Source organism: Poecilia mexicana, unplaced genomic scaffold, assembly GCF_051168715.1.
Source record: "Poecilia mexicana isolate PSO_F unplaced genomic scaffold, ASM5116871v1 scaffold_3, whole genome shotgun sequence".
NCBI lineage: Eukaryota > Metazoa > Chordata > Actinopteri > Cyprinodontiformes > Poeciliidae > Poecilia > Poecilia mexicana.
In genome coordinates, this window is record NW_028263372.1 from 25463857 (window position 1) to 25602937 (window position 139081).

General features: G+C 38.6%; 14 protein-coding genes and 4 non-coding genes across 20 annotated transcripts; 5 read left to right on the forward strand and 13 right to left on the reverse strand.

Annotated features, from left to right (window-relative positions):
* The first annotated feature begins 11835 nt into the window (after nt 1-11835).
* Nucleotides 11836-14026, forward strand: LOC106926730 (snake venom serine protease KN13-like). Its single transcript, XM_088004661.1, has 6 exons — nt 11836-12368; nt 12599-12785; nt 12868-13053; nt 13327-13388; nt 13490-13617; nt 13705-14026. The coding sequence occupies exons 1-6, from the start codon at nt 12329-12331 to the stop codon at nt 13846-13848; spliced, it is 747 nt and encodes a 248-aa protein (XP_087860787.1). The 5' UTR covers nt 11836-12328; the 3' UTR covers nt 13849-14026.
* Nucleotides 14027-32295: 18269 nt separating this feature from the next.
* LOC106913435 (trypsin II-P29-like) lies at nt 32296-34002 on the forward strand. The gene is made up of 6 exons (XM_088004629.1): nt 32296-32335; nt 32555-32747; nt 32820-33005; nt 33321-33382; nt 33482-33603; nt 33694-34002. The coding sequence occupies exons 1-6, from the start codon at nt 32296-32298 to the stop codon at nt 33838-33840; spliced, it is 750 nt and encodes a 249-aa protein (XP_087860755.1). The 3' UTR covers nt 33841-34002.
* Nucleotides 34003-36651: 2649 nt separating this feature from the next.
* On the reverse strand, nt 36652-42667 carry LOC148160240 (kallikrein 1-related peptidase b27-like). Its single transcript, XM_088004630.1, has 7 exons — nt 42497-42667; nt 42089-42275; nt 41839-42006; nt 41457-41518; nt 41228-41355; nt 41055-41130; nt 36652-36668 (listed from the first exon to the last, which is right to left on the reverse strand). Exons 1-7 carry the CDS (start codon nt 42534-42536, stop codon nt 36652-36654), a joined length of 678 nt encoding a protein of 225 aa, XP_087860756.1. The 5' UTR covers nt 42537-42667.
* Nucleotides 42668-47848: 5181 nt separating this feature from the next.
* LOC148160241 (phospholipase A2 inhibitor gamma subunit B-like) lies at nt 47849-50008 on the forward strand. Its single transcript, XM_088004631.1, has 4 exons — nt 47849-47894; nt 48115-48234; nt 48316-48459; nt 49587-50008. The coding sequence occupies exons 1-4, from the start codon at nt 47849-47851 to the stop codon at nt 50006-50008; spliced, it is 732 nt and encodes a 243-aa protein (XP_087860757.1).
* A 3309-nt stretch (nt 50009-53317) lies between these two features.
* Nucleotides 53318-54961, reverse strand: LOC106905726 (anionic trypsin-2-like). 2 transcript variants are annotated; one of them, XM_088004663.1, is made up of 6 exons: nt 54867-54961; nt 54468-54654; nt 54200-54382; nt 53825-53886; nt 53598-53725; nt 53318-53504 (listed from the first exon to the last, which is right to left on the reverse strand). In XM_088004663.1, the coding sequence occupies exons 1-6, from the start codon at nt 54904-54906 to the stop codon at nt 53355-53357; spliced, it is 750 nt and encodes a 249-aa protein (XP_087860789.1). In that variant the 5' UTR covers nt 54907-54961; the 3' UTR covers nt 53318-53354. The 2 variants fall into 2 exon arrangements, with proteins under 2 accessions (XP_087860789.1, XP_087860788.1); XM_088004662.1 differs by having other exon boundaries at nt 54200-54385.
* A 6560-nt stretch (nt 54962-61521) lies between these two features.
* Nucleotides 61522-63276, reverse strand: LOC106905725 (serine protease 1-like). Its single transcript, XM_088004632.1, has 6 exons — nt 63237-63276; nt 62823-63015; nt 62556-62741; nt 62197-62258; nt 61975-62099; nt 61522-61881 (listed from the first exon to the last, which is right to left on the reverse strand). Exons 1-6 carry the CDS (start codon nt 63274-63276, stop codon nt 61732-61734), a joined length of 756 nt encoding a protein of 251 aa, XP_087860758.1. The 3' UTR covers nt 61522-61731.
* Nucleotides 63277-67871: 4595 nt separating this feature from the next.
* On the forward strand, nt 67872-69515 carry LOC148160242 (phospholipase A2 inhibitor and Ly6/PLAUR domain-containing protein-like). The gene is made up of 5 exons (XM_088004363.1): nt 67872-68019; nt 68310-68423; nt 68504-68656; nt 68901-69005; nt 69109-69515. The coding sequence occupies exons 1-5, from the start codon at nt 67974-67976 to the stop codon at nt 69333-69335; spliced, it is 645 nt and encodes a 214-aa protein (XP_087860489.1). The 5' UTR covers nt 67872-67973; the 3' UTR covers nt 69336-69515.
* Nucleotides 69516-73188: 3673 nt separating this feature from the next.
* On the forward strand, nt 73189-76296 carry LOC106905728 (phospholipase A2 inhibitor gamma subunit B-like). The gene is made up of 5 exons (XM_014970707.2): nt 73189-73306; nt 73701-73817; nt 73898-74053; nt 75677-75784; nt 75882-76296. Exons 1-5 carry the CDS (start codon nt 73261-73263, stop codon nt 76082-76084), a joined length of 630 nt encoding a protein of 209 aa, XP_014826193.2. The 5' UTR covers nt 73189-73260; the 3' UTR covers nt 76085-76296.
* A 567-nt stretch (nt 76297-76863) lies between these two features.
* On the reverse strand, nt 76864-76982 carry LOC106905731 (5S ribosomal RNA). The gene has a single exon (XR_001415186.2). It is a non-coding gene; the product is annotated as a 5S ribosomal RNA (ribosomal RNA).
* Nucleotides 76983-77410: 428 nt separating this feature from the next.
* Nucleotides 77411-77529, reverse strand: LOC148160243 (5S ribosomal RNA). The gene has a single exon (XR_015762604.1). It is a non-coding gene; the product is annotated as a 5S ribosomal RNA (ribosomal RNA).
* A 424-nt stretch (nt 77530-77953) lies between these two features.
* LOC148160244 (5S ribosomal RNA) lies at nt 77954-78072 on the reverse strand. Its single transcript, XR_015762614.1, has one exon. It is a non-coding gene; the product is annotated as a 5S ribosomal RNA (ribosomal RNA).
* Nucleotides 78073-78445: 373 nt separating this feature from the next.
* Nucleotides 78446-78564, reverse strand: LOC148160245 (5S ribosomal RNA). Its single transcript, XR_015762615.1, has one exon. It is a non-coding gene; the product is annotated as a 5S ribosomal RNA (ribosomal RNA).
* A 3874-nt stretch (nt 78565-82438) lies between these two features.
* Nucleotides 82439-84175, reverse strand: LOC106913573 (kallikrein-14-like). Of its 2 annotated transcripts, none has more exons than XM_088004665.1 (6): nt 84139-84175; nt 83731-83917; nt 83472-83648; nt 83094-83155; nt 82875-82999; nt 82439-82789 (listed from the first exon to the last, which is right to left on the reverse strand). In XM_088004665.1, exons 1-6 carry the CDS (start codon nt 84173-84175, stop codon nt 82640-82642), a joined length of 738 nt encoding a protein of 245 aa, XP_087860791.1. In that variant the 3' UTR covers nt 82439-82639. The 2 variants fall into 2 exon arrangements, with proteins under 2 accessions (XP_087860791.1, XP_087860790.1); XM_088004664.1 differs by having other exon boundaries at nt 83731-83922; nt 84096-84175.
* A 3568-nt stretch (nt 84176-87743) lies between these two features.
* Nucleotides 87744-89301, reverse strand: LOC148160246 (trypsin-1-like). Its single transcript, XM_088004633.1, has 6 exons — nt 89259-89301; nt 88854-89046; nt 88592-88771; nt 88217-88278; nt 88000-88124; nt 87744-87911 (listed from the first exon to the last, which is right to left on the reverse strand). Exons 1-6 carry the CDS (start codon nt 89299-89301, stop codon nt 87744-87746), a joined length of 771 nt encoding a protein of 256 aa, XP_087860759.1.
* A 5432-nt stretch (nt 89302-94733) lies between these two features.
* LOC148160247 (kallikrein-13-like) lies at nt 94734-96051 on the reverse strand. Its single transcript, XM_088004666.1, has 5 exons — nt 96015-96051; nt 95598-95784; nt 95330-95515; nt 94977-95038; nt 94734-94884 (listed from the first exon to the last, which is right to left on the reverse strand). The coding sequence occupies exons 1-5, from the start codon at nt 96049-96051 to the stop codon at nt 94739-94741; spliced, it is 618 nt and encodes a 205-aa protein (XP_087860792.1). The 3' UTR covers nt 94734-94738.
* Nucleotides 96052-99489: 3438 nt separating this feature from the next.
* Nucleotides 99490-101061, reverse strand: LOC148160248 (kallikrein-13-like). Its single transcript, XM_088004634.1, has 6 exons — nt 101022-101061; nt 100605-100791; nt 100343-100522; nt 99968-100029; nt 99751-99875; nt 99490-99657 (listed from the first exon to the last, which is right to left on the reverse strand). Exons 1-6 carry the CDS (start codon nt 101059-101061, stop codon nt 99490-99492), a joined length of 762 nt encoding a protein of 253 aa, XP_087860760.1.
* A 21481-nt stretch (nt 101062-122542) lies between these two features.
* On the reverse strand, nt 122543-124334 carry LOC106913584 (snake venom serine protease serpentokallikrein-1-like). The gene is made up of 6 exons (XM_088004667.1): nt 124230-124334; nt 123816-124008; nt 123548-123733; nt 123171-123232; nt 122945-123069; nt 122543-122855 (listed from the first exon to the last, which is right to left on the reverse strand). The coding sequence occupies exons 1-6, from the start codon at nt 124267-124269 to the stop codon at nt 122706-122708; spliced, it is 756 nt and encodes a 251-aa protein (XP_087860793.1). The 5' UTR covers nt 124270-124334; the 3' UTR covers nt 122543-122705.
* A 5244-nt stretch (nt 124335-129578) lies between these two features.
* LOC148160249 (kallikrein 1-related peptidase b21-like) lies at nt 129579-133236 on the reverse strand. Its single transcript, XM_088004635.1, has 7 exons — nt 133200-133236; nt 132783-132978; nt 132518-132700; nt 132143-132204; nt 131926-132050; nt 131731-131832; nt 129579-129656 (listed from the first exon to the last, which is right to left on the reverse strand). The coding sequence occupies exons 1-7, from the start codon at nt 133234-133236 to the stop codon at nt 129579-129581; spliced, it is 783 nt and encodes a 260-aa protein (XP_087860761.1).
* Between the last annotated feature and the right edge of the window lie 5845 nt (nt 133237-139081).

Sequence of the window (139081 nt, forward strand, 5' to 3'; positions counted from 1 at the left end):
TGTCTTGGGGAGCTCTACAAGTGTACCAAATTTCAAGTCTCTACTATAAAGTAAGTGAATAGGAAAGGGTCTTTCGAAAGTTGCTAGGTGGCGCCCTTGAGCCGTTTCTTGTGCGATTTTTGCAGGTACCTTAAAATACGTAAATTTTACACGGGCTCTATGCCCCCGCCAAGTTTGGTGAGTTTTTGAATATGATAAAGCCCCCAAAAAGCCAATTCATTTGGCTGAAGAACTATAATAATAAGAAACAGTAAGGTTTCAATAGGCTCTCGCAGCGCTTAGCTGCTCGGGCCTAATTAAAGCTCCGCGGAGCCTCAAGCGGCCCTCGCAGCCAAGCGCCGCTCAAGCCTATAGCCACCGCGGATGTTCCAGCACCGCCTCCCCTCAGCCACCGCCTCCCCTCAGCACCACCTCCCCCCAGCCACTGCCTCCCCTCAGCACCATGTCACCCCAGCCACCGCCTACCCCCAGCCACCGCCTTGCTCTCACGGAGCTGCCAAACCCGCCCTGAAGATAGTCACCCTTTCATGTTCGACATTGCTCCCAGTCAATGCACAAAAATCTGGTGTAGATCAGCTGATATCGCAAGGAGACACAGGTGTTTGATTAACCTGGGTGCGCAGTAGAGTCAAATTGCAATTAAACTCTATTGGGCTCCTTAGAGGTTCACAAGTGTCACTCATAAAAAGTCTGGAGCAAATGGGATGATGCGTTTGTCAATAAGAGACGATCGTATGCATATGGCGAGGGACAGCCATTTTTGCCACACCCACAAGGGTCAGATGCCATTGACAGAGTTCATCTTCATGGCATTTTATGTCAGTCTGCACAGGATGAAACCCATATGACTTAGAGAGTAAAAGTCAGACATACAGTAGAAAAAACAGGTGACTTCCTGTCGGAAGTGGGCGGGGCTAAGGTGATGTCATCAATCGACCACCTAACTGTGATGAGGACTGGTCTATAATGAGACATAGAAAGTCTGATGAAGCTCTGACCTGGCATTTGGAAGTTATTTCACATTCATGTTTCATGCTGTATAGTCAAAGTTTGGGACTTAGCCACGCCCCCACGGGTCAGTCGAGTTCATCATGGGAGAGTTCATCATCATATCATGTCATGTCAGCCTACACCGGATGAAACCCATATGACTTAGAGAGTAAAAGTAAGACATACAATAGAAAAAACAGGTGACTTCCTGTCGGAAGTGGGCGGGGTTAAGGTGATGTCATCAACTGACCATCTCAATGTGATGAGGGGTGGTCTGTAGTCAGATATAATAAGTCTGATGCAGCTGTGACCTTCTATGTGGAAGTTATTGCATCTTGATGTTTCATGGCGAATAGTCAAAGTTTGGGACTTAGCCACGCCCACATGCTTTGACATAGAAAAATTCCTACGATAACTTTTCATCTTTAATGTCTCAAGTCTCTGCTGACTGAGTTTGAAGTCTCTATCTCAAAAGCTGCAGGAGGAGATAGATCAGATGCGATGTCTATGAAAAAGAGGAAATGGCTGATTTTGATCCAAAATGGCCGACTTCCTGTTGGGTTTGCACCATGGCTCCAAGAGACTTTTTTGTAGGTCCTGACATGATACACATGTGTACCAAGTTTCATAATTCTAGGTTAAAGCATGGCTTGGGGCTGATCATTTAAAAATTTCTAGGGGGCGCTGTAGAGAAATTAGGCCACGCCCATCAACGACTGTTATGGATTCCTGTTCGGGGATGGATAAGGATGCATCCTAGTGAGTTTGGTGCAGCTGGGCTGAACGATGTGGAATCTAGAGCCAAACGTATGGCGGCGGCGTTACCTCTGCTTCGCCGCGGTCCCACGGCCACGCCCTCTACAGAAGACTCTTGGCGCTTTAAAGCAAGTGACACTAACATGTTATCTGTCATCCAACACAGAATCATGTTGATTAGGTGCAGTGAGCCAGAAAGGCAGCTTTCCATGGAAAAAAAAGCACTTCCTGTTCTGAGGGGGCGGGGCTTAGATGACGTCAGACTATGACAACATAGGATCGTAGGGGACCCTACCAGGATCACTCATGTCAAGTTTGGTGCAGCTGGCCTCAAAATTGTGGAATCCACAGCCAAACGTAAGGACACGGCGTTTAGGGTCACTTCGCCACGCCGCCACGCCCACCTGCTGGATTCAAATGAGCTTGGCTTGGAATCCTCAACACACCAACATGTTTTCTGTCTGTGGACACAGTTTCACCTCGATTAGGTCAAAGGGGTCAGATAGCGACCGTTCAGCGTAAAAAATGACACTTCCTGTTCTCAGGGGGCGTGGCCTAAGTGACGTCATCATTTGACCGTTGGGTATTGTAGAGCATCCCATGATGATCAATCACTGAAAGTTTGGTGCTTCTATGAGTTTTTTTCAAAGAGTTATAACAGTTTGATGTTTCATGGCGAATCGGTGACCTTTGACCCCCGGAAAGACCCCTTCAGCAAGCCCGAAAACGCAAACCTACGATAACTTTGGATCGGCCATGCCTTATGAACGATCTGACCGAGTTTGAAGCCGATCGATCGAAATCCCTAGGACAAGTTCGATCAAATGCGAACCCTGCAAACGCCCAAAATCGGGTCAAAATCGGAACTTTAATCCAAAATGGCCGACAATCTGTGATACTTGCACTATGACATTAATTGTAAATTCTGAGTGTTTTGGGGAGCTGTACAAGTGTACCAAGTTTCAAGTCTCTACGATAAAGTAAGTGAATAGGAAAGGGTCCTTTGAAAGTTGCTAGGTGGCGCCCTTGAGCCGTTTCTTGTGCGATTTTTCTGGGGACCTTAAAATACGTAAATTTTACACGGGCTCTATGCCCCCGCCAAGTTTGGTGAGTTTTTGAATATGAGAAAGCCCCCAAAAAGCCAATTCTTTTGGCACAATAAAAATAATTAAAGCTCCGCGGAGCCTCAAGCGGCCCTCGCAGCCAAGCGCCGCTCAAGCCTATAGCCACCGCGTATGTTCCAGCACCGCCTCCCCCCAGCCACCGCCGACGCTCGCGCGCCGTCCTCCACGCGATCCGCTTTGATGTCTTCGGCAGCGTTCCCTGGCGATCCACCCAAAATCTGGAGCAGATTGGGCCATGTGGCAAGGAGATACAGCTGTTTGATTAACCTAGGGGGCGCAGTGGAGTGAAAGTGCAATTAAACTCTATTGGGCTCCTTAGAGGTTCACAAGTGTCACTCATAAAAAGTCTGGTGCAAATTGGATGATGCGTTTGTGAATAAGAGACGATCGTATGCATATGGCGAGGGACAGCCATTTTTGCCACACCCACAAGGGTCAGATGCCATTGACAGAGTTCATCATCATCTCATTTTATGTCAGTCTGCACAGGGTTGGTATCCATGACACACCAACATGTTTTAGAGTGTAAATGTAAGACATACAGTAGAAAAAACAGGTGACTTCCTGTCGGAAGTGGGCGGGGCTAAGGTGATGTCATCAATCGACCACCTAACTGTGATGAGGTCTGGTCTATAATGAGACATAGAAAGTCTGATGCAGCTGTGACCTGGCATTTGGAAGTTATTTCACATTCATGTTTCATGGTGAATAGTCAAAGTTTGGGACTTAGCCACGCTTAGTCCCAAACTTAGCAGTAGGCATTTACAGAGTTCATCATCATCTCATTTTATGTCAGCCTGCACAGGGTTTGTATCCATGACACACCAACATGACTTAGAGTCTAAAAGTAAGACATACAGTAGAAAAAACAGGTGACTTCCTGTCGGAAGTGGGCGGGGCTAAGGTGACGTCATCAATCGACCACCTAACTGTGATGATTGCTGATCTATAATGAGACACAGAAAGTCTGATGCAGCTGTGACCTGGCATTTGGAAGTTATTTCACATTCATGTTTCATGCTGTATAGTCAAAGTTTGGGACTTAGCCACGCCCCCACGGGTCAGTCGAGTTCATCATGGGAGAGTTCATCATCATATCATGTCATGTCAGCCTACACCGGATGAAACCCATATGACTTAGAGAGTAAAAGTAAGACATACAATAGAAAAAACAGGTGACTTCCTGTCGGAAGTGGGCGGGGTTAAGGTGATGTCATCAACTGACCATCTCAATGTGATGAGGGGTGGTCTGTAGTCAGATATAGGAAGTCTGATGCAGCTGTGACCTTCTATGTGGAAGTTATTGCATCTTGATGTTTCATGGCGAATAGTCAAAGTTTGGGACTTAGCCACGCCCACATGCTTTGACATAGAAAAATTCCTACGATAACTTTTCATCTTTAATGTCTCAAGTCTCTGCTGACTGAGTTTGAAGTCTCTATCTCAAAAGCTGCAGGAGGAGATAGATCAGATGCGATGTCTATGAAAAAGAGGAAATGGCTGATTTTGATCCAAAATGGCCGACTTCCTGTTGGGTTTGCACCATGGCTCCAAGAGACTTTTTTGTAGGTCCTGACATGATACACATGTGTACCAAGTTTCATAATTGTAGGTTAAAGCATGGCTTGGGGCTGATCATTTAAAAATTTCTAGGGGGCGCTGTAGAGAAATTAGGCCACGCCCATCAACGACTGTTATGGATTCCTGTTCGGGGATGGATAAGGATGCATCCTAGTGAGTTTGGTGCAGCTGGGCTGAACGATGTGGAATCTAGAGCCAAACGTATGGCGGCGGCGTTACCTCTGCTTCGCCGCGGTCCCACGGCCACGCCCTCTACAGAAGACTCTTGGCGCTTTAAAGCAAGTGAGACTAACATGTTATCTGTCATCCAACACAGAATCATGTTGATTAGGTGCAGTGAGCCAGAAAGGCAGCTTTCCATGGAAAAAAAAGCACTTCCTGTTCTGAGGGGGCGGGGCTTAGATGACGTCAGACTATGACAACATAGGATCGTAGGGGACCCTACCAGGATCACTCATGTCAAGTTTGGTGCAGCTGGCCTCAAAATTGTGGAATCCACAGCCAAACGTAAGGACACGGCGTTTAGGGTCACTTCGCCACGCCGCCACGCCCACCTGCTGGATTCAAATGAGCTTGGCTTGGAATCCTCAACACACCAACATGTTTTCTGTCTGTGGACACAGTTTCACCTCGATTAGGTCAAAGGGGTCAGATAGCGACCGTTCAGCGTAAAAAATGACACTTCCTGTTCTCAGGGGGCGTGGCCTAAGTGACGTCATCATTTGACCGTTCGGTATTGTAGAGCATCCCATGATGATCAATCACTGAAAGTTTGGTGCTTCTATGAGTTTTTTTCAAAGAGTTATAACAGTTTGATGTTTCATGGCGAATCGGTGACCTTTGACCCCCGGAAAGACCCCTTCAGCAAGCCCGAAAACGCAAACCTACGATAACTTTGGATCGGCCATGCCTTATGAACGATCTGACCGAGTTTGAAGCCGATCGATCGAAATCCCTAGGACAAGTTCGATCAAATGCGAACCCTGTAAACGGCCAAAATCGGGTCAAAATCGGAACTTCAATCCAAAATGGCCGACAATCTGTGATACTTGCACTATGACATTAATTGTAAATTCTGAGTGTCTTGGGGAGCTCTACAAGTGTACCAAGTTTCAAGTCTCTACGATAAAGTAAGTGAATAGGAAAGGGTCTTTTGAAAGTTGCTAGGTGGCGCCCTTGAGCCGTTTCTTGTGCGATTTTTCTGGGGACCTTAAAATACGTAAATTTTACACGGGCTCTATGCCCCCGCCAAGTTTGGTGAGTTTTTGAATATGATAAAGCCCCCAAAAAGCCAATTCTTTTGGCACAAGAACTATAATAATAAACAGCACAGTTTCAATAGGCTCTCGCAGCGCTTAGCTGCTCGGGCCTAATAAAACAGTACAGTTTCAATAGGCTCTCGCAGCGCTTAGCTGCTCGGGCCTAATAAGAAACAGCAAGGTTTCAATAGGCTCTCGCAGCGCTTAGCTGCTCGGGCCTAATTAAAGCTCCGCGGAGCCTCAAGCGGCCCTCGCAGCCAAGCGCCGCTCGAGCCTATAGCCACCGCGGATGTTCCAGCACCGCCTCCCGCCAGCCACCGCTGACGCTCGCGCGCCGTGCTCCGGGCGATCCGCTTTGATGCCTTCGGTAGAGCTCCCTGGCGATGCACCCAAAATCTGGAGCAGATTGGGCCATGTAGAGAGGAGATACAGCTGTTTTATTAACCTATGGGGCGTGGTGGAGTCAAATTGCAATAAATCTCTATTGGGCTCCTTAGAGGTTCACAAGTGTCACTCATAAAAAGTCTGGATTTAAATCGGATGATGCGTATGTGAATAAGAGACGATCGTATGCATATGGCGAGGGACAGCCATTTTTGCCACACCCACACGGGTCAGTAGAGTTCATCATGACAGGTCATCATCATTTCATTTCATGTCAGCCTGCACAGGATGAAACCCATAAGAATTAGAGAGTAAAAGTAAGACATACAATTGAAGAAAGAGGTTACTTCCTGTCGGAAGTGGGCGGGGCTAGGGTGATGTCATCAATCGACCACCTAACTATGATGAAGGCTGGTCTATAATGAGACATAGAAAGTCTGATGCAGCTGTGACCTGGCATTTGGAAGTTATTTCACATTCATGTTTCATGCTGTATAGTCAAAGTTTGGGACTTAGCCACGCCCCCACGGGTCAGTCGAGTTCATCATGGGAGAGTTCATCATCATATCATGTCATGTCAGCCTACACCGGATGAAACCCATATGACTTAGAGAGTAAAAGTAAGACATACAATAGAAAAAACAGGTGACTTCCTGTCGGAAGTGGGCGGGGTTAAGGTGATGTCATCAACTGACCATCTCAATGTGATGAGGGGTGGTCTGTAGTCAGATATAGGAAGTCTGATGCAGCTGTGACCTTCTATGTGGAAGTTATTGCATCTTGATGTTTCATGGCGAATAGTCAAAGTTTGGGACTTAGCCACGCCCACATGCTTTGACATAGAAAAATTCCTACGATAACTTTTCATCTTTAATGTCTCAAGTCTCTGCTGACTGAGTTTGAAGTCTCTATCTCAAAAGCTGCAGGAGGAGATAGATCAGATGCGATGTCTATGAAAAAGAGGAAATGGCGGATTTTGATCCAAAATGGCCGACTTCCTGTTGGGTTTGCACCATGGCTCCAAGAGACTTTTTTGTAGGTCCTGACATGATACACATGTGTACCAAGTTTCATAATTCTAGGTTAAAGCATGGCTTGGGGCTGATCATTTAAAAATTTCTAGGGGGCGCTGTAGAGAAATTAGGCCACGCCCATCAACGACTGTTATGGATTCCTGTTCGGGGATGGATAAGGATGCATCCTAGTGAGTTTGGTGCAGCTGGGCTGAACGATGTGGAATCTAGAGCCAAACGTATGGCGGCGGCGTTACCTCTGCTTCGCCGCGGTCCCACGGCCACGCCCTCTACAGAAGACTCTTGGCGCTTTAAAGCAAGTGACACTAACATGTTATCTGTCATCCAACACAGAATCATGTTGATTAGGTGCAGTGAGCCAGAAAGGCAGCTTTCCATGGAAAAAAAAGCACTTCCTGTTCTGAGGGGGCGGGGCTTAGATGACGTCAGACTATGACAACATAGGATCGTAGGGGACCCTACCAGGATCACTCATGTCAAGTTTGGTGCAGCTGGCCTCAAAATTGTGGAATCCACAGCCAAACGTAAGGACACGGCGTTTAGGGTCACTTCGCCACGCCGCCACGCCCACCTGCTGGATTCAAATGAGCTTGGCTTGGAATCCTCAACACACCAACATGTTTTCTGTCTGTGGACACAGTTTCACCTCGATTAGGTCAAAGGGGTCAGATAGCGACCGTTCAGCGTAAAAAATGACACTTCCTGTTCTCAGGGGGCGTGGCCTAAGTGACGTCATCATTTGACCGTTGGGTATTGTAGAGCATCCCATGATGATCAATCACTGAAAGTTTGGTGCTTCTATGAGTTTTTTTCAAAGAGTTATAACAGTTTGATGTTTCATGGCGAATCGGTGACCTTTGACCCCCGGAAAGACCCCTTCAGCAAGCCCGAAAACGCAAACCTACGATAACTTTGGATCGGCCATGCCTTATGAACGATCTGACCGAGTTTGAAGCCGATCGATCGAAATCCCTAGGACAAGTTCGATCAAATGCGAACCCTGTAAACGGCCAAAATCGGGTCAAAATCGGAACTTCAATCCAAAATGGCCGACAATCTGTGATACTTGCACTATGACATTAATTGTAAATTCAGAGCGTCTTGGGGAGCTCTACAAGTGTACCAAGTTTCAAGTCTCTACGATAAAGTAAGTGAATAGGAAAGGGTCTTTTGAAAGTTGCTAGGTGGCGCCCTTGAGCCGTTTCTTGTGCGATTTTTCTGGGGACCTTAAAATACGTAAATTTTACACGGGCTCTATGCCCCCGCCAAGTTTGGTGAGTTTTTGAATATGATAAAGCCCCCAAAAAGCCAATTCTTTTGGCACAAGAACTATAATAATAAACAGCACAGTTTCAATAGGCTCTCGCAGCGCTTAGCTGCTCGGGCCTAATAAAACAGTACAGTTTCAATAGGCTCTCGCAGCGCTTAGCTGCTCGGGCCTAATAAGAAACAGCAAGGTTTCAATAGGCTCTCGCAGCGCTTAGCTGCTCGGGCCTAATTAAAGCTCCGCGGAGCCTCAAGCGGCCCTCGCAGCCAAGCGCCGCTCGAGCCTATAGCCACCGCGGATGTTCCAGCACCGCCTCCCGCCAGCCACCGCTGACGCTCGCGCGCCGTGCTCCGGGCGATCCGCTTTGATGCCTTCGGTAGAGCTCCCTGGCGATGCACCCAAAATCTGGAGCAGATTGGGCCATGTAGAGAGGAGATACAGCTGTTTTATTAACCTATGGGGCGTGGTGGAGTCAAATTGCAATAAATCTCTATTGGGCTCCTTAGAGGTTCACAAGTGTCACTCATAAAAAGTCTGGATTTAAATCGGATGATGCGTATGTGAATAAGAGACGATCGTATGCATATGGCGAGGGACAGCCATTTTTGCCACACCCACACGGGTCAGTAGAGTTCATCATGACAGGTCATCATCATTTCATTTCATGTCAGCCTGCACAGGATGAAACCCATAAGAATTAGAGAGTAAAAGTAAGACATACAATTGAAGAAAGAGGTTACTTCCTGTCGGAAGTGGGCGGGGCTAGGGTGATGTCATCAATCGACCACCTAACTATGATGAAGGCTGGTCTATAATGAGACATAGAAAGTCTGATGCAGCTGTGACCTGGCATTTGGAAGTTATTTCACATTCATGTTTCATGCTGTATAGTCAAAGTTTGGGACTTAGCCACGCCCCCACGGGTCAGTCGAGTTCATCATGGGAGAGTTCATCATCATATCATGTCATGTCAGCCTACACCGGATGAAACCCATATGACTTAGAGAGTAAAAGTAAGACATACAATAGAAAAAACAGGTGACTTCCTGTCGGAAGTGGGCGGGGTTAAGGTGATGTCATCAACTGACCATCTCAATGTGATGAGGGGTGGTCTGTAGTCAGATATAGGAAGTCTGATGCAGCTGTGACCTTCTATGTGGAAGTTATTGCATCTTGATGTTTCATGGCGAATAGTCAAAGTTTGGGACTTAGCCACGCCCACATGCTTTGACATAGAAAAATTCCTACGATAACTTTTCATCTTTAATGTCTCAAGTCTCTGCTGACTGAGTTTGAAGTCTCTATCTCAAAAGCTGCAGGAGGAGATAGATCAGATGCGATGTCTATGAAAAAGAGGAAATGGCGGATTTTGATCCAAAATGGCCGACTTCCTGTTGGGTTTGCACCATGGCTCCAAGAGACTTTTTTGTAGGTCCTGACATGATACACATGTGTACCAAGTTTCATAATTCTAGGTTAAAGCATGGCTTGGGGCTGATCATTTAAAAATTTCTAGGGGGCGCTGTAGAGAAATTAGGCCACGCCCATCAACGACTGTTATGGATTCCTGTTCGGGGATGGATAAGGATGCATCCTAGTGAGTTTGGTGCAGCTGGGCTGAACGATGTGGAATCTAGAGCCAAACGTATGGCGGCGGCGTTACCTCTGCTTCGCCGCGGTCCCACGGCCACGCCCTCTACAGAAGACTCTTGGCGCTTTAAAGCAAGTGACACTAACATGTTATCTGTCATCCAACACAGAATCATGTTGATTAGGTGCAGTGAGCCAGAAAGGCAGCTTTCCATGGAAAAAAAAGCACTTCCTGTTCTGAGGGGGCGGGGCTTAGATGACGTCAGACTATGACAACATAGGATCGTAGGGGACCCTACCAGGATCACTCATGTCAAGTTTGGTGCAGCTGGCCTCAAAATTGTGGAATCCACAGCCAAACGTAAGGACACGGCGTTTAGGGTCACTTCGCCACGCCGCCACGCCCACCTGCTGGATTCAAATGAGCTTGGCTTGGAATCCTCAACACACCAACATGTTTTCTGTCTGTGGACACAGTTTCACCTCGATTAGGTCAAAGGGGTCAGATAGCGACCGTTCAGCGTAAAAAATGACACTTCCTGTTCTCAGGGGGCGTGGCCTAAGTGACGTCATCATTTGACCGTTGGGTATTGTAGAGCATCCCATGATGATCAATCACTGAAAGTTTGGTGCTTCTATGAGTTTTTTTCAAAGAGTTATAACAGTTTGATGTTTCATGGCGAATCGGTGACCTTTGACCCCCGGAAAGACCCCTTCAGCAAGCCCGAAAACGCAAACCTACGATAACTTTGGATCGGCCATGCCTTATGAACGATCTGACCGAGTTTGAAGCCGATCGATCGAAATCCCTAGGACAAGTTCGATCAAATGCGAACCCTGTAAACGGCCAAAATCGGGTCAAAATCGGAACTTCAATCCAAAATGGCCGACAATCTGTGATACTTGCACTATGACATTAATTGTAAATTCAGAGCGTCTTGGGGAGCTCTACAAGTGTACCAAGTTTCAAGTCTCTACGATAAAGTAAGTGAATAGGAAAGGGTCTTTTGAAAGTTGCTAGGTGGCGCCCTTGAGCCGTTTCTTGTGCGATTTTTCTGGGGACCTTAAAATACGTAAATTTTACACGGACTCTATGCCCCCGCCAAGTTTGGTGAGTTTTTGAATATGAGAAAGCCCCCAAAAAGCCAATTCTTTTGGCACAAGAACTATAATAATAAACAGCACAGTTTCAATAGGCTCTCGCAGCGCTTAGCTGCTCGGGCCTAATAATAATAATAAGAAACAGTACAGTTTCAATAGGCTCTCGCAGCGCTTAGCTGCTCGGGCCTAATAATTGTTTGTTTGTGTCTAGGTTTTTGTTGTGATCTGTGTTTTTCTGTGTAGTTATTTTGAGATTTTCTGTGGTAGGTCCTGTTTCCCTGTGAGTCTCTGTCCTGTCCTCCATGTTGATTGATTCCAGCTGTGTCTAGTTTACTGATTACCCACCCCTGTGTATTTAAGTCCAACTGTTGTCTTTGTCTCTTGTTGGATTCTCGTTGGATCCTGTGTCGTTTGTCTAAGTCTTCTTACCAGCCTGTGTCAGTTAGCCATTCAGTAGAACTGTGAAGTCCTGAGTTGGTTGAACTATAAAGAGTCGTCATAGTAGAACTGTTCAGTCCTATGTCGGCGTCAGCTCTCTAAGGAGTCGTTTCCTGTTCAGTTGCTACCAGGGTTAGCCTATCTCCGCTCACCGTGCTGCTGTTCTGCTTACTGGACTGTCGAGCTGTACATTTATCATTAGATCATCATTTTCATTACAACCTGAGTTTTACCTGCGTTCTTTCCTCATCACCTCAACCCCACCTCATGACAGTTTTGAGTAATAATTGATCATTTATTTGTGAGAAATAAAAAGAACATAACTGGACAAATATTGATTGAAATGATTATTATTGGAGTTAATAATCAGATAAAATGTTTTTGAAGATTTTTTTTTGTTTCTGGCACTATTTCATGATTAAACACTTGAGGGTCAAATTGACCCAGGATCATTATTGTCTTACCTGAGAAACGAACATAACAGGAGGGTTAAGTTATTATAAGGGGGAATGTTTAGTTATTAGTGACATAATCTGTCAATGGAAGAAGAATTTTTTCCAAGTTCCTTTAGAAAAATGAGATGTTAAAGTTCCTCTGTGTGCAGATGACAGTGCAGATCAGTGTCTGTCCTGTGATTGGACAGATTGGTGTCTGTCCTGTGATTGGACAGATCGGTGTCAGTCCTGTGATTGGACAGATTGGTGTCTGTCCTGTGATTGGTGGCTTTCTTTCCAGCAGGAAGTTGTGAACAGAGTTTAAAAGCTGCTGCAGGACTGCAGACATTCACACGAAGCTGGATCAGCAATGGCTCTGCTGAAGGTTCTGCTGCTGCTGCTGGGGCTGGGTGAGTTGGAAACACTGGGGACACTGGAGACACTGGAGACACGTCCACTGGTTCCTGGGAGGCTGCTGCTCTCTGTGACTCTCAAACTTCCCTCTGATTCTGTTTCAGACTGAAACTTCTTTGCATATAAACTGTGATGCTTTTCAATCTTTAACTGTTTATCCTCTTTCTGTTCCTGCAGCCATGTTTGCACCTGATTTCTGAGTAAAGTCCTCCTTTCTCTTCTTCAGGTGTTTCAGTGAACTCAGGTGTTTCTCGGCAGAAGAGAATCATTGGAGGTCGAAACTGTCATGACACAGAGCGTCTTTATCATGTTCGACTGGAGAGCACCAATGTTACTCATAGGATGCGCTGTGGAGGATCTCTGATCCACCCTGAGTGGATCCTGACTGCAACTCACTGCTGGCAGCCTGGATGGTAGGAAAGAGACATGAAGACAGTTTTATCTACGGATTATCAGGTTTTCTGTCTGTTCATTATAATTTAACCTTTTCTTCAGGACTATTGAGGCAGTGTTAAAAGTTCATCCACGGACTGCTGTGCAGCAAAGACCAGCAATCCGACTACCTCCTGAGACTTATAGGCTCTTTGGCAAGCTGCATGACATCATGATGCTGAAGCTTGAGACACCAGTAACAGATGTTCCAGTTGCTCCGCTACCAGACTGCAACAATCGTCTTAAAGTGTAAGTCTTTCTCTGATTATAACATGACTTCAGGTTTTCTGTCTCCACTCCTCCAGTCCTGCTGCCTCTGCTTCAGCACACCTGAGTTTAGCTCAGGTGTGTTGGACCAGAGACACATGTAAAGGACGCAGAACACCGTCACTGAGGACTGGAGGTGGACACTCCTGTGTCAGTGGATGAAGTCCTTCATGGATTCATTTTCTGTTCTTTCATTGTTCTTAATTAATTTTCTACATTGTTATATTTTTACATTTTATTCTTATTGTGTTTTAGAGGCGATGTTGTTCAGCTGGCAGGAGAGGGAAGAACAACAACCGGCCCCAATAATATGCGACGTGAGAGAAATATTGACGCTATGAGAATAAAATCTTTGTTTCTGTCTCTACAGAGAAGGTCAAGTGAAGAACATGTTTATGATTCTCATGTTTCTCTACAGTGCCCCTCACTGATGCTATTCCATCCCAACTTCAGTGTGTCAACATGAAAGTTAATCAGGTTTTGGACGTCATGAAGTACCGTGGGCATTTATTTTCTGCTCAAGCACCAAACAAAGATATATGCTTAGTAAATTTGTTTCTTCAATTTCTCTCCACTGTCATTACTTTCCTGTTTTACAACATGCATATATTGATATACATTTTTTTTTTACAGGGTGACGATGGTGGAGCAGCGATGCACAACGGCATGATATATGGAGTGATTGTTATTGGTGGAGAACCTGTATGTATGAAGGACCCAGTTACAATCATGGATGTGTGTGAATACCAGGGGTGGATAAAACATAGACTATCATGAAATAAAATTCTCATCAAATTTCCTCTCGCATATAATTGTATCTTCATCAGTTTGATCCACATGTTTGTAGAATTAGAATAAATTGTGTTTTCTTTCTCACCTGATCTTCACCTCCCTAATGGAGTTTTCTCTTCACCTCAGAAATGAAAAATAAATTAATAAATGCATGAAAAAGGAACATTTCCTGGCTGATTGTCTTTACATTCGTGGTTCAGTTTTTTCAGTTGATATTTTCCCTGAACTGACTCTAAAAACATGTGTTACGGCCCCTGGCCTCTTGAGGCTGTGCAGGATCCCTTTTGTTATGCAGGTTCAGCTGTGAGGGCACATCTCCCTGATTGGCTGCAGGAAAAGCAGCTACACCATTGGACCAGCAGAGGATTGTCAAGCCAATCAGATGTTGATGAGGCCTACCTGCACCCTATAAAATGCTCCTGATCCTCCAGTGAGGCAGCTATTTTGAAGAGGTTTTGTGAAGCTGCCTCCTCTTGTTTGGTAGCTGCAACTGCTTTAGGCAGGTTTTAAGCTAGTTTGGTCTTTGCTTGTTCCTGCTTGTCCAGTTCAGCAATTTTGACTTTGCTCTAGTTAACTACAAGTTAGAAGCCCATGTTTGGGAGGCTTGGTGCTCCCCTTAGCATTCCCTTTGTGTGTTCCCCGTTTTCCCCTTTTGGTTTATTTTGAGTTTACTTTGAAATGACTTGTTTGGACATTTTGAAACTTTTAATTTGCACCTAACATTCTTGAGTTTGTTAATCCCTTTTGTTTTGCATTAATTGGGTTAAATTGTACTGTTTTGTGAAACTTTCTTTTGTAATAAATCATTTTTACTTTACACTTTGGCTCTGGACACATTTTATGTTACCGCCCCTGGACCCTTAACAACATGACATGAGTTTTAAATCACATGAAGAGGAACACCAGAAGTAATTTATTAAGTTTGTGTCTTTATTTCAACCTGTAGAGACACACACAGAGAGAAGCAGCAGTTAGACAATTTTATTGGACTGAGAATTTGGTGCTTGGACACCGGCGGAAGACGTGCGTGCTGAGAATCGCAGCGAGCTTGAATGATTGGCTCGACCGAAGCTCAGGTAGGTCTTCCCCCGGGCCCAGTCACTGGTGGTGGAGCGGAGCTTGGAGAGAGGAGGTTTGAGGGGACCTGGAGGCGTCTGGGAGGCTGGTGGTGGAAACGGGGGGGAGGTGGGTTGAAGCACAACTGAAGCGGGTGGATCTGTGGTTGCTTTGCTTTTTGAAGGAGCTCTTGCCAGGTGATTGGATCGAGGTAGAGAAGTGGTGCGTCCTGGTTGGCTGGGGTGAAGGTGTGGTGCTGGAAGAGTCTTACAGGTTGAATTTTTGCCTAGGGCTTCATTTTACATAAGAAATGAACATGCAGCATCTAAACTCTGCAGCTCTGGAGTTACTATTCCTGATTTAGTTCTAGAGAACTTTAAACTGCAACACGACCAAAGAGCTGTGCACAAAAATAATGAAACAGAAGTCACATAAAGCAACTATTAGCAGATAATAAAATCCTAATAACTTAAAAATAATAGAAAATACATCACATTTTAATAAAGATACAAAGAAATAAAAAGTAAAACATCCTTCCATCCATTTTCTTCCTCTTATCTGGGGTCGGGTCGCGGGGGCAGCAGCTTAGGGACGGAGGTAAAACTAATTGGCTCCTAGAAGACGATGGAGACGTCTAATTGGCTGCTTCCTGGAGGTGACGGATATATAAAGCAGTAGAAGCGGACTTCCTGTTTTCCATCCTCTGCTCATCTCACTGTTTGTTCACATCTTGTCAAAGTTCTGGGGTTGTAGGAGTGAGCTGCCGTTTATGTTTTCTAAGTTTTCTCCTGTTTTTTTCTTAGTTAGAGAGGTAAGTTTTTGTCATTTGATTTATTTACTTTCGATTAGGTAAGTTTCGGTTAATATTCAGACAGTTCCCTTTTGTTTGTTGTTTTCGGCATAGCTGACTCTGAAGCCATATGTTCCACTTGTAACATCTTCATCAAAAATACACCTTTTTAAAAAATAAATAATATTATAAACTGTTCAACTTTGTGTGTGTCGGTTGTTGAGACCTGAAGAGGATGGATCCTTCATGTGGCGATCTGGCCACCCCTAGACGGGCTGTAACAAGGTTTACATAAAGCTATGAAAGAGAATTATCTTAAACATTAACATCAAAATCCCCTGCAAAATAAAGGAGGAAGTACAAAAATATTTATTTTCTTTCACTGTTGAAATTAAAATATAAATTACGTGTTTGTTATGTTAAACTTCTCAGAAATTATAATTTGGTTTTCAAAAGTTTAAACATGACAGAAGTTCTGTGTAAATTTTATAGTAACATCTGGAAAAAGTAAAAAGATGTTAGTACTGCTAAAATATGTCATTAAATACAATGTATGTACTGATAATGTATGTGTCAGTACATACATTATGTACTGATAATGTATCAGTACATAATATATGTACTGATACATTATCAGTGAAAAATGTATCAGTACATTTTTCACTGATATTACATCAAATTAAGCAGAAAACAAGGTTTGCATCATCAAATATGATAACATTATTCAACAATCATCTAAATAATAGTATTATTTAACAATTTGAATGTATTTCAATATTTTATTATATTACTTTTTTTTTCTAGAGTAGTGATTGTCATTCATTTTACTGTTCTTATTCAACAGACATTAACTGAAAGCTTCAAATTTATAATTGTACCAGAAAACATATTAATCTTGCATAAAGATGATCCAGCTCTGGATTATTTGGTAAAGTTATTTTGTAAATTAAACTGAGATTATCTTGTTTCTAAATAAATAAAACGGCTGTTTGTTATAATCAGTAATAATATCCACTGTCATATAGCTAGAAAATAAATGTCTGTTGTCTGATCATATTGTAACTCCTGTATTTATTTCTGGTTATTAGCAAGCATAAATGTTTAACTAGTTATCAAGATCTGTCATTGTTTTGCATTTATTTGTAATTTCTTTGGAAAACGTTTGGGTGTCTTATCAGTTTCTCTCGGTATTCCCTGATGTTCCCTGATGTTATTGTCGTTGCATTTTGAATTTTCATCTTGATATTCACTGACATGAAGAGCTGTTTTAGAGGAACCATTCATTCTGAATTAGTTCTGAATCACTTTTGCAGGTTTGCTAGATTTCTGGTTAGTAGCAATTGTTTTAAGAAATGCTCCATTTGTTGTGTAATCGTGAACAAAGAACTAAGAACTCAGTGGAACTGGAAAACCAAAAATCCCCAAAGTCTGAAGAACTTCTTCACATTAAGTTGCAGATTATTGGCATTTAAAGACTGAAAAAATCGGCTGACAACACATTCTTTGGTCAAAATTAGATGCAAATTTAGATCTAAATAACAGAAAAGATGGGAAACTTGGTTTTACAAAAAAAATTGATAATGAATGTGTGTGTGTTGGGCACAGCTTTTTGTCTGTGTCAGGAAGCGGTTCATGTGAAGATAAAATGAGAAGAAACCAGCAGCTTCTTGGTTGATTGAAAATGTCAAATGTAAATCTGCCAGGAGCTACAATCATTTTGGCCTTAAGGGTTTGTCGTGAAAATTATATAAAAAAAAAAACATTCATCAGAGAGCACATCTATTGCTTTTTTTGTCAAATAAATGGTCTGTGTTGCTGTCAGTTTGTCGTTAACCAAGGGCAGCCAGATTAATTCATTTTTCCAAAATATTATATTTAGCAAAATATTATTTTTGAGGGGCACAAGCAGGCCTCCTGACACACGATTAAAAAACTAATTAAAAAATAATAGTTAAAAAAAAAAAAAAAGCAAAAAGGGCACTAGGGGCGTCAAAGATAAAAAGGCCAGGGACTCAAGCCCCCTCCGCCTCCTCTCTGCTCATGCCTGTGTTATTTAATTGGGGTTATAATGATGACGGTGGCAGGAGTTCACCCCACAGTCTGTGGGTTGTTGGGGATTGAACCAACAACCCACTACCCCCGGTGCTTCACCACGTGCTTTAATCCTTCGCCCAAGACAGGGGGAATAAACACTCTTACATTTTCATATTTTTCAACTCACCACGACTCAGAGGTATGAATACACTTATTCATACCTCTGATCTGGTACATTTTGCTTCACTGTCAAAGAGTAGTAACGAGGCCCGACCGTAGTTTCTGAGATCAGAGATCGGATGTGTCCAGGGTAATTCTGCAGTAGTGATTTGTCCAGATTGTTCTTTTTTATCAGTGGTTTGATAACTGCTGTTTTCAAAGCCTGGGGGAAAACACCTGAAGAGAGTGATGAGTTACTCTTTGGATCAGATCATTAACAACGACAGGCAGGACTTTCTTAAAGAAATGTGTGGGTAGGACATCCAGACAGCAGGAACTGGAGCTTAATTGACTTATAATTTCTTCTAGGGTTTTATAATGAAGTAGTTGAAATTGGGTCATTTTATCTGTATTTGTTTTGCTTGGGCACAGCATGGTACTGGCTTACGCCATTTCCGTTCTGCCCTACGGCAGAGTTGTCTTGCAGACTGAACTGTTTGTGCATTTCTCCATGGAGATTTCTTCCTACCAGACACAACCTTCACTTTAATGGGGGCAATGTAATCAATGATATCTGAAAGTTTCCACTGAAAATCATCTACCAACTTATCTACGTCATTAAGGACGAGGAAGAAGAGTAGATTTGATTAAATGTTTCTGCTGTGTTTTCTGTGAAAGTATGTTTTGTGATAGTGGCTGTTTGTCCAAGTGGGTTAAGGGATAAAGAACATTCAAAGATAACAGCAAAGTTATCCGACAGGGCGACATCAGTTACAGAGACATTGGAAATATTCACACCCTTACTGATAACCAGGTCCAGTGTGTGTCCATGAGTGTGTGTTGCTTGTTTGACATGTTGTGTTAAACCAAAACTCTCTAATATATTAAACAGCTTTTTTGCCCCTCGGTCTTGGGGGTTGTCAACATGAATGTTGAAATCACCGACAATTATTAAACAATCATAATCAATGCATATGAGAGATAGAAGTTCATTCAAGTCCGTAAAGAAACCTTCCACATATGTTGGAGTTTTGTATAAAATTAGTGTCAAAGTTCGTTTGTGGCCTTTTACCTCAATTCCAAGATACTCAAAGGACGTGAAATTACCCAAAGAGATTTTACTACAGTTCATGGTATTCTTGAATATCGAAGAAAAATGAAAGAAAACTTGATGAAAACATTTTTTACAAATTGTAACTTTCCTTATATTCAAATGCTTACATGTAGTTGGTCAGTATGTCACATAACTGTTTCTTACTTGGGTCAAACGTTTTGGGTTTCCTTCCATAAACTTCAGTTTGATTGACTGACACACTTCCCTTTTTGAGAAAAAATATACAGAGGCAGGCACATTTTCCCGTGTTGTTTTACTACCTCTATGTGTCATTAACAGGTTAAGTTCTACTGTTAGCTGGTTCTGCTCTGCATCCCCAGAACCAGAACCAAACAAGGAGAAGCAGCTTTCAGCTTCTCTGCACCACAAATTTGGAACAAACTTCCAGAAAACTGTAAAACAGTTGAAACACTGAGTGCCTTCAAATCTCTACTACAAACCCATCAGAGTTGGATTTGAAACGTAATCAATTGTTAATTTATTGATGGCATTTGACTTTATGTTGTTTTGATTGTTGATTCTATGTTACATGACTTTGTGTAAAGCACTTTGAAATGCCTTGCTGCAAATCAAATAAAATCTGATTTGATTTACCATGGGATAAATGCATAACATATCCCCTATATTGTTTCTTGAGAGACAGATCATATTTGCTTTATCTCTAAATAAACTGGACTGGTTCCAAACCATTAGCAGTATTAATAGTTTAATCTTTTGTGACAAACTCCACAAACGTGCCGAGCCCTTTGAATTCAAACATGTTCAGCCTGTAGCTGTGTACGTGTGCGCAGATAAAACAGAGAAAAGACAAAGAGTCCTTTTGTCCATAACAGAATGTTCCTTTTGAATTGTAACATTACAAGATTCATAGTTTCTTTTACGAAGGACATTTTAGTTACATCAATCGTTTTGTTTTTCACAATGTGGCATCAGGGCTTTTTTTCTATTATTGTATTGATGTTTGTCCTTAACTTGAACTTTGTTAGCACATTAGCTCCACTTTACACCAAACTAACTTTTTCCACATAAATTTGAGTTTTGCATAAAGTTAGTGTCAAAGTTCGTTTGTGGCCTTTTACCTCAATTCCAAGATACTCAAAAGACATAAAATTACTCAGAGATTTTACTACAGTTTATGGTATTCTTGAATATTGAAGTCATGCCTTCTCCTTTTTTATGTTTTCTATGCTCACATAAAAAATTGTAAGTAGGAGGCGTTGATTCAATTTGTATGAATGGTTCATTATTGTCATTCAGCCATGTTTCTGTCAGAAACATAACATTGATATTATGCTCAGTGATGAAATCATTAATTAATAGAGCTTTAGCACAGAGAGATCTGGGATTTAAAAGAGCCAGTTTAAGAAACTTTTAACATAAAATTTAACATAAATGGCCACAACAATACTGTAGCATTACTTTGAACCACAGCACAATGCCAAACATGTCACAATTAAATAAATCAAGGTCAAAGACCATCAGCAACACTAACACTATTTAAATACAGATTTAGTGAAGTCTGTCATAGGGAGATTAATTGGCTGAGTTTAAAATCAACCACTGACTATTGGTTATTATTTGCTTTCATGTATTTGTGAACAAACCCAGCTCAAACACAAAGATGACACCATATTGTAGCCATGGTAACACGACAATCTGCATTTTACAAAGTAAACTTTATAATTAAATCATAAATGTACTTTTCTTTTTCTGTTTTTCTTTGCCGATTGCAAAATAAAAGTTAATATCTCTGTCATTCTCAATGAGTGAATGTCACTGCCACAGGCATCTCTTCTCCCTGGTTTCCTCTTGGTCTCTTCATGTCTCTGGTTTGGGTTTATTTTTACTCCTTGGACTTTGTTTTTGTTTTTTTGTAAATTTGATTTGTTTGTTTTTGTTTCTAATCACATTGATTACGATGTGAACTGTTTTGTATTTGATATTTTTTCCTTTTCTTTGACGTGTGAATTTTATTTTTTATTTCTCAGTTCCTGGTGACTCAGAGCCATCTGCACCTTCCCAGCCTGGATTGAGTAAATCGGTTGGCCTCGGTTCTGCTACAACTGGCAGTCAACACTGGCCCTCACCCGGGGCCAGACGACTATAGTTTTGCTGTAAACAACCTCCCTCATCTGCGAAGAGAAAAGTCCTGAGCCAAACGATGCGGCTGTTAATGTCAATTAAATATTTGTAAGTGAGGCCAACACAGACTGCATGGTTTTGTTCACTTCCACTGCTGCAGCAGCTTAAACCACAGACAGATCATGGTTAAAAAACAATGCACAAAATCCATGTTATTGTTACATGCACCAGGACTGGTGTCAGTGTTACAGATGCTGATTTTCCTGTTAACAGGATAGAACAAGTAGGAGTGATGAGGCAGAACTAAATCTGAGCTTCACAAATCCTCCTGGAATCTCTTCTGATTTATTACACATTTCCACCATATCTGATCTTTCTTCAAAATAATCATTGTGTCCATGTTATTTTCTTTGTCAATCTGGACCAGTGTCATAAAGTGCGGTTAGTGGTGAGGTTGAACGCAGGCTGAACTCAGGTTGTAGTGAAATGATGGATTTAATGCTGACAATAATGCACAAAGACAGTCCAGGACAGGCAGCACGGGAGAGAACTAAAGCACACGGCTAGTACCGGTAGCACTGTCGCGATGACTGACACGGAGTACCACTGGAAAACTCGACAGAAACCGACGCACGTAAGTCAACATTAGACAAGGACCCGACAAGAGACAAAGACAACAGGTGGGTTTAAATACACAGGGAGGGTAATCAGGTAAGTAGACACATCTGGGGAGCAATCAACAGGGAAGACAGACTCACAGGGGAAAACTAAAACACAGAAAAACCTCAAAAATAACCACACAGAAAACACAGATCATAACAACCAGTGTTTATCAACCCTGGTCCTCACCGCCTCTCTGCATGTTTTAGGGGGCGTTTACACGATAACGATTTCGGGGGAAAACGGAAGAGTTTTGTTGCGTTTGTAGTGTGCATTTACAGGAAACCACGGAATGTTTTCTCTGACAACGGGACAGATTGAAAACGTGTTCCAGAGTGTGATGTTTCTGAAATGTACCGTTTTCCGTTGTCGTGTAAACGGAGAAAACGGATCTGTTCTTCAGTATGACGCAAAACATAGCTGCTTCCTACAATCCACAGAAGAAGAAGAAACTACTACTACTACTCGGAAAAACAGGTTACGACTTGTTAACAACGGATTAAACAGTTTCAACTGCTGAAAAAGGTGACAGAGGACACGGATATGGGAAGTGCGGGAGCTCCTATTTTATCAAATTGATATAGGAATAACAGACTGTTGGCCATTCCAAGGTAAAAACAATAAACAGCTTCCAGTCCGGGGCTAGCTACGGACACCGTGAAAGCTCAAACAACGTGATTCAGCAAAGTTGTCCCACTTTTTCCAACTGCATGCGCCCTAATCAGACGCACACAGTGCGTGTTTTCTCCCAATCTGGGAGAACGGTACCTGATAGGGAAACACGAATCCACATGCCTTCAAGTAAAACTTTTTCTTTTAAACACATGCGCACTTGTAACCCAGGTTAAAATAGCCTCTTCATAAAAATAATAGTAAATTAGATAGATAGGAAATAAATAAATAGGAAAATAAATAGGGAATTAATCGATCTTAAAATTGTTATTCTCTTATTCTGAAGGGTCGCATTTATGTGTAACCCACGTGACTAGCTTCAGCCAATCGGGTTACTACGTTCTCTGACGTGAGAGAAAGCAAGCAGAGAGCAGAGAGCGTAAAGCAAGCAGAGAGCGCAGAAGCAAACGGGATTGTGCTGAAAAGAAAAGACAGATAAGAGAAATTGAGCACTCGTAGCTGATTTGCTGTTTAAGACGAGTTTGTGTTTTTATTTCTTGAGAAGGAGCTTTTCGCATATTTTTTCTCTCACCCTGACTGCGTTCGGGATCATTTTTTGTGTTGTGGAACTGGACTTGGTGAGTTGAAAGTGTATTTTGTTTCTTTTTTAAGACAATGTATTTGTTAAACATTTATTTAATTTAAATGGAAAGCTGAAGCGGAGGCTGATCAGCGGAGGCGTTGGCTGTTGCTCTTGGTGCTAACAGCAAGTCAACTGAAAGTCAACAGGAGTAACAGCTGATCCGCTGAAGCTAACAGCTGCTCTTGTCAACAGAAATTCAACTGCTTATCAGCAGAGGAGCTAACTGTTGCTAACTGTCGCTCTTTGTTGGCAACAGGCTTTTTTTTTTTTTTTGTTGTTGTTTTGTTTTGTTTTCGTTCGGCTGGGATTTGGACTAAGGAGTCTCGGATCATCGCCGAATTGGATCTTCCTAAAGAGTCTCTGATCATCACTGAGTTGGATCTTCCTAAAGAATCACGGATCATCACTGAATTGGATCTTTCTAAGGAGAACGAGATGGCGAGCCAACCCCGGAGCTTAATGACCATCAAGTAGGAGCTACGCCTTCTGCTGGACATTGCCAACCTCGCGACTTGGTATGACCTGCCTATGTTGTCGTGCGTATTAGCAGTGGGTCACTGAAACAGAATTAACTGTTGGATCATCGGAAGAAACAAGACATCAATCTGAAGCACAGTTTGATCTGTCCTTTCTGAATTGTTCTGCTGTGTTGTTGTCTTGTAGGCAAACATATAGCTCATGGCTGGGAAAGGCTGGCAACGTGGAGGTTTCCATGCCCATGCTGCTAGAGGGTCTCCTGCAGGAGGCTCTAGGCGTGGGGGGCATCGTCCCGGGGCAGAGCCCGACGGCGCAGGACCAGGTCACCGACAGCGGTAACGGGAGCAGGCGGATGAACAACCTCCGGAGGACAGCAGGAGAGGTGAAGGACCGGAACACCATAGGCATAATAGTAGGCGAGAAGGTCAAGAACAGGATCGCGAGCGCAGTGAATCACGTGGAGGGACCGAAGACGGAGATGGAGGTGAAGAGGAAGGCGAAGGAGTCCGCTGATGAGAGGGAGCCAGGAGAAGACTACACCGAAGCGGAATCCGAAGATAATTATGTGTTGAGACGCAGATGGGGACCGGCCGACAACCCCGAGATCTTCGCTGCACTAGTACAAGGGGGAGGGGTGTTGGCCTGTATGTTCCCGAATCTGAATGTAGCACCTTTCACGGCCGAGGTTATGGACGGACAGGGGTTCACCATCGAGCACCTTGCAGCTATAGGCGTCCTGTGTGCCCTCCGCGCAGATAGAGACCAGCCGGCTCTTGTCCGACAACAGATTATCGCTGAAGCCATCGCACCCAACCTCCCAGTCCGGCAGTTTCTACCTCAAGACGAGGCCCGAGCAGAGTTGGAGCGGGTTCTGCAGGACACCGTCCGTCTAAGAGATGCGGGATGGTTTTCAGACGGGGTCGCCCGGTTATCTGAGACCGATCTTGCCGGCGTCTACAATAAGACTACAGGAGCCTGGGCAGACAATGCTACACTCAGTGCTAAGCTTGGCCTCATCTATCGCCTCATTTCTCACCCTGAGTGCCGAGAGCGACAACGGTGTTTGTATGGCATCTTTATCCTACTGATAGCGTTCGCCACACGGGGGAATCTAAGCAACCGGAAGGCGGATCGCATTATGGGGGAGCTCAGGCAGCTGATGCCGACCGTAGTGCAAATGTTCCAGCACACGGATGTGGCGTTGACATATCAGAATTTCGGTCACCTGATCCATGAAAATAACGCTCATTTGATAATGGCGAGATGGCTCAGGGAGGTTCCTCAGGCTGCGATCCGCCTCCTACTGGCGCAGGCCGCCGGGTCTGGCATAACAGCTCTGGACCTGGTAGCGCGTGCAATCCATCTTCACCCCAAATTTGGATGGGTCATTGTCCGACGACTATATCCGGATCAATGGCAAAATGTAATGCTGGCATTCCAAGAAGTAGATGGTCGCATCTATTATGGCTTCAGGAATGACTTAGGTGCTGTCAAAGCCCCACGGTTCCGGGCCATAACCTGGATAGCGCACAAACTCTTAACCAAGTTGGGTGATCACGAATTGTCCGGATATCGAGGGATCACGCCTGATAAACGTCGAGAGGGGGTGATTGATAAGCTAATAGAGTCATACTTGGCGGCTATGGATGACGACACACATATTCAAGGCGGCGAAACTGAGGAGGAGCAGGAGGCGTTTGTAGAGTGTCAGGCAACAGTAGCGAACCACCCAAGCATTGCCATAGAAGTAGCCTCCCTAGAAGGGCACCAAGGACCCCGAGTTCCTCGTTATGCTCAGTAGTGGTGGAGAGGGAGTCAGCCATGAGCATATGGTTGTACAAATATGAAGGTGCTTCGCCTGTACATAATGTTCAGAGATTATTCTATGTTAGACTTGACTGTGACTGCGTCTTTAGTACTATGGAACTACACACTTACCCCTGTCCACCAGTCCAGTTACCGCACAACCCGCTCCCGCAGCCAGAGCCATGGGACCAGAGCTGATGTTCAACTTTAAAGCGGAATGTGTATACCTTATTGTTTAAAAAAAAAAAAAAAAAAAAAAAAAAAAAAAAAAAAGCCTGTTGCCAACAAAGAGCGACAGTTAGCAACAGTTAGCTCCTCTGCTGATAAGCAGTTGAATTTCTGTTGACAAGAGCAGCTGTTAGCTTCAGCGGATCAGCTGTTACTCCTGTTGACTTTCAGTTGACTTGCTGTTAGCACCAAGAGCAACAGCCAACGCCTCCGCTGATCAGCCTTCGCTTCAGCTTTCCATTTAAATTAAATAAATGTTTAACAAATACATTGTCTTAAAAAAGAAACAAAAGAAACAAAATACACTTTCAACTCACCAAGTCCAGTTCCACAACACAAAAAATGATCCCGAACGCAGTCAGGGTGAGAGAAAAAATATGCGAAAAGCTCCTTCTCCAGAAATAAAAAGAACAAACTCGTCTTAAACAGCAAATCAGCTACGAGTGGTCCATTTCTCTTATCCGTCTTTTCTTTTCAGCACAATCCCGTTTGCTTCTGCGCTCTCTGCTTGCTTTCTCTCATGTCAGAGAACGTAGTAACCCGATTGGCTGAAGCTAGTCACGTGGGTTACACATAAATGCGACCCTTCAGAATAAGAGAATAACAATTTTAAGATCGATTAATTCCCTATTTATTTTCCTATTTATTTATTTCCTATCTATCTAATTTACTATTATTTTTATGAAGAGGCTATTTTAACCTGGGTTACACCCTCAGTTTCAAAGAACCTAGCACCAACTAGGCGCAGCGAGAGCATTACACGTTTTCGATGTGTACCGTTACTGTGTAAACACAGATCGTAATTAGAACGTTTTCGTGTAAACATCCAACAAAAACGGAACAAAACGATAACGTTTTGTTAGATCGTTATCGTGTAAACGCCCCCTTAGATGTCCTTCTATTCCAGAACAGCTGATTCAAATGATTGCATGACCATCAAGTATTGCAGAGGCCTGTTAATCACCCTTCCTGAGAAAAAATATACCTACACAAATTGGCATATTTTCCCGTCTTGTTTTGCTATTTGTATGTGTCGTTAGCAGGTGAAGTTATATTGTTGGCTTTACCATGGGATAAATGCAAAACATATCCCCTAAATAGATTTTTGCAGAGGCAGATCATATTTTCTTTACTCCTAAATGAATTGCACTGGTTCTAAACCAGTATGAGTATTAATAGTTTAATTCTTTTGTGACAACCAAACATATTCAGCCAGCAGTTGTGTGAATGTGAGCAGATAAAACAGAGAAAAGACAAAGTGTCCTTTTGTCCATAGCAGAGTGTTCCTATTAACTTCTTATAACATTTCTTGTCTATAAAAAATCACAAGATTCATAGTTTCTTTTATGAAGGACATTTTAGTTACATTAGTCCGTTTGTTTTACACAATGTGTCATCATGGCTTTTTTCTATTTTTGTATTCATGTTTGTCCTAAAGTTAATCTTTATTAGCACATTAGCTCCACTTTATTCCAAACTAAGTTTTAGCCACATAAAATGGATGTTTTTTTTATTAGCAGATGAATATATAATCACGTCTCTAATTAGTCAAATCTCAGACTGTTACTCGCCGGTTCGTCTTGTTACTCCAGGCCACTGCTCCTCTTCCCTTCTCCCTGGTTTCCTCTTGGTCTCTTCATGTCTCTGGTTTGAGTTTATTTTTGTTCCTTGGACTTTGTTTTCTTGTTTTGTAAGTTTTATTTTTAATTAAATCTACAACAGAACTTTTACGTCTCCTGCTGCATTTGGGTCCACACTTCAACCGCACACATCATGACAGATGGTGGAAATGCATTGGACTTTAAAGCCACTCTGTCCATCATGGTCAGTTTGGAATGAATATATGTAATGTAAACATTTAAATATAAATAAAGTCCAACTTTGTTAGAAAATAAAATGACAACAATGGACTTTTTCTCTTAAATCTTCAAGTTAAGGTCTAAAATATAAAAATGTTTTTATAGTAAAAATATTTTCTGTAAATGGTTCATATTGTATCTATAGTCAGAGTAATGTCAGTAAATACCTGTCAAAATATTGCCACTGATGCATGACGTCCACTCTAGTGGACAGGTGATGATTTGTAATTTCTCCAAATACAAAGTTATTTGGAAACTACATCAGTAGTTTTAGTCTTTACTTCATGTCATAATATATTTTTACCTGCAAGACTTTCTACAGCAGAAGGAGGGACTGGGTATTCCTGAGTGGGTCGGCATGCTTTTCTTGAACTTTCAGTGGATGGCCAGTACTTGGCAGTGTATTTTATACTGCATCAGTATCCACTTTAGTGGTTTGTGTGCATTCCCAAAATAAATAACATCTTGTGGGACTTCCAGATCCAGACAGACAAAATGGTAATTGTTCCATTCGTTGCAGTGCAAAAACGGCTTAACTGAAGAACTGTATGGAGAACCATCAATGGAAAATGAGGTGGAAAATGGAGGGGATAGTTCCAAATCTGGCATGCACCACCACCGGACATTGTGGTGGATGTAGCAATACCAAGTGACTGCAAGATCAGGAAAAAGGAGCACGAGAAACTGGAGAAATACCAGGGCCTCAGAGAGGAACTGGAAGGTGAAGACCACAGTGGTGCCTGTGGTCATCGGGGCCCTCAGGGCAGTCACCCCCCATTATGAGCAGTGGCTAAAACAGATACAAGGAACAATTCTGTACTTATTGGGAGAAAAATATTAATCGAGTTGTTAACAGGATCGGTGATGGGCCTATCTACCGTGTACAACCAGAAACTGGGAACAAAACATTTCGTGTTTTGCATCGGAATCTACTGCTACATGTTAATGAATTGCCCTTTGAACAAGATAAACAAATTAAATCCTCAAACAAAACACGAAAAAAAGAATGAATACCAGAATCATGACAATCTGACAGTTGAGTAGAAATATGAAAATTCTGAAGGAGAACAACTATGTCCTCAGAACTATTCCTGTTCATGAAAGGAGTAAAGCAATCCTTCATGTTTCTGAGCAAATGTCCACAGTAATCTCAGCAGTAGCTTCAGAGTGCAGGACATTTAAAGCAGGATGCTGAAATCCAACAGTGGTCCCAGAACCACTGTGTTGGTGGTACCTAAAGTGGCACCACTGAAGCCGTTTTCGCACTGCAAGGAACAGAGCAGAAGGGAACGGCACGCTTCGGTCTGGTTTCACCCATACTGCAGCCCTGTTGTGTTTACATATAACTGAGGGCAGCATCGAAGCTGTACCTGACGTCATTATTTTTTTAAACTAAACGACGGTTTTGATGCAGCGGCCGAAGCCTTTTCCTCAGAGATGCGGCGGAAAACTTTCTCTTTCCTCGTTGACCGATCTAGTTCGTTCTGTACTCGTTTATCAGGGAGTGAGCAGAGGAAAAAATTACCTCATCATGGGACCAGGTAACAGCAGAATATTGAGGGGAATTCATTGCAAATTAAAAATATTAATAATAAAAATATTAAAAAGAGCACTCTTTACAAAATACAGTAAGAGCAGTTTAGTGAGAGCCAGCTAGACCCGATCAACGGCTGACTGCAAAACCACCAACGGCTGACGCTAAACCAATCAGCTGCTGATTCTAAGCAGCCCCGCTTGGCCGGCCCAATTGGAACCACAGCTGTTGTGATTCCAAGGAGCTGGGTAGAACCGGGTCAAGAGTTCTAATGCAAACACGGTCGGCCCTACTTTGAACCCGTTCCGTGCCATTCCATTCCTTGCAGTGTGAAAACGGCTTAACTGAAGAACTGTATGAAGAACCATCAATGGAGAATGAGGTGGAAAATGGAGGTGATAGTTCCGAACCTGGCATGCAGACACCAGAGGAAGAAGTGCTGCCAGTAAGCAGGTCAGCCAGAGCTGTAAAACCTACAGAGGTCTTCACATATGACCGCTTGGGTCAACCATCCCATCACCCATTGCAACCTGGAGTAAATCTAATGATTGCATGAATTCCTTGCCCCATACCGTCTTACCCTGCTACATCTGAATGTGTGCCAATATGGATATTTTAGGGCAATGACACTTTGACAAATGATAGACATTTCAAGCGACTGACATGACTTTTTATATTTGTAGCGGCCTCTCGGACTGAACAGCCAGACGCTGGGAGTTTCAAACGGGTGCAATTTAATCTCAACCTTTCTTTCCATTGACACCGTGAAAACTCATTCTGCTTTCCGAGGGTGCCATTTTAAAGATTTTCCCCGGGTTTCTTTATAATCTAAAGTTGTCTCATCTCGCAGGGTGTTGCTAAGTAACCACAGAACAAACAAAGAGGAAATCTACTGTTCTTTAAAATAAAAGCCTAAATTAAAGCCACTGTTGGACCAATGAAAAATGAGAATTTTCCAATTTAGCAGTTATTCACAAGTTATATTTGTGATTTCTACTCTGGATGTCTCGAGGCATCTTTTAAAACAGGGGAGAGTGTAGTTGTGGGTTGAGCAACAGTAAATATTAAAAAAATGAATATATCCTTATTTTTGAATCAGAATTGGTCTTGTTTTTTGTCTTTGTGACCAATAAAGCCCCACCTTTCGTTCTTGGTACAACTCAAAAACCCAACCCTAACCCCAACCCTAAACAGTCAAATTTAAAGTATTTTATTACAAAGGGTCACTTTTAGTAGTGACACAATAAAACAGTCCTTTTCTTCTTAACAAAATCCAAAGTTCAGTAATTGTCCTTAAAGGAAGTCTCCAGTTGGGCTCTACTCATCACGCTGCTCCAGGTGATGGCAATCTGTCTATAAGATGCTCACTTTTCGATCCTTAGCTGACTCTGCGACACTCCAGCACTGTTCCGCTCTTCGGCGTCCCACGCCCCTTTTCAGACTGACCTCATAGGCTCGGGCAGGTTCCCTTCTGCCGCGATCCTCTGCACTGAGCCATCGGCCCATCTCTCGGCACTTCGCGCCTGGCGTGCGGATTCCATCCGCCCCTCGCTTGGCGGCGCATCCGTCTCTGGCAATCACAGGATCATTCTTCGCCCTTCTCCTTCCATCCAGGTTCCTTTTATTCTGGCTTCAATCAGCCTCTGCTGACACCTGAACTCACTGATTACGGAACGCAATCCGTGCGCTCTGCCTCCTTATACGACCGCCTTCAGCCCAGCCCAGCGTGTTTGGGTTGCTAAAGGGGAAAACAAAAACAATTCAAACATGCAAATCACAAAAAAGAATTAAAAAGAAAACAATCATACTTTACCCTGTGCAACATCTTGGTTATTTCTTCTTCTTTTTTATGTATATAGACGTGCTTGTTGTTGTCAGTGGGTCTAACAGGAAGAACGTGTTTCCTGGCTCTGGGCATCCGCATTCTCTGTGATCAACTTGCTTCCTTTGTGATCCACAGGTAAGATAGACGGAAACTTTTAATAGCCCATTTAAAATGTTCTGTAAATATATAACGATTAGTTAACATATTGTATTTCGTAGTGTAGTATTTTTTTCATAAAAGTGCTTGATCTCCTTTGTAACTGCTGTAATGGTTATAACTGACACACATTAGTGATTAAGAAAACTGTTGTAACTGACACAAACGTTGGTGGAATGTTTTGTTCAGTTTGGTTATGTAAATTTAGGATTAGATTTTCTTCCATTTTTTGCTAGGGATAGGGTTAGAGTGCACTTTGTTTTATTTTATTTCTTTGTGGAAACTCTGGATGTTGATTGGATTTAAATTATATTATATAATAATATATAATTGTATTTTATTTAGGATCAGTGCCTCCAAATCCGAGGCCATGGTCTTGAGCCGGAAAAGGGTAGAGTGCCTTCTCCGAGATAGGGTGAGAAGCTCGGTTATCCGGGAGGGACTCAGAGTAGAGCCAGTTGAGGTGGCTCGGGCATCTGGTAAGGATGCCTCCTGGACGCCTCCCTGGTGAGGTGTTCCAGGCACGTCCCACCGGGAGGAGGCCCCGAGGAAGACCCAGGACACGCTGGAGGGACTATGGCTCTCGGCTGGCCTGGGAACCCCTTGGGGTACCCCCGGAGGAGCTGGAAGAAGTGGCTGGGGAGAGGGAAGTCTGGGCCTCCCTTCTGAAGCTGCTCCTCCCGTGACCCTACCCCGGATAAAGCGGAAGAAAATGGATGGATGGATAGATATTTAGTTATTTGTTTGTTTTTCTTTAATTGAAAATGTGCAGCTCAGAATAAACGAGCGCTTGCCAGAGTAACATTGTTTCAGCTCACTTCCTCTGTGATCCACAGATCTTGGTTGCACAGGATTCATCTGCCTGTGCACCACTTGATACTGGCCAAGATTCCCCTAGGCCTGGTGCCGGTAACAAATACAATCAAGTTTTCCCTTGAGCAAAGCTCACTGCAAGGTGTGCACAACAAAAACAGAAAAATTACAAATTGTTTTTAGTCTGTTTTCTAGCGCAAATCTCTCAGTTCACCTCAGATAAGGTCAAATTAATTTACAAGTAAATTTGCAGTAAAATATATAAGCTGCTTGTTTTGAGTCAATTCCTTATTATTGATGAAAAAGTTAATGTTTCATTTGCTGATTATTTAAATTATAAAAGGGGAAAATATTTGGTTATTCAAATAAAATGTCAATGGAACAAGAACTTTTCAAGTTTCTTTACAACGATGAGATGTTAAAGTTCCTCTGTATGCAGATGACAGCGCAGATTGGTGTCGTCCTGTGATTGGACAGATCAGTGTCTGTCTTGTGATTGGTGACTTCCTGTCCAGCAGGAAGTTGTGAACAGAGTTTAAAAGCTGCTGCAGGACTGCAGACATTCACAGGAAGCTGGACCAGCAATGGCTCTGCTGAAGGTTCTGCTGCTGCTGCTGGGGCTGGGTGAGTCGGAGACACTGGGGACACTGGAGACACGTCCACTGGTTCCAGGGAGGCTGCTGCTCTCTGTGACTTAAACTTCCCTCTGATTCTGTTTCAGACTGAAACTTCTTTGCATATAAACTGTGATGCTTTTCAATCTTTAACTGTTTATCCTCTTTCTGTTCCTGCAGCCATGTTTGCACCTGATTTCTGAGTAAAGTCCTCCTTTTTCTTCTTCAGGTGTTTCAGTGAACTCAGGTGTTTCTCGGCAGAAGAGAATCGTTGGAGGTCGAAACTGTGATGACACAGAGCGTGTTCATCATGTTCGGCTGGAGAGCAGCAAGGGTGATGTAAAAATCCACTGTGGAGGAACTCTGATCCACCCTCAGTGGATCCTGACTGCAGCTCACTGTTGGAAGTCGGAGCCAGGATGGTAGGAAACAGACTTGAAGACAGTTTTATCTGCAGATAAAAACTGTACATTATAATCTAACCTTTTCTACAGGGTTATCAAAGCAACGTTAAAAGTTCATCCACGGACTGCTGGGCAGCAGCAACAACTAATCCAACAAACTCCTGTGATTTATAAGAGCTCTAGACAGTTCCATGACATCATGTTGCTGAAGCTTGAGACACCAGTAACAGATGTCCGACCTGCTCGGCTTCCAGACTGCAACAATCGTCTTAAAGAGTAAGTCTTTCTCTGATCAAAATCTTGACTTCAGGTTTTCTGTCTCCACTCCTCCAGTCCTGCTGCCTCTGCTTCAGCACACCTGAGTCAGGTAATCAGGGCACCTGCAGAACCAGAACCCATTTAGGTCAGGTGTGTTGGACCAGAGACACATGTAAAGGATGCAGGACACCGTCACTGAGGACTGGAGGTGGACACTCCTGTGTCAGTGGATGAAGTCCTTCATGGATTCATTTTATGTTCTTTCATTGTTCTTCATAACAATTAATTTTCTACATTGTTATATTTTTACATTTTATTCCTATTATGTTTTAGAGGCGATACTGTTAAGCTGGCAGGAGAGGGAGCAACGACAACTGGCTACAAAAATCAGCTACGTGAGAGAAATATTGAAGTTATGAAAATAAAATCTTTGTCTGTCTCTAAAGAGAAGGTTGAGTGAAGAACATGTTTATGATTCTCATGTTTCTCTACAGTGAGAAATGCTTCTATTCCATCACATCTTCAGTGTCTCAGAATGAAAGTTATTCTTTCCTACTTTACCGGGTTATATGGGATTGTATTCTCTGCTGAAGCCCCTACCAAGTTTATTTCCTATGTAAGTTTGTTTCATTACCTCTCCACAGCGATTTGAAGACTTTTCTGTTTTACAACATAAACAAATGTATTGATATGAATTTTTCTACAGCGTGACGTTGGTGGGGCAGCGATGCACAACGGCATGATTTATGGAGTGATCACTGGTGGTGCACCACGCTATCCAAAGACTGGACCAGTGCCAATCATGGATGTGTGTAACTACCTGGGGTGGATAAAACAAACTATTATGAAATAAAATTATCAAATTTCCTCTATCATGTAATTTTATAATTGTATCTTCATCAGTTTGATCCACGTTTGTAGAATTAGAATGAATTGACCTGATCTTCACCTCCCTAATGGAGTTTTCTCTTCACCTCAGAATGAAAAATAAATCAATAAATGCATGAAAAAGAAACATTTCATGGTTCAGTTTCTTCAATTGATATTTTCCCTGAACTGAGTCTAAAAACATGAGTTTTAAATAAGAGGAGCAACAGAAGTAATTCAGTTTATTGTTTTTGTTTTTATTTTACATCAGAAATGAACATGAGCATCTAAACTTTGCAGCTCTAGAGTTTCTATTCCTGATTTAGTTCTAGAGAACTTTAAATTGCAACACAACCAGAGCTGTGCACCAAAATAATGAAATAGAAGTCACATAATTCAGCAATTAACAAGTAAAATCCTAATGTAAAAATAATAGAAAACCATCACATTTTTAATGATTTAAAGAAAACAAAGTTAAAAACATTTTAAAAGTTGAAATCTGGAAAAAAATAAGTTAAGAAAATGTTTAAAAACAGGTTAAACTAATTATTGGTAGCTTCAAGTTGCCACAAACATGTCAGGAGTGGTGTGGTTGAGGTGGTGAGGAGATGACGCAATGAATTCATCATTAAATAATGAATTTAATGATGAAGCTCAACAGTCCAAAACAGGCTGCACGGCGGAGAAGTTAGCAGAGAGCTAAAGACCGGTAGCAACCGACACGAAGACTGAAACATTAGCTAAGCTAACCAGGACTTAACAGTACGACTGGAGAGCTAGGAGCTAAGCTAACCAGGACTTAACAGTACGACTGGAGAGCTAGGAGCTAAGCTAACCAGGACTTAACAGTACGACTGGAGAGCTAGGAGCTAAGCTAACCAGGACTTAACAGTACGACTGGAGAGCTAGGAGCTAAGCTAACCAGGACTAAACAGTACGACTGGAGAGCTAGGAGCTAAGCTAACCAGGACTTAACAGTACGACTGGAGCGCTAGGACGAACAGGCGTAAGACAAACTAAACAGCGTTAGACAAGGACCCGACGAGGAACACAGACACAGGTGGGACTAATTACACACAGAGGTAATCAAGGGAACGAGACACACCTGGGAGACAATCAACGGGGAAGACGCAGAGAGAGACTCACAGGGAACAGGACCACACAGAAAAAACTCAAAATAAACACACTGAAACACTCTTTTGTATTTGAAGTGTCATTGTTAATTTATAATTTTTCATTTCAACACTTTTTATAGGGTTACATAAAGTTATAAAAGAATTACAAAAACATTAATATAAAAATTGCTTGCAAAATAAAGGATGAAGTACAAAAATATTTATTTTCTTTAACTGTTGAAATTAAAATCTAAATTACATGTTTATCATGTAAAACTTCTCTGAAATATAATTTGGCTTTCAAAAGGTTAAACATGACAGACGTTCTCTGTAAATTTTATAGTAACATCTGGAAAAAGTAAAAAGATGTTGGTACTGCTAAAATATGTCATTAAATACTTTGTTAATTTTTTCACTGATAATATTACATCAAATTAAACAGAAAAGAAGGTTTGCATCATCAAATATGGTAGCATTATTCAACAATCATCATCTAAATAATAGTATTTAACAATTTGAACTTAATTCTGTGCAACCAGGAATATTTTATTCAGCTGTTATTAAATGATACATTGTTTTTCTAGATTAGTGATTTTACATTTCATTTAATTCTTCATACTTAACAGACATTAACTGAAAGTTTCAAACTTATAATTGTACCAAAAAAATATGAATATTGGATGAACATGAGACATCTCATGCAGCTCTGGATTATTTGGTGATTAAAGTTAATTTGTAAATCAAACTGTGAGAATACTTTTTTTCTGAATAAATCAAATGGCTGTTTGTTATAATCCGCAATAATATCCACTGTCACATAACTAGAAAATAAATGTATTTTGTCTGATCAGATTGTAACTCTTGTGTTTATTTCTAATTATTAGTGAAGAAAATAATGGATTTCCAGTAAAATATTAAACATATTTTTTTTTGTTTTAAAAGCTGTTAAACTCATCATTAAAGACAACAAAACTAAAATGTCCATCACAGAGTTCATGTAGAAAACAATAATATCTGCATGGATATGTTGGATTTATTCTGGTAAATTCTAGCAGTTTTGAACACATTTTCTAATGATAACTTAAACTTTAGAAACATTAAATGGACAAATACTCAAACCTTTTCGGTCTTTGGAGAAGATCAGAGGAAGCTAAACGTTTAGCTTTGCGCTAAATAATTACCTAGCAAGATAAATATTATTTGCTAGTTTAAGAGAGTAAAAATCATCAAGTTCTGACTCGTTGTATTTTCTTATCCTCCAGGATTTAATGACGCAATGCGTGGAAATACAAGCCATACAGAGTTAACAATCAGAGCTCCACGCCATGCATTTTCAGGGTTTATTCCAACATTCAAAAGTATAAAATCACATCAACAACACAGACACTTCATACACATGAAGACAGACCTTAATTTACCTGAGACTAATAGGATAAGGAAAAAAAAAACAAGGCAAAGACGTCTTTGGAGAGTTGCAAAAGCAAATCTGATATGTTCTTCTGGGGCCCTTACTGTTATACAAAAGGGTGTTTCCTTTGTTTTAATTTATGCAATTATGCAATTAAGGTGTGTTCTTAATTCTTAATTGCAATTAAGAAGGTAATTTGAAATGGATAGATCCAGTTTCAAATTACTCAGTTTGGGCAATTTTATTACCTTCTGAGACCTCTTTAATTTCAGGGCTACAGCACTTCTCTATCTAGACAAGGGAGAGCAAAGGTCATTTAGAGCAAGCTCTTCTCATGCCAGTTTGAAATGTGATGTCCCTCCTAATTCCTGGTTGGAACAAAGCCTCTAGTCTTTTACCAGAGTTCAACCAATAGCAAACCTGTCTTAAACCTATTTTATTTCCCTGTTGTGTAATTCCTAATACAGATCAGTGCAGTAATTTTAAATTGACATGAAGCCTGGTACGCAAAGTGGTTCAGAACTTCTGCATCCTCTTGGACTCCATGTAGTTGTTACTGTAAAGCTACAAATTAAGACTACTTCAAATGATGTTAATTTTAACTAACTGGTATTCTACTGACTAAATTGCAATTATTGTCAGTTTTGTGTTGTTAGTTTTGTTCTTAAGTTTTAGTGTTTTCTCTGAGGAAGATCTCCTGGCTCCCTGCTCATTTGAGACACGACCTTTGTGCAAGAGTTAATTTATAACAGACATTCTTTTCTGCAGGGCTAACTTAAAGCCCTCTAAGATTTTATCCAAAGGACTCTAGCTTAATCCACTATTTTCACATGTCGTAAGATTTAACTGTATTAAACACTAAGAATATTTACTTTCCTCAACACTAGCTGAATATTTAGTTTTGAGCTAAATAATTAGTAAACGTAATATTTAGTGTAGTTGCTAACTATATATTTTAATGGCAAGCATAAATGTTCAACACGGATCCGCCTCAAGGACTCCGCTTCCTCCGCCAGCGTCGGCTGCCCGACCCGCTTCCTGGTTCTTCGCCCACCCTGGTTGGGTAGTTTTTTGTATGGACTAAGTTTTGTTTTCTGGACTCTCGCCCCCTTAATAAATTAAGTTGGATAAACTGAATTTAATTTCTAGCCATCAATTGAAGCAAGTCAAATAAGTTAGTTCAACAATTTTTTTCTTCTCTTCACTGTAACTGAATTCTACTTTTAACCCATTTATGAAATGGGTCAAAAAGTTTGTCAGCACTGTAAATTCTAATTGTTCAAAGCAGTGAAAAGCAATTTAAACAAAACAAATTAATTACCAGGTTCTGTGTAGTTAATTCGGGCATTGCAGATGTCTCCTCGCAGCAGCTGCTCTTTTCTACCACTCTGTAAGCTCCATAGTGGACTGCAGGGCCTGCCCAAGCCTCCTTTTGTTGTCCTCCATTTCTGCTAATAATGTGGATTATTGTAATCAACAGTCGGATGACTAGATCATTCACAATTATTCCAATAAACTTATCACATCTCTCTCAGTGTTGTTTACATTATATCCTATATGCATGTGTAATATAGGATTCATTTATAGGGCGCCGATTTCCTTAATTTTGGGGAATTGGTGATCTGCCAATACTTACATGTGAAGCCAATCTTATCCTGTGATCTCATCTACCTCAACAAAGGTTATAAAAATCAGCCTCTGTCCTCTTCTGCTCTGTAGTGAGAGGTTTGACAGTCTGCATGTTTTAACAGAAGTTTCACAAACCTTAGAACAGTGATTCCCAAAGATTTTCTGGCCCCCACCACCCCATGGATTACAATAACCCAAGGGCGTAGGTTCGGTCTAAGTTTTGGTGGGGACCTTGACACCCCCCCCCCCCCCCCCCGCAGCACAGTGAAATGCCCAAGAGCACCGAACATTTTTGAGAAGGGGGGGGAAACCACATTGGCTTAATAACCCCCTCCCCCCAACCATAACCATATCATACATCTTGTGTATACAACCAGATACAGTCATCAGCAGATCAGTTCAAGAACACTTTACTTTTTCCTTTACAAAATTCAGCAAACGTTACAAGTAAGATCAAAAGAAATATCCTCTGGATACAGCAAACACAATTGCAGATAAGAAGAAATCAATAATAAAAGAAAAAAGAAAAAATATTACATAATTAACAGACCTATTCTACCTCACATTCAGTGCTGACCTTACTAAACACCGGACTTTACAACAAATGCGTTGCGTGATAGATATCTAACTTATGGGTCCACTCACTGTACTTACAGCCGACGTAGCGAAATAACTTCTAATGTCTGTCCTTTTCTTTTTTGGTGGCGACATGGTCTCGAGACTCAGAAGGAGACGCGTGTGCCCAGCTAGCCGCCGCCTTTTGCAGCTAATCAAAGAACGTCCGACGATTCAACTGACTCCCCCTCCCCCCACGCCCCCGACAGCACCGTTCCGACACGGTCTCGGAGGCTCATAATAAATGTCAAACTAAGAAGCTTCCGTTCCGCGCACCGCCTGTTGCTGCTAATCAAAGATCGTAGATCCACGTTCTTTGAGCCAATATGGCAAAAATTGGTCGGGACTTTTTCATATCCCGTGAATATTGGTCGGGACATGTCCCTACCGTCCCTACCCAAACCTACGCCCATGCAATAACCTCCACACCCCCCATAAAAGAAAAAAGAATCAACTGGGCAACACATCGTTCAACCAGACATAAACCTATATTTGTTATCAAACTCCACTGAAGTTTATTTCACTCTTCAGGTTGCAACAAAACACACTACAAACCATCTTTACAGCGAAACACTTTTGTGTAACAATTTTTTTTCCATTCATCCAAACCGCTTCCCGCTTCGTCTTGCTGAAAACCACGTGACTGATAACAACGATGCCTAGCATTGCATGGGTCACGTGATTCCTTCATTTTGCGTGTCGGTTTTCAAAATAAAAGCCTGATGATCTGTGCCGCTTCATGGGTTGTATTTGATCGCGCATATTTGTCTTCAGCTGTAGCCGAAATAAAAGGAACCTTAACAAACATGTGTGTTAATAATTTTGATTATGTCACTCATCAAAATGTAATGTTTGTTACTGGTTTTCTCAATTGTTGATTGATATATTTTATGGCTTTATATTTGTGTTTTTATTATATAAAGCACTTTGAAACTCCATTGTTGCTGAAATGTGCTACACAAATAAACGTGATTGAAATGGAGCCAGCTAGAGGAAAAAAAATCTGACATCTGGGAATACTTTGAGATGATGCTCACAAGATTCTTAAATAAAAATAATCAACCCTATTCACCTCCAAAATTCTCACCTTTTTGAAATTTCCACTATTTCTTTATACTGCAGAGAAATATCAGTCTTGCACAGCAGAAACAGACTTAAAGCTGTTGGAAGAGTAAAATTCTGGTCTGATGAGTAAAAATATAAAGGATCAGAGAGCCAATAGAAATCCAATGAAAAGAGACTTTTTGAAGAATTTTAGTTTTTCAGGAGGCAAATCAAAACTCAAAGAATACTGTCTGCCCCAGCAAGCACTGCACTCCGAATACACTGAAACAAATGTCTATTGTCAAATCAGTCGATGAGAAAAGAAAACAGCCACTAACAGTCAACATGAATTGGCAAATCGTTTTAATAACCATAAAGACTAATTGACTAGCAGTACATCTTTTTACTTTTTCCAGATGTTACTTCAAAATTTACTTAAACTTTTGAAAACCAAATTGTAGTTTCTGAGAAGTTTTACATAATAAACATGTAATTTAGATTTTAATTTCAACAGTGAAAGAAAATATTTTTGCACTTCCTCCTTTATTTTGCAAGCAATTTTTATGTTAATATTTTATCATAATTCTTTTTATGGCTTTATGTAAGCCTATAAAAAGAGTTAAAATTAAAATTAACACGTAACTGCAATAGAGAAAAAGTTCCATCATTTTTTGTTATATTTGTGTCAACTAGAAGATACCATTAATTAGTTTTATCTGTTTATAAATAATTTCTTAAAACTTCTTTCATTCCATATTTTGACTTTTAAATTGTTTTTAATTGTTGAAATTTGTTTATCTTTATTAAAAATGTGATGTTTTATATTTAAGTTATTAGGATTTTATTATCTGTTAATTTTTGCATTATGTGACTTCTGTTTCATTATTTTTGTGCACAGCTCTTTGATCGTGTTGCAGTTTAAAGTTCTCTAGAACTAAATCAGGAATAGAAACTCCAGAGCTGCAGAGTTTAGATGCTGCATGTTCAAAAATAAAGAAAAAAACTGATAAAATAAATTACTTCTGGTGTTCCTCTTCATGTGATTTAAAACTCATGTTTTTAGACTCATTTCAGGGAAAATATCAACTAAAAAAACTGAACCATGAATGTAAAGACAATAAGCCAGGAAATGTTTCTTTTCATGCATTTATTGATTTATTTTTCATTTCTCAGGTGAAGAGAAAACTCCATTAGGGAGGTGAAGATCAGGTGAGAAAAAAACAAAACAATTTATTTATTCTAATTCTACAAACATGTGGATCAAACTGATGAAGATACAATTATAAAATTATATGTGAGAGGAAATTTGATGAGAATTTTATTTAATAACAGTTTCTTTTATCCACCCCAGGGAATCACACACATCCTTGATTACAACTGGACTCTGACATGTGTAGTGTGGTTCACTAAAAAATGCCACTCCATAAATCATGCCATTGTGCATCGCTGCTCCACCAACGTCGGCCTGTAGAAAAATTTTATCAATATATTTATTCATGTTGTAAAACAGAAAAGACTTCTAATCGCTGTAGAGAGATATTGAAGAAACTCAAGTACTGTACCTTGCACATATCCTTGTTTGTTGTTTCAGCATCATATATATGCCCATATGTCGGATGGTTATAGGGAACCTGAACAACTTTCATGTTGACACACTGAAGTTGGGATGGAATAACATCAGTGAGGGGCACTGTAGAGAAACATGAGAATCATAAACATGTTCTTCACTTGACCTTTTCTGTAGAGACAGAAACAAAGATTTTATTAACATAACTTCAATATTTCTCTCACATAGCTTATTATTGGGCCTGGGTGTTGTTCCTCCCTCTCCTGCCAGTTTAACAGTATCGCCTCTAAAACACAATAGGAATAAAATGTAAAAATACAAGATAACAAAGAAGAAAATGTATTGTTATGAAGAGCAATGAAAGAACAGAAAATGAATCCATGAAGGATTTCATCCACTGACACAGGAGTGTCCACCTCCAGTCCTCAGTGACGGTGTCCTGCATCCTTTACATGTGTCTCTGGTCCAACACACCTGAGCTAAACAGGTTCTGGTTCTGCTGGTGGCCTGATTACCTGACTCAGGTGTGCTGAAGCAGAGGCAGCAGGACTGGAGGAGTGGAGACAGAAAACCTCAAGTCATGTTTTTGATTAGAGAAATACTTACCTTCCAAGTTCACGCCTGCAGTTTGGTAGCTGAGCAGGTCGGACATCTGTTACTGGTGTCTGAAGCTTCAGCAAAATGAGGCCATTCTTCCTTTGAGTAGCATATTGGATTACCTGAATCTGCTGCCCAGCAGTCTGTGGATGAACTTTTAACACTGCTAAGTTAGACCTGCAGAAAAGATTCGATTATAATGAACACAAAGAAAACCTGATCATCTGCAGATAAAAAAGTTTTCATGTATCTTTCCTACCATCCTGGCTTCCAGCAGTGAGCTGCAGTCAGGATCCACTCAGGGTGGATCAGAGATCCTCCACAGCGGATCCTTTTATCACCCTTGCTGCTCTCCAGTCGAACATGATGAAGACGCTCCCCGTCATCACAGTTTAGACTTCCAATGATTCTCTTCTGCAGAGAAACACCTGAGTTCACTGAAACACCTGAAGAAGAAAAAGGAGGACTTTACTCAGAAATCAGGTGCAAACATGGCTGCAGGAACAGAAAGAGGATAAACAGTTAAAGATTAAAAAGCATCACAGTTTATATGCAAACAAGTTTCAGTCTGAAACAGAATCAGAGGGAAGTTTGAGAGTCACAGAGAGCAGCAGCCTCCCTGGAACCAGTGGACGTGTCTCCAGTGTCCCCAGTGTTTCCGACTCACCCAGCCCCAGCAGCAGCAGCAGAACCTTCAGCAGAGCCATTGCTGGTCCAGCTTCCTGTGAATGTCTGCAGTCCTGCAGCAGCTTTTAAACTCTGTTCACAACTTCCTGCTGGAAAGAGAACCACCAATCACAGGACAGACACCGATCTGTCCAATCACAGGACAGACACCGATCTGTCCAATCACAGGACAGACACCGATCTGTCCAATCACAGGACAGACACCGATCTGTCCAATCACAGGACAGACACCGATCTGTCCAACCACAGGACAGACACCGATCTGTCCAATCACAGGATAGACACTGATCTGTGCTGTCATCTGCATACAGAGGAACTTTAACATTTCATCATTCTAAAGAAACTTGAAAAAATTTATTGTTTCATTGACAGATTATTTCACTATTAACAAAACATTTTCCCCTCTTATAACTTAAAAAATCAACCAATGAAACAAGAACTTTTTCATCAATATTAAGGAACTGACTCAAAACAAGCAGCTCCTATATTTTGCTGCAAAATTACATTTAAATTAGTTTTGCTTTATCTCAAGTGAACAGAGATTTGCACTATAAAATAGACAAAAGATAATTGGTAAATTTTCTGATTTTGTAGTGCACAAGCTTGCAGTTAGTTTTGCTCAATGGAAAACTTGATTTCAAACTTGATAAAATAAAACTGATTTTCTGAAGAAGGAGTGACTCATCATTGTTTCCAGGTTGATGATGATGATTATTATTATTAATATTTTTTAAGAAAAAACTGTTTGGTTTCTAATCTACAAAAATTCACATTGCTCCCGAAAGTTAAATCATTTTGTTTATTATCGAGCTGTGAAAATTACACTCTGTCTAAAAGGAAAATGGTTTGTTTCTTTTATTTTGAAAAAGAACAATGTTACAGTAGTGGGTGTTGAAGAGCATTTGCATTTGTTGTAAATGTAAAATTACAACAAAAATTAAAACTCACAGAAATTCACCCAATTAAATGAAAAATATTCTGATTTTTAAAACACATTTAAAAGAAAAGAATGGTAAAATTTTAACGTGTGATTCTTTTTATTAAAGACACAGACCTCTTTCATCTCCCATGACTATTTTCTTTTACAGTTTTTCTTGAGTGATTTGATACATTTATGAACACAAGAGGCTGAACAGCAGCAATTAGGGTCAAAGTGACACATTTTGTTAGCAAAATGCTCAAATCATGCTACATTTAAAATATTGGTAACACTTTATTTGAAGGGGTGTGCATAAGACTGACATGACATTGTCATAAACATAACATCTGTCATGAACATAAAGAAGTCTTTATGAATGTTTATGACAGTTGTCATGAAAACAATGTTTTCATCTTTACTTTTCATCTATTTATTAATGTCACATACTGTTTTTATTTCTTCTTTAAGCACCTTGAAATTCCTTGCTGCTGGAATGTGCTATACAAATAAAATTTGATTGTTGATTCCTCCTAAAATATCTGGAAAAAAAAATTAAACTGCATGAAAAGTTTGAAATAAAAAAAAGATTTGAAGCAAAAAAAAATTGAAACAAAAAGAAGGTCAAAACTACTTTTCAGATTAAAGACTTTTTCAGTTTCAGATTATTCTTTATTTTTCAGATTCAAACTTTTGGCCCCATTTTATTTGAAACCGATGCGATCCACCAACAAGGTTACAGGTTAACATACTTATTAGTATCACATTCTGATTATTATTATTATTGTGAATGTCTTTTCTGAAAACCTACTGTATTAAAATTGACACTGTAACATATTTTGTTTTAAGGAGGGGTTTATTCGTATCTTCTATAGTAGAATAAATATTATCCTTTTTAAAATCATATTTTATCTTGGTAGTCTTTAATGTTAATACTGTAAAGTGTTTTAAGTGGTTGTCAATAATTTCCCAATTTTTTACAAGACTGAATTAATCTCCATAGGAAGATGATTACATTACAATAATTACAATAATATTAACCGCAATCAAAAACTTGCCTTCCGGTAGAAACAGCACTCCAAGCAACAAAGCGAAGAGGAACATTTTGCTGGTGAATTATAAGTGACTTATAATTGTCTCCGTTGAAAAAATAGATTGAAAGTTGTTCTGTTTTTACCAGGGATGGGCTTTACTCTCAGCTTTACACCTCCTCTAACCAAGCCGATTCTAACGTTTGTTTGTTTTCTCTCTCTCTGATGGTTGCGCTGCACACGCGTTGCCATATTAACTGACAACACCCTTAAGTGATAATTCAAAATGCGCAAAGAGCAGAAGATTAAGTCCGTTACATGAGTATTTTGTTTTTAGGCCTGATGTGTATTTTGTCAACTTGGAGGCACATCCCTTAGGCATCACATTTTTTCCTTCCACATTCACTGATGAGATGAAAATAAACTTACCATGTGGGTAGCATGTTTGGATCTGGTCTTAACATTCTTCTGAGGATAAATATGAAGCACACAAAACCATATTGTGCTCTTGTTGCTGTGTGACGCAGTGGCTTTCATTTCCTTCACAGTTAAGAGTTTTCATGCAGTTTTCTCCCTCACACGTGAAACTCTTTTTTCCATTTGGAGTGAACTTGTACTCAAAGATACAAAGATAGTTATTCCATTGAAAAGAAATGTAAAATTATAGCATTTTTTTTGTTCAAAGCTTTTATTTTTTGTCAACATGTTTCACCTAAAATATCTGGAAAAATGTTGAAACTGAATAAAAAAAAAATCTGAAATAAAAAAATCTTTGAAACTAAAAAAGTATTGAAACAAAAAGAGAAATTCAGAACTACTCTGATTGAAGTTCAGATTCAAACTTTTGCCCTGTTTTGGGTTGCGATGTAGATAAAAGGGATCTGGAATCATGACAGTTCTCCAGGACAGGAATGTCAATCATGCTGCTTAAATCTGAAAAAAACATTTGAAGCCTGAAAAAAAATCTAAAAAAATAAAATAAATCCAAAAAGTAATTTTGAACATTTTTTCCTAATCTTTTTTTCAGTTTCAAACTTTTTTTATGGCCCCAATTTAGCTCCATAGAATCACAAAACTATCTGTCGTCTACCTTTTAGGCCACTTCTACATTGGTCGCTTAAAATGCTCTACAGACCCGTTGCCATTACAACTGACAACAACAACGCCACTGCAAGTGTTTCAGGATTCAAAAAACATTTCTCAATCCTGGTCCACAAGTTATACTGACTGCCTGCACGATTTAGGCACATATGATTTCAGTTGATCGCTGATTAAGGCCGTTGCTGAATTGCAATCATCTGAAAAGGTCGCGTTGAAGCAGGGAAACATCTAAAACGTGCAGGTTAGTGTGCCTTGAGGACCAGGGTTGGGAAACATTGGTTTGCAATTGTTAAGGAAGAGATATCTAAAATAGTTAACATTGGAAAAAGTTTGGCTCTCTCTTCCTCTTGGATGCCAGGTCCTCTCGGCGAGCCACGTGTAGCCACAAGGAAAACAACAATGCGTGTTGACGTCACAGAATTACAGAGTTTAATCCAATAAGAAACAACGTATGAATTAACAACACAACTACAGAACAACAGAGACATACATTCATTACCTGAGACAAAAAAGATAAGAAAAAGAAAAGGCAAAGACGCGTCTTTGGAGAGAGCTGGTGCAAAAAGGCAAAAAGCGGCAGCTATTTGAATTATTACTCCTGGGCACGAACTTTTATAACGTAGGCGTGTTTTTCCTCTTTAATATATTCAAACAAGGCGTACCTCTGCTTGACCAACTGGAAGCTATCTTGGACACCCAGGAAAACTTAGAACTCCCACTAATTTACGGCAAAGATCAAAGGTCATTTGCTCTTTTAACAAAAAGAGCGGAGAGCTTGTCCTGGCCTCCTACGGTTCTAAGGCCATCTGGGCAAAGAAAAACATAAGAAAAGTATTTCACAGATAGCTGTGAAATCTGAAGTCTCCTGCTATCTCTCCCTAAATAGATTCCCAGGAACAAACTTAAATTCAGTAATTTGGTTCAGGGAAAGGTTATCTTGACAAACCCAGTTTTGCTCTTCTGCACTCAGCACCCCAAAAGATTGAGTCCTGCCTTAAACCAAAAGTAATACATAAAATCAACAGAACAAAATGAAGTACAATTCCTTTTTCTAACCTATGAAACATAATATTCAATCCTAAGTATACAAGTTAACACAATCATTTTCCAAAACCCCATTTATCATAAATCCTGAGCAATTTTCTAATACTAAACAAAACATTTTCATTCAAACAATTTCCATTTGATTCCGATATTGTCACAGATAAAATTTTCAAATACATTCATCATTTACTAGATTAGTAATTTTAAAATTAGATAATAGAATTTTCATTAAAAATATGCTATTAGTAACTAAGAAAAATGTCTTAGAAATTAAATGTTAGTGGTTTTAACATTCTATGTTGTATTCAGTTTTACACCGTCCCAGATGTTAGTTCTGGAAGACTTTTGATCTTCCGTGAACCGAGCAAACTTCTCTCTCCCAGGCTCAAGTGATACAGCCCTCCTGGAGATGCTAATTTTATGGCCTCCTGTCCTCTCTGATAACACAACAGGAGACTCAGTGAGAGTTCCCTTTTGATCTGTATTTTCCTTCTTGTACTTTGAATACTTACCCATCAATAGTTTAGTTTTAAATCCTTAACACAAACCTGTTCAAAATTAAGAAATTTGTTCAAAATGGCAATGCTCAATATACCTTTTACACATGCCGTAAGATTAACTGTATTAAACACTAAAAACAATCATTTTTTTCTCAACACAGTTCACACTGGAGATCGCATTAAAGTCGCATACATGTTGGATAAGAGTGAACGACCACGTCAAAACAAAAAGAAAAAAAGGGAGGACAAGTAGGCTATGCTTACTTTACTTTGACAACCCTAGCATGATGTGATGTGGAATTCATTGTGTTTCGGTTCAATTAAAAAATAAAAAAGGCGACCTAAAGACACAATTCTGACAGATCATCATTAGAGCAGGTGTTTAAATTATCTAATTAACCACCGCTGTTAGATTAGCTAATAGCAGCGTAGCTAATCTACCAGCTGTCTTTTAATAATCACAAAATACACGTCAAGCCTAAAAACAGAATTCTGTAAAGGACTTAATGTTCTGCTCTTTGTAATATTTGCGCATTTTGAATTGTCGCGAAAGGGTGTTGTCAGTTTCTATGGCAACGCGTGTGCAGCGCAACCGTCAGAAAACAAACAAACGTTAGAATCGGCTTGGTTAGAGGAGGCGTAAAGCTGAGAGTAAAGCCCATCCCTGGTAAAAACAGAACAACTTTCAATCTATTTTTTCAACGGAGACAATTCTAAGTCACTTATAATTCACCAGCAAAATGTTCCTCTTCGCTTTGGTGCTTGGAGTGCTGTTTCTACCGGAAGGCAAGTTTTTGATTGCGGTTAATATTATTGTAACGTTAAATTTAGTGTGATTTCATTAAACTTAATTTTTCTTTCATTAAAAAACTACATTAATAATCTAATTTTTTTTCCCGCACTGATTGTGCTGATGTGACTCCGCCATTTTTTGTTGTCTTAAGAATAGGATTTTGTTATTTCATTTTCATACTTTAAAAGTGCATTCTCTCTTTGTTTTAATTAGTTGACAACCTGCAATGTTATGAATGTTTGGCGAAGCCCAATAAAAATTGCAACGAGAGTAAAGCTTACTGCCACTCATATGACACTCATTGTGTATCATCAACACAAGTCGAAATTAAAGGTACGTCTTCGTCTGGTTTCCTGTAATTGCTTATGAGTTTGGCACTGCCTCACTTTAAAATTTGTTTTATTTGACTGTTAGATGGCAGAGTCTTTTCTGTTTGGAACGTCAAACACTGCATGAAGGCTCCATGGTGTGTTGAAACCTCCATCCACTACGGAAATTACAGAGAAGTGAGAAATGCCACTTGCTGCAAAGAAGACCTATGCAACACTCGAATACCTGGTAATTAATTCCCTTATTATATTTGTCAATACTTTGCACAACTTGAATTTACAGTACTCACAAACTTTTTGCTTCTTAAAATGTAGAACATTTAAAATGTAGAACATTTTAAGCCATCCTCTGAACGATCGCTGGCAATGTTCACCAAACATTGAAATTAAACGCCATTAAACCCTCAGCGAACATTTGCAGTGTATATATATATATATATATATATATATATATATATATACACAAAATAGGTCTGTGGAAATGCTAATATGGCGACAATTTTCATTGGAATTCAAGGTTTTCTTGTTAAACAATCGTCTTTCTATGGAGATTAATTCAGTCTTGCAAAAAATTGGGAAATTGATGACAACCACTTAAAACACTTTGTAAAGAATTTATTGATTTTACAGTATTAACATTAAAGAATACCAAGACAAAATTTGATTTTTAAAAAGGATATTTATTCTACTATAGAAGACACGAATAAACCCCTCCTTAAAACAAAATATGTTACAGTATCAATTTTAATACAGTAGGTTTTCAGAAAAGACATTCACAATAATAATAATAATCAGAATGTGATACCAATAAATATGGAAACCTGTAAACTATTAAACAAGGTGGATCGCATCGGTTTCAAATGAAATACAGAAGCGTTGTTTCTGTTATAGGACAGCAGAAAACCGAACAGTGGCCTCACTCTTCAGACTATATATAGTCTTTTAGATCTAAATAAAAGTACTTCTTCTCACCTCTCGGACATATAACCATAATTTGAATGTAGAGGGCAGATTTGGCCTGTGGTCTGGCCGGTCGTGGTCAGGCCACCATGACAACCACGTGTCATGATGAGCTATCAGTCATGATTCCACATCCCATCCTAAAACGGGGCCAAAAGTTTGAATCTGAAAAATAAAGAATAATCTGAAACTGAAAAAGTCTTTAATCTGAAAAGTAGCTTTGACCTTTTTTTTGTTTCAATTTTTTTGCTTCAAATCTTTTTTTTATTTCAAACTTTTCATGCAGTTTCAATTCTTTTTTCCCCCAGATATTTTAGGAGAAATAAATTATTGACAAAAACAAAAATATATAATTCTGCATTGATTTTCAATAGAATAACCATCTCTGCCTCTTAGATTACATGTCCGGTGCAAATGGAAAGAAGTGTTACACGTGTGAGGGAGAAAACTGCAGGAAAACTCTTAACTGTGAAGGGGATGAAGACTTCTGTTTCACATATTCAGGTAAGAGCCCAATAGTGTTGCATGCTTCATATTTATCCTCAGAAGACCAGATCCAAACCTGCTACTCATATGGTGACTTTATCTTCATTTTCTCAATGAATGTAGGAAGAGATAATATGACGATGGGATGTATCTCCAAGCAGATGTGCCCAGGCCCCCCACATTCACAGGGGGATCCAACCTACGAAAAAATGATGAAGTGCTGCCAGGGCGACTACTGCAACAGCGTCAGTAGAGTCAGTCCCGCCCTGCTCCTTTTGATGCCGCTGTTGTTTTCTAACTTATTGCTGGCAAGTTTAAATTTTTATCCATAATTCATTTAATAAATCAGCTTTTTCTTTGAGCTGACTTCCTATGAATTTTGGAAGTTTAGATGTAGCAAAATGTCATAACAACATCCCCAACATTTCCTTGTTGTTGCATGCTAAACAAAAATCTTCCTGAATAAACACGCAAGATGAGAAATTCTGTGTCCAGTACCTTGCTTATTCTCAGTATTTATTTTTTGAAACAACAAAATTAGCAAAAAATGTATCTTGTGAAAATTTAACATTGAATCAAAATGTGCCAGGTATAAATGCAGAGCTTTGAAGTAAAAAAAAAAGTATTACTGTACTTAATTATACTTTTCAGGTATCTGTACTGAAATAAATAAAATTAAAAAGGACGTTTTGAAGGTGTTACAAACCTAGTTGACCCCCTACTGCACTCTTTTTTGCTTCTCAAGACTAAAAACCTTTGTTTGGAATATTCTGTGAAATAAGAACAAATACTAAATATGTTGTCCATTACTTTAATGCACAAAATGTACTGTTTTTGTTAAAAATAAAGTCAAGCCAAGTACATTTAAATGTAACAAATCTGTTTTACCTGTTTCATGAGTCAATTGATGAACTTTGAAACATTTTCAGAAACCATCTTTTCAATTTAAATGATTTTTTTAAGAAACAGTTTTTTATGTTATGTGATGAAACTGTTCTTTGTTCATAACAGTGGTAACATTATATCCAAACACTATAAGAAAAAAGAAATTGTTAAACACTTCTGAGATCAAGAGAGTATTGTTTTAGTCTTTAATTGTAAGTTAATTTAATGTTTATTTTGTAATAATTAAGGCTGATTTATGCAGGATTTTCCTTTTTCCTTCTTCCTTGTTTACAGTGTGACTTAATGATGAAATGTGTTAAACTGGTACTTATTTCACCTGTAGGTTGTGTTTTCTGGCTAAAAACTTTCACCTGTTGTTTCTCGTCACTGGTAAGAACTTCGTATATGCGTCACATGTAGATGAAGTAAAGATGGACACAATGAGATTCTGATTATGATGGACTGATTTGCTATGGAACCAAGACAAAATGACCTAAATATAGATTGAATTAAACAGAGGATTCATATTTATGAAACCTTTTATTTGTTCAACCACACTTAAATAACATTCAACCTGTAGAGACTCACACAGAGAGAGAAGCAGCAGTTAGATGAATTTATTGGACCGAGAATTTGGCGCTCGGACACCGGCGGAAGACGTGCGTGCTGAGAATCGCAGCGAGCTTGAATGATCGGCTCGACCGAAGCTCAGGTAGGTCTTCCCCCGGGCCCAGTACGATGAAGCCCCGCTTTGAGGCTTGTGTTGGTTTGCTGAAAACCACGTGACTGGCAACAAACGATGCCTCGCATCACCTGGGTTGTGACTGCTTCATTTTGCATGTCGGTTTTCAAAATGAAAACGAGATGAGCCGTGCTGCATCATGGGTTGTTGTAGGTCAGCATCAGAGGAGAATATTTGTCTTAAACAATATCTGAAATAAAAGGAACGCTGACCAACATATTTAATGTTTATTACTAATGGCACTCATCAAAATGTAATGTTTGTTACTGGTTTTCTGAATTGTCATTTATGATTTTATGATGTAAATCTCTTTGAACTGCATTGTTCCTGAAATGTGCTACATAATTAAACTTTATTGTCTGAAATGGCAAGACGAAAATCTCTGACATATCAGAATACTTTGAGCTGATCAGTGACAATAAAATTCTTCCTAAATAAAATATAATTTACCCCTCCGCCTCCCAATTTCTCACCTTCTGGAAATTTCCACTATTTGTAGTCTGATCAGCAAAGATATATCAGTCTTGCACAGCAGAAACAGATTTAATGCAGTTGAAAGACTAAAATTCAATATGTAGCTAAATATAAGGGATCAGAGCCAATTAGAAATCCAAGAAAAAGCGAACGCCCCAACAGGCACTGCACTCCCAAGATAATAAAACATCAAATGTTTTTACTGTCAAATCCGTCTATGACACAAAAGAAAACCCAACAAAACCACGGACTTTCAACATATACCAGAATTAGATTGGCTACAAATCATTTTAATAATTAAAACATATGACAATTAAATATGGTTTCATTGATTCTCCTGTTACTGAACATGAGTTTGATTAAAACTTTGCGACAATATTTAGTAGTTGTTGGAAGTATCCAACTGAGTGACAAGGCTGTTACAGTTTCACCAGAAGATGTCACTAGTGAGCAATGAATGAAGCATTGAGTAATGAACCTTTTTGCAAAGCAGCTTCATGGATCTTCATTTGCCCATCACTACTATCTGCAGCAGCATCTCCTACCTAGGCTGGTGAGTAGCAGCCATGTAAGCAACATGGCTGGCTGACGTACAGCTGGTCATGTGACCCTAAAACCATGCGATAATTGACAGTGCTTGGTTTATTTTTGTGTTAAAGAAATTAAGGAAAAGAGGATTTTATTTTAAAATAAATCTTTAAATAAAAGTGAATCTAACAAAAACGGAAACAATTATGCTGGTTAAAGTTCTAAAGAACTAAATCAGGAATAGTAACTCCAGAGCTGTAAAGTTTAGATGCTTCATGTTCATTTCTGATGTAAAATAAAGACGAAATGACAGGTATTTTTCTCGAACCTTCATTAAAGAACCACAGACAACGTATATGAATTTTATGGCCAAGCATTTGCAAAAGGAAAAGACTTGCAAACTGCTCCTCCGAGTCGTTCACAGAGCGTTCTGCCCTCTCTCTGCTAGAGCAGGCCTTTTTTTTGGGAGAAAACAAAAGTCAGAAAAGATAAACAATAAAACAGATGGCAAGCTCTATCTAATACACAGGTCACCAAGCTCTTTCCCTTGAGTGGAATCTGGAGGGAACAATCAGTTTTCAGATTCTACACAGCAATCAAAAAAGTTTTAGCACAGTACGTCATTACCGATTAACAGACTAAATGTTTATTGATTAGCATTAGACTGAATATGAATAAAACACAAAAAATCTCTAACACAAAACTGAATAAATAAATTACTTCTGGTGTTTCTCTTCATGTGATTTAAAACTCATGTTTTTAGACTCATTTCAGGGAAAATATCAACTGAAGAAACTGAACCATGAATGTAATGACAATCAGCCAGGAAATGTTTCTTTTCATGCATTTATTGATTTATTTTTCATTTCTCAGGTGAAGAGAAAACTCCATTAGGGAGGTGAAGATCAGGTGAGAAAGAAAACAAAAAAACCCCAATTTATTTATTCTAATTCTACAAACATGTGGATCAAACTGATGAAGATACAATTAAAAAATTATATGCGAGAGGAAATTTGATGAGAACATTTTATTTCATGGTAGTTTATGTTTTATTGAATCCCAGTTCTGTATCTTATCCAGTCCAGGTATCTACACACATCCATGATCATAGGTGGTCTCTGACATGCGAAATCTGAGTGACCAAAAGAAATCACACCATAAATCATGCCGTTGTGCATCACTGCTCCACCAGCGTCGCCCTGTAGGAAAATTTAAATCAATATATGTATTTATGTTGTAAAACAGAAAAGTCTTCTAATCGCTGCAGAGAGATATTGAAGAAACAAACTTACATAGCATATATCCTTGTTTGGTGCTCCAGCATAGAATATATGCCCATATGTCGGATGGATTTGGGAAACCTCAACAACATTCATGTCGACACACTGAAGATGTATTGGAATAGGAGCACCGGGGGATACTGTAGAGAAACATGAGAATCATAAACATGTTCTTCACTTGACCTTCTCTGTAGTAACAGAAAAAGATTTTATTATCATAACTTCAATATTTCTCTCACATCGCTCATTATCGGGGCCGGTTGTCGTTGTTCCCTCTCCTGCCAGCTGAACAACATCGCCTCTAAAACACAATAAGAATAAAATGTAAAAATACAAGATAACAATGTAAAAAAATAATGAAGAACAATGACGGAACATAAAATGAATCCATGAAGGACTTCATCCACTGACACAGGAGTGTCCACCTCCAGTCCTCAGTGACGGTGTCCTGCGTCCTTTACATGTGTCTCTGGTCCAACACACCTGAGCTAAACGGGTTCTGGTTCTGCTGGTGGCCTGATTACCTGACTCAGGTGTGCTGAAGCAGAGGCAGCAGGACTGGAGGAGTGGAGACAGAAAACCTGCAGTCATGTTACGATCAGAGAAAGACTTACTCTTTAAGACGATATAGGCAGTCTGGTAGCTGAGCAACTGGAACATCTGTTACTGGTGTCTGAAGCTTCAGCAACATGATGTCATGCTGGAGGCCGCCGTGAGTACAAGTCACAGGTTTGTCTTGGATTACCTGAATCTGCTGCCAAGCAGTCCATGGATGAACTTTTAACGTTGCTACTTTACTCCTGCAGAAAAGGTTAAATTATAATGAACTTACAGAAAACCTGATCATCTGCAGATAAAACTGTCTTCATGTCTCTTTCCTACCATCCTCGGATCCAGCAGTGAGCTGCAGTCAGGATCCACTCAGGGTGGATCAGAGATCCTCCACAGAGGATTTTTGCTTCACCCTTGCTGCTCTCCAGCCGAACATGATGAAGACGCTCCGTGTCATCACAGTTTAGACCTCCAATGATTCTCTTCTGCCGAGAAACACCTGAGTTCACTGAAACACCTGAAGAAGAGAAAGGAGGACTTTACTCAGAAACCAGGTGCAAACATGGCTGCAGGAACAGAAAGAGGATAAACAGTTAAAGATTGAAAAGCATCACAGTTTATATGCAAAGAAGTTTCAGTCTGAAACAGAATCAGAGGGAAGTTTGAGAGTCACAGAGAGCAGCAGCCTCCCAGGAACCAGTGGACGTGTCTCCAGTGTCTCCGACTCACCCAGCCCCAGCAGCAGCAGCAGAACCTTCAGCAGAGCCATTGCTGGTCCAGCTTCCTGTGAATGTCTGCAGTCCTGCAGCAGCTTTTAAACTCTGTTCACAACTTCCTGCTGGAAAGAGAACCACCAATCACAGGACAGACACCGATCTGTCCAATCACAGGACACCGAGCTGTCCAATCACAGGACAGACACCGATCTGCACCGTCATCTGCATACAGAGGAACTTTAACAAAGAAACTTGAAAAAAGTTATTGTTCCATTGACAGATTTAAATAACCAAACATTTCCCCCTATTATAACTTAATCAGCCACTGAAACAAGACATTTTTCATCAATATTAAGGAATTGACTCAAAACAACTTCTCTATTTTGCTGCCAAGTTACTTGTAAGTTATTTTTAGCTTATCTTAAGTGAACTGATAAATTTGAACTAGAAAATAAACTAAAAATTGGTTGATGTTTTTTATAAAAGAAAAACCTGGTTTCCAATCGACAAGAATTCACATCTGCCTTTTCTCCAGAAAGCAAAATCATTTTGTTTATTGATGAGCTGTGAAAATGATCAGCTTTAGAAACACAAAATGGTTGGCTTCTTTTATTTTGAAAAGAACAATTTTACAGTGCTGGGTGGTGAAGAGCATTTGCATTTGTTGTAAATGCAAATAAAAATTGAAACTCAGAAATTCACCCAATTAAATGACACATTTAAAAGAAAAGAATGGCAAAATTTTAACATATGTGATTCTTTTTATTAAAGACAGACCTCTTTCATCTCCCATGAGTTTTCTTGAGTGATTTGATACATTTATGAACACAAGAGGCTGAACGGCAGCACCAAGTGTCAAAGTGACACATTTTATTAGCAAAAGGCTCAAACTGTGCCACATTTAAAATAATTAGAGACGTGATTATATATTCATCTGCTAATCGAAGAAAATAAAAGATCCGTTATGTGGAAAAAGTTAGTTTGGTATAAAGTGGAGCTAATGTAGCACTATTGAAGTACAGAAGGACTAGATGGAATAAATGAGAAGACTAAATTCGTCTACTGGAGCAGTTGTCAGTAATCAATAAAAACAATGCAAAAGAACTGCTTTCAATACCATGTATCTTGAGAAAATTAAAGTGAACAATACAAGACAAACATACATAAAACCCAAAATAAATACAAAATAAATATACACAGTACTGTGGCAGATCCTTCATACATTTGTGCACAACTGGTCCTAAACTTCCCCGCTGGTCAGCACAATGTCTGACCGACACACATTCAGAAGTCCATGGTTGGATTATCCAGATATTTAAGATGACAATGTCCCAGCACAAGTTGTTCGGATGAAGAGATGAGTAATGGATTGTGTGCCTGAATGGTGAGATGGAGGGGGAAATGATACAGACCGTCAACCTCCTACCAGACCAGTATGGAGTGATTCTTAGGTTCTCCTGGCCCCAGCCAGTTTTCAGAAGCTCGCCATCCTTTAACCCTAAAAAGGGTCACCTGGCCTGTATTAAAATAAACAGGACCAGTAAATTTTCAGCCTGCTAGTTAACTAGACTTTTTTCAGTTACATACAGAAATAAATGCAATAAATCTAATCTTTCAGACCAAATAAAGATAAACATTCATCTCATTATCTTAAACATGTAGATCTTAAGAAGTTAGATCATACAACAGTTAATGATCACAATTAGCATTGGCTACCACCAACATGCTAAAACAAACAAAACAACATTGTGTTCACTACTCACCAATTCTATCAATAGTTGAGTGCATGACAGTTTCATGTCTCCAAACTCACCGGATTCTCAGTTCTACATGATTTTTATATTAAAAGGTTAAAAAGTGCATAACAAGCAAAGGGATGAACTGACTGAAAACACCAACCTGCAGCTCCTTTGTCTCCAGCTCTCCCCCTCACACCTGACTGGGGAAAGCTGGAGCAAGCCTAAATAATTACCTCAGGTGTGTCGAATGCACTGTGTGACTGACTGTCACTCTAACCAATGGGGCAGCAAGGCGGGACTGAGGGCAGTTTTTTTCCTACCCCGGGTTACACTAACAAAGTTCAAGTTAAGGACAAACATCAATACAATAATAGAAAAAAAGCCCTGATGCCACATTGTGACAAACAAAACAATTGATGTAACTAAAATGTGTTTCGTAAAAGAAACTATGAAACTTATGATTTTATACACAAGAAATACAAGAAATTCAAAAGGAACATTCTGTTATGGACAAAAGGACTCTTTGTCTTTTCTCTGTTTTATCTGTGCACACGTACACAGCTACAGGCTGAACATGTTTGAATTCAAAGGGCTCGGCACGTTTGTGGAGTTTGTCACAAAAGATTAAAAACTATTAATATTGCTAATGGTTTGGAACCAGTCCAGTTTATTTAGAGATAAAGCAAATATGATCTGTCTCTCAAGAAACAACATAGGGGATATGTTATGCATTTATCCCATGGTAAATCCAATCAAATCAAATCCAATCAAATCAAATCCAATCAAACCAAATATTATTTGATTAGGACATTTCAGCAGCAAGGCATTTCAAAGTGCTTTACATCATATCAAACACAAAAACACAAAGTCATGTAACATAGACTCAACAATCAAAACATTACATCAAGTCAAGTGCCATTGCTTTTTTTGTATACAACAGCAATTAAGTTTTTTAGTTTAAGTTCTTGGGTATTAGCAGCAAACAAGATGGGCCAGGATACAGGAAGGAGGACATGAGACTTCCACTTTAACTGGTGATGTAAACTGCTTTATTTTTGCCTTGACACTCAGTGTTTCTAGCAGTATGTAATAACAAATAAATTGCCATTCAGCTAAATATATTACAGCAATAGGGATCCAACTAATAAAAATCAAAGATATCTAATAAGAAAAAACTCAACTGTCCATCAGTCAATCAATCACATTTTATTTGTACAGCACATTTCAGCAGGAAAGCATTTCGAAGTGCTTCACATCATTAAACACAAAAACACAGAGTAATGTAACATTAAATAAACAATCAAAAACATTAAAATTCCCGCTGAGGCGAAGTCCTTCAAAATGGCAGGGGAAAAAACAGCATTGTTTTATACAAATCCACAATATTAATCAAATAACTAAGTTTACATAAGATTACATCATTTGATGTAATTGACCTCAGTGAAACACTATGAGCACAAACAGCCTTTGGCTCAAATTATCATAAGAGGTCTTTGGCGCCATCATGTGGCCATATGAAGAAATGTGTTGAGCCATACCCAGCGTGGATCCACTCTTCATTCATTGTTTTATTTAACCAAACTTTCGCCAGACACAGAGAAACACGCACAGTATTTTGAAAGTCTTACTTTGGAAGAAATTGATCTGTATTTTTTTTTTCTTTTGTCTGATTTTGTTATTTTTAAATTATGTTATTTATATTAATTATTCTAATTATCTGTCCTTAAAATACCAAAATTTCTACTTAGCAATACATTTTGATCCATCTGATAATAATGTAATTCTTCCTTGCATTCCAACTGCAGCAGACAGGAGACATAAAAGTTCTGTTGTAGATTTAATTCAAAATCAAACTTACAAAAAACAAAGAGCAAGGAACAAAAATAAACCCAAACCAGAGACATGAAGAGACCAAGTGGAAACCAGGGAGAAGGGATGAGGAGCAGTGGCCTGGAGTAACAAAACGAATCGGCGAGTAACAGTCTGAGATTTGACTAATTAGAGACGTGATTATATATTCATCTGCTAATAAAAAAACCATCTGTTTTATGTGGCTTAAAGTTAGTTTGGTGTAAAGTGGAGCTAATATGCTAACAAAGTTCAAGTAAAGGACAAACATTAATTCAAAAAATTTTTTAAAAAGCCCTGATTCTACATTGTGAAAAACAAAAAGACTAATGTAACTAATATGTCCTTTGTAAAAGAAACTATGAATCTTGTGATTTTATACACAAGAAATGTTACAATAAATTCATAAGGAACACTCTGTTATGGACAAAGGGACTCTTTGTCTTTTCTCTGTTTTATCTGCTCTCGTACACGACTACAGGCTGACACAACCACAACATTTAAGACTGACGACAGTCACACATAAACAAAAACTGATGAAGGCAGGAAACACATTGGAGAGGAAGCAGAATGAGGAGAAAATAAAGCAGAACTCGCTCTACAATCTTCACTTGGTGTCTCCCCTAAGATGAGCTGAGTGGAGCTCAGCTGGACGGTGAATCTGCTCTGTATCTGATCCATTTGGGTGACGTGGAAACATTTGATGATTTTCTGCATTAAAGCCTGTTTTATATTTAACCAAAGCTCATTATTTCTCAATGTAATGACAGTGAAACTGGTGAACAGACCTGGGTGGTGCACAGAGAGGAAAATGGGTGAACTGCAACTTGGTTAGTGACTCTGACAAACTTTATTCATGCAACATGTCTTTATCAATACCAAGATGTGAAATTGTTCATTTTAAAATGGTGATTTATAAACTCTGTGTTCATCTGCCCATTTTATCAAGATTTGACAAAAATACAGATTTTAAAAAGAACACATAATCAATTATTTACATTTTACATATAATTGCAACATTGTTTTTAAAAAAATTCGAAAGACTTGAAATTCAAAGTTTCATACTTGAGACTTGACTCAGGATGTAAGGATAAAGACTTGAGATTTTCAAAACACTGACTTGGTCCTACTGCTGTAATACAATAATCTTGAACATGTTGTGTTAGTCGTTGACCTGTAGTGGGCTGCTGCATGAATGTGACTTAAACATAGGGTGTATTAAAACCTCTTATTTGTTTTACTGTCTGTAGCCTTGCTGTAGGATTCTTTACAATATGCACATGAAATCATATTTCATTAAATATGTCAGATATTCAAAGGCCCCTATAGAAATGGTTGAATTGTAACACACTCATGAATAAAGGGTTACAAAGAAGCCAAGATAAAGGTTTGTTTTAATGTGCCCTGGTAATGTAATGTAAATGATTTGTTAAGCTGCTAATAGAAAATTAGCTTGATAGCGACCAGGATTGGTCCAGTCCAACAGCCAAACATTTATGATCGGGTCTTTGTGTTTGTGTGAAACTGAGTTTAAACTTTAAATGAGTTGATTCTCATGATTGGCTCTGTATATTTCTGAGGTATTTTGGCTTCAAAATGTCGTATTTCATAACAATAATTAAAACTTCTCAATGTTTGACATTGTCAAGCAAAATGTTTTCCATCAGACTATATAAGTGCTTCATTGATGAACTGCTCTGTGCTTTAGATATGTTGTTTGCTGCTGAGTAAAATCATGTTTTACATAAACTTCTAAGTTATGTGAAGCTTCTGTTAAAGTCATTTGAAGGCACAGAATCAGTCCAGTTCCGGTACCGGCCCACATTCTCAGGGGATAAAGACTCACCTGGTATAAATTACATTTTTAGCTATTGGACTAACACTTAAGAGAAATGAATTAAATCAAAGAATGTCATCAATATGTGTGTAGGGCTGCACCGGTTGCAGTTTTCTGGCCGATCCCTGGTTACCGATCTTCAAAAAGCCTGACCTTCCCATTTTGATTTTGGTTGATATTAATTGTTTTGGGGTTTTTTTGTCTTAAATATACCAAGAAAGTCACTGAGTTGTCAACAGTGGGATGAATATTGTTAACTGTAAATGTGGAGACCTGACCTGGTGGACCGGTCTGTCGGTCAAACCTCTCATTGTAGAGCAGAAAAGGACAGAGACTGATTTTTAAACATTTGCTGACGAAGATAAGATTAGATGGGTTTCACATGTAAGTATCAGCAGATCACAATCCCCCAAAATTATGGAAATCGGCGCTCAGAAATCAACTGGTTGATAAGTTCAGATAAGGTCAATCAGTTGGCCAATAAATGTATCCTATTATACAAGTATATAATGTAAACAACACTGACAGAGATGCAATAAGTTTATAGCAGGTGTGTGAATAATCTAATGATCAGACTGCTGATTGCAGCCAGTCCACATTGTTAGCAGGACTAGAGGGCCCCAAAACCACATTTCGTTTTGGGCCCCATGGGGGAAGATGTTTAGAGACCTGGTGTCTAAACATCATAGAAGAAGAGGCTCTAAGAAAACTCTTTTTATAACTTTATGACCTTATAAAAAGTGCTAAGATTAAAATTTAACTGCAAAATATTTCCTATCATTTTTATGGTACATTTGTGTCAAACAGAAGATATCATTAATTTGTTTTGCATCTTTTAAAAGATTTTCGTAAAACTTCTTTCATTGAAGATTTTGACTTTTAAATTGTTTTTAATTTAACTTTGGGTTTCCTTTGTGTCATTAAACGTGATGTATTATTAAGTTGTTAGGATTTTATTATTTAATAGTTGCTTTATGTGACTTCTGTTTCATCATTTTTGTGCACAGCTCTTTGGTCGTGGAGTTTAAAGTTCTCTAGAACTAAATCAGGAATAGAAACTCCAGAGCTGCATAGTTTAGATGCTCATGTTCATTTCTGATGTAAAATAAAGACAAAACTGAATAAATAAATTACTTCTGGTGTTCCTCTTCATGTGATTTAAAACTCATGCTTTTAGACTCATTTCAGGGACAATATCAACTGAACAAACTGAACCATGAATATAAAGACAATCAGCCAGGAAATGTTTCTTTTTCATGCATTTATTGATTTATTTTTTCATTTCTCAGGTGAAGAGAAAACTCCATTAGGGAGGTGAAGATCAGGTGAGAAAAAAACAAAACAATTAATTTATTCTAATTCTACAAACGTGGATCAAACTGATGAAGATACAATTATAAAATTACATGTTAGAGGAAATTTGTTGAGAATTTTATTTCATGGTAGTTTGTGTTTTATTGAATTCCAGTTTTTTGTTTTATCCACGCCATGTATTCACACACATCAATGACTGCAGCTGGTCTCTGACATGCGGAGTGTGGGTGACCAAGAGTAATCACACCATAAATCATGTCGTTGTGCATCGCTGCTCCACCATAGTCAGCCTGTGGAAAAAGTCACAGCAATATATTTCTTTATGTTGCAAAACAGAAAAAACTTCTAATCACTGCAGAGAGATATTGAAGAAACAAACTTACATAACATACATACTTTATGGGTGCGTCAACATAGAATACATGGCCAAATATCGGGATATAACCGGAAAACTTAACAACTTTCATGTTGACACACTGAAGATGTGATGGAGTAGCAGAACCGATCGCTGTAGAGAAACATGAGAATCATAACCATGTTCTTCACTTGACCTTCTCTGTAGAAACAGAAAGATTTTATTGCAATAACTTCAATATTTCTCTCACTTTGCTGCTTAATATGTGCGGTTCTCATTGGTCCCTCTCCTGCCAGTTGAACAGTATCACCTCTAAAACACAAGAAAAATACAAGATAACAATGTAGAAAATTAATTATGAATAACAATGAAAGAACATAAAATGAATCCATGAAGGACTTCATCCACTGACACAGGAGTGTACAGTCCTCAGTGACGGTGTCCTGCGTCCTTTACATGTGTCTTTGGTCCAACACACCTGAGCTAAACAGGTTCTGGTTCTGCTGGTGCCCTGATTACCTGACTCAGGTGTGCTGAAGCAGAGGCAGCAGGACTGGAGGAGTGGAGACAGAAAACCTGAAGTCATGTTATAATCAGAGAAAGACTTACAGTTTAAGACGATTGTTGCAGTCTGGCAGCCGAGCAAGTGGGACACCTGATACTGGTGTCTCAAGCTTCAGCAACATGATGCCATGGTGTTGGTCGCCGTGAGAATACATCTCAGGAGCTTGTCGGATTACCTGACTCTGCTCCCCAGCAGTCGATGGATGAATTCTTAACTTTACTACGTTAGTCCTGCAGAAAAGATTAGATTATAACGAACAGACAGAAAACCTGATCATCTGCAGGTGAACTGTCTTCATGTCTTTTTCCTACCATCCTGGCGAAAACTTCCAGCAGTGAGCCGCAGTCAGGATCCACTGAGAGTGGATCAGAGATCCTCCACAGCCAAACTTTCTATTACCTCTCTTGAACTCCAGCCGAACATAATAAAGACGCTCTCTGTCATCACAGTTTCGACCTCCAATGATTCTCTTCTGCCGAGAAACACCTGAGTTCACTGAAACACCTGAAGAAGAAAAAGGAGGACTTTACTCAGAAATCAGGTGCAAACATGGCTGCAGGAACAGAAAGAGGATAAACAGTTAAAGATTGAAAAGCATCACAGTTTTTATGCAAAGAAGTTTCAGTCTGAAACAGAATCAGAGGGAAGTTTGAGAGTCACAGAGAGCAGCAGCCTCCCTGCAACCAGTGGACGTGTCTCCAGTGTCCCCAGTGTTTCCAACTCACCCAGCCCCAGCAGCAGCAGCAGAACCTTCAGCAGAGCCATTGCTGGTCCAGCTTTGTGTGAATGTCTGCAGTCCTGCAGCAGCTTTTAAACTCTGTTCACAACTTCCTGCTGGACAGGAAGCCACCAATCACAGGACAGACACTAATCTGTGCTGTCATCTGCATACAGAGGAATTTTAACATCTCATCGTTGTAAAGAAACTTGAAAAAAGTTTATTTCACTAATAACCAAACATTTCCCCCTATTATAACGTAAATAATCAGCCAATGAAACAGGAAATTTTTCATCAATATTAAGGAATTGACTCAAAACAATCAACTTCTCTATTTTGCTGCCAAGTTACTTGTAAGTTATTTTTACCTTACCTTAAGTGAACTGATAAATATGAACTGGAAAATAAACTAAAAATAATTGTTTATAAAAGAAAAAACTGTTTGGTTTCCAATCGACAAGAATTCACATCTGCCTTTTCTCCAGAAAGCAAAATCATTTTGTTTATCGATGAGCTGTGAAAATGATCAACTTTAGAAACACAAAATGGTTGGCTTCTTTTATTTTGAAAAGAACAATTTTACAGTGCTGGGTGGTGAAGAGCATTTGCATTTGTTGTAAATGCAAAGTAGAACAAAAAATTAAAACTCACAGAAATTCACCCAATTAAATGAAAAATATTCAGATTTTTAAAACACATTTAAAAGAAAAGAATGGCAAAATTTTAACATATGTGATTCTTTTTATTAAAGAGACAGACCTCTTTCATCTCCCATGACTCTTTTCTTTTACAGTTTTTCTTGAGTGATTTGATACATTTATGAACACAGGAGGCTGAGTAGCAGCACTAAGTGTCAAAGTGACACATTTTATTAGCAAAAGGCTCAAACTGTGCCACAACATTTAAAATAATTAGAGACGTGATTATATATTCATCTGCTAATCGAAGAAAATAAAAGATCTGTTTTATGTGGAAAAAGTTAGTTTGGTATAAAGTGGAGCTAATGTGCTAACAAAGTTCAAGTTAAGGACAAACATCAATACAATAAAAAAAAGCCCTGATGCCACATTGTGAAAAACAAAACGATTGATGTAACTAAAATGTGCTTCGTAAAAGAAACTATGAATTTTATAGACAAGAAATGTTACAAGAAAATCAGGAGGAACATTCTGTTATGGACAAAAGGACTCTGTCTTTTCTCTGTTTTATCTGTGCACACGTACACAGCTACAGGCTGAACATGTTTGAATATAAAGGGCTCGGCACGTTTATGGAGTTTGTCACAAAAGATTAAACTATTAATACTGCTAATGGTTTGGAACCAGTCCAGTTTATTTAGAGATAAAGGAAATATGATCTGTCTCTCAAGAAACAATTTAGGGGATATGTTATGCATTTATCCCATGGTAAATCAAATCAAATCAAAGATACTGAGATACTGACCAAATACATGTAAACATTTGAATATGAGGAAAGTTGCAAAACAATTTGTAAAAAATATTTTCACCAAGTTTTCTTTCATTTTTCTTCAATATTTAAGAATACCATAAACTGTAGTAAAATCTCATTGGATAATTCCACGTCTTTATACAACTTTATACAAAATTCCAACATATATGGAAATTTTCTTTATGGACTTGAATGAGCTTCTGTCTCTAATGTGCATTGATTATGATTGTTTAATAATTGTCGGTGATTTCAACATTCATGTTGACAACCCCCAAGACCGAGGGGCAAAAAAGCTGTTTAATATATTAGAGAGTTTTGGTTTAACACAGCATGTCAAACAAGCAACACACACTCATGGACACACACTGGACCTGGTTATCAATAAACTTCACTTTTATTATGACATCTACAAAGAAAGACTAGTATCACATAACACTAAAACATGCAAGATAGGCTTTCTTTGCAGATGTCATAAACAAAACCGTTAACAATGCTCGAGCTCTATTTACTACTGTTGACAGGCTCACAAACCCTCCTATGATGTTACCATCTGAACTTCAATCTAATGCCGCCTGCAACAAGTTCTGCAGTTTCTTTTCATAAAAAATTCAAAAGATCAGAGGATTAATCTGCACATCCACTCCAAAGCCAGTACCAATGCTGTGCCCAAACAAAACAAATGCAGGAAAAATGACCCAATTTCAACTACTCAATTATAAAACCGAAGAAGAGATTATAAGCCAATAAAACTCCAGTTCCTGCTGTCTGGATGTCCTAACTACACATTTCTTTAAGAAAGTCCTGCCTGTCGTTGCCAATGATCAGATCCAAAGAGTAAACTCATCACTCTCTTAAGGTGTTTTCCCCAAGGCTTTGAAAACAGCAGTTATCAAACCACTGATAAAAAAGAACAATCTGGACAAATCACTACTGCAGAATTACAGGCTGATCTCCAACCTCACATTCATCAGCAACATTATTGAAAAAGCAGTTTTTAAACAATTAAATAACTTCCTAACAATAATGAATCGGTTTCTGAGCAGATCAAGTCAGAGGCACAACCCTTCATCATCAGACTGCTGCCTTCACTGTGAAGATGAAAATAAAGTTATGTCGTCAGTAACATGTTTGGATCTGGTTTTAGCAGGATAAATACAGAGTATGTAAAAACATGATATCCTCTTACCTGATACTGGGATGCAGGAGTTTTCATTCCTGTCATAGTTGAGTGTTTTCATGCAGTTTTCTCCCTCACAGATGAAGCACTTTTATCCATTTGGATTGAACTTGTAGTCTAAAGAACTGCAGAATCATATTCTTTTTCTTCAAAGCTCCCACTTTTATATCACCAACTTGTTTCACCCAAATGATCTGCATATGTATGGAGCTAAATTAGGGCCAACAAGTTTCTTCAGAAGAAAAAAAATGAAACTGAATAAAACATTTAAAATAAAAAATAACATTTGAACCTAAGAAAATGTTCAAAACTACTTTTCAGATTGAATTTTTTTAAGCTTCAGATATATATTTTTTCAGATTCAAACTTCTGGCCCCGTTTTGGCATGGGTGGTGGGGCCTCGGATGACTTACAGCTGGACAACTGCAGTCATTGTGTTTGAATCTGTAAAAAAAAAATCTCTCAAACAAAAAAAGCTTTAAATCTGAAAAGTAGTTTTGAGTATTTCTTTCAGGTTCAAATCTTTTTCTCCTTTTGAACAATCTTTATGGCCCCAATTTAACTTCATAGTAAAATCACAAAACTAAGTGTCTTCTACTTTTTCCAGTTCTGCCAATAGACTAAGGTTAAAAAATATGGGGTACATATTAAATATTTATTTCATACATGCACACTTGCACATACTCACACAAAGACCCAATGTTCACGTGGACTTTTCCGGATTTCAGCAGGTGATTGGTTAAATATGAGGAAACTGTCTTTAAAAACTCAATAAAGTTCACAGTTTCCTAACATTAAAGTCCAGACCAAATGTGTTCAAAGCATCCAAGTTTATAGAAAGCCATCAAGCTCACATATACATAAAATATGATTTTTAACATGTAAACAACTTGTTATCTGTGAGCTGCACATGTGGTTTATGTGTTAAACTTCTGCAGGCTGTTCTTGAGAAAACATGCAGTGGTTTGTATGACTCAACTCCATGCACAGCTGCTTGCAGCTCGATAGAGTCTGCAGGACAGTGCTGGCATATTTATTTCCCTTGTTTTATTTTGTGTTATAAGCAGGTGAAGTTCTATTGTTGGCTTTATTTCTTACAGATACAGATCATATTTTCTCTACCTCTTAATGAACTGGACTGGTTTCATACCAGTAGTAGTAGTAATAGGTTATTTATTTTGTGACAAACTCCATGAAGGTGTCCAGTCCTCATGGGCTTATAAGACACACAAACATGTTCGAAGACGCAGAGAGAGACACATCCTTTAAACATAAAGCATCCTCTTTCAATGGAGACAATTTTTTAAAACATACTAAGCTAACAGAAACGAATGATACTGTGGTGAACATTTTCATCAACGGAGCAAAAAAACATTAAATAAACACAGATCAATATTTATCTGTCTGAGTTTAATTCAAAGATTGTCACTGAACTTGTCAGAGAAGCAGAGCCCCGATGTGAGTTGGACTTGTGTGTGTGAAAGCAGGATGTGGGATTATTTGCTCACATGAACAGGATGTGGGATTATTTGCTCACATTTTGTTCATGTGGGCAAATAATCCCACATCCTGCTTTCACACACACAAGTCTGAGAGAAAGAACAAAGGATGACCTCAACCCCCCATCACAAGAAAGGCAGAAGTGACACAGGTCTGTATAGAAAATACAAGCATATCTCAAACATATTTGAAAACTTTCTCAGTGGGTCCAACCACTTTGAGCTATTTTTGTACTTCATGCTAGACTCCTGCCTGCATGTGTGAACTGAGTAAAGGAAACCAAACAGACACATTTAATATTTTATTCTGCAATATTTAAATACTCAGACTTATAAAAGCAATCTGGACAAACATCAAGGATTTTACCAGATAATTAATTTTTGAGAATTAATATCTTGACACCAATTTCTTTGTATTCAGTTAGAGTACTGTTATTGGATAAAAAATGACCTGCTTTTCATTGTGCTGCTTTTTACTTTATGAATCTGCCAATCACAAACATCAGGACCTGCTCAGTTAGGGGAGGTGTAAAGCTGAGAGTGGAGCCCCTCCCAGAAAAACTTTCTATATATATTTTAAACTGAGAAAATTATAACTCACTTGTAATCCCCCAGCAAAATGTTCCTCTTCGCTTTGGTGCTTGGGCTGCTGTTTCTACCGGAAGGCAAGTTTTTGATTACGGTTAATATTATTGTAACGTTAAATTTACTGGGAATTCATTAAACTTAGTTTTTCTAATTTTCTCAAATTAAAAACTACAATAATGATCTAATTTTTGTTTTTCTTGCTAAACCTTTCAAACTTTTCCTTCCCACTCTGTATTTTGTGCTGATGTGAATCCGCCATTTTGTCTTAGTTAGGAAGAGAATTTTGGCATTTGGAAAAAATTTAATTTGATGGGTACTTTGTTTGTTTGTTGACAATACAAGTTTATTTTCTCTTTGTTTTAAGTAGCTGACACCCTGAAATGTAAATGTTCACCAAGCATCTTTGGAAGTTGCTCTGGGGAATCTGAATGTCCCTCACAGAACGATCATTGTTTAACAGCAACACACACCGCAATTCATGGTACGTATGTATGAGTTTTCCAGTTGATGATTCTTAGTTTGTGACTAACCCACTTTAAAATTTGTGTTCTTTGATCACAGGTGATAAGGTTTCTGAGCTCAATCTCAAAGGTTGCATGAAGGCTGAACTGTGTCTTGACCTCTCAATCAACAGTGGAGTTTATAGATTGCTGCAAAAAAGCAGCTGCTGCAATGAAGACCTCTGCAACACCCAAACTGACTACCCAAAACCTGGTAATTAATTCCCTGACTGTATTTTTCAAGACTGTGCACAATTTGAATTTGCAGTGCCCACAAGCTTTTTAAATCTAATTCAAAAATAGGCTAAAACATAAAATATACTTAGTTTTGTGATTCTAGCTTCATCTGCATATATTTTAGGAGAAACAAGTTGGTGACAACAAAATGAAAGTTTTTAAGAAAAAACTATAATAAAGCTTCATTTCTTTTCAACTGAATAACTATTTTTGTATTTTAGACAAGTCCACTCCAAATGGCAAAAAGTGTTTCGCCTGTGATGGAGAAAACTGCATGAAAACCCTTAACTGTCTAGAGGATGAAAACTACTGCTTCAAAGTAACAGGTGAGAGGCCAACATGTCTGCATGCTTCATATTTATCCTCAGAAAAATGTTAAGATCAGATGCAAATGTGTTAATCGAATCATAACTATTTTTATTTTTACAGGAAATGTACAAGGAGTAAGTCTGACGACGAAGGGATGTGCCTCTAAGGCAGTGTGCTCAGATCAGTTTTCTTCACTGGTGAATCAGTTAACTTCACAGATTCCTGGACATGTCACTGGAGCAAAGTTGAGCTGCTGCCAGGGCGACTACTGCAACAGCGCCAGCAGTGCCAGTCCTGTCCTGCTGCTCCTGTTGGTGCCTCTGCTGTTTTCTAACTTATTTTCTTAGCTCACTGAAAATTCTGCACTGCTGCCATGTTTTCGTTTTAATCACAATTAATTTGATAAATCTCTTCATTTTATCTGATTCTATAAAAACTTGGTTAGTTGAGCAACATTTTGGAATTAACAACGTCCTCTATGCTTTATTGTTAATCTTCCTCAATAAATGCAAAGATTTTTTCTGAAATTCTGGGTCCAATACTTTTCTCATTCTAGATGGTTAGTTTCTGTGTTTCTGTGTTTATTTTTGAGATTTCCTGTGTTCAGTCCTGCTTTTCCTGTGAGTCTCTGTCCTGTCCTCCCCGTTGATTGTTTCCCAGGTGTGTCTCATCCCCTTAATTACCTTGTGTGTATTTATACCCACCTTTTGTCCTTGTCTCTCCTTGGATCCTTGTCTAATCTTGTCATTGTTGTCTAATGCCGACTGATGTTCTTCGTGCTGTTCCCTGTTGCTCTGTTTACCTGGATTATCACCATTAAACTCATCATCTTCACCTTCAACCTGGGTCTACCTGAGTCCCTATCCTCACCACAACAAACCTCCACATGACAAAAAATACTTGATGTTATAAATGTGGAATAAACATTTTCCTTTTTCTTTGTTTTAATATTAAAAATTGTTTGTTCAAAGAGAAGTTAAAAGCTTTCAGAGTGTGACCAGCAAGGGAGATCTATTTAAAAATCATGTATAAGATGCACCCGAATACAGACTGAATAGTACACAGTATTTTATTAACAATTTTCTTAAAACATTTCTTTCTTTAAAAACATGGCTACTCTGTCCTTGAAAAGAAAGGGAACATGTCAGGTACGAACAGCTCTTAATTATTACAACAAAAAAAAACATGCAATACAAAAGAGAGCAAATTAGTAAATCAAACGCCAAAAAAGCAAACAAATTAGTAATTTAAAAAATGGACAACAAAGTCAAAATGTAAAAGAAAAACACTCCAAGCAATGGAACAAATTGTTGTCCGGTTTCAGAGTCCTTTTAACGGGGCCAGAGGAGTCATGCCCCGCCCACACACCCTGCCCAAACAGCATCAGGTTTTGTTGAGAGCGGCCCAAAAACCCCCCGCAAGACAAGACAGCAGAGCGTCCAAAGCGCTGTGTTATGCCCAGAAACGCATGCCTGCCCAAAATTGCATCCCCTCTCGCGGGAGTGCGCATCGGTTTAAAGTCTCGCATATTGACGAGAAACCGGACTGAAATATGACCGAAGAGGAAATTTTAAAGATATTTGTAACATTATCACGTTTCTTAACCATGTAATCTCTAAAATTGTGGGTTTTATTTCGCAAATTACTTGAAATAAATACGGTTTTTACACCTTTATTGACACATATGAGTCGAACTTTTTTTCAGTCCGTGTCTGTTGAAAACGTTCTCCGCAAATGGTTTGAAATTCTCTGTTTTTTCTTTTGATACCATAGTAGCTTAAAAGCATTACAAAACAGGGGCCCATTATGTAGAACATTTTACATCATGCTTAACTTTGTAGTCTGTTAATGTAGAAGGAAATGCATTTTAATTTATGAGCCTGAAAATATTTGCATCCATCCTGTTGATATAAAAATTATAGCATTAGCTCAGAGAACAAGTGTCATTATGTAGAAAAGGTGAAATCCTTTCAGCTCTTTATTTCTCCAAGTTAGCACAGGGATGCATTTTTTCGCAATTTGCTTTTCCAGCCTGCCAAAATATGCATCCCCTCTCTATTCTCCTCAAATATTATCCTGTTGATTTAAAACTTCTACCAGCAGATCATGGAACTACTCTGGTTATGTAGAAAAAGTTATTTCACTCTTAACTCTTTAATTCTTAAAATTAGCACAGGGATGCATTTTTTGGCAATATGGATTTTGAGCCTGCCAAAATATGCATCCCCTGTTAATTCTCCCCAAATATTATCGTATTGATATAAAACTCATACCAGTAGTTTTCAGAACTATTCTGATTATGTAGAAAAATATATTTCACTCTTAACTCTTTAATTCTTAAACTTAGCACAGGGATGCATTTTTTTGGCAACATACATGCCTTATTTATTGTCCCCCATATATGAAACTTATGTATTATATATGATTTTCATGCAGGATGGTCAGTTATGATATTTTTTGTATGGGTACAAAAGTCATGTTCAACATTTTTATTTATTGTTGTAATAATAAATCACACTCAATAATGTTGACAAAATTGTCTGTATTGTGATTGTAAATGGTTCCCCTTATTACAATTTTTCATTTTATTTTTATTTATTGAGAGCATCATTAAATATGAATATTTGAATTGATTGTTCAACACATTGTATTGTATGCACTTAAAATTCAGACTTGTCTATATTTCCAGTGTACTACTCATTCGTATTGATTGTATTTCAATCAATCACTCAAATTTTATTTGTATAACACATTTCAGCAGCAAGACATTTCAAGGTGCTTTACATAATTAAAGAAAAAAAGAACAGCATGTGACATTGAATAAACGGTAAGAAAGAGAAAGAGATTTTGTAAAAAAAAAAAAAATATTTATGTTATTCTTTAGCAGTGATTGTTTTTCCAGTCTGTTTGCTGAGACAAAAATTCTCAGATATTATTATATCAGAAAATATTAAGGAATAGTTATTTTTGTTACATTTTCTGTTAATAAAATAGAAAATCAAAGAATTTTGATAAAACTTAGTCCGTATTGCCCATCTTTATTCCATATTTCACCGTACTTGTACTTCCTCTCTATTTTAGCCAAAAAAAAACTCTTACTTCATTATTCCACAATACATGTGCTGAAATTGATCAATTTTACGGAAAACGAGTCTGAAAAGAAAGTATGAAATGTTTCTTTTCTACTGGTGACATTTTCATTTTTCTTTTGAAGTGTAAATGTGACTTTAAAAATCACAGCATTTTTCATCAATACATCATTTCAATATAAATTTGAAACACACAAATACAACCTTTCACCTTCTGAAATAATGAGCTAACAAACAAATATTGATAATTAAGAAGAAGCTTTATGTTGACAAAACCCAATATCACCTTTAGTAAAAACAATAATGAACTCAAAATATTCTTTATGTTGTTATTTGACAATTCTGATTTTTTTTATTTACAGATCGCATGTGACAGGTACAACTGGTGGTACCACCAAGGCTGTGTTAATTTCCCACCAGCACAGACTTCTGCTGTGCAATGTGCTTATAGATTTTATTTTTGCACCAACACACTTCTTTAATTAATTTTTTTTATTTTTTTTTATGTTAAACCAAAATAAAAATTGTTTGTATATGCTTTACATTTAGCAAGGTTGCATGTCAGATTTATTTCCTTCTCTAGGAGTAAGTCTGACGTCGGAGTTGTTGAAGCTACTTCAATAATCCGATAAACGTCGTTAAAGGTTACTGTGAACAAATACAGCAAGGACCGAGTGAAAAACTCCATCTCTAACACAGTGACCTGTGCACCAGAAGCAGGCTATGTGGAAAAAAAATGCGGAAGTGCTAAAACGGAAGTCCGTGGCATATACCCTATTGGATTTTTTTTAAAAGACCCGTTTTTGATTGGCTGGTAGTGTGTTTCTTTTACATACACTATTAATCTGCCAATCACAAACATGAGGATCTGCTTAGTTAGGGGTGGTGTAAAACTGAGCGTAGAGTCCCTCCAAGAAAAACTTTAGATATATTTTTTCATCTGAGAAAATTATAACTGACTTGTAAACCACAAGCAAAATGTTCCTCTTGACATTGAAGCAAAATGTGCCAGGAGTACAAATAAATGTAAACGTTTTTGATCCGTGTTGAGTTAAAAACGTCTGAAAATACGGGGAGCTAAAGTTGTTATCGCCCCCTGGTGGTGGCAAAAGCCTACAGCACCCGGTATTCCCAGGTGGAACTCCCATTGAAGTCGTACAACTCACGTGGAAACAACAGCAAAATGCTTCTCTTCACTTTGGTGCTTCAAGTGCTGTTTCTACCGGAAGGTAAGTTTTTTTTATTACAGTTATTATTACGTATCTGTCTAGTTTTCGTCATTCGGTGCTACCGTCAGAGAGAGATAAGGGGAAGGCAGTGAGAATATAGTAGTTTCCCGACCACAACGGGAGACTAGACGGGTATGATTAACGTAGCGTTGCATTTATTAGTGTGATTTCATTACATTTAACTGTTCTCCTTCTCTCACATTAAAAACTACAATAATCCAGTTTCTGCTTTTCTTGCTAAGCCTTTCAGACGTTTCCTTCCTACTCTGTATTTTCTGCCGTTTTTGTTTTGGTTAATAATAGGATTTTTGGCATTTAGAAAACATGTAATATCCCTGTTTCCTTTTCATACTTTGTTGACAATAAAAGTTCATTTTCTCTGTGTTTTAATTAGCTGACAACCTGAAATGTGAATGTGCATCAAACCTGCCTGGAAGTTGCACTCAGAAAACAATTGAATGTTCTTCACAGAACTATCGTTGTTCAGCAACAACACAAGTCAAATTTCTAGGTACGTATTTGTGAGGTTTCCAGTTGTTGGTTATTAGTTTGGGACCTCCTCACTTTAAATGTTTTGTTTTTTAATTACAGGTGGTGCAAAGTTTTCTGAGCTCAACGACAAAAGTTGCGTTTTACCTGAACTTTGTCTTGACTTTTCCGTCAACTATGGAGCTTACAGAGTGGTACAAAAGAGCAGCTGCTGCAATGGAGACATCTGCAATGCGAAGATTGACTACCCAAAACCTGGTAATTCATTTCCTTATTATGTTTTTCAATACTTTGAACAATTTGAATTTACAGTGCTCACAAACTTTTTAAAACCTATTTCAGACTTGGGTTAAAAAGTATAATCCACGTACAGTGAAAAATAAAAATAGTTGAACCAACTTAATTGAATTGCTTGAACTTGTAACAAGTAATTAAATCCAGTTTATCCAACCTTATTTATTAAGTTGGTTTAAGTGGACAAAATTAAGCCAGTCTTACTCAAATCATTTAGTCTATGTCAAATAAAATAAAAGGATATTTTTTAAGGGTTTTTTGATTTGAGAGTAATTGGACTGTACTCAGTGCAGGGTATACTAAAATTGCAATTATATTATTGCATGACATAAATAATCTTCACATACATTTGTACATTTGATTCCTGAGCACAGCTGCACAGGAGGATACAGAATTGTACTCCCATGCTCCCATTTACATAGTACATTTACATAGTACATTTACATAGTACATGGCCTAAATGTAAATATTTAGGCCATATTTACATGGCCTAAATATTTACATTTAGGCCATGTAGAGACAAACCTAGTTTTATTTCAACCAATCAATCAATTTTATTACATAGCAGCCTTCATCCTGGAAGCACAGGTGGAGGGATGTTTCAGAGAGGTTGTATTTTTCTCTTCCTGACTTTGGTTTGACGCCTCCAAGGTCATACAGTAAATTAAACAGAGATCAGTTTTCTTTGAAGAGCCTGAGAAAATAACTCCCTAAGAGGAGAAAGCTGAAGGAGGTGCTGTTTGTACATATCTGGTGCCTGATAAGAAGTCATTCACTTTTATCTATTCTTCACTCCCAGGTTCTGCCGGAGTCTCAATGGTCATTTCTTTCTCTGTTTGAGCCTTGATTAAAATACAAACCACAATGCATTCTGTTATTCTTGATTCGTTTATTAATTGAAACAGTGTTTTATATCAAAATATGATTAATTTATTTCCTTAACATAAAGTTTTTGCAGGCTGCTTTTTTTTATTGTCACCGCAGGTGAGCAGTGTATAGTGGAGCACAAAAAGCTCTCTTTACAGAGAATGAACAGAAACTGAACTTTCTGATCAGAATTTTAGCTTCTCCATATATCAGACGATACTGCCTATCGCTGTCATGATCATCAGACAGGTCATCATTTATGTAGTGACAGATGGCAAAGGTCGTCATGCTGGGAATCAAACCTGCAACAGCTTCATCAATTCTCCTGATGTGAGTTGTGGTTCGCCCCTTCGTCGCCACAGCACCTGTTTGGTGCAGGATCTGTCCCTGGTGAAGATTGCGTCATGATGTCAGACATAGGATATGAGCGCAGCATTAAACTTAGTTGTTTTGAAGTAAAGTTTAAGTAAAAAGTTACTTTAAATTAAAGATTTGCAACTTCTAAGTTAATTCAACACAAAAAGCAAGTCGTCAGATTAAAGTAAAAAAGTTTGTAACATGAACTACAGACCAATAAACTTTTTAAAGTGTAGTAGTGAGTTTAGCTTCATCTGCATATATTTTAAGAGAAACAAGTTAGTGAAAAAAAAAGAAAGTTTTGAAGAAAAATGTTGTAATTTAGCATTTCTTGTCAATGGAACAACCATCTCTACATCCTAGATGACAAGCTCACTCCAAGTGGCAGAAAGTGCTTCAGCTGTGTGGGAGAAAACTGCATGAAAACTCTTGACTGTGTTGGGGATGAAAACTACTGCGTCAAAGTAACAGGTAAGAGACCAACATGTTTGCATGCTCCATATTTCTCCTCAGAAGAATTAGATATAAATGTGTTACTGATATCATAACTTCATTTTCATTTTCACAGGAAATGTAGATGGAGCAAGTCTGACCATGAAGGGATGTGCCTCTGAGCTGGTGTGCTCAGATAAGACAGCTTCACTGGTGAATCAGTTCACTGGAGCAAAGTTGAGCTGCTGCCAGGGCGACTACTGCAACAGCGCCAGCAGTGCCAGTCCCGCCCTGCTGCTCCTGCTGGTGCCTCTGTTGATCTCTACCTTATTTTCATAATGATAGAAAGTACTCCATTGTTGTCACGCTTTCGTTTTAAGCATAATTCATTTGATAAATCTGTTCTTTTTATTTGATTCTATAAAAAAGTTTTAGTTAAAACTTTTTTATACATTCCAACATTTTGGAATTAACATCTAATATACTTTGTTGTTTGTTTTTCATTTTGATTTTTTTTTTCCAAAGAGAAAATAAAAACTTTTAGAGCCTAAGACTGTAGAGTCCAAATGAATCACTAACCTGGAGAGACTCAGAAATTATTAGCTCATAGAAATGATTGCATTGCTACCAACCTTTTAAAGCATCTAATGAATCTCTTATTTTCCTTTTAACTGATTCTCTATGAATATAAGACCAAGCATATTTTTTTAAACATCTTCAATATTTCATTGCTTTTGTGTACTAAAAGAAATCTTCAATAAACAAAAAAAATTAAATTCTAGGTCTAATACCTTTACCTTATAAAACATTTATTTTTTTTAATGGATGCCACTGAGAATAATTAAGTGAAATGATTTCACCCCAAGAGCATGAATACTGCTGAGTAAAAAGAACATCCTTCTCTAAGGCTACGTTCACACTGCAGCCTGAAGTGATGCTGTAGGTACTGTAAGGTTTGCCCCCACTAGGGGGCACTACCGATTCTTGCACTCTCCGTTTTCACACTTTTTTTAACTCGGCAGCACAGATCAAAAACTTTTACATTTACTGGTACCTAGCTCTGGCAGGTTTTGCTTCAGTGTCGTCTTTCACAAAAGATAAATGAAAGAGCCAGCAAAAGCTTACAGCACCTGGTATTCCCAGGCAGTCTCCCATCCAAGTACTGACCAGGCCCGACCCTGCTTAGCTTCCGAGATCAGACGAGATCGGGCGTGTTCAGGGTGGTATGGCCGTAAGCGGAGGACCAACAGCGACACAGACATTTTATGTGTCATCAAGAAGCGAGAGCCGCACATTTCGTTTCAAGGTTGTTTTCATTGTCACCAGCATTTTTTCATCACTCCAGCTAACATTACGCTGCTGTCAGTCTCGGCGTCTCTTCCACTAAATTTACAAACTTCATATAGGAATTTCCTCTGTGAAAACAACTGCTGACTTGACAATTGTTCACTGAAACATTAGAGAAAACCGTCTTCAAACATTCAAAGTTGGGAATACCAGGTGCTGTAAGCTTTTGTTACCACCAGGGGGCACTAACGACCTGCACTTTGGCACTTTTTAGTTCAGAAGCACGAAACAAAAACGTGTACATTTACTCATCCTCCTGGCACATTTTGCTTCAGTGTCGTCTTTCACAAAAGATATATTAATGAAAGAGCCAGCAAAAGCTTACAGCAAATGGTATTCCCAGGCGGTCTCCCATCCAAGTACTGACCAGGCCCGACCCTGCTTAGCTTCCGAGATCAGACGAGATCGGGCGTGTTCAGGGTGGTATGGCCGTAAGCGAAGGACCAACAGCCACACAGACATTTTATCTGGCACCAAGAAGCGAGAGCCGCGCAGTTTGTTTCCATGTCATTTTTATTGTCACCAGCATTTTTTCATCACTAAAGCTAACAATACGCTGCTGTCAGTCTCGGCGTCTCTTCCACTAAGTTTACAAACCTCATACAGGAATTTCCTCTGTGAAAACAACTGACTAGACGACAATTGTTCACTGAAACATTAGAGAAAACCGTCTTCAAACATTCAAAGTTGGGAATACCAGGTGCTGTAAGCTTTTGTTACCACCAGGGGGCACTAACCACCTGCACTTTGGCACTTTTTAGTTCAGAAGCACGAAACAAAAGCTTGTACATTTACTCATCCTCCTGGCACATTTTGCTTCAGTGTCGTCTTTCACAAAAGATAAATGAAAGAGCCAGCAAAAGCTTACAGCACCTGGTATTCCCAGGCGGTCTCCCATCCAAGTACTGACCAGGCCCGACCCTGCTTAGCTTCCGAGATCAGACGAGATCGGGCGTGTTCAGGGTGGTATGGCCGTAAGCGGAGGACCAACAGCGACACAGACATTTTATGTGTCATCAAGAAGCGAGAGCCGCACATTTCGTTTCAAGGTTGTTTTCATTGTCACCAGCATTTTTTCATCACTCCAGCTAACATTACGCTGCTGTCAGTCTCGGCGTCTCTTCCACTAAATTTACAAACTTCATATAGGAATTCCCTCTGTGAAAACAACTGCTGACTTGACAATTGTTCACTGAAACATTAGAGAAAACCGTCTTCAAACATTCAAAGTTGGGAATACCAGGTGCTGTAAGCTTTTGTTACCACCAGGGGGCACTAACGACCTGCACTTTGGCACTTTTTAGTTCAGAAGCACGAAACAAAAACGTGTACATCTACTAAAGAGCCAGCAAAAGCTTACAGCACCTGGTATTCCCAGGCGGTCTCCCATCCAAGTACTGACCAGGCCCGACCCTGCTTAGCTTCCGAGATCAGACGAGATCGGGCGTGTTCAGGGTGGTATGGCCGTAAGCGAAGGACCAACAGCCACACAGACATTTTATCTGGCACCAAGAAGCGATAGACTAGTGTTCCAATAATTTTATTTATTTTTATCATTTTCATGACTTGCACTGAAGGCTAATATTGTTGTAGCTCCTGACAGATTTACATTTGACATTTTAAATTAACTGAGAAGCTGGTTTCATCTCTCATTTTAACACACACTCTCACATTTGTAAAACCTTTTATTTAAAATCCAAGATTGTTCCCCCTTTTCCTGTTATATAGATCTAAATTTGCATCTAATATTCACCAAAGAACGTTTTATCAGCCAATTTTCTCAGTATTTAAACTACAATAATCTGCAACTTAATGTGAAGAAGTTCTTCAGACTAAGAATTTTTGGTTTTCCAGTTCCTCTGAGGTTTTGGTTCTTTCTTCACGATTTGCACAACTGGAGCATTTCTTAAAACAATTACTACAACCTGGAAATCTAGCAAACCTGCAAAAGTGATTCAGAACTAATTAAGAATGAATGATTCCTCTAAAGCAGCTCTTCATGTCTGAACGCCTCATCAGAATGAAAAGTCTTGATGCAATGACAGTAAGATCAGGGAATACTGAAACTGATCAGACACACAAATGTTTGGAAAAAAAATCAATAAACAAAACAATGACATAGTTTGACAACTAGTTAAACATTTATGCTTGCCATTAAAATATTTAGTTCGCAACTTCACTAAATATTAAGTTTACCAACTAATTATTTAGCTCTAAGCTAAATATTTAGCTAGCAAATAATATTTAGCTTGCTAGTTAAGTATTTAGCGCAGCGCTAAATGTTTATGTCAAGTGCTTTATAATTTCATGGCTTCCCACACTTGAAAAAGGAGAACTTGGAGTCTTCAGGATTTCATTCAATCTTTTTTATTTACACCGGTGAACGTGAATCAATGAAGAGGTGAAAAACCTGCAAAACACATACAAATTTAAACATACATTATAGACATTTGATTCAAAGTTAATAATTTATCTTAGTTATCAATTCCACTATTAACTTCAGACATTTCTTTCACAGTTTTAACCATGGATTCAATAATTAAATGATTTAATCCTTTGTTTAGTTGAATCAAACATTTTACATGAGGTCAAACATTTTTCTAAATTAGAATTAAACTTTTCTTTGCCTCAGGACATAAGTTTTTGGATGCATTTAATACAGCCAAACTGTAAAAACCAGCAGTGCAAACTCCTTCCTTCTTTTACTCAATTGCAAAACCAAAGTCAAATTAAATTTCAACTGAGTCCCATAAAAGACTTGCAGGTAATCCTCATTTAATTTAAGTCTTTGTCCCATGAAATGCTACTTTGGAGACTGTGTTTCCCTTCCTCAGCTCTGTTGCAAAACCAGCCAAACAGCTTTGTGGATTCCTTATATAATCTGAGTTCAGGGTCCTGCTGATTGGACCAGATTTCTTCCACCTGCTGAGAAGTCCTGCAGAGTATCACAAAATGTGTGTTTATGCACCCACTTCTGCACCCATGAGCAGATCTGCACAACAGTTTAGCTTCCTCTGACCTCTCAATACACTCAGATAGAAAATGTTTGAGTGTTTAATGTTTCTAAAGTTTAAGTTATCATTAGAAAATGTGTTCAAAACTGTCAGAATTTACCAGAATAAATCTGTTGTGGCCCTTTATGCTCAGTTTTGTGAATTGTAATTTCTACTAGTTTAGTTTTCTTTTTTGGGCAGTTACAATATATTTAAGTCAGTTTAGAACCAAAATTTGTAATTAATTTTTATATTTGGAATTGTTTAGATTAAGTTGGTAACTATTAGACGCTCCCATTAATTTGAGTAATTAAGAACACACCGAGTGCTGAGTGGAGGTCTGATATGTAGTTTTCCGAACCTTCATAGAAGAACTACAGACAATGTATATGGATTTTATGGCCAAACTTTTGCAAAGGGAGAGGTTTCAGCAAAGTGCTCCTCCGTGCCGCTCACTGAGCGTTCCACCCCCTATCAGCTAGAACTGGCCTTTTCTTTGGGAAAAGGAAGAATGTAAGAAGATAAACAGCAAGACAGATGACAAGCTCCATCTACACAGGTCATCTTGCCCTTTCGATCGGGGGCGATTTCTCCCATGGGTGGAGGGAACAATCAGTTCTTGGTGCAAAAAGTTTTAACACAAACAAGACTAAATGAAAATTACGTCAATACTGATTAATATAAGACTGATTAATGATCTAAAGTAATAATAAATGTATGATATATAAATGTAAAAATGATAATACAAAAATCCCTAACAAGGTCGATTGTTTGGCAAATGTTTGGTGTGTTGACGGGAGCTTTTGTAAATTATTTTTTGACCACCTTTTTGTACATGAAACATCAAATTAAGTTTACTTTCGTGTTCGGCTAAGTTGTAAGACATTTTTAGTAATTACTTTGTTGCTATTTTTATATGTATTTTTTTCAAAACAAATCAAGTTGGAAGTGCATGCAAATCAAATCACCTGCTACCAAACACGGCCTTTGTTTAATTTTGTTTTTGGAACATAGAAGGCCGCAACAAAATCCAACATATCCATGCAGATGTTATTGTTTTCTACACAAACTGTCTGATGCACATTTTAGTTTTGTTTTCTTTAATGATGAATTTAACAGTTTGTAAAACTAAAAATATGTTTAATATTTCATTGGAAATCCATAATTTTTTTTCCACTAATAATCAGAAATAAATACAAGAGTTACAATCTGATCAGACAACAGACATTTATTTTCTAGTTATGTGACAGTGGATGTTATTACTGATTATAACAAACAGCCGTTTGATTTATTCAGAAACAAGATATTATCACAGTTTAATTTACAAAATAACTTTAATCACCAAATCAGAGCTGGATTAAATGTCTCATTTTCATTCAAGGTTAATATTTTTTTTGGTACAATTATAAATGTAAAGCTTTCAGGTAATGTCTGTTAAGTATGAAGAGTAAAATGAACGACAAAATCACTACGTTAGAAAAAGTTTGTGTCATTTAATGACAGCATGACGATGCAAACCTTCTTTTCTGTTTAATATTATCAGTGAGAGATGTAACAAAGTATTTAATGATAAATTTTAGCAGCACTAACATCTTTTTACTTTTTCCAGATGTTACTATAAAATTTACAGATAACATCTGTTGTGATTAAACTTTTGAAAATTAAAATATAATTTCTGAAAAGTTTTACAAAATAAACATAATTTAGATTTTAATTTCAACAGTGAAAAAATAAATATTTTTGCATTTCCTCCTTTATTTTGCAGGTGATTTTTATGTTAATGTTTTTAAGATAATTTTTTGATAGCTTTATGTAAGTCTGTAAAAAGTGTTAACATTACAATTAGCAATGACTCTTTAACTCTAAGAGAGGGAAATTTTCCATCATTTTTATGTTAAATTTGTGGCAACCAGAAGCTACCATTAATTAGTTTAGCCTGTTTTAAAATATTTTCTTAAAACTTCTTTCATTCCAGATTTCGACATTTGTTTTTAATTATTGGACATTTTATTTCCTTTGTATCTTCAATAAAAATGTGATGTTTTTATTTTTAAGTTATTAGGATTTTATTATTTGCTAATAGTTGCATTATGTGACCTGTTTCATTATTTTTGTGCACAGCTCTTTGGTCGTGGAGTTTAAAGTTCTCTAGAACTAAATCAGGAATAGAAACTCCAGAGCTGCAGAGTTTAGATGCTGCATGTTCATTTCTGATGTAAAATAAAGAAAAAACTGAATAAATGAATTACTTCTGGTGTTCCTCTTCATGTCATTTAAAACTCATGTTTTTAGACTCAGTTCAGGGAAAATATCAACTGAACAAACTGAACCATGAATGTCAGCCAGGAAATGCTTTTTTTTCATGTATTGATTTATTTTTCATTTCTGAGGAAGAGAAAACTCCATGAGGGAGGTGAAGATCAGGTGAGAAAAAACAAAGCAATGAATTTATTCTAATTCTACAAACATGTGGATCAAACTGATGAAGATACAATTATAAAATTATATGTGAGAGGAAATTTGATGAGAATTTTATTTCATGATAGTTTACGTTTTATTCAAGGCCAGTTTTTTGTTTTATCCACTCCAGGTATTCACACACATCCATGATTACAGTTGATTGCTGACATGCATAGTCTGCTCCAAAAAAAGAAATCACTCCATAAATCATGCCGTTGTACATCGCTGCTCCACCAGCGTCGCCCTGTAGAAAAATTTATATTTATTTATGTTGTAAAACAAAAAAGTCTTCGAATCGCTGTAGAGAGATATTGAAGAAAAAAACTTACATAGCATATATCCTTGTTCGGTGCTTCAGTAAGGAATATATGCCCACGTGTCTGCAAGAAGGTGGAAACAGCAACAACTTTCATGTTGACACACTGAAGATGTGATGGAATAGCAGAAGCAGGTACTGTAGAGAAACATGAGAATCATAAACATGTTCTTCACTCGACCTGTAGACAAAATCAAAGATTTTATTAACATAACTTCAATATTTCTCTCACATCGCTTATTATTGGGGCCGGTTGTCGTTGCTCCCTCTCCTGCCAGCTGAACAGCATCGCCTCTAAAACACAATAAGAATAAAATGTAAAAATACAAGATAATGTAGAAAATTAATTGCTATGAAGAACAATGAAAGAACATAAAATAAATCCATGAAGGACTTCATCCACTGACACAGGAGTGTCCACCTCCAGTCCTCAGTGACGGTGTCCTGCATCCTTTACATGCGTCTCTGGTCCAACACACCTGAGCTAAACGGGTTCTGGTTCTGCTGGTGGCCTGATTACCTGACTCAGGTGTGCTGAAGCAGAGGCAGCAGGACTGGAGGAGTGGAGACAGAAAACCTGAAGTCATTCTACGATCAGAGAAAGACTTACACTTTAAGACAATGGCTGCAACTTGATAGCTGACCAAGTGGGACATCTCTTATTGGTGTCTCAAGCTTCAGCAACGCAATATCATGCCACTTGTCGTAAATCTCAGGAGCTTGTCGGACTACTTGACGGTAACGTATAATAGTCCGTGGATGAACTTTTAATATTGCTACGTTAGTCCTGCAGAAAAAGTTAGATTACAATGAACAGACAGAAAACCTGATCATCTGCAGATAAAACTGTCTTCATGTCTCTTTCCTACCATCCTGGCTTCCAGCACTGAGCTGAAGTCAAGATCCACTCAGGGTGGATCAGAGTTCCTCCACAGCGGATCTTTTCATCACCATTGCTGCTCTCCAGCCGAACATGATGAAGACGCTCCGTGTCATCACAGTTTAGACCTCCAATGATTCTCTTCTGCCGAGAAACACTTGAGTTCACTGAAACACCTGAAGAAGAGAAAGGAGGACTTTACTCAGAAATCAGGTGCAAACATGGCTGCAGGAACAGAAAGAGGATAAACAGTTAAAGATTGAAAAGCATCACAGTTTATATGCAAAGAAGTTTCAGTCTGAAACAGAATCAGAGGGAAGTTTGAGAGTCACAGAGAGCAGCAGCCTCCCTGCAACCAGTGGACGTGTCTCCAGTGTCCCCAGTGTCTCCGACTCACCCAGCCCCAGCAGCAGCAGAACCTTAAGCAGAGCCATTGCTGGTCCAGCTTCGTGTGAATGTCTGCAGTCCTGCAGCAGCTTTTAAACTCTGTTCACAACTTCCTGCTGGAAAGAAAGTCACCAATCACAGAACAGACACCGATCTGTCCAATCACAGGACAGACACCGATCTGTCCAACCACAGGACAGACACCGATCTGTCCAATCACAGGACAGACACCGATCTGTCCAATCACAGGACAGACACCGATCTGTCCAACCACAGGACAGACACCGATCTGTCCAATCACAGGACAGACACCGATCTGTCCAATCACAGGACAGACACCGATCTGTCCAACCACAGGACAGACACCGATCTGTCCAATCACAGGACAGACACCGATCTGTCCAATCACAGGACAGACACCGATCTGTCCAATCACAGGACAGACACCGATCTGTCCAACCACAGGACAGACACCGATCTGTCCAATCACAGGACAGACACCGATCTGTCCAACCACAGGACAGACACCGATCTGTCCAATCACAGGATAGACACTGATCTGTGCTGTCATCTGCATACAGAGGAACTTTAACATCTCATTGTTCTAAAGAAACTTGAAAAAAGTTCTTGTTCCATTGACAGATTATTTCACTAATAACAAAACATTTCCCCCTATTATAACTTAAACTAGAAAAATGCTGTTCATAGCGAAATAGTCGTGAGAAAGCATATTTGCAGAATGATTGCGGCAGAAATGCAAAAAAGCAGAACAAACAAAAAACCTGAAATATGTGAAAAAGCTCAAAACAAAAACATAGCAAAGGGAATAGCATAAATTAGCAGAAGCAGAAATTAGTACAAAATCAGAAATTTTTTTTAAGAAAACATAAAAACAAAAACGAAGGCAACAGTGATATATTCAGAGGGATTTATTCGTGGTAAAGATATTGTTTGATACTTTCCATAATTTCTTTTCCATTCATTCTTAAATCTGCTCTGATGCTTCTCTTTTCCACACCAACATCCAGAGGCTCCCAGACAGCAGGAAAAATGTTAATGGTTTTGTCATTTTCAAGAAGAATCTCTCGCTTGTTTGGGTTGTCAGTGTCCATTTCGACAATAATCACATGTTTTATATCATATATCTATCCACCTAATTCCTAGCCCCCATGAAGCTTTGCGTAATTTATGGGCACAACTTCCGCCACAAACCGGAACTGCCATTTGTTTGCATGTTAGCAACTCGCTAACCGGCTTTTGTCAGATCTTTTAGGCTATTAAATATGTGGGAACACCAGCTGATAGGTATTTTTCTGGACCTACATAAAAGAACCACAGACCATGTATATGAATTTTGGCCAAACTTTTGCAAAAGGAGAAGACTCAGCAAACTGCTCCTCTGAGCCGTTCACAGAGCGTTCTGCCCTCTCTCTGCTAGAGCAGGCCTTTTATTTAGGAAAACAAGAGTGAGAAAAGAAACAACAAAAACAGATAGCAAGCTCTATCTAACACACAGGTCATCAAGCTCTTTCCCCATAGAGCAATTTTTCCCAAGGGTGGAGGGAACAATCAGTTCTCAGGAACACAGATATTCAACACAGCAAGCAAAACGTTTTAGCACAGCACGTCACTACTGATTAACATTAGACTGAATAATGAACTAAAGTAATAATAAAAATGATAATACAAAAAATCTCTAACACCTGCTGTCAAAGCTTAAATGTGACAATATTGGTTTACCGCTATCTACAGCTATTGCAGGGAGGGATGGCAACTTGAAGAAATCGCCACATTTCAGACCTCTAGAGCACACGATGCAGAAAGACTTCCTGATCATGAAGTACACATGATGAGGAGCACATACTGAACACAGACTGATCTATCCTCTTCCATCAGGCAGGAGGCTGAGGAGCATGAAGAGCATTTTATACCCATTCAGGGGTATAAAATCTTGAATTTTAATACATATGATAGATGTAAAACTGTCACAGTCGTCTATTGAGAATGACAATGTTATTAAATTTTATTGAATCCATTCAGCAGAGAAAAAAATTAAAAATAAATATTACATTTAGGATTTAATTATGAAGTTTAGTTTGTAAAAGTGAAAAAAAATCATCTTGACAGTTTCATTGTTGTGTTACCATGGCTACAATATGGTGTAATCTTTGTGTTTGAGCTGGGTTTGTTCACAAATACATGAGAGCAGTGGTTCCCAAACTTTTTCTTCTGCGACCCCCCCCCCCCCCCCTCAGGGGTTTCCAAACATTTTCTGCCCCCCCATGGATTACAAATGGCTGTCTGGTTGAAAAGACGAGTGTGAGGGGGGAGGGGGGGGGCATCGACTTTTTTGGGGGCAAAATGAATGTACGTAGCTGAAAATAGACACCAACATCGGTAGCCTACAAGGTACTTGTTAAGCTTAAGGTTCTGTATTGATATTAGCTAGTCATCTTTAGCTAACATTACCTGCATCCAACAGCTTTACTCAACTCAGTCGGTTAGTTTGGAGGGAAAACTGTGAAAAGTTCTTTGCGTTTTGCTGGTTTGCTGCAGTGATTCTAACAAACCTACGTAGCTCCGCACAGCAGCAGCAGGTCTCCTTCACAGGTGGAAACCCAGCGCGAGCGTAGTAGCGCTCATGTTGCGTTTAAAGGCGGCTCGGAAAAGCAGGTTACAACATGTTAACAACGGATTAAACAGTTTTAACTGCTGATAAAAGTGACAGAGGACGCAAATATGGGAAGTGTGGAAGCCTCTACTGTATCAAATTGACATAGGAATAACAGAGTTGGCCATTCTAAGGTAAAAACCCAGCGCATACAGTGTTCATGTTTTTTTTGTTTTTTTTTCATCCATTTTTATGTGAATGTTTTTAAGATAATTCTTATTTACAACTGTATAACTATGAAACGTTCTACATTTAAAAAGTATTAAATAACAATGACACTTAAACTGCAAAAGAGAAACATTTTCAATCAATTTGTTAAATTTGTGGAAACCAGAAACTACCATCATTTTTAACTGTTTAAATATTTTCTTAAAACTTATTTCATTCCAGATTTCGACTTTTAAATAATTAATTATTGAACATTTCCTTGTATCTTCATATTTTTTTCTATTCTATTTAAGTTATTAGGATTTTATTATTTAATAGTTGCATTATGTGACCTGTTTCATTATTTTTGTGCACAGCTCTTTGGTCGTGGAGTTTAAAGTTCTCTAGAACTAAATCAGGAATAGAAACTCCAGAGCTGCAGAGTTTAGATGCTGCATGTTCATTTCTGATGTAAAATAAAGACAAAAACTGAACTAAATTACTTCTGGTGTTCCTCTTCATGTGATTTAAAACTCATGTCACATTTTTAGACTCAGTTCAGGGAAAATATCAACTGATCCATGAATGTAATGACAATCAGCCAGGAAATGTTTCTTTTTCATGCATTTATGATTCATTTTTCATTTCTGAGGTGAAGAGAAAACTCCATTAGGGAGGTGAAGATCAGGTGAGAAAAAAATGAAACAATTCATTTATTCTAATTCTACAAACATGTGGATCAAACTATTGAAGATACAATTATAAAATTACATGTTAGAGGAAATTTGATGATAATTTTATTTCTTGATAGTTCTTGGTCCATGGGAAATTTTTCTTTTAATCCAGTCCTTGTATTCACACACATCGGTGATTGATGTCGGACTCTGACATGCGTAGTCTCTACTACTAAAAGAAATCACACCATAAATCATGCCGTTGTACATCGCTGCTCCACCAGTGTCAGCCTGTAGAAAAATATATCAATATATTTATCTATGTTGTAAAACAGAAAACTCTAATTGTTGCAGAGAGTTATTGAAGAAACAAACTTACAAGACATATATCCTTGTTTGGTGCTTCCACACGGACCATATGCCCAAATGTTCCATGGAAATGGGAACCACCAACAACTTGCATGTTGACACACTTAAGATGTCCTGCAATACTATGAATGGGCACTGTGGAGAAATATAAACATGTTCTAAAGTTGATCTTCTCTGAAGAGACAGAAACAAAGATTTTATTCTCATAACTTCAATATTTCTCTCACATCTCTCATTATTGGGGCCGATTGTCGTTAATGCCTCTCCTGCCAGCTGAACAGTATCGCCTCTGAAACAAAAGAATAAAATGTAAAAATACAAGATAATGTAGAAAATTAATTGCTATGAAGAACAATGGAAGAACATAAAATGAATCCATGAAGGACTTCATCCACTGACACAGTAGTGTCCACCTCCAGTCCTCAGTGATGGTGTCCTGCGTCCTTTACATGTGTCTCTGGTCCAACACACCTGAGCTAAACGGGTTCTGGTTCTGCTGGTGGCCTGATTACCTGACTCAGGTGTGCTGAAGCAGAGGCAGCAGGACTGGAGGAGTGGAGACAGAAAACCTGAAGTGATGTTATAATCAGAGAAAGACTTACACTTTAAGACGATGCCTGCAGTCTGGTAGCAGAGCAGGTGGGACATCTGTTACTGGTGTCTGAAGCTTCAGCAACATGATGCCATACTGGTGGTTACGATGAGTCACAGGTATGTCTTGGATTACCTGACTCTGCTGCCCAGCAGTCCGTGGATGAACTTTCAATATTGCTGTGTTAGTCCTGCAGTAAAGATTGGATTTTAAGGAACAGACAGAAAACCTGATCATCTGCACATAAAACTGTCTTCATGTCTCTTTCCTACCATCCGGGCTCTGACGTCCAGCACTGAGCTGAAGTCAGGATCCACTCAGGGTGGATCAGAGATCCTCCACAGCGGATCATTTCATCACCATTGCTGCTCTCCAGCCGAACATGATGAAGACGCTCCCCGTCATCACAGTTTTGACCTCCAATGATTCTCTTCTCCAGAGAAACATCTGAGTTCACTGAAACACCTGAAGAAGAGAAAGGAGGACTTTACTCAGAAATCAGGTGCAAACATGGCTGCAGGAACAGAAAGAGGATAAACAGTTAAAGATTGAAAAGCATCACAGTTTATATGCAAACAAGTTTCAGTCTGAAACAGAATCAGAGGGAAGTTTGAGAGTCACAGAGAGCAGCAGCCTCCCTGGAACCAGTGGACGTGTCTCCAGTGTCTCCGACTCACCCAGCCCCAGCAGCAGCACCAGCAGAACCTTCAGCAGAGCCATTGCTGGTCCAGCTTCCTGTGAATGTCTGCAGTCCTGCAGCAGCTTTTAAACTCTGTTCACAACTTCCTGCTGGAAAGAAAGTCACCAATCACAGGACAGACACCGATCTGTCCAATCACAGGACAGACACTGATCTGTCCAATCACAGGACAGACACCGATCAGTCCAATCACAGAACAGACACCGATCTGTCCAATCACAGGACAGACACCGATCTGTCCAATCACAGAACAGACACCGATCTGTCCAATCACAGGACAGACATCAATCTGTCCAATCACAGGACAGACACTGATCTGTCCAATCACAGGACAGACACCGATCTGTCCAATCACAGGACAGACACCGATCTGTCCAATCACAGGACAGACACTGATCTGTGCTGTCATCTGTACAGAGGAACTTTAATAACTCACTGTTCTAAAGAAACTTGAAAAAAGTTCTTGTTCCATTGACAGATTATTTCATTAATAACAAAACATTTCCCCCTATTATAACTTAAATAACCAGCAAATGAAACACAAACTCTTTCATCAGTATTAAGGAATTGACTAAAAACAAGCAGCTGACACATTTTGCTGCAAAATTACTTGTAAATTAGTTTTGCTTTATCTCAAGTAAACTGAGAGGTTTGAACTAGAAAATAGACTAAAAATAATTGGTAAATGTTCTGTTGTTGTAGTGCACAAGCTTGCAGAGAGATTTGCTCAAAGAAAAACTTGATTCTAAACTTGATGAAATAAAACAGATTTTCTGAAGAAAGAGCGACTCGTCCTTTTTTTCTGGTTGATAATTTTTAAAGATAAATCTACAAGAATTCACATCTGCCTTTGCTCCCGGAAGTAGAATATTTTGTTTATTGATGAGCTGTGAAGATGACCCTTCTTATAAACAGAAAAGGGTTTGCTTCTTTTATTTTGAAAAAGAACAATGTTACAGAGCTGGGTGTTGAAGAGCATTTGCATTTGTTGTAAATGTAAAATTACAACAAAAAAATTAAAAATCACAAAAATTCACCCAAATAACTGAAAACAATTCTGATTTTTAAAAGACGTTTAAAGGAAAACTATGGTGAACTTTTAACTGAAGTGATTTTCTTTATGTTGTGTGGGGGGTTTACTCCCTCCCTAACAGGTCACCTGGTCATGTGTTGCCATGGAAGCGCGCCCATGAACAGTGCTGACAAGGACCAGGTGTTTCCAATCCATTGTTTGAGAGGGGGAGGAAATGTTTTTGGATTTTGTTTGGGCACAGATTGTTTTTGATTTAGTTTTGAATATGTTAGAGTTAGTTCTAATTGTGTAAATATTTTTTCTAGGAATATAGTTTAGTACAAATGTTTCTTTTTTTCTTTCTGGAAATGTAAATGTCTCCACCCCTTTAATTAGTCCTGGTGGGAACCAATCCCTTAAAAGCCAGGTGGTTCAGATCAGAGGGAGTCTCTCCCTCCTCTTGATTGAATGCATGTTATGCTGTAAAATGGATTGAAATGTTTGAAGAGCTGCATAAAGAAAGAATTCAGAGCTCTAAAATTGCTGGTTCTAGTCTGATCTTTGGTCGCAAACTGACATGTTCATCACCCATGATTCTTTACTTTTACAGGTTTTCTTGATTGCTTTGATGCATTTGTGAACACAAGAAGCTGAACAGCAGCATTTAGGGTCAAAGTGACTATTTTTGTTAGCAAAAGGCTCAAATCAAGCTACAACATTTAAACTATTAAACAAATGCAGCTGTTACTCTCAATCAGCCCTGAAATAAATATGACATGTTCCAATTAATCATTACATAATAAATGACAAAATACAAAAGTTGATCTTCAGTGAAGCCCAGAGGTTTTCAAAGTGTGGAGATTTAGCCTCCATGCTACTCTCTATTGTAGTCATCCATTCATTTTCTTAAACCTTTGTCCCCAGTGGGGTCAAGAGGGGTTTTGGTGCCTATCTCCAAATATCTTTCATGACTGACAAACACCGTCCTGTTATCATCTCAGACCATGCATTATATATATAATACATTTCATGCATAGCCGGCAATGGACAGCTATCCAAAAGTAATTTTCTTGTGTTCATGTGGGCTTTTTGTGAGGATAATTGTGAGACCATTATCCTGAAAATAAAATTCTTCTTAGATAGCAATAATTAACTCCTCCACCTCCCAATTTCTCTGGCCATCCACTGGAAGTGCAAGACATTTTCGTTAAATCCAATATGGCCGACAGATGAAAAAGTATGCCGACCCACTCAGCAGTGGCGGGAAGTAACGAAGTACAATTACTTCGTTACTGTACTTAAGTACAATTTTCGTGTATCTGTACTTTACTTAAGTAGATTTCATAATGGGTACTTTCTACTTTTACTCCACTACATTTTACAGTAAGTATCTGTACTTTCTACTTCACTACATTTCTACAAAACTGTCACGTTACTCGTTACATCCAAGTCGCGTTGCGCTTTTTGTCCGTTAAAATGTGAAGTTCAGGGACTTAAGGTGGCGCCTTAAAATCCGAGCAATAACATGACTTAGTGTCTGTTATCACCCATCGCCTCCACCTTTACTCGCACGCGGAGCTCCAGACATGCGCAGTGGTTTCCTCTGAGCGGGAGAAGATGTCTAACTAATTGATAATAGCTGCTTAAATCATAAGATATGGCGACATGTAAAATCAGCAGCGCTTCGCTTTCACAGATGGTGGAGACTTCGTCTGACTTTTAGCGTCACTTGGAAGGAAAGCTTAAAGAAAGGTAAGCTCTGTGGACGTGATGCTAGCAAAGCTAGCTGTACTGAGACACATATGTTGCATCTGCGATGAAAAAAAGTTGCCACTCGTGCTGAATTATTGTGTGGAGGTGTTGACTGAGGTGTCGCAAATATGGGACAACGCTGTGACCAAAGTGCAATATCGTAATATGACATTCAGGAACAATCAGATTCTTCTGGACGGATCTTTATTAAGGTTGATAGGACTGAAGCCTCACCAAGAGCCGTTCTTTGTTCTTGTAATGCTCTGTGTACACTGCTATTATTTAATTTCACACACACACATATATATATATGTGTTTTATATATATATATATATATATATATATATATATATATATATATATATATATATATATATATATATATACCAGGCCTCTGGTAGAGGACCCGAGCTCAGAGGATGAAAGAGACCACCCACGGAGGGTGAGAGGGGAATTTTTTTATATATATGTAGGCGAATAAATAAAATCAGAACACATAGCATGCTCATTGCTCTTTGTTTTTGTCACCTGTCATGGTGGCAGACTTTGCAGCAGGAGGGAGGATGAAAATAGTCACGGTGCTCCTTCTGCTTGGTTACTTCTTGCTTATTGGGCCTTGGACAGTGTTCATAGTTGAGCATTGTTTACCGTTAATTGCTATGTTTAATGGTGCAGACAGTTGTGATTTCTGACATTGGCAATATGGGCAACCTCCCAGGGTGTTATTTTTTTTAGGGATGGCAGGAGACCTCTGCGGATTGTGGCACAGAGATGAAAGCAAAACAGAATGAAGAAGAGTTTAAATTGATACTGGTTAAATTTATTTCAGCTCTAACTATTTAATATCTGCAGGCTGCTTTAAAGATCAAAAAGGCTCAGAGGGATTAACTCTACATCATTTTTCTATGTTGGCACCTCTGAAATCTAGAATTGTAAAACTGAGAAGTCAAGACAAAGAAAGACATTAGCTGATGGTAGGGGCCATACAGGGGCCCTCCAGACATTCAAGGGTATCAAATGTTGAATTTTAATACATATTATAGATGTAAAACTGTACCAGTCGTCTATTGAGAATGACAATGTTATTAACTGTTATTGAATCCATTCAGCAGAGAAAAAAATAAATAGTACATTTAGGATTTAATTATGAAGTTTAGTTTGTAAAAGTGAAAAAAATCATCTTGACAGTTTCATTGTGTTACCATGGCTACAATATGGTGTAATCTATGTGTTTGAGCTGGGTTTGTTCACAAATACATGAGAGCAAATAAGCAATAATCAGTGATTGATTTTAAACTCAGCCAATTAATCTCCCTATGACAGACTTCACTAAATCTATATTTAAACACAGTTTGTGATGCTGATGTTCTTGGTAGGATGGGCTGGGGAGCCTAAATCATGATTCTGTCTAAGGCCCCATATTAGCTTGGACCGGCCCTGAATGTACCTGGAATCCCCCCTATGCCAGTCTGCCGATGCTTTTGGGACATCTTGAAATGATTAATTGTGGGATGTTTGGCTTTATGTTGCAGTTCAAATTATTGCTACAGTATTTTCACTGATGTTTATGTGACATTTTGTGAACTTCAAATGCTATGAGCTGGATCGTCCTTAATCAGTTGAGGTTCTGCAGTAACTTCTACTTATAGCCTTGAACCTCCAGCTCAGATCCACCATCAGCACTGCGAACCGCCTGGTAGTAACATTAAGGTGAAGCAGAGAGTGAACAGTGAGCAGGTGGTGCTGAGGCTTTGAGCTGCGTTGCAGTGAGAGTCACGGATCGTTTCTTTATATCTGAAAGTCTAGACTGCCCGCTGCCCCCCCATAGCTCCGCCACTGCTGCTGACCAAAACTCCCAGTATTCTACAGTATTTTCTAAAATATGGTAAATGCCTGTCAACTACAGCTGACGGTATTTTACCATACTTCCTAAAATATGGTAAGATACCAGCAGCTGTGGTTTTCCCTTAGTAAAATTGGCCATATCCTTTTAAAGATGCTGACGGTAGAAAAAATTAGGTGGAATTCCCCTTTACCCAACTTCACCTTCGTCCAAGCAGCAGGGCCTACCATACAGTTCTCTAAATGTGACAAATCTATGGTCGACCTAAAATTAAATAATCCCAAACGCATCATTTAATCTAATTCTCTCATAACGATGGTGGCGTCCGCTGTAGGAGTTTGCCCTGCACTCTGTGGATTACCACATTTTTAGACTCAGTTCAGGGAAAATATCAACTGATCCATGAATGTAATGACAATCAGCCAGGAAATGTTTCTTTTTCATGCATTTATGATTCATTTTTCATTTCTGAGGTGAAGAGAAAACTCCATTAGGGAGGTGAAGATCAGGTGAGAAAAAATGAAACAATTAATTTATTCTAATTCTACAAACATGTGGATCAAACTATTGAAGATACAATTATAAAATTACATGTTAGAGGAAATTTGATGATAATTTTATTTCTTGATAGTTCTTGGTCCACGGGAAATTTTTCTTTTAATCCATTCCTTGTATTCACACACATCGAGGATCGATGTTGGACTCTGACATGTGTAATCTCTACTACTTAAAGAAATCACACCATAAATCATGCCGTTGTACATCGCTGCTCCACCAGTGTCAGCCTGTAGAAAAATATATATCAATATATTTATTTATGTTGTAAAAGAAAACTAATTGTTGCAGAGAGTTATTGAAGAAACAAACTTACAAGACATATATCCTTGTTTGGTGCTTCCACACGGACCATATGCCCAAATGTTACATGGAAATAGGAACCACCAACAACTTGCATGTTGACACACTGAAGATGTCCTGCAATACTATGAATGGGCACTGTGGAGAAATATAAACATGTTCTATAGTTGATCTTCTCTGAAGAGACAGAAACAAAGATTTTATTATCATAACTTCAATATTTCTCTCACATCTCTCATTATTGGGGCCGATTGTCGTTAATGCCTCTCCTGCCAGCTGAACAGTATCGCCTCTAAAACAAAAGAATAAAATATAAAAATACAAGATAATAATGTAGAAAACTAAGAACAATGAAAGAACAGAAAAAAAAATCCACTGACACAGGAGTGTCCACCTCCAGTCCTCAGTGACGGTGTCCTGCATCCTTTACATGCGTCTCTGGTCCAACACACCTGAGCTAAACAGGTACTGGTTCTGCTGGTGGCCTGATTACCTGACTCAGGTGTGCTGAAGCAGAGGCAGCAGGACTGGAGGAGTGGAGACAGAAAACCTGAAGTCATTCTACGATCAGAGAAAGACTTACACTTTAAGACGACGCCTGCAGTCTGGTAGCTGAGCAGGTGGGACATCTGTTACTGGTGTCTGAAGCTTCAGCAACATGATGGCATGCTGGTGGAGACGATGAGTATAAGTCACAGGTATGTCTTGGATTACCTGACTCTGCTGCCCAGCAGTCCGTGGATGAACCTTCAATATTGCCGTGTTAGTCCTGCAGTAAAGATTGGATTTTAAGGAACAAACAGAAAACCTGATCATCTGCAGATAAAACTGTCTTCATGTCTCTTTCCTACCATCCTGGCTTCCAGCACTGAGCTGCAGTCAGGATCCACTCAGGATGGATCAGGGATCCTCCACAGTGGGTCGTTTCATCACCATTGCTGCTCTCCAGCCGAACATGATGAAGACGCTCCCTGTCATCACAGTTTATTCCTCCAATGATTCTCTTCTGCCGAGAAACACCTGAGTTCACTGAAACACCTGAAGAAGAGAAAGGAGGACTTTACTCAGAAATCAGGTGCAAACATGGCTGCAGGAACAGAAAGAGGATAAACAGTTAAAGATTGAAAAGCATCACAGTTTATATGCAAAGAAGTTTCAGTCTGAAACAGAATCAGAGGGAAGTTTGAGAGTCACAGAGAGCAGCAGCCTCCCTGCAACCAGTGGACGTGTCTCCAGTGTCTCCAGTGTCCCCAGTGTTTCCAACTCACCCAGCCCCAGCAGCAGCAGAACCTTCAGCAGAGCCATTGCTGGTCCAGCTTCGTGTGAATGTCTGCAGTCCTGCAGCAGCTTTTAAACTCTGTTCACAACTTCCTGCTGGAAAGAGAACCACCAATCACAGGACAGACACCGATCTGTCCAATCACAGGACAGACACCGATCTGTCCAATCACAGGACAGACACCGATCTGTCCAATCACAGGACAGACACCGATCTGTCCAATCACAGGACAGACACCGATCTGTCCAACCACAGGACAGACACCGATCTGTCCAATCACAGGATAGACACTGATCTGTGCTGTCATCTGCATACAGAGGAACTTTAACATCTTATTGTTCTAAAGAAACTTGAAAAAAGTTCTTGTTCCATTGACAGATTATGTCACTAATAACAAAACTTTTCCCCCTATTATAACTTAAACTAGAAAAATGCTGTTCATAGCGAAATAGTCGTGAGAAAGCATATTTGCAGAATGATTGCGGCAGAAATGCATAAAAGCAGAACAAACAAAAAACCTGAAATATGTGAAAAAGCTCAAAACAAAAACATAGCAAAGGGAATAGCATAAATTAGCAGAAGCAGAAATTAGTACAAAATCAGAAAAAATTTAAAGAAAACATAAAAACAAAAATGAAGGCAACAGTGACATATTCAGAGTGATTTATTTGTGGTAAAGTTATTGTTTGATACTTTCCATGATTTCTTTTCCATTCATTCTTAAATCTGCTCTGATGCTTCTCTTTTCCACACCAACATCCAGAGGCTCCCAGACAGCAGGAAAAATGTTAATGGTTTTGTCATTTTCAAGAAGAATCTCTCGCTTGTTTGGGTTGTCAGTGTCCATTTCGACAATAATCACATGTTTTATATCATATATCTATCCACCTAATTCCTAGCCCCCATGAAGCTTTGCGTAATTTATGGGCACAACTTCCGCCACAAACCGGAACCGCCATTTGTTTGCATGTTAGCAACTCGCTAACCGGCTTTTGTCAGATCTTTTAGGCTATAAAGTATGTGGGAACACCAGCTGATAGGTATTTTTCTGAACCTACATAAAAGAACCACAGACCATGTATATGAATTTTAGCCAAACTTTTGCAAAAGGGGAAGACTCAGCAAACTGCTCCTCCAAGCCGTTCACAGAGCGTTCTGCCCTCTCTCTGCTAGAGCAGGCCTTTTATTTAGGAAAACAAGAGTGAGAAAAGAAACAACAAAAACAGATAGCAAGCTCTATCTAACACACAGGTTATCAAGCTCTTTCCCCATAGAGCAATTTCTCCCAAGAGTGGAGGGAACAATCAGTTCTCAGGAACACAGATATTCAACACAGCAAGCAAAACGTTTTAGCAGAGCACGTCACTACTGATTAACATTAGACTGAATAATGAACTAAAGTAATAAAAATGATAATACAAAAAATCTCTAACACCTGCTGTCAAAGCTTAAATGTGACAATATTGGTTTACCGCAATCTACAGCTATTGCAGGGAGGGATGGCAACTTGAAGAAATCGCCACATTTCAGACCTCTAGAGCACACGATGCAGAAAGACTTCCTGATCATGAAGTACACATGATGAGGAGCACATACTGAACACAGACTGATCTATCCTCTTCCATCAGCAGGAGGCTGAGGAGCATGAAGAGCATTTTATACCCATTCAGGGGTATCAAATGTTGAATTTTAATACATATTATAGATGTAAAACTGTCACAGTCGTCTATTGAGAATGACAATGTTATTAACTGTTATTGAATCCATTCAGCAGAGAAAAAAATTAAGAATAAATATTACATTTAGGATTTAATTATGAAGTTTAGTTTGTAAAAGTGAAAAAAATCATCTTGACAGTTTCATTGTTGTGTTACCATGGCTACAATGTGGCGTAATCCTTGTGTTTGAGCTGGGTTTGTTCACAAATACATGAGAGCAAATAAGCAATAATCAGTGATTGATTTTAAACTCAGCCAATTAATCTCCCTATGACAGACTTCACTAAATCTATATTTAAACACAGTTTGTGATGCTGATGTTCTTGGTAGGATGGGCTGGGGAGCCTAAATCATGATTCTGTCTAAGGCCCCATATTAGCTTGGACCGGCCCTGAATGTACCTGGAATCCCCCCTATGCCAGTCTGCCGATGCTTTTGGGACATCTTGAAATGATTAATTGTGGGATGTTTGGCTTTATGTTGCAGTTCAAATTATTGCTACAGTATTTTCACTGATGTTTATGTGACATTTTGTGAACTTCAAATGCTATGAGCTGGATCGTCCTTAATCAGTTGAGGTTCTGCAGTAACTTCTACTTATAACCTTGAACCTCCAGCTCAGATCCCACTCAGAACCATAGAAATGAGTTCAAATTGTTAATTAACTAACTAACTATTATGTGGATGGTGATTATAGAATTATTAAGGCTATCATGTTTGATGATACAAACCTTTTCTGGTTAATTTGATGTAATATCAGTGAAAACCATAATAAAGTATTTAATGACATATTTTAGCAGTACTACCATCTTGTTAGTTTTTCCAGATGTTACTATAAAACGTACAGAGAACTTCTGTCATGTCTAAACTTTTGAAAACCAAATTGTAATTTCTAAGAAGTTTTACACAGTAAACATGTCATTTAGATTTTAATTTCAACAGTGAAAGAAAATAAATATTTTTGCACTTCCTTTATTTTGCAGGTGATTTTTATGTGAATGTTTTTAAGATAATTCTTGTTTACAACTGTATAACTATGAAAAGTTCTAAATTTAAAAAAGTATTTAACAATGACACTTAAACTGCAAAAGAGAAACATTTTCAATCATTTTGTTAAATTTGTGTAAACCAGAAACTACCATCATTTTTAACTGTTTAAATATTTTCATAAAACTTATTTCATTGCAGATTTTGACTTTTAAATAATTAATTATTGAACATTTCCTTTGTATCTTCATATTTTTTTCTATTCTATTTAAGTTATTAGGATTTTATTATTTAATAGTTGCATTATGTGACCTGTTTCATTATTTTTGTGCACGGCTCTTTGGTCGTGGAGTTTAAAGTTCTCTAGAACTAAATCAGGAATAGAAACTCCAGAGCGGCAGAGTTTAGATGCTGCATGTTCATTTCTGATGTAAAATAAAGACAAAAACTGAATTAATAAATTACTTCTGGTGTTCCTCTTCATGTGATTTAGAACTCATGTCACATTTTTAGACTCAGTTCAGGGAAAATATCAACTGATCCATGAATGTAATGACAATCAGCCAGGAAATGTTTCTTTTTCATGCATTTATGATTCATTTTTCATTTCTGAGGTGAAGAGAAAACTCCATTAGGGAGGTGAAGATCAGGTGAGAAAAAAATGAAACAATTAATTTATTCTAATTCTACAAACATGTGGATCAAACTATTGAAGATACAATTATAAAATTACATGTTAGAGGAAATTTGATGATAATTTTATTTCTTGATACTTCTTAGTCCACGGGGAATTTTTCTTCTAATCCATTCCTTGTATTCACACACATCGAGGATCGATGTTGGACTCTGACATGTGTAATCTCTACTACTTAAAGAAATCACACCATAAATCATGCCGTTGTACATCACTGCTCCACCAGTGTCAGCCTGTAGAAAAATATATATCAATATATTTATTTATGTTGTAAAACAGAAAACTCTTCTAATTGTTGCAGAGAGTTATTGAAGAAACAAACTTACAAGACATATATCCTTGTTTGGTGCTTCCACACGGACCATATACCCAAATGTTCCAAGGAAATAGGAACCACCAACAACTTGCATGTTGACACACTGAAGATGTCCTGCAATACTATGAATGGGCACTGTGGAGAAATATAAACATGTTCTATAGTTGATCTTCTCTGAAGAGACAGAAACAAAGATTTTATTATCATAACTTCAATATTTCTCTCACATCTCTCATTATTGGGGCCGATTGTCGTTAATGCCTCTCCTGCCAGCTGAACAGTATCGCCTCTAAAACAAAAGAATAGAATGTACAAATACAAGATAATGTAGAAAATTAATTGCTATGAAGAACAATGAAAGAACATAAAATGAATCCATGAAGGACTTCATCCACTGACACAGGAGTGTCCACCTCCAGTCCTCAGTGATGGTGTCCTGCGTCCTTTACATGCGTCTCTGGTCCAACACACCTGAGCTAAACGGGTTCTGGTTCTGCTGGTGGCCTGATTACCTGACTCAGGTGTGCTGAAGCAGAGGCAGCAGGACTGGAGGAGTGGAGAGAGAAAACCTGAAGTCATGTTACGATCAGAGAAAGACTTACACTTTAAGACGACGCCTGCAGTGTGGTAGCTGAGCAGGTGGGACATCTGTTACTGGTGTCTGAAGCTTCAGCAACATGATGCCATGCTGGTGGAGACGATGAGTCACAGGTATGTCTTGGATTACCTGACTCTGCTGCCCAGCAGTCCGTGGATGAACCTTCAATATTGCCGTGTTAGTCCTGCAGTAAAGATTGGATTTTAAGGAACAAACAGAAAACCTGATCATCTGCAGATAAAACTGTCTTCATGTCTCTTTCCTACCATCCTGGCTTCCAGCACTGAGCTGAAGTCAGAATCCACTCAGGATGGATCAGGGATCCTCCACAGCGGATCGTTTCATCACCATTGCTGCTCTCCAGCCGAACATGATGAAGACGCTCCCCGTCATCACAGTTTTGACCTCCAATGATTCTCTTCTGCCGAGAAACACCTGAGTTCACTGAAACACCTGAAGAAGAGAAAGGAGGACTTTACTCAGAAATCAGGTGCAAACATGGCTGCAGGAACAGAAAGAGGATAAACAGTTAAAGATTGAAAAGCATCACAGTTTATATGCAAAGAAGTTTCAGTCTGAAACAGAATCAGAGGGAAGTTTGAGAGTCACAGAGAGCAGCAGCCTCCCTGGAACCAGTGGACGTGTCTCCAGTGTCCCCAGTGTCCCCAGTGTTTCCAACTCACCCAGCCCCAGCAGCAGCAGCAGAACCTTCAGCAGAGCCATTGCTGATCCAGCTTCCTGTGAATATCTGCAGTCCTGCAGCAGCTTTTAAACTCTGTTCACAACTTCCTGCTGGAAAGAAAGCCACCAATCACAGGACAGACACTGATCTGTCCAATCACAGGACAGACACCGATCTGTCCAATCACAGGACAGACACCGATCTGTCCAATCACAGGACAGACACTGATCTGTCCAATCACAGGACAGACACTGATCTGTCCAATCACAGGACAGACACTGATCTGTGCTGTCATCTGTACAGAGGAACTTTAATAACTCACTGTTCTAAAGAAACTTGAAAAAAGTTCTTGTTCCATTGACAGATTATTTCATTAATAACAAAACATTTCCCCCTATTATAACTTAAATAACCAGCAAATGAAACACAAACTCTTTCATCAATATTAAGGAATTGACTAAAAACAAGCAGCTGACACTTTTTGCTGAAAAATTACTTGTAAATTAGTTTTGCTTTATCTCAAGTAAACTGAGAGGTTTGAACTAGAAAATAGACTAAAAATAATTGGTAAATGTTCTGTTGTTGTAGTGCACAAGCTTGCAGAGAGATTTGCTCAAAGAAAAACTTGATTGTAAACTTGATGATATAAAACAGATTTTCTGAAGAAAGAGCGACTCGTCCTTTTTTTCTGGTCGATATTTTTTAAAGATAAATCTACTAGAATTCATATCTGCCTTTGCTCCCGGAAGTAGAATATTTTGTTTATTGATGAGCTGTGAAGATGACCCTTCTTATAAACAGAAGAGGGTTTGCTTCTTTTATTTTGAAAAAGAACATTGTGAACAGCATTTGCATTTGTTGTAAATGTAAAATTACAACAAAAAAATTAAAAATCACAAAAATTCACCCAAATAACTGAAAACAATTCTGATTTTTAAAAGACGTTTAAAGGAAAACTATGGTGAACATTTAACTGAAGTGATTTTCTTTATGTTGTGTGGGGGGTTTACTCCCTCCCTAACAGGTCACCTGGTCATGTGTTGCCATGGAAGCGCGCCCATGAACAGTGCTGACAAGGACCTGGTGTTTCCAATCCACTGTTTGAGAGGGGGAGGAAATGTTTTTGGATTTTGTTTGGGCACAGATTGTTTTTGATTTAGTTTTGAATTTGTTAGAGTTAGTTCTAATTGTGTAAATATTTTTTCTAGGAATATAGTTTAGCACAAATGTTGTTTTTTTTTCTTTCTGGAAATGTAAATGTCTCCACCCCTTTAATTAGTCCTGGTGGGAACCAATCCCTTAAAAGCCAGGTGGTTCAGATCAGAGGGAGTCTCTCCCTCCTGTTGATTGAATGCATGTCATGCTGTAAAATGGATTGAAATGTTTGAAGAGCTGCATAAAGAAAGAATTCAGAGCTCTAAAATTGCTGGTTCTAGTCTGATCTTTGGTCGCAAACTGACATGTTCATCACCCATAATTCTTTACTTTTACAGGTTTTCTTGATTGCTTTGATGCACTTGTGAACACAAGAAGCTGAACAGCAGCATTTAGGGTCAAAGTGACTATTTTTGTTAGCAAAAGGCTCAAATCAAGCTACAACATTTAAACTATTAAACAAATGCAGATGTTACTCTCAATCAGCCTTGAAATAAATATGACATGTTCCAATTAATCATTATATAATAATTGACAAAATACAAAAGTTGATCTTCAGTGAAGCCCAGAGGTTTTCAAAGTGTGGAGATTTAGCCTCCATGCTACTCTCTATTGTAGTCATCCATTCATTTTCTTAAACCTTTGTCCCCAGTGGGGCCAAGAGGGGTTTTGGTGCCTATCTCCAAATATCTTTCATGACTGACAAACACCGTCCTGTTATCATCTCAGACCATGCATTATAATACATTTCATGCATAGCCGGCAATGGACAGCTATCCAACAGTAATTTTCTTGTGTTCATGTGGGCTTTTTGTGAGGATAATTGTGAGACCATTATCCTCAAAATAAAATTCTTCTTAGATAGCAATAATTAACCCCTCCACCTCCCAATTTCTCTGGCCATCCACTGGAAGTGCAAGACATTTTCGTTAAATCCAATATGGCCGACAGATGAAAAAGTATGCCGACCCACTCAGCAGTGGCGGGAAGTAACGAAGTACAATTTCTTCGTTACTGTACTTAAGTACAATTTTCGTGTATCTGTACTTTACTTAATGGATACTTTCTACTTTTACTCCACTACATTTTACAGTAAGTATCTGTACTTTCTACTTCACTACATTTCTACAAAACTGTCACGTTACTCGTTACATCCAAGTCGCGTTGCGCTTTTTGTCCGTTAAAATGTGAAGTTCAGGTTCTTAAGGTGGCGACGTAAAATCCAAGCAATAACATGACTTAGTGTCTGTGTCACCCATCTCCACCTTTACTCGCACGCGGAGCTCCAGACATGCGCAGTGGTTTCCTCTGAGCGGGAGAAGATGTCTTACTAATCGATAATAGCTGCTTAAATCATAAGATATGGCGACATGTAAAATCAGCAGCGCTTCGCTTTCACAGATGGTGGAGACTTCGTCCAACTTTTAGCGTCACTTGGAAGGAAAGCTTAAAGAAAGGTAAGCTCTGTGGACGTGATGCTAGCAAAGCTAGCTGTACTGAGACACATGTTGCATCTGCGATGAAAAAAAAGTTGCCACTCATGTGCTGAATTATTGTGTGGAGGTGTTGACTGAGGTGTCTCAAATATGGGACAACGCTGTGACCAAAGTGCAATATCGTAATATGACATTCAGGAACAATCAGATTCTTCTGGACGGATCTTTATTAAGGTTGATGGGACTGAAGCCTCACCAAGAGCCGTTCCTTGTTCTTGTAATGCTCTGTGTACACTGCTATTATTTAATTTCACACACACACACACAAACATATATATATATATATATATATATATATATATATATATATATATATATATATATATAAAATTAGAATGCATAGCATGCTCATTGCTCTTTGTTTTTGTCACCTGTCATGGTGGCAGACTTTGCAGCAGGAGGGAGGATGAAAATAGTCACGGTGCTCCTTCTGCTTGGTTACTTGAGAGACAGCAGGCGCAAATCGTGACACCACACCTACTAATGGCACTTCCGGTGGCAGGTGTGACACCTGCCACAAGTGCCACTGCTTTCGGGACTAGCTGCCAGTGCTGCCACTGCGTTCGGCTGACTTCGGCTGACCTCGGCACCTCGTACTGGCACTTCGGCTGACACCTGCCACAAGTGCCACTGCTTTCGGGACTAGCTGCCAGTGCTGCCACTGACTTCGGCTGACTTCGGCTGACCTCGGCACCTCGTACTGGCACTTCCGCTGACACCTGCCGCAAGTGCCACTGTTTTCGGGTCTAGCTGCCAGAGTTGCCACTGCGTTCGGCTGACTTCGGCTGACCAAGGCACCTCATACTGGCACTTCATCTGACACCTGCCATTAGTGCCACTGTTTTCGGGTCTAGCTGTCAGTGTTGTCACTGACTTCGGCTGAACTCGGCACCTTCCAAGGGTTTCCACGACCTCATACTGGCACCTCCCACGCCTCACGGACCGCTCTCGCCTATTTTTGCTGACGAGATTTAGGGCGGCCATCCTATAGCGTTCGACCGCTCCACTCAGCATTATATGTTTACAGGTACAATGACGTATTTGAACATTTAATCTTTCATAACACGCTGTTTTGTTACTGGAAACCTTATACATGCAGCCATATTTATAAACAGTTCTATTTTTAAAGTATTTTTAATTGTATTATACATACTTCAGCATATTTAAATATGCTTAGTGGGGAAAACAATAGAATAGGAATAGAATATTCTTTGGTGACAGCTTCTGTGTCAGATTTAATATGAATGAATTTATAACTAATGAAAATAATGGTGGATCTGGCACAAAGTATTGCATTTCCTCTTAAGTATTCTGTTCCCTTAGAAAAGCAAATATACCCTGGTCTATTTTTTATACAGTCTCAAATTTCAGTTTCCAATAAACAGCCTCAGTGAAAACATGTTGACAGTTGCCATAAGCTGTCACTTGTGCCACGGGCTTCTGGGTAAGGTGACACTTGTGCCACCTTACCACTGGGTAAGGTGGCACAAGTAAGGTGGCCATGGGTGCCACAGGCTGCTAACCTCATTCTCTATCTGTTTCAGACAGAATGTAGCATATGAATAACTTTAGTTCAAACAAATAGAAATAAAATATATCTTAATTCCAACATAATTCTCATACATATTTAAATATACAGCCGGTGTTCAGACTTAAACAGAGAAAGACAACTCCTGCACTGTCAGATGGGACCTCTTCTGCAACAGCTGATAATAGCTACCACTAGGTACCTACCACTACAACTGACACTCGGTTGCCATGGTATGTCAGTGCTGACAAGCTCCTGTCAATTCCGTATTATAATTATTTTCATACAATGACCTTAATATAATGCTATTGATTATTAAACCGGGTAAGTTCACTAATATTGACTTATTAGTTAATATTAGTGACAGTGGCAACATGAGATATTGACAATTCCAGAGTGACATTATGTTCAGCATGGTTCCATGACAGTGCACAGGATGTCATAACTTTAAGTGTTTTATTTAAGATAATGCAATTTTTCAAAAAACATGTTATCGTAATTTTCCAAAAATGCCTGTTAACCAGTTTTAAAGAGTTATTGCTTGTTATTATTTAATAAATTTAATCTGCTATTTTTCATTATTTGTCAAGTTCATTACAGATTTGTGTGGCATACATGAAGGTTGCTTCTCTGTGTTTGTTTCTGGTTCTGTTCATTGTCTTCAAAGTTTCTTATTCAAAGATGAGAGAATGACTAAAATCTGAGCTACAAAATGCATTTCAACAGCATTTTCAAGGCAGCAGGAGGACTTTCACTTTCAAGTTAAACCACCTTCAATTTTTTACACTAATATTGAATATTGATAAGTCAAAACACAAAGTATGTACATCTAAAAAACTTTGACAATGTGTGAATCTTAAGCAGCATTAAGAACATACGGATCCCCCCAGGGGACATGGGGAATTTTTTTTCTTTTGCGTTCCCTCGCAAAACTTTTGCGTTCCCTCGCAATACTTTTGCGTTCCCTCGCAAAACCTTTTGCGTTCCCTCGCAAAACTTTTGCGTTCCCTCGCAATACTTTTGCGTTCCCTCGCAAAACCTTTTGCGTTCCCTCGCAATAATCTACTGATCAGTTCATGCGGCATAATTGATACTATAAGCCTTTTTTACGGTGGAAGCCGTACTTTCTGCTTTAATACAAGCTTATAAGGTTTTTCCACGGACTATTGAGTTATTATCGGGGGGTAATAAGTCATCTGATTGTGTCTCTATTGTGTTCGTGTCTGAATGGTTTAAAGGGCTGCTTTCTGTGCCGTTCCATCTGAGCCTTAACAGACATAAACATGCAGTAAATAAATCGATTTTCAATCAGTTTTTTGCACCAAAGCGTTAATAATAATAAACACGTTTTATTATTATAAAACACAGCAAACTAATGGTGGTAGACGGCCGCACTGGATTAACTCGGGGAATCTCATCTGTCAGCAGCGTCACCTTCCCATTCATACTTCATGACAGTCACTCCCACATCGACACGCCCACCACCAGGTGTCAAAGCCGCTGCTCCTGTCATATCAATAATTACTTATTTCATTCATATTGCTCTTATAGAGCCTCAGTGAAAACGTGTTTATTATTATTAAGGTTTTGGTGCAAAAAACTGATTGAAAATCGATTTATTTACTGCATGTTTATGTCTGTTAAGGCTCAGATGGAACGGCACAGAAAGCAGCCCTTTAAACCATTCAGACACGAACACAATAGAGACACAATCAGATGACTTATTACCCCGCGATAATAACTCAATAGTCCATGGAAAAACCTTATAAGCTTGTATTAAAGCAGAAAGTACGGCTTCCACCGTAAAAAAGGCTTATAGTATCAATTATGCCGCATGAACTTATCAGTAGATTATTGCGAGGGAACGCAAAACCTTTTGCGAGGGAACGCAAAAGTTTTGCGAGGGAATGCAAAAGTATTGCGAGGGAACGCAAAAGTTTTGCGAGGGAACGCAAAAGAAAAAAAATTCCCCATGTCCCCTGGGGGGCTCCGTAAGAACAAGATTGTTACATATTTTTGGAAATAAAAATTACTTTAGTTTATACTTAAGATGCAAATGCTTTTTTCAAAGAAAATTGTGCTGTTTACACATTATTTTATTTGGCAGATATGTTTCAACATTTTTTAAAGTTTATGTCACAAAGTATATGCATAGTAATTGATTTGTCAATATTTATTAGCCATTGTATGTAAATACTTTAAACAGCAATAACATATGATTTAAATTTTCAATAGCCAAGAACTAAAATATTTGTGTATTATAAAATCCCTCTCTGAAATCATTTGAAGTCTACTGTAAAATTCATGTTTAGTGTGAATTTACTACATCAGGATCAAATAACTTATTATTCATCCATGAGAAATTATAATCATTACGCTTAACAATTATTTTTCAAACATTATTAATTTCTACAATATACGTTTTACACAACTGCTACGTATTTCCACCTTGGCCAAAGCCCTATCTGGCAACCCAACGAGGTTCAACAAGTTCCACTGTAAAGGTGATACTTAGTGGTAGATTCAATTACTTTGGTCATCTTCCTTCAATTAAATTTAGTCAAATATATTCAAGGATAATTAACCAATACAATTACCATTGAAATATAAATTTATAAACAGGCAATATAAGTAACACGTTTTCCAAAAACTGTCATTGCCATCCCCCAAAACATCGGCACCAGTTGTGACAGCTCTGAAACATCCTGGACACCTAACAGCAGCTCTAGTGGAGGCCAGACTCAGCTGTTACAAAGGTGCCGAAACCAATGGCATCCCTGATACCTGCTGTGTATTTGATTAATTCAAAGACGAAAGGAGTCGGCTGGATTATTCAGATGAACTTTAGTGAATAAATAGGATGAACGAATCATACAAAACGTGTAGGAATTCAGCTAACATAAGTATTTCTGCGAAAAAAAAACTCTTATTAAATTCTGTCTTCTTCGTCTGTCTTTAAGTTCTTCTTCTACTAGTAATAAAGCATCATGGGATATGTAGTCCATTTGCCGAAGTCAGTGGCAACACTGACAGCTAGACCCGAAAACAGTAGCACTAATGGCAGGTGTCGGAGGAAGTGCCAGTACGAGGTGCCGAGGTCAGCCGAAGTCAACCGAACGCAGTGGCAGCACTGGCAGCTAGTCCCGAAAGGCCCTGCTTGGTTACTTCTTGCTTATTGCACCTTGGACAGTGTTCATAGTTGAGCATTGTTTACCGTTAATTGCTATGTTTAATGGTGCAGACAGTTGTGATTTCTGACACTGGCAATATGGGCAACCTCCCAGGGTGTTATTTTTTTTAGGGATGGCAGGAGATCTCTGCGGATTGTGGCACAGAGATGAAAGCAAAACAGAATGAAGAAGAGTTTAAATTGATACTGGTTAAATTTATTTCAGCTCTAAGTATTTAATATCTGCAGGCTGCTTTAAAGATCAAAAAGGCTCAGAGGGATTAACTCTACATCATTTTTCTATGTTGGCACCTCTGAAATCTAGAATTGTAAAACTGAGAAGTCAAGACAAAGAAAGCCATTAGCTGATGGTAGGGGCCATTCAGGGGCCCTCCAGACATTCAGGGGTATCAAATGTTGAATTTTAATACATATTATAGATGTAAAACTGTCACAGTCGTCTATTGAGAATGACAATGTTATTAACTGTTATTGAATCCATTCAGCAGAGAAAAAAATAAATAGTACATTTAGGATTTAATTATGAAGTTTAGTTTGTAAAAGTGAAAAAAAATCATCTTGACAGTTTCATTGTTGTGTTACCATGGCTACAGTATGGTGTAATCTATGTGTTTGAGCTGGGTTTGTTCACAAATACATGAGAGCAAATAAGCAATAATCAGTGATTGATTTTAAACTCAGCCAATTAATCTCCCTATGACAGACTTCACTAAATCTATATTTAAACACAGTTTGTGATGCTGATGTTCTTGGTAGGATGGGCTGGGGAGCCTAAATCATGATTCTGTCTAAGGCCCCATATTAGCTTGGACCGGCCCTGAATGTACCTGGAATCCCCCCTATGCCAGTCTGCCGATGCTTTTGGGACATCTTGAAATGATTAATTGTGGGATGTTTGGCTTTATGTTGCAGTTCAAATTATTGCTACAGTATTTTCACTGATGTTTATGTGACATTTTGTGAACTTCAAATGCTATGAGCTGGATCGTCCTTAATCAGTTGAGGTTCTGCAGTAACTTCTACTTATAGCCTTGAACCTCCAGCTCAGATCCACCATCAGCACTGCGAACCGCCTGGTAGTAACATTAAGGTGAAGCAGAGAGTGAACAGTGAGCAGGTGGTGCTGAGGCTTTGAGCTGCGTTGCAGTGAGAGTCACGGATCGTTTCTTTATATCTGAAAGTCTAGACTGCCCGTTGCCCCCCCATAGCTCCGCCACTGCTGCTGACCAAAACTCCCAGTATTCTACAGTATTTTCTAAAATATGGCAAATGCCTGTCAACTACAGCTGACGGTATTTTACCATATTTCCTAAAATATGGTAAGATACCAGCAGTTGTGGTTTTCCCTTAGTAAAATTGGCCATATCCTTTTAAAGATGCTGACGGTAGAAAAAATTAGGTGGAATTCCCCTTTACCCAACTTCACCTTCGTCCAAGCAGCAGGGCCTACCATACAGTTCTCTAAATGTGACAAATCTATGGTCGACCTAAAATTAAATAATCCCAAACGCATCATTTAATCTAATTCTCTCATAACGATGGTGGCGTCCGCTGTAGGAGTTTGCCCTGCACTCTGTGGATTACCACATTTTTAGACTCAGTTCAGGGAAAATATCAACTGATCCATGAATGTAATGACAATCAGCCAGGAAATGTTTCTTTTTCATGCATTTATGATTCATTTTTCATTTCTGAGGTGAAGAGAAAACTCCATTAGGGAGGTGAAGATCAGGTGAGAAAAAAATGAAACAATTAATTTATTCTAATTCTACAAACATGTGGATCAAACTATTGAAGATACAATTATAAAATTACATGTTAGAGGAAATTTGATGATAATTTTATTTCTTAATAGTTCTTGGTCCTTGGAAAATTTCACTTCTAATCCATTCCTTGTATTCACACACATCGAGGATTGATGTTGGACTCTGATATGTGTAGTCTCTACAACTAAAAGAAATCACACCATAAATCATGCCGTTGTACATCGCTGCTCCACCAGTGTCAGCCTGTAGAAAAATATATATCAATATAATTATCTATGTTGTAAAACAGAAAACTCTTCTAATTGTTGCAGAGAGTTATTGAAGAAACAAACTTACAAGACATATATCCTTGTTTGGTGCTTCCACACGGACCATATGCCCAAATGTTCCATGGAAATGGGAACCACCAACAACTTGCATGTTGACACACTTAAGATGTCCTGCAATACTATGAATGGGCACTGTGGAGAAATATAAACATGTTCTATAGTTGATCTTCTCTGAAGAGACAGAAACAAAGATTTTATTCTCATAACTTCAATATTTCTCTCACATCTCTCATTATTGGGGCCGATTGTCGTTAATGCCTCTCCTGCCAGCTGAACAGTATCGCCTCTAAAACAAAAGAATAGAATGTACAAATACAAGATAATGTAGAAAATTAATTGTTATGAAGAACAATGGAAGAACATAAAATGAATCCATGAAGGACTTCATCCACTGACACAGGAGTGTCCACCTCCAGTCCTCAGTGACGGTGTCCTGCGTCCTTTACATGCGTCTCTGGTCCAACACACCTGAGCTAAACGGGTTCTGGTTCTGCTGGTGGCCTGATTACCTGACTCAGGTGTGCTGAAGCAGAGGCAGCAGGACTGGAGGAGTGGAGACAGAAAACCTGGAGTCATGTTTTTGATCAGAGAAAGACTTACCTTCTAAGTTCACGCCTGCAGTCTGGTAGCCGAGCAGGTCGGACATCTGTTACTGGTGTCTGAAGCTTCAGCAACATGATGCCATGCTGGAGGCCATTGTGAGTATAAGTCACAGGTATGTCTTGGATTACCTGACTCTGTTGCCCAGCAGTCCGTGGATGAACCTTCAATATTGCCGTGTTAGTCCTGCAGTAAAGATTGGATTTTAAGGAACAGACAGAAAACCTGATCATCTGCAGATAAAACTGTCTTCATGTCTCTTTCCTACCATCCTGGCTCCGACTTCCAGCACAGAGTTGAAGTCAGAATCCACTGACGGTGGATCAGAGTTCCTCCACAGCGGGTCATATGAGTAGCATTGCTGCTCTCCAGCCGAACATGATGAAGACGATCCCTGTCATCACAGTTATGGCCTCCAATGATTCTCTTCTGCCGAGAAATACCTGAGTTCACTGAAACACCTGAAGAAGAAAAAGGAGGACTTTACTCATAAATCAGGTGCAAACATGGCTGCAGGAACAGAAAGAGGATAAACAGTTAAAGATTAAAAAGCATCACAGTTTATATGCAAACAAGTTTCAGTCTGAAACAGAATCAGAGGGAAGTTTGAGAGTCACAGAGAGCAGCAGCCTCCCTGGAACCAGTGGACGTGTCTCCAGTGTCCCCAGTGTTTCCGACTCACCCAGCCCCAGCAGCAGCAGAACCTTCAGCAGAGCCATTGCTGGTCCAGCTTCGTGTGAATATCTGCAGTCCTGCAGCAGCTTTTAATCTCTGTTCACAACTTCCTGCTGGAAAGAAAGTCACCAATCACAGGACAGACACCGATCTGTCCAATCACAGGACAGACACCGATCTGTCCAATCACAGGACAGACACCGATCTGTCCAATCACAGGACAGACACCGATTTGTCCAATCACAGGACAGACACCGATCTGTCCAATCACAGGACAGACACCGATCTGTCCAATCACAGGACAGACACCGATCTGTCCAATCACAGAACAGACACCGATCTGTCCAATCACAGGACAGACACCGATCTGTCCAATCACAGGACAGACACCGATCTGTCCAATCACAGGACAGACACCGATCTGTCCAATCACAGGACAGACACTGATCTGTGCTGTCATCTGTACAGAGGAACTTTAATAACTCACTGTTCTAAAGAAACTTGAAAAAAGTTCTTGTTCCATTGACAGATTATTTCATTAATAACAAAACATTTCCCCCTATTATAACTTAAATAACCAGCAAATGAAACACAAACTCTTTCATCAATATTAAGGAATTGACTAAAAACAAGCAGCTGACACATTTTGCTGCAAAATTACTTGTAAATTAGTTTTGCTTTATCTCAAGTAAACTGAGAGGTTTGAACTAGAAAATAGACTAAAAATAATTGGTAAATGTTCTGTTGTTGTAGTGCACAAGCTTGCAGAGAGATTTGCTCAAAGAAAAACTTGATTGTAAACTTGATGAAATAAAACAGATTTTCTGAAGAAAGAGCGACTCGTCCTTTTTTTCTGGTCGATATTTTTTAAAGATAAATCTACTAGAATTCATATCTGCCTTTGCTCCCGGAAGTAGAATATTTTGTTTATTGATGAGCTGTGAAGATGACCCTTCTTATAAACAGAAGAGGGTTTGGTTCTTTTATTTTGAAAAAGAACATTGTGAACAGCATTTGCATTTGTTGTAAATGTAAAATTACAACAAAAAAATTAAAAATCACAAAAATTCACCCAAATAACTGAAAACAATTCTGATTTTTAAAAGACGTTTAAAGGAAAACTATGGTGAACTTTTAACTGAAGTGATTTTCTTTATGTTGTGTGGGGGGTTTACTCCCTCCCTAACAGGTCACCTGGTCATGTGTTGCCATGGAAGCGCGCCCATGAACAGTGCTGACAAGGACCTGGTGTTTCCAATCCACTGTTTGAGAGGGGGAGGAAATGTTTTTGGATTTTGTTTGGGCACAGATTGTTTTTGATTTAGTTTTGAATTTGTTAGAGTTAGTTCTAATTGTGTAAATATTTTTTCTAGGAATATAGTTTAGTACAAATGTTTCTTTTTTTCTTTCTGGAAATGTAAATGTCTCCACCCCTTTAATTAGTCCTGGTGGGAACCAATCCCACCAGGACTAATTAAATCCCATGTTCTCCCCTGTGCATGCATGGGTTTTCTCCGGGTACTCCGGTTTCCTCCCACAGTCCAAAAACCTGACTATCAGGTTAATTGGCCTCTCCAAATTGCCCCTAGGTGCGTGTTTGCATGGTTGTTTGTCTCTGTGTTGCCCTGCGACAGACTGGCGACCTGTCCAGGGTGTACCCTGCCTCTCGCCCAGAATGATAGCTGGAGATATGCATGTATGTATGGATGGATGGATGGATGGATGGATGGATGGATGGATGGATGGGAACCAATCCCTTAAAAGCCAGTTGGTTCAGATCAGAGGGAGTCTCTCCCTCCTGTTGATTGAATGCATGTTATGCTGTAAAATGGATTGAAATGTTTGAAGAGCTGCATAAAGAAAGAATTCAGAGCTCTAAAATTGCTGGTTCTAGTCTGATCTTTGGTCGCAAACTAACATGTTCATCACCCATGATTCTTTACTTTTACAGGTTTTCTTGATTGCTTTGATGCACTTGTGAACACAAGAAGCTGAACAGCAGCATTTAGGGTCAAAGTGACTATTTTTGTTAGCAAAAGGCTCAAATCAAGCTACAACATTTAAACTATTAAACAAATGCAGATGTTACTCTCAATCAGCCTTGAAATAAATATGACATGTTCCAATTAATCATTATATAATAAATGACAAAATACAAAAGTTGATCTTCAGTGAAGCCCAGAGGTTTTCAAGAGGGGTCCTGGTGCCTATCTAAAAAAATATCTTTCATGACTGAGAAACACCGTCCTGTTATCATCTCAGACCATGCATTATATATATAATCCATTTCATGCATAGTTGGCAATGGACAGCTATCCAAAAGTAATTTTCTTGTGTTCATGTGGGCTTTTATTTTGTAAATGCAAACAGACCACTAAAGTGGACACTGGTGCAGTATAAAACACACTGCCATCTACTGGCCATCCACTGGAAGTTCAAAACACTTTAGTTAAATCCAGAATGGCAGACAGATGAGAAAGCATGCCGACCCACTCAGGAAGATCCAGTCCCTCCTTCTACTGTAGAAACTCTTGCAGGTAAAATTATATTATGACATGAAGCAACACCTAAAGACTAAAACTATTGATGTAGTTTCCAAATAACAACTTTGTATTTGGAGAAATTACAAATGATCACCTGTCCACTAAAGTGAACGTCATGCATCAGTGGCAATATTTTGACAGGTATTTACTGACATCATTACTCTGACTATAGATATACAATATGCAATATTTTTGTCTGTAGCTTGAAGATTTAAGGAAAACGTCTATTCTTGCCATTTTATTTTCTAACAAGGGTAGTTTTTATTGTGGTTCAGAAAGAACCGACTAAAATCCCAGCATCGTTACATTGAGAAAAATAAAATTTACCAGCGAGTAACAGTTTGTGATTTGACTAATTAGAGACATGATTATATATTCATCTGCTTATCGGAAAATAAAAACATCTGTTTTATGTGGCTAAAACTTAGTTTGGTGTCAAGTGGAGCTAATGTGCTAACAAAGTTCAAAGTAAGGAAAACAAATACAAAAAAATAGAAAAAAGCCCTGTTGCCACACTATGAAAAACAAAAAGACTAATGTAACTAAAATGTCCTTTGTAAAAGAAACTATGAATCTTGTGATTTTATAAAGAAATGTTACAATAAACTCATAAGGAACACTCTGTTATGGACAAAGGGACTCTTTGTCTTTTCTCTGTTTTATCTGCTCACGTGCACGACTACAGGCTGACATAACCACAACATTTAAGACTGACGACAGTCACACATAAACAAAAACTGATGAAGGCAGGAAACACATTGGAGAGGAAGCAGAATGAGAAAATAAAGCAGAACTCGCTCTACAATCTTCACTTGGTGTCTCCCCTAAGATGAGCTGAGTGGAGCTCAGCTGGACGGTGAATGTTACTCTGTATCTGATCCATTTGGGTGACGTGGAAACATTTGATGATTTTCTGCACTAAACCCTGTTTTATATTTAACCAAAGCTAATTATTTCTCAATGTAACGATGCTGGGATTTTAGTCGGGTCCTGAAACTGTAAACAAACCTGGGTGGTGGACAGAGGGGGAAATGGGTGAACTACAACATGTGTCTTGGTTAGTGATTCTGACAAACTTTATTCGTGCAACATGTCTTTATCAATACCAAGAGGTGAAATTGGTCACTTTAAAATGATGATTTTTTATATATATATATATATTGTGTTGAACTGCCTGTTTTATCAAGATTTGACATAAACACAGATTTTAAAGAGATCACATGATCTATAATTTACACTCAACATATTACAGGTTTTTAAAAAAAAGAAAAAACTTGAAAGGACTTGAAATTCAACGTTTCAGACATGAGACTTTCAAAACACTGACTTGGTCCTACTGCTGTATAAAAATAATTTTCAACATGTTGAGCTAGTCCTTGACCGGTAGTGGGCTGCTGCATTAATGTGACTTAAACATAAAGTGTATTAAAACCATTTATTTGTTTTACTGTCTGCAGCCTTGCTGTAATATTCATTACAACATGCCACATGAACCATTTAAACATTTTTTAAATAATAATTCAAATATGTCCTGAACTCACAGAAACTAAGTTCGCTCTGTTCGATCTTGACTTCACAAATTTCTGGACTCCAAATATATTTCATGATACCCTATTACCACCTGAGACTATGCATAATAACACATTTCATGCATAGCGGGCAGTGGACAGCTATTCAAAAATAATTTTCTTGTGTTTATATGGGTTTTTATTTTGTAAATGCACACAAACCACTAAAGTGGACACTGGTGCAGTGTAAAATACACTGCCATCTACTGGCCATCCACTGCAAGTTCAAGACATTTTCGTTAAATCAAAACGCCGTTTGACAAGGACTCTAACCTTTCGGAAACAATGAGAAAGAGAAATAAAAAGAAATTAATAAATAGATAAAAAGAAAAGATAAAAACATTAAAAACATCAAACACATCAAAACCCACACTCTAACCCTACTTTAGCCATAAGCAACTCTGAACAGGTGGATTTTAAGTTGAGATTTAAAGGCACCCAGTGTTTGTCCAGATTGTTCTTTTTTATCAGTGGTTTGATAACTGCTGTTTTCAAATCCTGGGGGAAAACATCTGAAGAGAGCGATGAGTTCACTATTTGGATCAGATCATTAGCAACGACAGGCAGGACTTTCTTAAAGAAATGTGTAGGTAGGACATCTAGACCGCAGGAACTGGAGCTTAATTGACTTATAATTTCTTCTCTCCAAAGCCATTGGTACTGGCTTTGGAGAGGATGTGCAGATTAATCCTCTGATCTTTTGAATTTTCTCTGAGAAGAAACTGGAGAACTTGTTGCAGGCGGCATTAGATTGAAGTTCAGGTGGCAGCATCACAGGAGGATTTGTGAGCCTGTCAACAGTAGCAAATAGAGCTTGAGCGTTGTTAATGTTTTTGTTTATGACATCTGCAAAGAAAGCCTCTCTTGCATGTTTTAGTGTTGAGTGATAGTTACGTAGTCTTTCTTTGTAGATGTCATAATAAACGTGCAGTTGAGTTTTACGCCATTTCCGTTCGGCCCTACAGCAGAGTTGTCTTGCAGACTGAACTGTTTGTGCATTTCTCCATGGAGATTTCTTCCTACCAGACACAACTTTCACTTTAATGGGGGCAATAGAATCAATGATATCTGAAAGTTTGCACTAAAATCATCTACCAACTTATCTACGTCATTAAGGACGAGGAAGAAAAGTAGATTTGATTAAATGTTTCTGCTGTGTTTTCTGTGAAAGTATGTTTTGTGATAGTGGCTGTTTGTCCAAGTGGGTTAAGGGATAAAGAACATTCAAAGATAACAGCAAAGTGATCCGACAGGCGACATCAGTTACAGAGACATTGGAAATATTCACACCCTTACTGATAACCAGGTCCAGTGTGTGTCCATGAGTGTGTGTTGCTTGTTTGACATGTTGTGTTAAACCAAAACTCTCTAATATATTAAACAGCTTTTTTGCCCCTCGGTCTTGGGGGTTGTCAACATGAATGTTGAAATCACCGACAATTATTAAACAATCATAATCAATGCATATGAGAGACAGAAGCTCATTCAAGTCCGTAAAGAAACCTTCCACATATGTTGGAGTTTTGTATAAAATTAGTGTCAAAGTTTGTTTGTGGCCTTTTACCTCAATTCCAAGATACTCAAAGGACGTGAAATTACCCAAAGAGATTTTACTACAGTTCATGGTATTCTTAAATATTGAAGTCATTCCTCCTCCTTTTTTGTGTTTTCTATTCTCACTTAAAAAATTATACGTAGGAGGCGCTGATTCAATTAGTACGATTGCTTCATTATTGTCATTCAGCCATGTTTCTGTCAGAAATAAAACATCAATATTATGCTCAGTGATGAAATCATTAATTAATAGAGTTTTAGCACAGAGAGATCTGGTGTTTAAAAGAGCCAGTTTAAGTGACTTGGGGGCTGAAAGTTCTTCAGTCTGAGGTTCCTTTAGGGAAGGGATCAGTCTGAGGTTTGAATTAAGACCGCTGCTTTTTGTATTTCTGTTTTTTGTAACTTTTCTTGTAGTGATCCGGACAGGTAATGTCCTGTTTTGAGGTGCCGGGGGGCCAGACACATTCTGGAGGAAGACGGGTGTGAAGACAATATCTGGACCCCGACCTCAGACCTTAGAAATACAGAGAGCTGGATCCTCAGGGAGGTCAGAGCCAGGCTCGGATTCAGGAAGAGCAGTGTGGTTTTCGTCCTGGTCGTGGAACACTGGACCAGCTCTACACCCTCAGCAGGGTCCTGGAGGGTGCATGGGAGTTCGCCCAACCGGTCTACATGTGTTTTGTGGACTTGGAGAAGGTGTTCGACCGTGTCCCTCTGGGGGGCCTTGTGGGTGGTTCTCCGGGAGTATGGGGTACCGGGCCCTTTGATAAGGGCTATTAAAACAATCTTATATTTTAGCTATTAGCTTGAAGATTTAAGAAAAAATTCCATTGTTTCTATTTTATTTTCTAACAATGGTAGACTTTATTGTGGTTCTGAATTTTTTTTTTTTACCTGCAAGTAACAGTTTGTGATTTGACTAATTAGAGACGTGATTACATATTCATCTGCTAATAAAAAAACAAACATCTGTTTTATGTGGCTAAAAGTTAGTTTGGTGTAAAGTGGAGCTAATGTGCTAACAAAGATTAAGTTAAGGACAAACAGAAATACATAAATTGGGGGGGAAAAGCCCTGATGCCACATTACAGAAACACAAAAAGACTAAAGTAACTAAAATGTTCTTCGTAAAAGAAACTATAAATCTTGTGATTTTATACACAAGAAATGTTAGAACAAGATCTTAAAACATTGTACAACAGCATAACAATCCATATTAGTCAAGAATATAATAAAATATAATATTTAATCTGATCATACTGTATCACTGTCATTATATGGGGGAAAAAGCTAAGCAAATGTAGTCTATGTTTCCCTGATAGGTTTAATGTTGCTGTTTCTGCTGCTGACAGTCCTGGAGGGCTGATCTGATCTGAGACTTTCTAACAAAAATAAGTTTTTTTGTGGTTCATAAAAACTATTTTTATTTATATTTAAATGTTTACATTACATATATTCATTCCAAACTGACTATGATGGACAGAGTGGCTTTAAAATCCAATGCATTTCCACCATCTGTCATAATGTGTGTGGTTGAAGTGTGGACCCAAATGCAGCAGGCAGGAGACGTAAAAGTTCTGTGTAGATTTAATTCAAAATAAAACTTAAATAAAAACAAAGTCCAGGGAACAAAAACAAACTCAAACCAGAGACATGACGAGACCAAGAGGAAACCAGGGAGAAGGGATGAGGAGCATCCTTTCTCGAGATGAGGAGTTTCTCGATTGATTTTCACCCAGAAAGCACATGGGCAAAACCCATGACTGAAACGGTCACTGGGACTAACTAGTATATATTCCATTGAGGGAATGTAACTGTAACATATTAATTTCTCATATGTTAACATAAAGGCTCGTTTTGAAGTATAAGTTGCTACTTACAGGCATCGCTTCGAAGAATTCAACCTGGAATGCAGCGTTCATAACAGACACGTGTTCATCTGCTCTACCGCTAGCAAACAGCCGTACTGATTAAATAACATAAAAGTCAAGCAGTTCCCTAAAAGTCCAACAGATGGCAGCAATGCGCCCCACAGTTTACAGGACACACTTCCTGCTAAAGAGCCCCCTGGTGGTTGAAGAAAATGAAAAAAAAATCTGAATGCTCTTTGCAGTGGTTCCCAAACTTTTTCTTCTGCGCCCCCCCAGTGGTTTCCAAACATTTAGCCCCCCCCCCCCCCCATGGATTACAAATGGCTGTCTGGTTGAAACGATGGGCGGGGGGTGCATCGACTTTTTTGGGGGGCAAAATGAATGTACGTAGCTGAAAATAGACACCAACATCGGTAGCCTACAAGGTACTTGTTAAGCTTAAGGTTCTGTATTGATATTAGCTAGTCATCTTTTAGCTAACATTACCTGCATCCAACAGCTTTACTCAACTCAGTCGGTTAGTTTGGAGGGAAAAACTGTGAAAAGTTCTTTGCGTTTTGCTGGTTTGCTGCCGTGATTCTAACACAAACCTACGTAGCTCCGCACAGCAGCAGCAGGTCTCCTTCACAGGTGTAAACCCAGCGCGAGCGTCGTAGCGCTCATGTTGCGTTTAAAGGCGGCTCGGAAAAACAGGTTACAACATGTTAACAACGGATTAAACAGTTTTAACTGCTGATAAAAGTGACAGAGGACACAAATATGGGAAGTGTGGAAGCCTCTACTGTATCAAATTGACATAGGAATAACAGAGAGTTGGCCATTCTAAGGTAAAAACCCAGCGCATACAGTGTTCATGTTTTGTTTTTGTTTTTTTCATCCAGAAGGCTTCCCGCGCCCGCACATAGGGGGCGTGCCCCACAGTTTGGGAACCTCCGCTCTCTGGTATGGACCGCGTTTCATTGTCTAATGCCCATTTCACGTCACAGCGTAGCTACCACGGGCGTGACCGTCTCACAAACACAAGCTACTGTAGTAAACACATGCTAATGTACATTGTGGACCAGCGACCGGCAGAAAGTTTTTGCGTCAGGACTCGAAAAAGAATGGTTCTCCACTGTCAGTGGGGAATCTGTTCAGGCGATGTCAGGTATCCTGATCGTATTTCTGGAACTAAAATTCACAGATTTCCAAAATCTGAAACGGAATGCCTAGCTTGGATCAAAGCTTGTGCACAACCGCATTTGCAGCTCAACCGTCATAAGATCAATAAGTGTAAGTATTATTGCTTTGCTTTCTTTGTGTTTAGTGAATGGGGATATTTTGAGTGATTGTTTATCCATTTGAGATTCTGCTTCAGTAATAAAAACATCCATTATCAGACATACATTAAAGATTTTGTTTTACCTGAAAAGTCTTTTTTACTAAACTGTAATCGTGTTAGCCACGTTAGCACCGAGTACAGTGTGTCAGGCCTAGACACACTCAAACATGTGCCAACAACAAAAATCACTGATTCCAAAAGTAACCCTCAAAACCACGAATGCCGACTTACCCAGCCTTGCAAGAACAACAGGCATCAGTGATCTTGTCCACAGCTATATTTATGCTGAGGGTGTGAGGATCTGCTGTTTTTCTCATGGACCGGTAGCATTTCGCTGCGATGCGCACAATGTTGGAGGCATCGCGTGGCTCAAACACCTTGATGTTGTCCATAAAAGATGACATGAACTTGTTGGTTCCCCTGTCCATTGTCGTGGCTGATATTTTTTGAAAATCCGGCAGAAATGCTACACTAATTGACTCAGAAATACTTTGTAGAGAGTCAGTCGAAGTGAAAGACGCCATGTTTACACATAGAAACTAAGCTCCACGAGGCTTTGTTTGTGAGCCATGCAGCCACGTGGGATTTTAGGGGGCGTTTCTGGGCGGAGCTTGGTAAGGTCCATTGTTCAGGGGGCCGGACCAAATGTGGAGGCGGGCCGGATTCGGCCCGCGGGCCGTAGTTTGGGGACCCCTGCACTAAAGTGTGCGCATGCGCGAAATTTCCGTATGTAAACAACAACATGAAAGATGTTTATACTGAGCTGTTTATGATTAAGTCAGTGCCTCACCAGCCATGAACCTCGCCGCACGTCACTGCTGTGAAGTAGGAAGAATAAAATGAACGACAAAATCACTACTCTAGAAAAAGTTTGTATCATTTAATGACAGCTTAATAAAATATTTGTGGTTGCATAGAAATGAGTTCAAATTGTTAATTAATACTATTATCTGGATGGTGATTATAGAATTATTAAGGCTATCATGTTTGATGATACAAACCTTTTCTGTTTAATTTGATGTAATATTATCAGTGAAAAACATAACAATAAAGTACTTAATGACATGTTTTAGCAGCACTAACGTCTTATTAGTTTTTCCAGATTTTACTATAAAATATAACTTCTGTCATGTTAATAGTTAAAAACCAAATTGTAATTTCTGAGAAGTTTCACACAGTAAACATGTAATTTAGATTTTAATTTCAACAGTGAAAGAAAATAAACATTTTTGCACTTCCTGCTTTATTTTGCAGGTGATTTTTATGTTAATGTTTTTAAGATAATTCTTGTTTATAGCTTTATGTAATCCTTTAGAACAGGGGTGGGCAACTCCAGGCCTGGAGGGCCGGTCTCCTGCAACTTTTAGATGTCTCTACTTCAACACACCTTAGTCAAATAATGAGGTCATGAGCATGACTCTGGAGAACCTGACTGCACTTAGGAGATGATACAGCTGTTTGAAGCGTGTTGAACCAGGGAGACATCTAAGAGTTGCAGGACACTCTTAGAACTTCTTTTCTTTCCAGATTTCAACTTTTAAAATGTTTTTAATTTTTTAACTTTTGTTTTCTTTGTATCTTTATTACAAATGTGATGTTTCTTTCTATTTATTGTTGCATTATGTGACTTCTGTTTCATTATTTTTGTGCACAACTCTTTGGTCGTGTTGCAATTTAAAGTTCTCTAGATCTAAATCAGGAATAGAAACTCCAGAGCTGCAGAGTTTAGATGCTGCATGTTCATTTCTGATGTAAAATAAAGACAAAAGCTGAATAAATAAATTACTTCTGGTGTTCCTCTTCATGTGATTTAAAACTCATGTTTTTAGAGTCAGTTCAGGGAAAATATCAACTGAACAAACTGAACCATGAATGTAAAGACAATGAGCCAGGAAATGTTTCTTTTTCATGCATTTGATTTATTTTTCATTTCTGAGGTGAAGAGAAAACTCCATTAGGGAGGTGAAGATCAGGTGAGAAAGAAAACAACAAAATAATTAATTTATTCTAATTCTACAAACATGTGGATCAAACTGATGTAGATGGAATTATAAAATATGATGAGAATTGTATTTCATGATAGTTTGTTTTATTTAAACCCAATTGTTTGTTTAATCCACCACAGATATTTACACACATCAAGGATTACAGTTGGTTTCTGACATACATAGTTTGCTCCAGCAGCATAAATCACACCATAAATCTTGCCGTTGTGCATCGCTGCTCCACCAGAGTCGCCCTGTAGAAAAATTTATATCAGTATATTTATGTTGTAAAACAGAAAAGTCTTCTAATCACTGCAGAGAGTTATTGAAGAAACAAACTTACATGACATATATCCTTGGACGGTTCTGAAGCAAGGAACACGCGCGTAAATGTTTGATGGAGTTGGGAAACAGCAACAACTTTCATGTTGACACACTGAAGATGTGGTGCAATACTAGGAAAGGGCACTGTAGAGAAACATGAGAATCATAAACATGTTCTTCACTTGACCATCTCTGTAGAAACGGAAACAAAGATTTTATTCTCATAACTTCAATATTTCTCTCACATCGCTCATTATTGGGGCCGGTTGTCATTTCTCCCTCTCCTGCCAGATTAACAGTATCGCCTCTAAAACAAAGAATAAAATGTAAAAATACAAGATAACAATGTAGAAAATTAATTGTTATGAAGAACAATGAAAGAACATAAAATGAATCCATGAAGGACTTCATCCACTGACACAGGAGTGTCCACCTCCAGTCCTCAGTGACGGTGTCCTGCGTCCTTTACATGTGTCTCTGGTCCAACACACCTGAGCTAAATGGGTTCTGGTTCTGCTGGTGGCCTGATTACCTGACTCAGGTGTGCTGAAGCAGAGGCAGCAGGACTGGAGGAGTGGAGACAGAAAACCTGAAGTCATGTTATAATCAGAGAAAGACTTACACTTTAAGACGACGCCTGCAGTCTGGTAGCCGAGCGAGTGGGACATTTCTTACTGGTGTCTGAAGCTTCAGCAACATGATGTCATGGTGCCAGCCGCCATGTGTATAAATCATAGGTCTGTCTTGGATTACCTGACTCTGCTGCTCAGCAGTCCGTGGATGAACCTTCAATATTGCTGTGTTAGTCCTGCAGTAAAGATTGGATTTTAAGGAACAGACAGAAAACCTGATCATCTGCAGATAAAACTGTCTTCATGTCTCTTTCCTACCATCCTGGCTCTGACGTCCAGCACTGAGCTGAAGTCAGAATCCACTGAGGGTGGATCAGAGTTCCTCCACAGCGGGACATTTCATCACCATTGCTGCTCTCCAGCCGAACATGATGAAGACGATCCCTGTCATCACAGTTATGACCTCCAATGATTCTCTTCTGCCGAGAAACACCTGAGTTCACTGAAACACCTGAAGAAGAGAAAGGAGGACTTTACTCAGAAATCAGGTGCAAACATGGCTGCAGGAACAGAAAGAGGATAAACAGTTAAAGATTGAAAAGCATCACAGTTTATATGCAAAGAAGTTTCAGTCTGAAACAGAATCAGAGGGAAGTTTGAGAGTCACAGAGAGCAGCAGCCTCCCTGGAACCAGTGGACGTGTCTCCAGTGTCCCCAGTGTCTCCGACTCACCCAGCCCCAGCAGCAGCAGCAGAACCTTCAGCAGAGCCATTGCTGGTCCAGCTTCCTGTGAATGTCTGCAGTCCTGCAGCAGCTTTTAAACTCTGTTCACAACTTCCTGCTGGAAAGAGAACCACCAATCACAGGACAGACACTAATCTGTCCAGTCACAGGACAGACACTGATCTGTCCAATTAAAGGACAGACACCGATCTGTCCAATAGGGTATATGCCACGGACTTCCGTTTTAGCACTTCCGCATTTTTTTTCCACATAGCCTGCTTCCGGTGCACAGGTCACTCTGTGTTAGAGATGGAGTTTTTCACTCGGTCCTTGCTGTATTTGCCCACAGTAACCGTTAACCATTTTAAAAACAAAAAGCAGCAGGAGGATGTAACTTCATAACCTCATTTTCTAAGCAGAATCTCAGAGGGAAAAAAAGAGAAATTACGTTGTGTAACGCAAGAACGGATTATAGCAGCCAAGTGGAAAAAATCACTCTAACGTGGACAATAATTATGAAACAGCAAAGGTAGATAATCATATATTAGGGATTCGGGAAATACGTGATTTGCACCATTTGTTCTGTGGGTTTTTTATGTGGGTCGGTGCCACTTAAGGTTTTGGACCTTAATCTGACTGACTACTTGTGTGGTTTGGAGCATTGCTGCTCTCGGCTGTTCTTAAATTACCTGCTCGGTATCGCTCCGACTGCATGTTAAATGTATTTTATATAATTGTCACATAAACAAAAACTAAGGAGTTGCCTAAAAATAATTTCATACTCCGTATAACACAAATGCATCAACACACACATGGGTCATTCTATAATTGCAGATACATTTGATGTCCAGAGTCATTATTTTTGGTCTGGTATATTAAAATATTTCAATTTTTAAATGTTTTCATAATTTATTACTCATTTTAATGGATCATAATATTTAACAAGTAAAAACATTTAAGTAAATACATTTAAAATTGTTTTATATAGCTGAAAAACCAAGATTTCTTGTCGTCCGAGTTGGGTACTGTCTTTTTTATTAACCTGAAAAATGATGCAAAAACCTATGTTTTATTATTTTTCTTTGGTGAATTTGTTTTTTCTGTCTTTTTTTAAACTGCCTAAAAGGTCAATTTAATAACAACATCACATTAAATTAACTCAAAATACCCTTATTTTTGAAAAAATATGTGTCCGAGAATTTTTTGTCAACTCTGTTACCATATGGTTTTGTCCCTGTAAATCTAGGAAATTGCCTTCTACGGCTATATAAACTGCATAAAATTAAGTCATTTACTTTTACTGATAAGACCTGAAACACACAGAGGTCTATGTGCCATTCTCTGGGAAATATTTTAGTTTAAAAATCACAATCACCAGGTGTTATCGTTTTCAACGTCAATCTTGTTACCAAAGAATCATGAGAAAAATACCACAGATTTTTGATCAGAGACAAGTTTTTTTAATGGTTTTTAAACCATTATCTCAGTGGTGTCATGTTTTTTCACAATTTCTACTCACAAGTGGAGTTTTTAATAAAAATGTTTGAAATTGTCAATTCTGTTACTGTCAACTCTGTTACCAAATAGGGTAACAGAGTTGACAATAACAGAGTTTTCAGTTCTAAATTATTATGGTCCTGTCAATTCTGTTACTAACACCAACTCTGTTAGGTAACAGAGTTGACATGTTTATGACATACTTTCACAAAAAAAAAAGGAAAACTGTTGTCTAGAGCGCCATATACATTGTTGGTTGACTTCTGCTGTGATTTAGTATTACTGACCAATTTTATTTCTAAAAGAATGATGGTTTTCAATGAGTTTTAATGAAAAACGTTTGACCCTATGCGAACAACTCTGTGAAAAGTTGAGTATCTTTTGATTTTTTAAAATGTATTTTTAAGTAAAACATCTCCATTTAAAGTATTTGGGTAGTAGGACACTTGGTGTAATGGAATAAAAATATTTTAGTCTGCTAGAATTTATTGTTTTTTTCACTCACTGTCTATATTGTCCGTAACAGAGTTGACATAACATACCGCAAAACATACGTTTTTTCTGAGAAAAAATTATAAAATATGTAGCTAATGTTTGGCAATTACAGATTTTTTTAAAGTTTAATGCCTTTTCAATAGACTACCTAAGAAAATTTTTAAGAAATGAAAAGTTTTTTTTTGTCAATTCTTGAAGTGCCAAATGTATCTCCAATTATAGAATCACCCACGTATTGACTTACCTTGTGCCAAATCGCTGCCTCTGTTCTCAGCCTGTTCCCATTGCAGTGGATTTCCTCCGGCATTATTTTCCTCCAACAAATTATTCCACTAAACGAACCACGTACAACTCCCTTTATATCCCCCATCTTCCCATTTCTGACGCTGGATCTTCAATATCCTCAAGCTTTGAAATAGCAGGCAGCTACAAACCGCGTGTTAGCTGTAGTGGCTAAGTTTCGGCTACAGTCCGCTGTCGCCTTGATATCAGCTGGAAAATGAAAAAACTAAGCACTGGATGGTACCGACTAATTACTGGAAACAACGGCACACCACAAAACTCAGTCGTTGTACCAGCAGCTCACAGATATTTTAAGTTTTGCGTCTTTTTCGTTTTGCGTCTTTTTCATGGTACAGATCTTGCAGCTTCGGCCAAGAACAATAGGAGCAAGCAGGACCTGGAACCAACCTATGTGGAATAAATTCAAACGGAAATACGTCACCACCTCTCGTGGCATATACCCCATTAAAGGACAGAGACCGATCTGTCCAACCACAGGACAGACACCGATCTGTGCTGTCATCTGCATACAGAGGAACTTTAACATCTCATTCTTCTAAAGAAACTTGAAAAAAGTTCTTGTTCCATTGACAGATTATTTCACTAATAACCAAACATTTCCCTCTTATAACTTAATCAGCCAAAGAAACAAGAACTTTTTCATTAACATTAAAGAATTGACTCAAAACAAGATTACAAAATTACTTGTAAGTTAGTTTTTCTTTATCTGAAGTAAACTGAGAGGTTTGAACTAGAAAATAGACTAAAAATAATAGGTAATTGTTCTGTTTTTGCAGTCTACAAGCTTGCAGTGAGTTTTGCTCAAAGGATAACTTGATTGTTAACTTGATGAAATAAAACAGATTTTCTGAAGAAAGAGCGACTCGTCCTTATTTTCAGGTTGATAATTTTTTTAAAGAAAAATCTAGAAGAATTCACATCTGCCTTTGCTCACGGAAGTAGGATCATCTTGTTTATTGTCGAGCTGTGAAAATAACCCTCTACAAACAGAAAAGGGTTTGCTTCTTTTATTTGGAAAAAGAACAATGTTACAGTGCTGGGTGGTGAAGAGCATTTGCATTTGTTGTAAATGCAAAATTATAACAAAAAATTCAAACTCACAGAAATTAACCTAGTTAAGTAAAAACAATTCTTATTTTTAAAACACATTTCAATGAAAAATATGGTAAAATTTTAACTGATGTGATTATATTTATGAAAGACATAGACCTCTTTCATCACCCATGATTCTTTTCTTTATAATTCCACCCATGATTCTTTTGTCAAAGTAACACATTTTGTTAGCAAAAGGCTCAAACCATGCCACATTTGAAATATTAAACAAAAGTGGGGATGCTGTGGTTTTGCAAGGGCAGAGCACAACCCATATATTGAGGCCTTAATTCTTGTGCTGGTGGTCGCAGGATCGACTCCCGGGCTGGCAACCTTTACCGCATGTGTTCCCCCTCTCTCATTACCCTCTTTCAAATAAAAGACCACTAGAGCCAACAAAAGCTAAAGAAATTAAACAAAAGCAAATATTGCCATCCATTGATTTTCTTAAATCTTTGTCTCCAGTGGAGTAAAGAGGGGTCTTGGTGCTTATCTCCAAATATATTCCATGACTGAGAAATACCGCCCTGTTAGTATCTCAACCATGCATTATATAAAAAAACCCATTTCATGCATAGCGGGCAGTGGACAGCTATCCAAAAGCCATTTTCATGTGTTTATATTTTGTAAATGGACACAAACCACTCAAATGGAGACTAGTACAACATACAATACACTGCTAAGTACTGGCCATCCACTGCAAGTGCAAGAAAATTCAGCTAAATCTAAAATGGCCGACAGATGAAAAGCATGCCAACCCATTCAGGAATACCCAGTCCCTCCTTCTACTGTAGAAACTCTTGCAGGTAAAAAATATATTATGATATGAAGCAAAGACTAAAACTACTGATGTAGTTTCCAAATAACAACTTTGTATTTGGAGAAATTACAAATCATCATCTGTGTCCACTCAAGTGGACATCATGCATCAGTGGCAATATTTTGACAGGTATTTACTGACATCATTACTCTGACTATAGATACACAATATGCATCATTTACAGCAAATATTGTGGCTATAAAAATATTTTTATATTTTAATATATTTTAGTTATTAGCTTGAAGATTTAAGGAAAAAGTCCATTATTCCCATTTTATCTTCTAACAAAAATTATTATTTTTTTGTGGTTCATAAAAAGCTATTTTTCTTTATATTTAAATGTTTACATTACATATATTCATTCGAAACTGACCATGATGGACAGAGTGGCTTTAAAATCCAATGCATTACCACCATCTGTCATGATGTGTGTGGTTGAAGTGTGGACCCAAATGCAGCAGGCAGGAGACGTAAAAGTTCTGTTGTAGATTTAATTCAAAATAAAACTTAAATAAAAACAAAGTCCAGGGAACAAAAATAAACTCAAATCAGAGACATGAAGAGACCAAGAGGAAACCAGGGAGAAGGGATGAGGAGCAGTGGCGACGAACCGGCGAGTAACAGTCTGAGATTTGACTAATTAGAGATGCCATTACATATTCATCTGCTAATAAAAATACAAACATCTCTTTTATGTGGCTAAAAGTTAGTTTGGTGTAAAGTGGAGTTAATGTGCTAACAAAGTTCAAGTTAAGGACAAACAGAACTACAAAAAATGGGGGAAAAAAGCCCTGATGCCACAATGTGAAAAGCAAAAAGACTAAAGTAACTAAAATGTCCTTCGTAAAAGAAACTATGAATCTTGTGATTGTATTGACTAAAAATGTTACAAGAAAATCATGAGGAACGCTCTGTTATGGACAAAAGGACTATTTGTCTTTTATCTGCTCACATGCACACAGCTGTACGTTCACACAGGGCCGTGCAGAGACCTTTGGAGGGGCAGGGGCTCAAAGTTAAAAAGGAAAAGAACAAGATCTTAAAACATCGTACAACAACATAACAACAACCCATAATAATCAAGAATCTGATATATAATTGGATCATACTGTATCACTCATCATGTGGGGACAAAGCAAAGCAAATGTAGTCTATGTTTCCCTGATGGACTCAATGTTGCTGTTTCTGCTGCTGACATCCTGGAGGGCTGAGCTGATCTGAGACTGTAGCTGTTAAACAGACCAGAGGAGAGAAGATTACTGGTTATGAAGTTATGAAATAAGCTAATTTGCTGCTATTTTACTAAATAAACCCTGATAATATCTGACTGTTTTATAGCAACTTGGCTGCAGGCTGCTTTAAAGATCAAAAAGGCTCAGAGGGATTAACTCTACATCATTTTTCTATGTTGGCACCTCTGAAATCTAGAATTGTAAAACTGAGAAGTCAAGACAAAGAAAGCCATTAGCTGATGGTAGGGGCCATTCAGGGGACCTCCAGACATTCAAGGGTATCAAATGTTGAATTTTAATACATATTATAGATGTAAAACTGTACCAGTCGTCTATTGAGAATGACAATGTCATTAAATGTTATTGAATCCATTCAGCAGAGAAAAAAATAAATAGTACATTTAGGATTTAATTATGAAGTTTAGTTTGTAAAAGTGAAAAAAATCATCTTGACAGTTTCATTGTGTTACCATGGCTACAATATGGCGTAAACTATGTGTTTGAGCTGGGTTTGTTCACAAATACATGAGAGCAAATAAGCAATAATCAGTGATTGATTTTAAACTCAGCCAATTAATCTCCCTATGACAGACTTCACTAAATCTATATTTAAACACAGTTTGTGATGCTGATGTTCTTGGTAGGATGGGCTGGGGAGCCTAAATCATGATTCTGTCTAAGGCCCCATATTACCTTGGACCGGCCCTGAATGTACCTGGAATCCCCCCTATGCCAGTCTGCCGATGCTTTTGGGACATCTTGAAATGATTAATTGTGGGATGTTTGGCTTTATGTTGCAGTTCAAATTATTGCTACAGTATTTTCACTGATGTTTATGTGATATTTTGTGAACTTCAAATGCTATGAGCTGGATCGTCCTTAATCAGTTGAGGTTCTGCAGTAACTTCTACTTATAGCCTTGAACCTCCAGCTCAGATCCACCATCAGCACTGCGAACCGCCTGGTAGTAACATTAAGGTGAAGCAGAGAGTGAACAGTGAGCAGGTGGTGCTGAGGCTTTGAGCTGCGTTGCAGTGAGAGTCACGGATCGTTTCTTTATATCTGAAAGTCTAGACTGCCCGCTGCCCCCCCGTAGCTCCGCCACTGCTGCTGACCAAAACTCCCAGTATTCTACAGTATTTTCTAAAATATGGTAAATGCCTGTCAACTACAGCTGACGGTATTTTACCATACTTCCTAAATTATGGTAAGATACCAGCAGCTGTGGTTTTCCCTTAGTAAAATTGGCCATATCCTTTTAAAGATGCTGACGGTAGAAAAAATTAGGTGGAATTCCCCTTTACCCAACTTCACCTTCATCCAAGCAGCAGGGCCTACCATACAGTTCTCTAAATGTGACAAATCTATGGTCGACCTAAAATTAAATAATCCCAAACGCATCATTTAATCTAATTCTCTCATAACGATGGTGGCGTCCGCTGTAGGAGTTTGGCCTGCACTCTGTGGATTACCACTTCTATACCTGGTCTTCCTTTGAGATTTCAGTTTGATATATGAAAGTCATTATAGATTTAATGATTAAAAAACAAAGTATCACACCAGCATTCTAATCTATGTAAATTACTTTTGCAGTCTGGTTTATGGTTTTCAATCATAGATATAAACATCAGCTAGGGGTGCTGTGGTGGCGCAGGGTGAAGCATCACTCATGTAGAGGCCTCAGGCCCTAGAGCCAACAGAACCTTTAAAATACATCAGCAAAATGTGACATTTTTTCTGATAAATTCCACATTTTTAGACTCAGTTCAGGGAAAATATCAACTGATCCATGAATGTAATGATAATCAGCCAGTAAATGTTTCTTTTTCATGCATTTGATTTATTTTTTCATTTCTGAGGTGAAGAGAAAACTTCATTAGGGAGGTGAAGATCAGGTGAGAAAAAAAATGAAACAATTAATTTATTCTAATTCTACAAACATGTGGATCAAACTATTGAAGATACAATTATAAAATTACATGTTAGAGGAAATTTGATGATAATTTTATTTCTTGATAGTTCTTGGTCCTCGGAAAATTTTTCTTCTAATCCAGTCCTTGTATTCACACACATCAAGGATTGATGTTGGACTCTGACATGTGTAATCTCTACTACTAAAAGAAATCACACCATAAATCATGCCGTTGTACATCGCTGCTCCACCAGTGTCAGCCTGTAGAAAAATATATATCAATATATTTATTTATGTTGTAAAACAGAAAACTCTTCTAATTGTTGCAGAGAGTTATTGAAGAAACAAACTTACAAGACATATATCCTTGTTTGGTTCTTCGACACGGACCATATGCCCAAATGTTCCATGGAAATAGGAACCACCAACAACTTGCATGTTGACACACTTAAGATGTCCTGCAATGCTATGAATGGGCACTGTGGAGAAATATAAACATGTTCTATAGTTGATCTTCTCTGAAGAGACAGAAACAAAGATTTTATTCTCATAACTTCAATATTTCTCTCACATCTCTCTTTATTGGGGCCGATTGTCGTTAATGCCTCTCCTGCCAGCTGAACAGTATCGCCTCTAAAACAAAAGAATAAAATTTAAAAATACAAGATAATGTAGAAAATTAATTGCTATGAAGAACAATGGAAGAACATAAAATGAATCCATGAAGGACTTCATCCACTGACACAGGAGTGTCCACCTCCAGTCCTCAGTGACGGTGTCCTGCGTCCTTTACATGTGTCTCTGGTCCAACACACCTGAGCTAAACGGGTTCTGGTTCTGCTGGTGGCCTGATTACCTGACTCAGGTGTGCTGAAGCAGAGGCAGCAGGACTGGAGGAGTGGAGACAGAAAACCTGAAGTCATGTTATAATCAGAGAAAGACTTACACTTTAAGACGATTGTTGCAGTCTGGTAGCTGAGCAGGTGGGACATCTGTTACTGGTGTCTGAAGCTTCAGCAAAATGATGTCATGCTGGCGGTGACCGTGAATATAAATCAGAGGTCTGTCTTGGATTACCTGACTCTGCTGCCCAGCAGTCCGTGGATGAACTTTCAATATTGCTGTGTTAGTTCTGCAGTAAAGATTGGATTTCAAGGAACAAACAGAAAACCTGATCATCTGCAGATAAAACTGTCTTCATGTCTCTTTCCTACCATCCTGGCTCTGACTTCCAGCACTGAGCTGAAGTCAGGATCCACTCAGGATGGATCAGGGATCCTCCACAGCGGATCCTTTCATCACCATTGCTGCTCTCCAGCCGAACATGATGAAGACGCTCCCTGTCATCACAGTTTAGACCTCCAATGATTCTCTTCTGCAGAGAAACACCTGAGTTCACTGAAACACCTGAAGAAGAAAAAGGAGGACTTTACTCAGAAATCAGGTGCAAACATGGCTGCAGGAACAGAAAGAGGATAAACAGTTAAAGATTGAAAAGCATCACAGTTTATATGCAAACAAGTTTCAGTCTGAAACAGAATCAGAGGGAAGTTTGAGAGTCACAGAGAGCAGCAGCCTCCCTGGAACCAGTGGACGTGTCTCCAGTGTCTCCAGTGTTTCCGACTCACCCAGCCCCAGCAGCAGCAGAACCTTCAGCAGAGCCATTGCTGGTCCAGCTCTCTGTGAATGTCTGCAGTCCTGCAGCAGCTTTTAAACTCTGTTCACAAATTCCTGCTGGACAGAAAGCCACCAATCACAGGACAGACACCAATCTGTCCAATCACAGGACAGACACCGATCTGTCCAATCACAGGACAGACACCGATCTGTCCAATCACAGGACAGACACCGATCTGTCCAATCACAGGACAGACACTGATCTGCAATGTCATCTGCATACAGAGGAACTTTAACATGTCATCGTTCTAAAGAAACTTGAAAAACGTTCTTGTTCCCATTGACAGATTATTTAATGAATAACAAAACATTTCCCTCTATTATAACTTAAATAATCAATGAAACAAGAAATTTTCATCAGTATTAAGGAATTGACTCAAAACAAGCAGCTCCTATATTTTGCTGCAAAGTTACTTTTATATTAGCTTTGCTTTATCTCATGTGAATGGAGAGATTTGCATTAAAAAAGACTAAAAATAATTGGTAATTTTTCTTGTCCTTGTTTTCAGATTGATGTTTTTTTTTTCTTTTTACCAAAATATTTTTATTGAGATTTTCCACTTGAGAAATACAATCATGTAATCTTCTGAACAACTTTTCCCTGTGACATAACAGCAATTATTCTTTCTCATATCAGGGAAATGAAAAACAAAGAAAGAAAGAAAAAAGAAAACAGACACACAGAAGAACAAAAAAACAGCTTCTCAAAAACAGGGATATTCAATCAAATTACAACCAGGTTATTTATAATTATACACGTCTTTTCAGCATGGCACACTGCAAGTTCCAGCAAATCAAAACTCAAACAAACCCTCTGCCAAGAAGTCTAAGTCCTTAATAAAATTAATGAAAGGACTCCAAATCCTTTCATAAAGATATTGTTAGTATTTCCTAATATATGGTATTCTTTCTAGCGGCAAATTAGACAACATCTGCCTTAACCACTGCATGGCACTAGGTCTGTTGACATTTTTCTAAGCCAAAGCAATAATTTTTTTGCAGATAATGAGCTTATATATGAAAGTACATTCTGATTTACTAAAGTTATGCTTCTCAGGGTATAAAGCTAACAGGAACAATTTAGATCCAGTGATATTTACTTTGAGAGAAATTTTTCCATTCATATCTTTCACCTCTGTCAAAAATGCATTGATTTGTCTGCATAAGAGTCCCTTTAGAATGACATTTTACGCAAAGATCTGGGATGTTATATTTATTTAAATGCACAGGCGTAACATAAACACGCATTAGCCATTTAAATTCTAAGATGGTTATTTATGGACATTGTGTGTTTTTTTAAGGTTTTTGTTGGCTCTAGTGGCCTTCATCAGAAAGTAGCTCGACAAGAAAGAGGGCCAAGTGGCAAATGTCGCCAGGCCAGGAATCAAACCTGCCACCACCAGCACAAGACCAAGGCCTGAAGACATGGGCTGCTCCTGCGCCACCAAAGCACCCATTGTGTGAGTTTTATCGCAAGCCCTCCCAGGCGAAAAAAAGTATACTTTAGTATATTTCAAATATACTTACATTTGTGAAAGTACACTTTAAGTATACTAAGTATTAAGTGTACTACCTATAAATACATCTGAAGTATACTAAAAGTATAGTTGTACCAATTTCGAAATTAGAACTTTAAACACACTTTAGCTGGCTCCTCATTAAAACAAAAAATACTTACACCATGAAGACGATGTGGAGGTTCATCCTCAGAACTGGTTGGTGATCTGGTGGAGCCAGAGCCTCTTCTGAGACATAAAAGTCTTTAGGTTTCCTAACACCTGATCTCTCTGGCTTACTCTTTCATCTTCATTTGCTTAAACTGCAAACATGTTAAGATAAAACAATGATGAACGAGTTATAACAACAACCTCACAATATCAAAGTCTGGCTCAGTGTTGTGGTACTCGAAATTGGTCTTGGTCTCGAGTCCGGTCTTAAGACCATTTTTTGATGGTCTCGGTCTCGTTTCGGACTCGACCGCATTTGGTCTCGGTCTTGTCTCGGTCTCGGGGGCTGAGGACTTGGCATTTTATTTCAAGACCAGTCGAGACCGCAACTGTGAAAATACCACTAAACGTGCAGCATACTTTCCAGTTTATTTGTTAACATCTTTGTCTTCAGTGGATGCAAAACGCCGATTAAAATCCAAGCAACTATGTGTTGCTTCGTTTTCACAGATGGTGGGGACAACATCTAACTTTTTCGTCACTTAGAAAAGTAGCTCAAAGAAGGTAAGATCCGTTGACGTGATGTTAGCAAAGCTAGCTGTATAGACACACATAAGCATTCTGAAGTTGTCACTCACTGCGCTGAATTATTATGCGGAGATGTTGACTGACTTGTTGCATATATGGGACAACGGTGCTGTGTCCAAAAGTCTGCAATATAGTGATGTGACATTCAGGAACAGTACGATTCATCTGCTCGGCTCTTTACTTATTAGATAGGACTGGAGTGTCGCTGAGAGCCGTTGTTCTATCAGATAGCCATACGCTGTCAGAATAGCAAACATGCAGTGAGTACCCATGCCTGCGCATGTGCATTAAGAAGTCCGACCGTCAGAGGAGTTGTCAGTTCACCATACGCAGCAAGTTATGACGAAAATAAGTCATTAAATTGTTTTCAATGATAACTATATAGATATGCATGTGTTGTCATGGTTTCAAAGTGTATTTAAAGCAGGTCTGGCTGCTGCTGGAGTCAGCTACAACACACACTCATGTAAAACTCACTTAACCGCTAAGACAGGATGCCATACAACTGTTAATAACAAAGTGTATGACGATCTACGTCATGATTCTATATTGCTGATTAAATGAAATCTTATGGTAATGACGTGTCTGACAGATATAGCCGTTGTTTTATCATTACCATACGCTGTCAGGATAGCATACATGCAGTGAGTACCATGCGAGCGCATGCGCATTAAGAAGTCCGACCGTCAGTGGAGTTGTCAGTATACGCAACAAGTTATGACGAAAATAAGTAATTAAATTGTTTATAATATGACATAATATGATAACTAGATAGATATACATGCGTTGTCGTGGTTTCAAAGTGTGTTTAAAGCAGGTCTGGCTGCAGCTGGATGCCATACAACTGTTAATAACTGTTAATAATGATCTACGTCATGATTCTATGTTGCTGATTAAATAAAATCATATGGTAATGACAGCTTATGCATGTCTGAGCTATCTGACAACGTATGCTGATCTGACAGAACACCGTGAGTTCGTGCTAAGCATGACGATCTGACCTGACAGAACACCCGTTCTTTGTTCTAGTAATGCTCTGTGTACACTGCATCATTATTTAATTATGTACGTTGATATTTAAATTAACAAATAACTAAAACACAAGAACGAAAGAGCACGCAGAGCATGCACATTGCTCTTTGTTTTTGTTCAAAGTGGCAGCTGTAATGTCTGCCATGGTGTCAGACTGCCTGGCTTCATGTACTGGGATAGAGAGTGAAAACAGTCACGATGAGCGCCTTCTGTTTGGTTACTTCTTGCTTGTTGCTCCTTGGTCAGTGTTCATAGTTGAGCGTTATTTACCATCAGGGCATTGCCTCAATTGCTATGTTTAATGGTGCAGACAGTGGTGGTTTCTTACATGAGCAATATGGGCAAATGCCCAGGGTGTTATGTTTTTAGGGATGGCACGAGACCATCACACATTTTAGCACAGAAATGGAATATGTAATATTGGTAAAATGTATTAAGTATTTAATATCTAGGTGTTTTTATGGGAATATGGATCTTTCAGATTATTTTGAGAAGCAATTTCGATCATATTTTACATTTTATTGTGTCATGTAGGGCGGGCCGCTGGTCTTGGTCTTGACTCAGTCTTGACTCCCCTCGGTCTTGGTCTTGACTTGGTCTCGGACCCTAAAAGTCTTGGTCTTGTCTCGGTCTCGATACACTCTGGTCTTGGTCTTGTCTTGGTCTCGGGTTAGGTGGTCTTGAACACAACACTGGTCTAGCTTAATTAAAACCAGGTTAAGTTTATGAATAAAAGTATAAGTTGCAACAAACAACCTCCATGCAGTTATAACATGAAACTGAATGATTGCTATAGAAATAATTATACAAGTCACAATAAAATTGATAAAATAATTACTTATGAAACCAATGTAAGTTATATATCTTTACTGCACTCTTTATAATTAAACAAAGATGATTAATAAGCAAACTTACCACCAGCTAGCAACACGTTAGCAGCCTTCGTCCCTTCGGTTCCTTTCATGACCCACATTTCATTTCCGTCGGTTGTTGTCCAGTTGTGTTGTCGTCTATCTCTAAGGGAGAGCCCAGCCACCCTGCGGAGAAAACCTATTTTGGCCGCTTGTATTCATGATCAATTAATTTCACTACGAATTGATTTGTTTCTACAATAATATATATTTGATAATGTATGTAGAAATTATAACTTTATTGATACAAAGGGAAAAAAATTGCTCTTGGGGGCCCCTGGTGGCTGCGGTAGGTACAGCTGGTATCATGAGCTTCTGTACAATGAGCAGAGCATCAAAGGTCTAAAGCTCCGGTCAGAAGTTACGTAAGCAAAACAATGTGTCAAGAAAGGATTTATCCTTCAGGGAGGTAGAAAAGAAAGGGCAAGAATAGAAAAAAGCCAAGATAAAGGTTTGTTTTAATGTGCCTTGATAATGTAATGCAAAGATTTGTTAAGCTGCTAATAGAAATTAATCTTTTACATTGATGACATGTAAAAGAAGTGTTTTTGCGTTGTGCGCATTTGCGTAATTTCCATATGTAAACAGTAACATGCCAGGCATTTACTTAAGTAAATCTGATTATGATTAAGTCAGTGCCTCACCAGCTATGAACCTCACCGCATGCCACTGCTGTTAAGTGGGAAGAATAAAATGAATAATAAAATCACTGCTCTAGAAAAAGTTGTATCATTTAATAACAGCATATTAAATATTCCTGGTTCCATAGAAATAAGTATAACTTGTTAATACTATTATTTGGATGATGATTATTGAATTAATAAGGCTATCATATTTGATGATGCAAACCCATCCATCCATTAATCCATTTTCTTTACTCCTTTGTCTTTATTGGGGTGTGGAGGGCTGCTGATGCCCATCTCCAGCTAACATCCTGGGCGAGAGGCGAGGTCCACCCTGGACAGGTCATGATGCAAACCTTTTCTGTTTAATTTGATGTAATATTATTAGTAAAACATAAAGTATTTAATTACATATTTTAGCATTACTAACATCTTTTTACTTTCTCAACCTTACTTTAAAATTTACAGAGAACTTCTGCCATGTTTAATTTTTTGAAAATCAAATTGTAATTTCTGAAAAGTTTTACACATTACACATGTAATTTGGATTTTAATTTCAACAGTGAAAGTAAATAAAGATGTTTGCATGTCCTACTTTATTTTGCAGGTGATTTTTGTGATAATGTTTTTAAGATAAGTTTTGTATAGCTTTATGTAATCATATAAGATTTTTTTAATTTAAAAATTAACAATGACACTTTAACTGCAAAAGAGTATCATTTTCAATAATTTTATGTTAAATTTGTGGCAACCAGAAACTACCATTATTTAGTTTAACCTGTTTTAAAATATTTTCTTAAAACTTATTTCATTCCAGATTGACTTTGTAATTGGTTTTAAGTATTGTATTTTTTATTTCCTTTATATCTTTATAAAAAAAATTATTTAATTTTTAGGTTATTAAGGTTTTATTATTTGCTAATAGTTGCTTTATGTGACTTCTGTTTCATTATTTTGGTGCACAGCTCTTTGGTCGTGGAGTTTAAAGTTCTCTAGAACTAAATCAGGAATA

What these genes read in the sequence shown, in the direction of transcription:
- LOC106905728 (XM_014970707.2), top strand. Translation starts at nt 73,261, where the DNA reads ATGCTTCTCTTCACTTTGGTGCTTCAAGTGCTGTTTCTACCGGAAG. An exon ending in AACACAAGTCAAATTTCTAG is followed by an intron (nt 73,818 to 73,897) that starts GTACGTATTTGT and finishes TTTTAATTACAG; the next exon opens with GTGGTGCAAAGTTTTCTGAG. An exon ending in GATTGACTACCCAAAACCTG is followed by an intron (nt 74,054 to 75,676) that starts GTAATTCATTTC and finishes TCTACATCCTAG; the next exon opens with ATGACAAGCTCACTCCAAGT.
- LOC106905726 (XM_088004662.1), bottom strand. Translation starts at nt 54,906, where the DNA reads ATGGCTCTGCTGAAGGTTCTGCTGCTGCTGCTGGGGCTGG. An exon ending in GCTGCTGCTGCTGGGGCTGG is followed by an intron (nt 54,655 to 54,866) that starts GTGAGTCGGAGA and finishes TCTCTTCTTCAG; the next exon opens with GTGTTTCAGTGAACTCAGGT. An exon ending in CACTGCTGGATCCGAGGATG is followed by an intron (nt 54,386 to 54,467) that starts GTAGGAAAGAGA and finishes CCTTTTCTGCAG; the next exon opens with GAGTAAAGTAGCAACGTTAA.
- LOC148160249 (XM_088004635.1), bottom strand. Translation starts at nt 133,236, where the DNA reads ATGGCTCTGCTGAAGGTTCTGCTGCTGCTGGGGCTGG. An exon ending in AAGTCAGAGCCAGGATGGTA is followed by an intron (nt 132,701 to 132,782) that starts GGAAAGAGACAT and finishes TTACTGCAGAAC; the next exon opens with TAACACAGCAATATTGAAAG. An exon ending in GTCCAACATCAATCCTTGAT is followed by an intron (nt 129,657 to 131,730) that starts GTGTGTGAATAC and finishes TCTGTTTAACAG; the next exon opens with CTACAGTCTCAGATCAGCTC.
- LOC148160241 (XM_088004631.1), top strand. Translation starts at nt 47,849, where the DNA reads ATGTTCCTCTTCGCTTTGGTGCTTGGAGTGCTGTTTCTACCGGAAG. An exon ending in AGTGCTGTTTCTACCGGAAG is followed by an intron (nt 47,895 to 48,114) that starts GCAAGTTTTTGA and finishes TGTTTTAATTAG; the next exon opens with TTGACAACCTGCAATGTTAT. An exon ending in ATGCAACACTCGAATACCTG is followed by an intron (nt 48,460 to 49,586) that starts GTAATTAATTCC and finishes TCTGCCTCTTAG; the next exon opens with ATTACATGTCCGGTGCAAAT.
- LOC106926730 (XM_088004661.1), top strand. Translation starts at nt 12,329, where the DNA reads ATGGCTCTGCTGAAGGTTCTGCTGCTGCTGCTGGGGCTGG. An exon ending in GCTGCTGCTGCTGGGGCTGG is followed by an intron (nt 12,369 to 12,598) that starts GTGAGTTGGAAA and finishes TCTCTTCTTCAG; the next exon opens with GTGTTTCAGTGAACTCAGGT. An exon ending in CAAACAAAGATATATGCTTA is followed by an intron (nt 13,618 to 13,704) that starts GTAAATTTGTTT and finishes TTTTTTTTACAG; the next exon opens with GGTGACGATGGTGGAGCAGC.
- LOC106905725 (XM_088004632.1), bottom strand. Translation starts at nt 63,276, where the DNA reads ATGGCTCTGCTGAAGGTTCTGCTGCTGCTGCTGGGGCTGG. An exon ending in TGGAAGTTTTCGCCAGGATG is followed by an intron (nt 62,742 to 62,822) that starts GTAGGAAAAAGA and finishes TCTTTTCTGCAG; the next exon opens with GACTAACGTAGTAAAGTTAA. An exon ending in CGCACATATTAAGCAGCAAA is followed by an intron (nt 62,100 to 62,196) that starts GTGAGAGAAATA and finishes GTTTCTCTACAG; the next exon opens with CGATCGGTTCTGCTACTCCA.
- LOC106913435 (XM_088004629.1), top strand. Translation starts at nt 32,296, where the DNA reads ATGGCTCTGCTGAAGGTTCTGCTGCTGCTGCTGGGGCTGG. An exon ending in TGGAAGTCGGAGCCAGGATG is followed by an intron (nt 32,748 to 32,819) that starts GTAGGAAACAGA and finishes CCTTTTCTACAG; the next exon opens with GGTTATCAAAGCAACGTTAA. An exon ending in CTACCAAGTTTATTTCCTAT is followed by an intron (nt 33,604 to 33,693) that starts GTAAGTTTGTTT and finishes ATTTTTCTACAG; the next exon opens with CGTGACGTTGGTGGGGCAGC.
- LOC148160246 (XM_088004633.1), bottom strand. Translation starts at nt 89,301, where the DNA reads ATGGCTCTGCTGAAGGTTCTGCTGGTGCTGCTGCTGGGGCTGG. An exon ending in TGGACGTCAGAGCCCGGATG is followed by an intron (nt 88,772 to 88,853) that starts GTAGGAAAGAGA and finishes TCTTTACTGCAG; the next exon opens with GACTAACACAGCAATATTGA. An exon ending in CAAACAAGGATATATGTCTT is followed by an intron (nt 87,912 to 87,999) that starts GTAAGTTTGTTT and finishes ATTTTTCTACAG; the next exon opens with GCTGACACTGGTGGAGCAGC.
- LOC148160240 (XM_088004630.1), bottom strand. Translation starts at nt 42,536, where the DNA reads ATGGCTCTGCTGAAGGTTCTGCTGCTGCTGCTGGGGCTGG. An exon ending in TGCAGGCGTGAACTTGGAAG is followed by an intron (nt 41,519 to 41,838) that starts GTAAGTATTTCT and finishes ATTGTGTTTTAG; the next exon opens with AGGCGATACTGTTAAACTGG. An exon ending in CAGGCCCAATAATAAGCTAT is followed by an intron (nt 41,356 to 41,456) that starts GTGAGAGAAATA and finishes GTTTCTCTACAG; the next exon opens with TGCCCCTCACTGATGTTATT.
- LOC148160242 (XM_088004363.1), top strand. Translation starts at nt 67,974, where the DNA reads ATGTTCCTCTTCGCTTTGGTGCTTGGGCTGCTGTTTCTACCGGAAG. An exon ending in GCTGCTGTTTCTACCGGAAG is followed by an intron (nt 68,020 to 68,309) that starts GCAAGTTTTTGA and finishes TGTTTTAAGTAG; the next exon opens with CTGACACCCTGAAATGTAAA. An exon ending in CTACTGCTTCAAAGTAACAG is followed by an intron (nt 69,006 to 69,108) that starts GTGAGAGGCCAA and finishes TTATTTTTACAG; the next exon opens with GAAATGTACAAGGAGTAAGT.
- LOC106913584 (XM_088004667.1), bottom strand. Translation starts at nt 124,269, where the DNA reads ATGGCTCTGCTGAAGGTTCTGCTGCTGCTGCTGGGGCTGG. An exon ending in GCTGCTGCTGCTGGGGCTGG is followed by an intron (nt 124,009 to 124,229) that starts GTGAGTCGGAGA and finishes TCTCTTCTTCAG; the next exon opens with GTGTTTCAGTGAACTCAGGT. An exon ending in CGGCCCCAATAATGAGCGAT is followed by an intron (nt 123,070 to 123,170) that starts GTGAGAGAAATA and finishes GTTTCTCTACAG; the next exon opens with TGCCCTTTCCTAGTATTGCA.
- LOC106913573 (XM_088004664.1), bottom strand. Translation starts at nt 84,175, where the DNA reads ATGGCTCTGCTTAAGGTTCTGCTGCTGCTGGGGCTGGGTGAGTCGGAG. An exon ending in CTGGAGACACGTCCACTGGT is followed by an intron (nt 83,923 to 84,095) that starts TGCAGGGAGGCT and finishes TCCTTTCTCTTC; the next exon opens with TTCAGGTGTTTCAGTGAACT. An exon ending in CGGCCCCAATAATAAGCGAT is followed by an intron (nt 83,000 to 83,093) that starts GTGAGAGAAATA and finishes GTTTCTCTACAG; the next exon opens with TACCTGCTTCTGCTATTCCA.
- LOC148160248 (XM_088004634.1), bottom strand. Translation starts at nt 101,061, where the DNA reads ATGGCTCTGCTGAAGGTTCTGCTGCTGCTGCTGGGGCTGG. An exon ending in GCTGCTGCTGCTGGGGCTGG is followed by an intron (nt 100,792 to 101,021) that starts GTGAGTTGGAAA and finishes TCTCTTCTTCAG; the next exon opens with GTGTTTCAGTGAACTCAGGT. An exon ending in CGGCCCCAATAATGAGAGAT is followed by an intron (nt 99,876 to 99,967) that starts GTGAGAGAAATA and finishes ATTTCTCCACAG; the next exon opens with TGCCCATTCATAGTATTGCA.
- LOC148160247 (XM_088004666.1), bottom strand. Translation starts at nt 96,051, where the DNA reads ATGGCTCTGCTGAAGGTTCTGCTGCTGCTGGGGCTGG. An exon ending in CAGTGCTGGAAGCCAGGATG is followed by an intron (nt 95,516 to 95,597) that starts GTAGGAAAGAGA and finishes TCTTTACTGCAG; the next exon opens with GACTAACACGGCAATATTGA. An exon ending in TGCAGGCGTCGTCTTAAAGT is followed by an intron (nt 95,039 to 95,329) that starts GTAAGTCTTTCT and finishes CTTTTGTTTTAG; the next exon opens with AGGCGATACTGTTCAGCTGG.